Source organism: Bos indicus x Bos taurus, chromosome 23 (genome assembly GCF_003369695.1).
Source record: "Bos indicus x Bos taurus breed Angus x Brahman F1 hybrid chromosome 23, Bos_hybrid_MaternalHap_v2.0, whole genome shotgun sequence".
NCBI classification, from domain to species: Eukaryota; Metazoa; Chordata; class Mammalia; order Artiodactyla; family Bovidae; genus Bos; species Bos indicus x Bos taurus.
The window spans coordinates 29,219,894-29,331,820 of NC_040098.1; the positions used below are offsets into that span (position 1 = coordinate 29,219,894).

General features: G+C 49.0%; 8 protein-coding genes and 1 long non-coding RNA gene across 19 annotated transcripts; 3 read left to right on the top strand and 6 right to left on the bottom strand.

The window, feature by feature from the left end:
* The first annotated feature begins 2,100 nt into the window (after positions 1 to 2,100).
* DHX16 (DEAH-box helicase 16) lies at positions 2,101 to 14,405 on the top strand. The gene is made up of 20 exons (XM_027524443.1): positions 2,101 to 2,516; positions 3,833 to 4,083; positions 4,180 to 4,342; positions 4,639 to 4,695; positions 6,652 to 6,906; positions 7,090 to 7,293; positions 7,373 to 7,564; positions 8,183 to 8,293; positions 8,467 to 8,582; positions 9,070 to 9,280; positions 9,467 to 9,565; positions 9,673 to 9,825; positions 11,224 to 11,364; positions 11,560 to 11,722; positions 11,820 to 11,938; positions 12,051 to 12,118; positions 12,819 to 12,981; positions 13,082 to 13,243; positions 13,512 to 13,685; positions 14,183 to 14,405. Exons 1-20 carry the CDS (start codon positions 2,310 to 2,312, stop codon positions 14,309 to 14,311), a joined length of 3,138 nt encoding a protein of 1,045 aa, XP_027380244.1. The 5' UTR covers positions 2,101 to 2,309; the 3' UTR covers positions 14,312 to 14,405.
* A 172-nt stretch (positions 14,406 to 14,577) lies between these two features.
* C23H6orf136 (chromosome 23 C6orf136 homolog) lies at positions 14,578 to 18,463 on the bottom strand. The gene is given in 10 exon segments (XM_027524938.1): positions 14,578 to 14,879; positions 14,970 to 15,039; positions 15,646 to 15,846; positions 16,023 to 16,111; positions 16,389 to 16,790; positions 17,601 to 17,797; positions 17,800 to 17,902; positions 17,905 to 18,018; positions 18,020 to 18,071; positions 18,073 to 18,463. Coding segments are annotated over 10 exon segments (1,470 nt in total). The 5' UTR covers positions 18,201 to 18,463; the 3' UTR covers positions 14,578 to 14,765.
* On the top strand, positions 17,752 to 55,578 carry PPP1R10 (protein phosphatase 1 regulatory subunit 10). Of its 2 annotated transcripts, none has more exons than XM_027524937.1 (20): positions 17,752 to 17,835; positions 39,270 to 39,795; positions 45,871 to 45,989; positions 46,865 to 46,951; positions 47,101 to 47,236; positions 47,653 to 47,704; positions 49,722 to 49,799; positions 49,948 to 50,121; positions 50,300 to 50,405; positions 50,502 to 50,614; positions 51,094 to 51,194; positions 51,450 to 51,594; positions 51,671 to 51,829; positions 51,938 to 52,184; positions 52,333 to 52,396; positions 52,500 to 52,694; positions 52,831 to 52,906; positions 53,110 to 53,223; positions 53,388 to 54,098; positions 54,355 to 55,578. In XM_027524937.1, exons 3-20 carry the CDS (start codon positions 45,883 to 45,885, stop codon positions 54,462 to 54,464), a joined length of 2,775 nt encoding a protein of 924 aa, XP_027380738.1. In that variant the 5' UTR covers positions 17,752 to 17,835; positions 39,270 to 39,795; positions 45,871 to 45,882; the 3' UTR covers positions 54,465 to 55,578. The 2 variants fall into 2 exon arrangements, with proteins under 2 accessions (XP_027380738.1, XP_027380737.1); XM_027524936.1 differs by lacking the exon at positions 17,752 to 17,835 and adding an exon at positions 38,945 to 39,046.
* Positions 18,559 to 31,384, bottom strand: ATAT1 (alpha tubulin acetyltransferase 1). Of its 6 annotated transcripts, none has more exons than XM_027524939.1 (13): positions 31,225 to 31,369; positions 30,706 to 30,766; positions 30,502 to 30,593; positions 30,317 to 30,377; positions 29,825 to 29,938; positions 29,560 to 29,661; positions 24,424 to 24,469; positions 24,230 to 24,298; positions 22,593 to 22,664; positions 22,182 to 22,425; positions 19,420 to 19,499; positions 19,286 to 19,328; positions 18,559 to 18,930 (listed from the first exon to the last, which is right to left on the bottom strand). In XM_027524939.1, exons 1-13 carry the CDS (start codon positions 31,329 to 31,331, stop codon positions 18,756 to 18,758), a joined length of 1,266 nt encoding a protein of 421 aa, XP_027380740.1. In that variant the 5' UTR covers positions 31,332 to 31,369; the 3' UTR covers positions 18,559 to 18,755. The 6 variants fall into 6 exon arrangements, with proteins under 6 accessions (XP_027380740.1, XP_027380743.1, XP_027380742.1 ...); XM_027524942.1 differs by lacking the exon at positions 31,225 to 31,369 and adding an exon at positions 31,099 to 31,218 and having other exon boundaries at positions 18,570 to 18,930; XM_027524941.1 differs by lacking the exon at positions 31,225 to 31,369 and adding an exon at positions 30,975 to 31,092 and having other exon boundaries at positions 18,570 to 18,930.
* LOC113881826 lies at positions 23,164 to 24,149 on the bottom strand. Its single transcript, XR_003508175.1, has 2 exons — positions 23,467 to 24,149; positions 23,164 to 23,434 (listed from the first exon to the last, which is right to left on the bottom strand). It is a non-coding gene; the product is annotated as an uncharacterized LOC113881826 (long non-coding RNA).
* On the bottom strand, positions 31,853 to 38,476 carry MRPS18B (mitochondrial ribosomal protein S18B). The gene is made up of 7 exons (XM_027524945.1): positions 38,315 to 38,476; positions 36,886 to 36,994; positions 36,512 to 36,609; positions 36,339 to 36,407; positions 34,817 to 34,883; positions 32,997 to 33,056; positions 31,853 to 32,417 (listed from the first exon to the last, which is right to left on the bottom strand). Exons 1-7 carry the CDS (start codon positions 38,390 to 38,392, stop codon positions 32,122 to 32,124), a joined length of 777 nt encoding a protein of 258 aa, XP_027380746.1. The 5' UTR covers positions 38,393 to 38,476; the 3' UTR covers positions 31,853 to 32,121.
* A 4,944-nt stretch (positions 55,579 to 60,522) lies between the features above and the next one.
* On the bottom strand, positions 60,523 to 73,696 carry ABCF1 (ATP binding cassette subfamily F member 1). 3 transcript variants are annotated; one of them, XM_027524317.1, is made up of 25 exons: positions 73,166 to 73,696; positions 69,472 to 69,518; positions 69,156 to 69,254; positions 68,868 to 68,997; positions 68,686 to 68,723; positions 68,490 to 68,600; positions 67,705 to 67,779; positions 67,510 to 67,626; positions 66,612 to 66,713; positions 66,256 to 66,378; positions 65,799 to 65,899; positions 65,613 to 65,698; positions 65,173 to 65,312; positions 64,939 to 65,087; positions 64,593 to 64,676; positions 64,323 to 64,447; positions 64,025 to 64,137; positions 63,731 to 63,902; positions 63,560 to 63,634; positions 63,376 to 63,446; positions 62,046 to 62,078; positions 61,795 to 61,963; positions 61,528 to 61,592; positions 61,368 to 61,440; positions 60,523 to 61,225 (listed from the first exon to the last, which is right to left on the bottom strand). In XM_027524317.1, exons 1-25 carry the CDS (start codon positions 73,236 to 73,238, stop codon positions 61,059 to 61,061), a joined length of 2,538 nt encoding a protein of 845 aa, XP_027380118.1. In that variant the 5' UTR covers positions 73,239 to 73,696; the 3' UTR covers positions 60,523 to 61,058. The 3 variants fall into 3 exon arrangements, with proteins under 3 accessions (XP_027380118.1, XP_027380119.1, XP_027380117.1); XM_027524318.1 differs by having other exon boundaries at positions 68,868 to 68,994; positions 73,166 to 73,301; XM_027524316.1 differs by having other exon boundaries at positions 68,868 to 69,000; positions 73,166 to 73,301.
* Positions 73,697 to 80,571: 6,875 nt separating this feature from the next.
* On the bottom strand, positions 80,572 to 86,637 carry PRR3 (proline rich 3). Of its 3 annotated transcripts, XM_027525226.1 has the most exons (5): positions 86,551 to 86,637; positions 85,493 to 85,881; positions 84,745 to 84,807; positions 82,137 to 82,427; positions 80,572 to 81,858 (listed from the first exon to the last, which is right to left on the bottom strand). In XM_027525226.1, the coding sequence occupies exons 2-5, from the start codon at positions 85,611 to 85,613 to the stop codon at positions 81,752 to 81,754; spliced, it is 582 nt and encodes a 193-aa protein (XP_027381027.1). In that variant the 5' UTR covers positions 85,614 to 85,881; positions 86,551 to 86,637; the 3' UTR covers positions 80,572 to 81,751. The 3 variants fall into 3 exon arrangements, with proteins under 3 accessions (XP_027381027.1, XP_027381028.1, XP_027381029.1); XM_027525227.1 differs by lacking the exon at positions 86,551 to 86,637 and having other exon boundaries at positions 85,511 to 86,174; XM_027525228.1 differs by lacking the exons at positions 84,745 to 84,807; positions 86,551 to 86,637 and having other exon boundaries at positions 85,511 to 86,174.
* Positions 86,486 to 94,347, top strand: GNL1 (G protein nucleolar 1 (putative)). Its single transcript, XM_027525225.1, has 12 exons — positions 86,486 to 86,847; positions 87,266 to 87,431; positions 87,787 to 87,923; positions 88,089 to 88,240; positions 88,357 to 88,428; positions 89,380 to 89,587; positions 89,746 to 89,841; positions 90,238 to 90,432; positions 92,804 to 92,982; positions 93,060 to 93,222; positions 93,462 to 93,602; positions 93,987 to 94,347. Exons 1-12 carry the CDS (start codon positions 86,775 to 86,777, stop codon positions 94,226 to 94,228), a joined length of 1,824 nt encoding a protein of 607 aa, XP_027381026.1. The 5' UTR covers positions 86,486 to 86,774; the 3' UTR covers positions 94,229 to 94,347.
* The last annotated feature ends 17,580 nt before the right edge of the window (positions 94,348 to 111,927 follow it).

Consider the following 111,927-nt stretch of genomic DNA (forward strand, 5'->3'; position numbering starts at 1 on the left):
AATTGAAGGATTCTGGTATTCAGAAGCCTAGTGCAAGGCAAGCAGCCAGAGAGTGTATGATTAGAAGTGGCTAATCCAGGGGATTTTACTCCAAGACTCAAGACCGTAAGTAATAAATCTCTTGAAACTGCTGCAGAATAGTACAGAGGGGCAGATTCCTGAAAAAGGTCTCCTCTGATAGACAACGGGTTTACATTCCTAAAGTTTTAAGAACCATAGATAATTCATGGCTTTGTGGCCCAAGTATAGTTGGCACTGGGACACTTTCCCGTTTCGGTGAATTTGTATCTTCTACGTGTGGAATATTTACATTTTACTTGTCAGATTTTTTTTCCAGTTCTCCAGGCTAATAAAGATATGGCAGATAGAGTCCTATCACTAGAGGAAGGTCCTTCTTTATTAAAAACAAAATGTATTAGAAAAATTGATCTTAAACACATGCCAGAGATGTTCCCAGCAAGGGAATAAGCAAGGTGTCAAAAGAATAGGCTACTTCAGAGCAGGTGTGAGTATGGAGGGAGAGTACTCACATTAGTAGCTAATTAGGTAAAGACCATAATTAGTTTTGACCCAGGAAAGCAGAAGTAAGAAGCTCTGAGATGCCAGGGGTGTTCACAGTCCATTTCAGAAACAGAAAACAGTGCACTCATGACGTCAATGATTCGGAGCTACTTGTGGCTGTTAGTTGGAATAACAAATGTTTAGTTTCCCAACACGGTGTCAGATAAATCCAATTAATTGTAAAAGTATGAAGCAGAATCAGAGGCCAGACAGTAGTCAAGCAACAAGTTCTGCTTATTTAAAATTAAGCAGCCACCGGTGACTTTCTCAAGCTGTTAGTAAAAAAAAAAAAAAAGCAGAATACAATTTGCATATTTCTTAGTTTGCAGATCTTTTAAAATAACATTATGAGATAGCACCAAGAAAAGAGGGTACCTTTGCTTTTTCTCCACATCCTGAGTTTTCATCTGCCTGGAGTCCTCGATTAAGCCTAACCTGTATTCACTTCTTGCAGAAGGTAACTGTCCTAGCAAAGGTCACTCCTAATCAGTTGATCTGTAACAAGCTGGACCTGATCTTCTAATTTGAATGCCCCACCCCACAAGCGCCCACACACACCTTGCATTATTTTTGGCTCCATATAACTTAGTATTTTATATTTTTATGTATCTTGTCTCTGTCAGGCTGGTCCCCACCCCCAACCCTCTGCCACTGTAAATTCAGTAAGGGATTTGTTTCTGATTTGTTCTTTGCTATATCCCTGGGTACTAAAACTGTGCCTGGCCCACATTGGAAGTGTTGGTCTCTCAGTTATGTCCGACTCTTTGTGACCCCATGGACTGTAGTAGGTCAGGTTCCTCTGTCCATAGAATTCTTCAGGCAAGAATACTGGAGTGAGCTACCATTTACTCCTCCAAGGGGGTCTTCCCCACCCAGGGATCAAACCTAGGTCTCCTGCATTGTAGGCAGATTCTTTCCCACCTGAGCCACCAGGCACTTTGCTGCTGCTGCTGCTAAGTTGCTTTAGTCATGTCTGACTCTGTGCGACCCCAGAGACGGCAGCCCACCAGGCTCCCCCGTCCTACCAGGCTCCTCCGTCCATGGGATTTCCCAGGCAAGAGTACTGGAGAGGGGTGCCATTACCCACCTGAGCCACCAGGCACTTTAGGTTCTCAATATGCTGCTAAGTCACTTCAGTCGTGTCCGACTCTGTGTGACCCCATAGACGGCGGCCCACCAGGCTCCCCCGTCTCTGGGATTCTCCGGGCAAGAACACTGGAGTGGGTTGCCATTTCCTTCTCCAATGCATGAAAGGGAAAAGTGAAAGTGAAGTCGCTCAGTCGTGTCCGACTCTTCGCGACCCCATGGTCTGCAGCCTACCAGGCTCCTCCGTCCATGGGATTTTCCAGGCAAGAGTACTGGAGTGGGGTGCCATTGCCTTCTCCAAGGTTCTCAATATAGTTGAATGAAATGAATGAATGTAATATTCACTAATGACCAACAGAGGGCGACAGAAATTCAGTAGGGGAAGAAATGAACATGTTTTATTCCGAGCTTCGCGTACAATTGCGCGAGATTTGAACTCGCTCGGCCACCGTAGTGCGTAGGCCGAAAAAGAGCAGCCACTTCCGGCCTCTGCGGTCCGGGAAGATTGCTTTGGACTATCGGAAACTGAAGTCCTAGGTTCTCAGGCAGCTCCATTCCGGAGCAGAGGCTCCATCCTGGAGCTCTAGGCCTCCGATCCGCCCGGCCGCCGACGTGGCAGCTGGAGACACTTTCAGGGCCAGGAATAGGGAGCGTGTGTCGCCATGGCGACACCGGCGGGGCTGGAGCGCTGGGTGCAAGACGAGCTGCACTCGGTGCTGGGGCTGAGCGAGCGGCACGTGGCCCAGTTCCTGATCGGTACCGCGCAGCGCTGTGCCTCGGCAGAGGAGTTCGTGCAGCGCTTGCGAGACACCGATACCTTGGACCTCAGTGGGCCGGCCCGGGACTTCGCCCTCAGACTCTGGAACAAGGTGCTAGGAGAGGCGGGACCGGGCGTGGGAGCGGCGGGAGAGTGGGTGGAGCAGGGGAGGGGCCCCCAGGTTACTTGTCCAACGGAGTTTGGGCTCACTTGGGCAAACTGTCCAACGGAGAATTAAGCTCAGTTTGGGCTTCCCTGGTGGCTCAGAGGTTAAAGTGTCTGCCTGCAACGCGGGAAACCTGGGTTCGATCCCTGGGTCGGGAAGATCCCCTGGAGAAGGAAATGGCAAGCCACTCCAGTATTCTTGCCTGGAGAATCCCATGGACGGAGGAGCCTGGTGGGCTACAGTCCATGGGGTCGCAAGGAGTCGGACACGACTGAGCGACTTCACTTTGCAAGCAGTTATTACTTTCGGGCTGGACGACCACTCCCGTGGAGAAGATTGAGGAGGGCTTAAGGGTCTATAGAGCAGTGTTTCTCAAACAGGTTTAGGATTCATCCACGGCTTTTGTTCCGATTCGGTAGGTCTGGGATGGTTTCTTCCTTTCTTCATTTCTAACAAATCTTACAAGTTTCCGGGTGATGCTGGAAACTTACCCACCCTTCGAAGAGTGAGGCTATAGAAGAGATGTGTGGGCAGTGTTGTGGGAGGGTAGAAGTGGTGTAGCGGTGATGGCGAAAAGCAGCCCAAAGATTCTCTGGAATTTGTTGGGTAGAGAAAGGGGAAGAGTAAAGGTGTAATGGTGAGCTCCTGGAAGACAAGACTGTGTTTTTTGTCTTTGTATTCATACCATCTAATTGTACCCTGCAGAACAAGAGCTCAGAAATATACAGTAAGACTAAAAGTGTTGAACTTGTTCAGAGAATGGCAGATAACCTGGTGTGGCTGTCCCATATGCACTTGGTGAAAGATGAAGTTAGAATGTACTTGATGTGAGGGTAGGAGCTCAGTGTTAATCTGTTCACCAGGGTATCTCTGGAGGCTGGTACAGTGCCGGCCCGTGACAGGGCTCTGCAAAACAATCTGGACAATCCTTGTCCAGTCCTTGGGTAGGAATGACTTAGTCATTGGGGAGAACAGAGGCTGAGCAGTCGAGAATTGGGTGTGAGAATGTAAACTCCGTGAGGGCAGGAAGTTTTGTCTCTTTATCCCTATATCCCTAGTACCTAGCAGGGGGTGCACGGGATAGGCTTAGAAACTGAGAGACCCCATTTGGGCTGATGGACATGGTGTGAAGCCTTGGGGAAGAGAGAGAATGACAGCTGGCTTAAGATCAGTTACTCCTTAAATTAGGAACCGGGCAGAGTAGGTGGGCAGAGATCAGGAGTTGCTCACATCCCCTTGACTTTTCCTCTCTCTCCCGACAGGTCCCACGGAAGGCAGTGGTGGAAAAGCCAGCTCGGGCAGCTGAGCGAGAAGCCCGAGCCCTGCTGGAAAAGAACCGCTCTTATATGTTGTTGGAGGACAGTGAGGAGAGCAGCGAGGAGACTGTGGGCAGGGCCGGGAGCAGTATCCAGAAGAAGCGGAAAAAACGGAAACACCTCAGGAAGAAACGTGAGGCGGAAGAGGAAGACGAGGAGGAGGAACAAGTTTCTGAGAAAGGAAAGAGGAAGACAGGGTAAGTCAGAAGTAGGGGGCGAGAGAATGGGGCAGGTGGTTGATGGGACGGGAAGCCTCTGAGTGCCCTCAGTTAATCCTCTGGGCTGGGCTGCAGGGAGAAGAAAGAGCAGACGGAAAAGCCAGAGTCAGAGGATGAGTGGGAGCGGACAGAGCGAGAGCGCCTTCAGGACCTGGAGGAACGCGATGCGTTTGCCGAACGGGTTCGGCAGCGGGACAAGGATCGGACTCGAAACGTCCTGGAGCGGTCAGACAAGAAGGTGCGTTGGAGCAGCACGTTCCCTCAGTTCCCACGCAGACCCCTGGATCTGGTCTGAGGTTGGGTGTGACCGCAGATAGTGATCTCTGGGAAGACAAGGGGACACCTCCAGTAGTCTGGTTATCTCTTTGGGTCTTTGGGCTAAAGTGGCTCTCTGCTGAACCTGTAACCACAGAGATTCCTCAGTGAAGGGGGGACGTTTCTTTGTGCTAGGGAACATCTGAGTGATGCTTGTGATTCTAGACAGGAATGGCTGTGGGCGTGGGGACTTTGACCAGTCTTGCCTTCTTCTCCTAGGCTTACGAAGAGGCTCAGAAACGCCTCAAGATGGCTGAGGAAGACCGGAAAGCCATGGTGAGTCCCTGTGCCCAGAAAGACAAAGGGAAAGACTTCCTGATGGAGTGGTTAGGGGTAGGGAGGAAAGATGCAGAGGAAGTGGGGTGGGGGGTGTTGGGTCTCTGGTTGAGGGGCCAGCTAAGGATAGACTTAAACTGTAGTGGGAAGGAAATGGCCCAGAAACCCTCTCACTCCTTAGGATCAGATCAGACTGTATGTTAGTGAGGGAGTATTTCCCTGTTCCTGGGACTTAAAGAGGTATACTCAAAAGGCAGCTGGAAGGTCAAGGGGCTGGCTGGAGGACAGGGGCAGGGCAGGGATGTGCTGACTGCTGAGCTTGTGCACACCATCTCCACATACCTTCCTACGGTCTAATCCCTCCATTTCCCCACCCCATCTCCCACTCCCCCGGGCCTTGTGATCACCCACTGATTTTCAGAGTTGGTCTTCTCACTGCACAGGGACTGAGCCTTTGTGATTCATGCACTAGACTTGTTACAGGGGAGCCTCGGTAGGGTTGCAGTTTTCTGAAGGCCTGGCTTTCCCATGTAAGTCACACTTAGATTTCCCCCAAAGAATTTCGAGACTCTTGGTGTCTTAACAATGCCTTAGTGGCCATCGGGTCTCCCCTGATGTATCCATCTCAGGTTACACCCCAGAAAGTGACTGTAGCCAGAGACTTCTGAGATGTCTCTTGGTGCTGATGTAGTATTTTTACTTTCTTGAACTTTTCTTTCCTTTTTTAATTATGAAAATTTTCATAATTTACACCAATAGGAAAGTTGAAAGAATAGCGTAACAACATCTATCCAGACTGTTTGGATTAAAAAATTGCTAATACCGTGTGCAGCATTTTCAGTGTTTGTGTAAGTGGCAGCTTTTTTGGTCCTTTTTGAACCGTACGGAAGTTTTAGACATCGTGGCATTTTATGCCATCAGCGTGTCCCTGGTGTCTGCAGACATTCTCACACCGCGCCACTGTCACACCCAAGAAGATGATTCTCATGGATCAGCTAAGAATCTGCCCACAATAAGATTTCCTCAGTTATCCCCAAATGTCTTTAATAACTGCTTTTTCCAAACTGGAAGCCAGTTGCATTCATGCGTTGCATTTGAGTGTGAGGTCTCTTCAGTTTGTTTCATTTTCCCCTTCTCTCTTGCTTTCTGTCTCATCTTGTACACCATGTCCTACATTCTGGATTTATCTGATCCGTATCTTGCGGTGTTAAGTTCTGTCCCAGTGCTTACTTTAAAGTGGAAATTGGGTCTTGCAGCTCGCTTAGACTCAGATTAAACAGCTGTAGCAGCAGCGCTTCTTGGGTGGTGGTGTGTACATCCCATGGTGGGGCGAGGGCGGGTACTGTCCAGCGGTGTGCCTGTCAGGCCAAAGGAGAATTCGATTGTGGTACTCAGATCAGCTCATGAGCATAAACTCCATTTTAGTGTATCATGGAACAAAAAAACCAAGCAATTAAGTATCAAGTTGGCCAAAAAGTTCATTCAAGTGTTTTCCATAAGATGTTACAGAAAAGCCCGAATGAACTCTTTGGTCAACTGGATACACTCGGCCCCCCAGGGGAGGGCCCCTGGCGGATTCTGAGTGTCTCAGTTGTTTTCAGTTGGAGACCTCTGCCTCCACATCGTGGCGTCAGCCGTCATGTTTTCCCCCTTTACACTGGGTTGAACAAAATAGCAAGGGTAGAATAGAAAATACACGCATAATCATCCTGGTGAATCGATATTGGCAAAGATGGTGAGGCTGCCTGGAAGGACCGTCCGAGCTGCTGGAAGGCAGCGTGTGGGCCCTACGTTGGGCTCCTCGTTAGGCTGTTCAGTGAAAAGGGAAGGACGGTGGAGGACACATCTTTAGGTTCCCGGGCAGGCCTGCCCAGGAGGTTGTGCCTCTTAAGGGGACAGGGGAAAGGTGTCACTCTTCTAGCGAGGGGAGGCTCTGACTGCCCTGGCCTGACCCAGGTCCCTGAGCTGAGGAAGAAATCCCGCCGAGAGTACCTGGCCAAGCGGGAGCGAGAGAAGCTGGAAGACCTGGAGGCCGAGCTGGCGGACGAGGAGTTCCTCTTTGGGGACGTGGAGCTGAGCCGACACGAGCGCCGGGAGCTCAGGTACAAGCGGCGCGTGCGGGATCTGGCCCGGGAGTACCGGGCGGCTGGGGAGCAGGAGAAACTGGAGGCCACCAATCGCTACCACATGCCCGAGGAGACCCGAGGACAGGTGAGGCGAGGGGTCGCCGCTTCAGCCCAGGTGCCCGAGCGGAGGGGAGGGAAGGCTTCGGGGACTAGGGCGGCGGCTTGGCGGGCCCTCCCTTGTCTTGCCTTTCTCTGTGGCAGCAGCGGCTGGGGAGGGGGCGCTGGGCAGAGAGGGCAGCTCTGTCTCCACGTCCCCCTGTCTCCGTAGCCTGCACGCACAGTGGATCTAGTGGAGGAGGAGTCCGGCGCCCCTGGGGAGGAGCAGCGGCGCTGGGAGGAGGCCCGGCTCGGGGCAGCATCCCTGAAGTTTGGGGCCCGAGATGCTGCCTCCCAGGAGCCCAAGTATCAGCTGGTGCTGGAGGAGGAGGAGACCATTGAGTTTGTCCGGGCCACTCAGCTCCAGGGCGATGAGGTGAGGGTAGGGGGCGCAGGGACGTCCTGAGGAGGCTGGCACTGGCCCTGATGCTCACAGCCCTCTTTCCCATCCTTAGGAGCCGTCGGCCCCGCCCGCCCCCACTCAGGCCCAGCAGAAGGAGTCCATCCAGGCCGTGCGCCGCAGCCTTCCTGTGTTCCCATTTCGCGAGGAGCTCCTGGCCGCTATTGCTAATCATCAGGTCCTCATCATCGAAGGCGAGACAGGCTCGGGCAAGACCACCCAGATCCCTCAGTACCTCTTTGAGGAGGTACGGCAGCCACAGCCTCAGTTGCCACTGACCAGCGCTGTGCTGGTAGCTCCTTTTCATGGGGTTTTATGTCATTGCTTTCCCTTTTCGTCTCACTCCTTTAGTCTTTTCTGCTCGGTAGTGAGGGTCTTCAAAGGAAGGACCACACCCTTTCCCCATTTCCCTTCTCACTTCCTGCCATGGGGTCCATGCCTGGGAGGCGTGCTGTGCCTTCACGTAGGCAGGAGGTGGAGATGGATAGACGGCAGGTGGGTGTGAACGCGGACCCCGCGCTCCACCAGCCTGGCCTCTGCAGGGCCAGGGAATAAGGACTGAAAAGACCTCGCCTGCTTTTGTGCCTTCCTTTGTTCCCCTTGCTTTGGGGTCTACCCAGTCGGTCAGTCCTTTTCCAGCTCACATCTCGTAGAGCCCTGAACCTGATGACCCAGCGGGCTGGGACTGCCAGGGCTGGGTGAGGACCCTTAGGGAGCTCCACGTCTGCCATCCTATCTGTTGATCTTTGTCTGATTTTCGGCTTCTGTCTGTTCCTCCGTTCCTGCTGCCCTGGCCTGCATTTCCAGCTTCTCTGAATTGCATATTTAGCAAAGGGAAAGCCTCCTCTTTATTCTTGTCATGCAGGGTTACACAAAAAAGGGTATGAAGATCGCCTGTACCCAGCCCCGGAGAGTGGCAGCCATGAGCGTGGCTGCCCGAGTGGCCCGGGAGATGGGTGTGAAGCTTGGCAATGAGGTGAGACCTGTGGGGACTGAGGGTTGCGGGGAGCCCCTTGGGTCTGGGATTCAGTCCCAGCTGCCCACAGGCTCCCCCTGCCCCCCACCGGTCCAGGTGCTTGCCCTTGTCCCCTGGCCCTCCCTCCCGGGAGCACCAGCCCAACTGTTCATCACTCCTGGACCCCTCAACAGGTCGGCTACAGCATCCGCTTTGAGGACTGCACGTCAGAGCGAACCGTCCTGCGCTACATGACGGACGGGATGCTTCTCCGGGAGTTCCTCTCTGAGCCTGACCTTGCAAGTTACAGGTCCGCACAGCTCCCCCAGCTCCCATGGGAAGGGGAGCCACCCACCCTCGTCTCCCTCCCGTCTGCTGCTCTTCTGACCTTCAGCATCTTCCTTTATCATATCCTTTCATCTCTGGCTTTTGTCTCCTTTCTTCCCACCCTGTTTTCTCACTTCCAACAGCCAGTTTGGCCATTGTCTTCTCTTCTGACTTATCCACCAGTTCGTGAATCTTTATGGTTTTAACCGTCCTAGAACTGAGATTGGCCCAGAGAGTTAGGGTTAGATCGTGGGTGCTGTTGTCTGCCCAGGCTGGGAGATGCTGTACACTCACAAGCCCCCTCCTTCTCTGACTTTCTGTTGTCTGTCTTAACTGCGATGACTGGCCTCTCTTTGGAGCCCCTTCCTCCCACATTCACCCTTTGGCTCTTTGCTTTCTTCTGTTTCTCTCCTCTGGAGGTCCCAGTGTCCCGCACCCCCAGCTCACTGCTGCACCCGTTCCTTCCCCAGTGTGGTGATGGTGGATGAGGCCCACGAACGGACCCTGCACACAGACATTCTCTTTGGCTTGATCAAGGATGTTGCACGGTTCCGACCTGAGCTCAAGGTCCTGGTGGCTTCAGCCACATTGGACACGGCCCGCTTTTCCACTTTCTTCGATGATGCCCCCATCTTCCGAATCCCTGGACGCAGATTTCCAGTTGACATCTTCTACACCAAGGTGCCCCCTTAGGGAGGGCGGGCTTAAGTGTGAAGGCAGCAGAGCCTTGGAGGAGATTGGCCTTGGAGGGAAGGATGGCATGAGTGTCCTGAGGGGAACCGGGATGAAGTGTATGTCGAGGTGGGAGGAGAGGAAGGGTTTGCTGGAGCAGGTGGCCCTCCCGTGACCCTGCGTCCTCCTGCCCAGGCTCCGGAGGCGGACTACCTGGAGGCCTGTGTGGTGTCCGTGCTGCAGATCCACGTGACTCAGCCCCCCGGGGACATCCTGGTGTTCCTGACAGGACAGGTGCGATGTGGGGCAGGGCTGGTGTATGTATCCTGGGGAAGACTGGGCTGGCAGGTCAGCCCTGCGTGACTCTGGGTTCCGTGCTGCTCTCCCCGACCCAAATCCAGGAGGAGATCGAGGCTGCCTGCGAGATGCTCCAGGATCGCTGCCGCCGCCTGGGCTCCAAAATCCGGGAGCTCCTGGTGCTGCCCATTTATGCCAACCTGCCTTCCGACATGCAGGCGCGGATCTTCCAGCCCACGCCCCCGGGGGCACGGAAGGTCAGTTGGAGAAGCCCACATTCATCATTCCCTATGGTTCATGCAGTTAGTAGTGAAAAGGAAGGAACGCGCATGCCCTGTGCAATGTGTTTCCTGGCACAGCTGCAAGGCTGGGTGGCAGTCAGCCAGCCCGTCACTGCTGGCGCTGGAGAGGGTGACAACAGCAGGGACAGAGAGATAGTCAAATGCATGGTCCAGAAAGTGAGTGTGGCAGAGATGCAATGAGAAGGGAGGGTCTGGGTTTGCCAGGAGGCAGGATTTGAACTGGACCTTTAAGGAAGATGCTGGGGGAGTATCAGAGGAAGGCCTAAGGGGTGTTTGAGGTCAGAGTAATCTAGCAGGCTTAATGGAAGGCTCACATGGCAAAGGAAGGGGAGACCAGCTGAAAACAACTTGGGATGGAGGTTAGAGAGAGCCTTTGATGGCAGGAGGAAGAGTGTGGATTCAGACCAGTGAGTGGTCATCAAAGGACTGTGAGCAAAGATGTAACTTTCCACAAATATTTACAGAGCTCCTCCCACTTTCCAGGAACTGTTCTAAGGGATGAGGATATAGTGATGGACTAAACAAAGTCTCTAGCCTCAGGGAGTTTAGACTAACAGAGGTTAGGAAGTAACACATAAATACATAATGTCAATTTGTGACAAAGGCTCTGAAGAAGTACAGTGCACATCCAGGGGAGTCAAGGTTGGGGGGAAAGAATGGCAGGAAGGTATTTTCCTTAGGGTGTAGGGACACCCCGTCTGATGAGGTGAGTGTGAAACTGGAGCCTCAGCCAGGCAAGGGAGGGTGCCAGGCTGACATCTGATCCGGAAGATGCGCCAAGTGGAGGGAATAACCCACGTGGAGGATGGGTGTGAGGGCAGGGGTGGAGTGAGGAGCCCTGGTGCTCAGAGATGAGGTCGGAAGGGTAGCCAGGGTCTGGAGAACTTGGGGCCTAAAAGATCTTGGCTGTGATTGTCAGGTAGGATGGGAACCACTGAAGGATGCAGGGAGTGATGTAAGAGGCTCACATTTTAAAAGGATCATTCTGGATGCTGTGTAACCAGGGGCAGGAGTAGAGCAGCGGGACTCATCAGGGGGTTTATTTTAGGAACTAACATATGAAGGTAATTATGAAAGCAACAGTGGGGAAGATGGGGCAGGAGCCTAACTCCCTCAGCTCCCATCTCTGAAAAAAACTGCTGAACCCTCTTCGTTTTCTTTCCTTGTTATGCCCTGCTTATCCCCACGTCTCTCTCCCCTCTCTGCTGGTCTGTTCCCCTCTCCTGACCTTGGCCACAGATTGCTTCAGCTCCTGCTCCTTTGCCCCTGTTTGTCCACTCCTTGTCTTCCAGAATGACTTCTGGGTAACTAGGTGGGTGGAGTTTCTGGGTGACCCCACATCCTCTCATTCAGGTGGTTGTGGCAACCAATATCGCTGAGACCTCGCTTACCATTGAGGGCATCATTTATGTGCTGGATCCAGGGTTCTGTAAGCAGAAGAGCTACAACCCCCGCACAGGCATGGAATCGCTCACTGTCACACCCTGCAGCAAGGTGGGCCTGGGCCGGAGTGGGGTCTGCATGGGGCGAGGAGGACAACAGGCCAACTCAGAAGCAGTGGGGATAGCTCAGAGCAGGGGGGTTAGCGGTCTGCACCCATATCCCCCAGATTTCTTGCAGAAATACCACCCTTTCTCTTTTCCATCACCAGAGTGTCAATGGGCCTGACAAACGGTCCTTTCTTTCCAGGCCTCTGCCAATCAGCGAGCTGGCCGGGCAGGTCGGGTGGCTGCGGGGAAGTGCTTCCGCCTGTATACCGCCTGGGCTTACCAGCATGAGCTGGAGGAAACCACGGTGCCCGAGATTCAGAGGACCAGCCTGGGCAACGTCGTGTTGCTGCTTAAGAGCTTAGGTGACTGGGCTCCCCAGTCCTCTTGAGAGGGGAGGGTGGGGCTGCCATCACTGGTCATGTGAAGGAGTCTGTCCTAACCCCACCCATCCTTTTCCAGGGATCCATGACCTAATGCACTTTGATTTCCTGGATCCCCCGCCATACGAGACCCTGCTGCTGGCTCTGGAGCAGCTCTATGCACTAGGAGCCCTCAACCACCTTGGGGAGCTCACCACGGTGAGGTGGGAGGGCAGTGGGCTGGGGTTGGAGGAAGGCTAGGGTGACCCCTTGAGGGGCGGGGAGACACCTGAAGAAGGAGTGGCCTCAACTCTCTCTTTCCTCTCCTTAGTCTGGTCGAAAGATGGCAGAGCTGCCTGTGGACCCCATGCTGTCTAAAATGATCCTGGCCTCTGAGAAGTAAGCCCTTGACTCAGCCGGGCCTCTGGCACACACACTGGCCATGCCTGCTTCTGTCTCTGGGGCCATCTTTGTGCGCTTCCTTTTCCTCTCCACCACATTATTCTTTAACTAATAACAAGTTGCTGGATAACTCCTATTGCCCTTTTGAGGTCCACAAGGGTCAGTCAGACACCGTCCTGTCTTTGGTTATGATATCAAATGGGTGAGATAGCCAAGAATGTAGAAAATTTGGGGGCATGAACAAAAGTGGAAGACTTTTTATCTGTGAGGAGTGCTGAGGGAGGGCTGGCTTGGAGACTTAGTCTCTCCTCCCATTTCGGACTAGAGCATTTAGGTGCAGCTGTGGGGGGACCACTTTTTAAGGCCATCCCTTGGCTGTGGTTGAAGTTAAAGGTCATTACATGAACTTAAAAAATTGCTGTAATGCACACCTTCTTACCCTCACGACGTTTTCCCACCCCTGCCTCCCTGCACGTCTCTCCTGTTACTGTTTTATCTACAGCCTGACCTCCCCTCCTGGACCCCCATCCTGCTGCCCCTGCCACCAAAAGCAGTCTACGCTCTGATTTGTAGCCGTCAGCCCAGCCTGCAGCCGCCGCATGAGGACATCCATCATACCGCGGTCCCTTTCCTCTTCACTGGGTCTGTTGCTCTGTGTCTTGCTTTGAGCTCTCATGTTTCTCCCTTCCTGCCCCAGGTACAGCTGTTCAGAGGAGATCCTGACAGTGGCTGCCATGCTCTCTGTCAACAACTCCATCTTCTACCGACCCAAGGACAAGGTCGTCCATGCTGACAACGCTCGGGTCAACTTCTTCCTCCCTGGTGGGGACCACCTGGTTCTGCTGAATGTTTATACACAGGTCCCTGGGCTTGGGTGAATGGGAATGAGGAGGGCACAGGGGACTCTGGTCCTGCTGTATAAACTTAACATCCCCTTTTTCCCTCCCTCTCTCTTCACAGTGGGCTGAGAGTGGTTACTCTTCCCAGTGGTGCTATGAGAACTTTGTTCAGTTCAGATCCATGCGCCGAGCCCGGGATGTGCGGGAGCAGCTGGAGGGGCTCTTGGAACGTGTGGAAGTTGGTCTCAGTTCCTGCCAAGGGGACTACATCCGTGTTCGAAAGGTCAGCATTTCCTTAGTCTAGTCTCCTGCCGTCCACCCATTATCTCCTGAGGAGCAAGCTTGTCTGGGGCCAGCGACCTGAGAATGTGCCCCTTTCCCTGGGGAAGGTGGGTTCCCCTTGTTCTTTCTTCCTGGGGCACTGGAGGTCCTTACCTTCTTAGGTCTCCCAAAGTGAAGTGAAGTGAAACCCTGCACTAAAAAGGTAACGAGTGCTGAGGGTCCCTGGATGCCAGCCTTTCCCATTGACTTCCTTTCCCGCCTGCTTCCAGGCCATCACCGCTGGCTACTTCTACCACACAGCACGGTTGACTCGCAGCGGCTACCGCACAGTCAAACAGCAGCAGACGGTGTTCATTCATCCCAACTCTTCCCTCTTTGAGGAACAGCCACGCTGGCTGCTCTACCATGAACTTGTCTTGACCACCAAAGAGTTCATGAGACAGGTGAGGGCACCTTGGCCTGCCCAGGCAGGTGGCTTGTGTGGGAGATGGTATTCTGGCATGCGAAAAACCCAGGTTCAGGTTGCTGGGACTGGCAGAGAAAGAGGAAAGCAACTTGGTTTAAGGTAGGATAAGGTAGAAAGGCATCCATTCTAAAGCTGTCTCAGCATCCGCTAAGATCTAACTGTTCATTCACTAAGTGCTGAATGCATTGTCTCAGTGCTTCAGGGGCTGCAGTGATAATGGTGAACAAAGCAGGTGTGGCCTTTGTCTTGAGTGTATTTTAGTCTTTAGGTTCAGGCTTTTGTTTAGAGTTAGCTTACTTGTGCTCTTGAACAACATATAACAGTGTTGGGATATAGAGTATTAGAGCCAGATACCCATTTCCCTTGCCCTACAGACAAAGGGGAAAGAAGAGAACCTTTTTAAAAATCACACACATCTCAGAATCTAGGTTGAACAAAAGAGAATCTTGCTGATTTTTTTCTCTCCTCTTGCAGGTATTGGAGATTGAGAGCAGTTGGCTTCTCGAAGTGGCGCCCCACTATTACAAGGCCAAGGAGCTAGAAGATCCCCATGCTAAGAAAATGCCCAAAAAAATAGGCAAGACACGGGAAGAGCTAGGGTGAAGAGCAGGGGACAGAACAATCAGAACCTAACACCAGCTCCTTTTCCTTCTGTACCTTATTTAATATCTATTAATAAAAATATTTTTAGAGTAAAGCTATGGGGAACTTTTTTTTTTGGCTACTCGGCTTGTGGGATCTTAGTTCCCTGACCAGGGATTGAATCCTTGCCCTCAGCAGTGAAGAGTGTGGAGTCCTAACCCCTGGATCACCAGGGAAATTCCATGGGGAACTTTTGAGATTCAGAAAAAAGTGACATGGAAATTGGATCTCATATATTCATGTAGATTTTATTATTTACAAGTTAAATTACACAGCAGCTTTACATAGCATGAGATGGAAAGTAGAGGAGGAGAGCGAATTGGGGAGGTAACTGGCTCTGAGGCTCTCAGCTGCCTCCACCGCCTCTTTTTGTGCGTAGCAAAGTCATCAGTGCTGCCTCTGCCCCAGTTCCTGATCAGTCCTTGGAACACAGGTGTAAGTTGGGTTCTGGTTCCGACAGCCCCAGAGCCACCAGGGCTCCCACTAACAGCTTCTTCACAGGTGCGGGGGGTGAATGTGAAGGCATCAGCTAAAGCGAGAAAGGTTAATGTAGCTGGTGTGATGTTCTACTTTGTCACCCCGCACACCACCCCCCGCCCCCCACAGCCCTAGCACTCACTTTGTCTAGGCGATGGCGACAAATGAGGCCATTGGAATTCAGGTAGAAGGTGGAATAGGCATCATAGGTCCTGGTGAAGGGAGAAAGAGGCTCACTGAGAGAGAGGGTTATTGGTCCTAAAGTTTTAATTCAAGCATTTGTTTAAACTAGTAGTTCTTAACCTTTGCTATGTGTTAGATCACCTGAGGATCTTTTAAAAATCCTGAGTTCTACCCTGGGCCCAATTAAATCAGGATGTCTGGCACCAATATTTTAAAAAAGATTCTTGGATTAAAAAAAAAAATCCAAGAATCCACTGTGCAGCAAAGTTTAGAAACTACTGGTGTGGGCTTAGTTTAAGAATTTCTCGGGATGCTACTCTGCTGGAAATTTACCAAGTAGTTTACCCAAGGCTGTGAAGCAAAACTTAAGAGACAGGTATTTTCATCTGTTCATTAAGTATATGAGTCCCTACTATGTGCCAGGTAATGTACATGAAGAAACTGAGTTCAGAAGCTTCCTATATACTCAAAGTCCCTATTTTTTTCTATATTAAAGTAGACTAAAACAAAGCCTGCCTTCAAGGAGCCTGCAGTCTAGTCAGGGTAGATGGGAGGATTGTCTAGGAGACTAGCCTGCAGACTCGCAAAAGGGTAAGATTAGAAAGTTGTGGTGTTTCTTTTCTCACTTCTCTTACCGGTAAAGCTCCTCCTTGTCACGCTTATAAAAACGAAGAAAGAGCAGGTGAATGGGCAGTCCCACAAGCCGCCAGCGGGCTTGCAGGGTCCAATTCTCAGGGTGGCGTGTCAGCTGCAGAATCTCCAGCCGAAGCTGTGCAAAATAGTTCCAGGCCAGGAAGCGGCAGAGAGTCAGTGACAGAATGTACCATGTCCGGCCTCTGACAGGAAGAGATGGGGAAGAAATCTCATGACGACACAATCAGAAAACCAAACTCTTCTCTGACAGAGGAATTGGGGACGGTGGTGAGAAGCAACTTAGGACCGTCTCTAATAAGTGAAAATAGCACTGGGTCCTTTTCCTGCCCAAGGCCCTACCCGTTCAATGGATTCTCACTTGGTACGCATGTTGAGGATCTCATTGATGAATTCCACATCCGATGAGTAGAGAGTGTAGTCGTGGGAGTGAAGGAAGAGATTGGGAAGCTAGGTGGAAGAAGAAGGCATGAATCCAGGAGGAAAGAAAAGATGATCCTACTCCTCAATTTTCTATATCGAGTGTCTCCTTATTCCTGAGTGAAAGGTTATCTCATCCCTAATTCAAACCGAGGAGTATCTTTTCCTTGGGAAATGTTTGAAACATATTTCGATGCCTGTCTCATGGTTCCAAGAAACAATCCAGCTGACTGACTAACTTCCTATTTTTAAGAATTACCTACATCTCTCCCCATTTTGGACAAAGGCCACTTTTGAATGGACTTACCTCTTGTCTCAGTCTCTCATACATGACAGCCAGATGCTCCTCCATACTTGGATCTCCTGATGGAGTGGCAGGGGAAGGGTGGGCGGTTCCAGGGGCTTGGAAAGGTATCAGAGCTCCAGGACAGGGGCAGGGAGGCCCCTCAAACAGGCTCCTGAGCCCATCCAGGCAGCCGCTAAGTAACTCGGGTCCTGGCCCCTCCTCCCCCTTTCCTGGGGGGAGAACCACCCATGGTGAGGTGAGGGCTTGGACCTGAGGGAGAGGCAGTGGGGGAGCTGGGGGAAGCAGTCGGGTGGGAGGGCTTGGGGGTGGGGGAGACCAGAAAAGAGGCAAAGATGGAGAAGTGGTGGTTGTGGAGTGAGACCAAAGGGGTGGGAATGGTAGAGCCCATGGAGAAGACTGGTCCTGAGGAGGAAGAACAAAAGAGAAAAAAGGTAAGAATCCAGCTGCCTAATGCCCCTCCATCCAAACTCTGCCCATTAACACGCTTCCAATCCACCTGCTCCTTCTGACAGAAAAGATCAAATTACTAGAGGAAAAATTCATTTCCATCTCTGCTTAAAACAGGAGGATATACTTTCTTGTGACTTAAGTACAAATACCTAGCCAAAATAGCAAATACGTTTAGATTTAAGATTCCAAACCTCTTTGGGGGCAGGTCTGTCTCTTACAGCAAGAATCACAAGAGTGCATACTTAAGAATGAACAAATGAATGAACACCAGACAGGTCTCGTTATATTGTGGATGAAATGATGTGGCCTCTAACACAACTCCAGGAGTATGTGAGGCGGCTGTTGCAGAGAAAAGAACATCCAACTGGAACTAGGAGACTTTGGAGTTCCAATTCTATAATGTAACGTTAGGCACTCTAATTCCCTCAGCCTGAGTTTTCCATAAATGTACTATAAATAAGGACGATGAAGCCACACTGAACCACAATGAGGACTTTAAGAGATAATAAATGTCAATAAAACTTTGCGACCTGTAAAGTAGTATATAAATGTAAGCTCATCACTTGGGCTCCTCTAATGACACGAAAAAGCCCAGGAGACTGTTAAAGGCTGGATGGACCTCATGATGCTCCTGATTTACTGATGTTGAAACTGCGATGAGGCAGAAGTAACTCAAAGTCAGGCCTGACTCGAGCTCCTGCGTTTTCAAGGAGCCCCCGAGGGGTCTTATTATCGGGGAAGGCGGGCAGGCCGCGCGGGTACCTCTGTCCCCGACGGTGTCCCGGAGGCGCCGTCTCCGCCGGGGGCGTGGCCATCTTGCCCGCCCGGGCACAAGGGCCCTAACCGGGTCCACTCGGGCCGGCCTTCCCGCCGGGACCGCTATCCCGGTGCAAGATGCGTGGGCTGCAGAGCGCGGCCCGCAGGTCCGTCTGGTCGGCTCCCTGGAGGCGCCGCGAACCTCTCCGCCCTCTGTCCTTCAAATCACCTCCAGACACAGGTAACCGCGAAGACGCGGGAGAAATGCGGCCGCGCCCCACCGCGCCAGCCTCAACCCCGCCTGCCCCCCAAGTTCCGGGAGACAGACGTCCCGTGCGCGACAGGGCTGGCAGCGCCGCCCTCCGGTCCCTGAGACCCCTCGCCCCTCCACGCGCCGCTCCGCACAGGTGGGAAGGAGTGGTGGGACGTCAGTACGCCTGCGCGAAACGGGACGCGCGCTCCGCCCCACGCGCCGGCTGAGGAGGGTCTCTCCCCGCCCCCTCCTCTCCCCTCCCGCTTCCTCTCGGCGCTCACCTGGGGACGAGCCTGATAGGCGCGAAGGCAGGGGCCGAGGCGCCGGGCCGCCCCCCGGCTGGGCTGGTACATGATCTTCCGGGAATGGAGAGAGCGTCTCCTGTGTCCGGCCTCCGGCCTCCTCACAGGGGTGAGCGCGCCCCGGAGCCGGCTTCTTGAAGGGGAAAGGAGGGGGGGTGAGGGGCTGAGGGGAGGGAAACGGAGATGTTGCGCGCTTGCGCACTGCGGCCGGTTCCAGGGAGGCGGTGAGGCGCTAGGTCTACAGAAAGTGCGCCTGCGCTCGCCGAATCGGAGGCAGCCTCAGGGCGCTTGCGCAGTAAATTAGCGGCCTAAGAGTACGGTTCTCAGGCTCTCACCTGTACGCTTGCGCAAAAGTGGGCGCTGATGGGTGAGGAGTGGGACTGAAATAACGACATCCGCAGTTCTCAGTAACGCTCGTGGTAAAAAATACTTTATTGCTCTGGTTAAAAATAAGATACAAATGACTTGGCACTGATTTAAAAAAAAAAAAGCCTGTAGAATGAATAAATGAATGAATGAATACATACACGGCGAGGGCAAGCTTTGACTAAGTCCTGTGTGAGATAGAAATAATAATGATTTTGAAGGTGTGAGAGGGGGCTGCGGTCACCAAGGCCTGGTGCTGCGACGTTCATGCAAGTTTCGAATGAACCTGGCGTTGAACATGTCCCCACCCATTGTCCAAGCCTGGGCTGGTGGAACCTGGGCCTGTGGAGGAACTGTGTGCATGGGTTCCTCCCCAGACCCATGCTGTGACAAGACCTGCTCCTCAATGGCACACCTAGTAGGTGGGAGGGAGATGGAGAGTGGGTTACACGGGTACTAAAGTGAGGATTAAGAGCACAGCTTCTTCAAGGTCTGTCAGGCTCTTGTGAGGAGGACAAATGATGGGGTATGAGGCTGGAACCATTGGTGCTATGTCCAAACCTGAAACCCCACAGAGTGGTGCTAAACGGAAGCACCAGAGTTGAACCTATGGGGAAAGAGGCTTGTAGGATGTTAGGTGGAAGGCTTTGTGGGAGGAGCTGGTTTCCAGTTCAGAGAGTGAGATTTAGGAGGAGGAAGTAGCTGAGAATGATGTTAGAAAAGGGGTCAGAGGTGGTGAGAGGCTGGCAGGGAAGGGGCTCAGACCTCACCTATTCTCTGTTTCCTGTTCCCCCTGCTTCAGTTCTTGGTTGCCTGTGGAAATACCAGGCATGTATATGGGAAGGCTAGAGTAGGTAGTGAATATGGCCTATTTGATTTGAGGGTAAGGAGATGAGTAACTTACCTGTATTGGGACATGAGGAATTCAACCGCCCGTGGCGGCTATAGCTGCAGCTTTGGGCTACCAGCCCTGGGGGAGTCCCGCTGTAGAAGAAATGTGAAATGATGGGGAAGAGGCTACAGGATGAAAGATGAGTGGGTATGGAGCAATCAGGGGAGAAGAATAAAAGAACAGCACAGGAACAGAGAGGGGGTAGTTATCATTCCTATGGGGTTTAATACAAGTTGTGCCCCAGAAAAGGGAAGGGAGAGCACTGTATACCCCAAGGTTTTCTGGAGTAGTCCTAATTTGCTGCTTTATTATTTCTAGTTGAGGCAATGTGTTAACCGTAAGGTTAAATGTGATCGAAATCATGTTATAAAAAGATTCAGGAGAATTCCCTGGTGGTCCAGTGGTTAGGACTCTGTGCTTCCCCTGCGGGGGGCACAGGTTCCATTCCTGGTTGGGACATTAAGATCCCACAAGCTACACAGTGCAGCCAAAAACAAAAAATGGATTCACATAAAGGCAAAATTTTGCTGAACCAGGTGCTCTGATGTTTTGAGTTGGAAAACACGTTTACCTTAATTATGGGATATCTTAGCCAGAGGGGAAGAGGGAGTGGCAAGGCTGAATTTAGGAAAAGGATTGTCTTGAGAAAGAGATCAAAGGGTTTAGAGAAGAATAATCCAAGAAACAATTAGGGGATTGTTATCAGAAGGCAATTAATTGGCTCCTAGAGATGTTAGTAAATCTTAACATCTCAGCAAGGGCTGGCCTGGGTAAACAGTAGGAGTTACTAGAGGGAGAGCTAAAGGTTTATGGAGAGAATGGAGGAATAGATACAGAAGCCTACATGGAGGGATCCAGTGACTACATTAGAGGAGACAGAATCTGCAGGAGAAAATCCAGCAGTGAAGATGGGGACAGGCAGACACCAGATCCTGCGAGGGGAGCTCTAAGCCTCCTTGCTGGAAGATCTGCAGATCTCAGAGGTGAAGAAGAGGGCCAGAGGTCCTGAGATCCCAGGAAAATACAGGGTGACGCACAAACGAGGCTGAGACCTTAAGGTTTGTTTGTTTGTTTTTTCATTGAAAATGTCCATTTAAAAAACACAAAAGAGTTCACGCTTTATTCAGACAACACTGAGAGGGAGAAGAAAAAGGAGGAGTGAGTCAGAAAAGAGGGAGATCCTGCTCCCAAGGATTTGGGGGAACACAGTAGGGGTACCTGAACTAGCACACATCCAGAGGGTAGGGAGGGAAAGGATTTCTATAGCCTGGGTATGGAGCAGGGGAGGATTTTTGCTATGGAGGAAAGAAGAGAGGAAGGCCAGAGGAAGAGTTCCCCCATCATCATCAAGACAATCTCACAAGACAGGAATCTATCAGTATATCTAGCTACCGGGGAGGAATGGATGTAAGAGGGTATTCCAGGAGCTAATAGAGCCTTGAAACTCAGGCTTAGCTGCTGAAACTTGGCTAAGAGTGATCCTAGGGTGTTGGCTGGGATCTACTGCCAAGAAACAGACTCCTTCAGAGAACCTGGACCTAGGGAGGTGGTAGTGTCTATAGAAGCGTGATGAGTCTAGAGTCCCACAGCAGACATCAGCTCAGGGGTCCCGACAGATTAACACATACATGAAACGTGGAGATTAAGAGTTTGGCAATGTTGAGTGGATCCCGTGGGGAGCTGGTAAGTCCCTGTCCTACCTGACTGGACTGCTATGAAGCAGAGTTCGTTCAGTGGCTGGCGTCAGCAGGCTGATAGGGTAGCTGCAGCCGGTAGCACAAAGCAGTATTAGAACTACCAGCAGACAGTGTAGAGGACTACAGGAGTTATTCCATGGACAAGACTCTTTTACAAAGGTTTCCCTGGCAGAGGAGGCCTTTGGACTTTCCATGATGTTCTAGAATCTGACAGCAAGCAAGAGTGTGCTTCTCTGGATAATTAGTATGAGCTGCCCAACCAAGAGGCCTGGCAGCAAATCGGGCTGTCTGTGGGAGTGTTCAGAGCCCAAGTTAGGAGAGAAGGGCTGCTTTCTGTGGTAAGAAAAGCTATGAAGTGTTAGGCCACCTGGGACCCTGACCACCCAGTTGTCCAAGAAAGGGGTAAAGGGAATCCTACGGGTTCTTGTCAAGTCCCCCTAGATGCTGGGGGATGCAGTGGGAGACTGGGTCTGGGGTTCTCAGGGAGAAGGGTCTCCACCTTCGCCAGGTCTCCCAGGGAGGGGAGGGGGTTAGCAGTCTATCAGTATCGACTCTCATCAGAGCGGGGAAGAGAACTGGGGAAGGATGTTATGGACAGGAGAGGGGGAGAGGGAAAATGGAGGGGAGAGAAAAACAGAAAGAGAAGTCAGAGGTGAAGAGAAAGCTGGGGAGAGAAATAAAGGAGAGGCCCAGTCCCTGCCTGCCGGGGTGGGCTCCCGCCACACAAGGCACTGAGCCGGAGCCAGTGGCTCCCCAGGCTGTCAGAGACCCTGCCCCCTCCCAGCAAGTGTTAAACCACAATTTCCCGCCCCTCCCACCAGTGGGTCTGCGTTCTTTCTAACCTTCCTCTAGGCACTAGCATCCCTAGGCTCCCCCGAAGTCCTATTCTGCTCCTTAACTGTAATTTATTTCCAGACTATTTCCACAGGTATCTTCCAGTATATTCTCAAAACGTCTTAGGAAGTCTCCAATCCTCCTGTCCCAATGCTTCATGTCTCTGATTTACACTGCCCTCTGCCATTTCTAACCGCCCTGTCTGACAGTCCTGAGGCTCCCTAACTCTCCAGCTCCTGTTACCTGGTGCGACGCCGCTGGGCAGGGCTGCCCCCAGAGTCAGTAGCAAGCAGAAGGCGGGCGGTGGGGTGTGGGGGGCAGAGGCGCAGGGAACGCAGCAGCTCCTGCTCTGGCACAAAGGGGCGGAGGGGGCCCCGTTCTGGTGAGTTTCCCAGGCTGCTGGAGCGAGGGGGTGGGTGGGCTGGAGGAGTCGCACGGCGAGGGGCCCTGTTCAGGGGCCACGGAGGCTCCACAGCTACCTTCAGAACTGGGGGAGGGAGAAAGCAGAGTAAGACAGAGAAAGAAGGAAAAGGACAGGGAAGGGAGTTGTGAGAGCCAAGATCAGGGAAGGAAAAAGAGAAGTCAGAGCCTTAGAGAACAAATGCTTCCCCTGGGTTGAGGGCCCCAGGCCCAGACCCCCCAGCCCAGTCTTACATTCTCGGTCACTAGAGGAGTATGGCTTTATGTCTCCCTCTGCTCGCTTGGGTGGCAGCTTCCTTGCTGGAGCTGGGAGTGGAGAGGACACTGAGGTAAGCATGGGGAGACACACTGTGTACCCTCCTCCTGGCCACCACCCCCGCGACCCCAAACCTCTGGTCCTTGACACCACAGTTCCTCCTGGGCAAGGAGACGTCAGCTCCGCCGCGGGAGCAGCTCTGTGGCAGTGCCATCACACCAGAAGGGAATTTGGGGGGAAGGCTGGAGCATTTTGAGGAGAGCCAGAAGGAGTAGGCCGAATGCAGAGTTGGGGGAAAGATCCGGGGGAGACTCTGGGGCCTGGGACGTACAGGAGAAGGGCGGCCAAGGGAGGCAAGCTCTTACTGTCAGTGGGCGCTGTCAGGCACCCCTGGGATTCGGGGGCAGAGGAATGGTCCCAGCCGGGCCAACGAGGACCCCAGGTCCCTCTAGATAAGATGGACAAAGCCCTTGGTTAATCAGGAATTGCTGTGGAGAGGTTAGGGGAGGTTGGCGTGGGGCAGAACCTCTCCTTCCAGGGCAAAGATAGGAAGAGATTTACATTTTATTAGGGGGGAAAAAGGGATGAGGAAAAAACACAGACATCTGGAAAGGAGCTACCAGAGAAAGCAAATGGGAGGCTAACAGACTATCCAAGCTCAGCCTCTGCGTCCTCTCTTTTCTACTTGCCCTTCCCTTTCCCTCTCAAGAGGTTCTTTCTCCATCATGTGTGGCAAAGGAGACTGCCCAGTGGATCCAGTTAAGCTTTAGGGTCCCCTCCCCTGTAGACCTGGTCTTCACTGTCCTTGTTGGCTCTCTCCCTCTCACAGCCTTTGGTCAGTAGGAGCTAGACGGAGGGGAGGTCTTAGAAATCAAAGCCAGTCACAGACATGAACTGCCTCTCCATGCCTGATACTGGTAGATGCTAGTCACTGGTGACACTGTTGTCTGGGTGGTGGTTTCTCTGTTTCCTGGCCACAGAGGAGGTGAGAACTAGCCACAGAGCAGCTCCTTCAGAAAGGGGGCCCTTCTGTGCAGGTGTGCACTGCACAGCCAGCAGAAGGCTGCACCCCTCCGCCTTGAGAAGGAAGAAAGGATAGGACTCAGCCTGGCAGGGAGCATGTGTGCGGATGAGGATGGAATGAGGAACCTGGGCAACATTTCAGTACCTCCTAGGCTAGGTTTCTCCCTTATTTGGTTGGAAGTGTTACAAATTCTGAGTGTTATCTTCAGAAATTAGTATTTAAGCTTTGGACCATTCACGTCACTCTTCTATGACTGGAAGCAGAAGGGGAGACTGCACTTGCCTGTCACTCACTGGCTGACAGAGCCTGAGGGGTTTAGGGAGGAACATGACTCTGGCCTATTTTGATGGGCCTGCAGCAGGAAGAGGCTCCATCAATGTCTACGGTCAAACAGGCTCCCAGTGAGCTTGCTTAATTAAAGTCTTGCCAGGTGTAAAATACACTGAGCTCCCATGGGTAATGTCTGCTGGAGACTTGGGTTGCTTTAGAATTCTCTCAAATGGCCCACAGATCACACACTGAGCTCCTGGTGGCCTCCAGAGTGACTAGCCATCACAGCACTACAGATCCACCCATTCAATGCAGCTTTACCAGCGGGCATAGGATCGAGCGCAGCAGCACGAGAGTGTCGAGTTGCCCTCAGGGAGGTAGCAGGGGGCCCTGTGAGGAAGGAAGCGGCGGTGCCCCTCAGTGAGGGGGCGGCGCGGGGGGGGGACCAAGAATTCACCTATTTCCTTCCCCTCACCCCGACTGCTTGACCAACACACACAGGTGAGAAAACTTACGATGCTGATGGGCAAAGAAGCCTTCGAAGATCACAAAGTTGTTCACCTGTAAGATGAAACAAGAGAAATAATAGCTGTCTGTTCAGCTACTCAGCACATACTTGGGTATAGAACCCTGAGCTAGAAAAACCACAGCAGGAAGAAAAGCCAGCCTTCCTGTCCTTGTTGACAGACTCAGTCAGAATTTTAGGACCTGACAAGCTGATCCTAAAGCTGGACTGCAAAGGACCTCAAGTAGCCAAAATAATCTTCAGGATCAACAAAGGAATAATAAATTCGGGGAGGATTCACACTTCCTAAGTTCAAAGCTTACTCCAAAGCTATGGTAGTCAAAACAGTGGTAGAAACACAGGATAGGCAAATAGACCCTTGGAATGAACAGAGTCCAGAAACAGTCAACTGATTTTCAATAAAAGTAAAAGACCTTTCAAAAGGGAAAGTATAGCCTCTTCAACAACTGGTGTTTGGACAACTGAATATCTACATGCAAGATACTGAATTTGGATCAAAGAATAACTAAAAATGGATTAAAGGGGGTTCCCTGGTGGTCCAGTGGTTAAGACACTGCACTTCCACTTCAGGGCCACGGGTTCAATCCTTGGTTAGGGAAGTTCTGTGTGCCATGGAGCGTGGCCAAAGAAAAATAAAAAAGAAAACAAGAAAAAGATGGACCAAAGACCTAAATGTAAGAGCTAACACTATGAAACTTTTAGAAGGAAACATTAGGGAAAATCTTGATTACTTCGGACATGGTTTAAGAAATAAATGGTGTATTTCTTAAATAGGACATTGATTTCCTATCAAGAAAATGAAACCCCATGAACAAGAGGACATATTTGCAAATCATATATCTAATAAGGGTGTTGTGTCTAGAACATAAGGAACTCTTCCAACCCAGGAACAAACAGGCAACAAACACAATTTAAAAAGGGGCATGGACGTGAACATTTCTCAAAGAAGAAATGCAAATGGTCAATAAGCACTTGAAAAGATGCTCAACATCATTAGTCAAAAGGGAAATGCAAATCAAAACCACAAAGAGAAACAACTTCACAACCATTATTATGGCTATTATAAAAAGAAAAATAACAAATTTTGGTGAGGATGTCAAGGCACTAGAGCTACCATGCATTGCTGATGGAGATGTAAAATGCTGCATTCACTGTGGAAAAAGTTTCTCAGTTCCTCAAAAAGTTAAACACCGGATTAACCACATGACCCATTAACCACATAACCACATGACTCTTAAATACTCTTAGATATATACCCAAGAAAACTAGAAATATACATGCTTGGAGACATGGCTGGCCCAAAGCTAAGTAGCTACACAGGGGAGAACTGGGACTCAAACCCCCGACTCCTGATTCTAGCTGAGGCATGTCGGTCAGGAATACAGTGTAGTCATCAGAGTGGGCTATGGGTTCAAATTCAAACTCTAACATTAGCTGTGCACACTTGGTCAACTCCCTAATCTACATAAACCCAAAATGGGGTCAATAAGACCTACCTCAAAGAAATGTACAAGGATCAACAGAGATAATGCAATGTAGATACCACACAGAGCTCATGAAACATTAGTCGTTATGATACTGTATATCTATCTATCTATGTCTATACACTCTATTGGAGAAGGAAATGGCAACCCATTCCAGCATTCTTGCCTAGAGAATCCTATGGACAGAGGAGCCTGGTGGGCTGCCATCTATGGGGTCATGCAGAGTCAGACATGACTGAAGCGATTTAGCATGCATACACTCTACACTGCCCTGCTCTTACATGTTACCTGGGTAATACATTTGATGCCAGATACTGATACTATGTTCCTTCTGTTGCTCTCTGCTGCCTCTTAATGGAGAAATGATGTCCTGCACATTCTAAGCAGACCCTGTCTATCTCCTGCCTTGACCCTGCTGTAATGTCTACCATGACATTATTCGCCTCCAACAAGCATATGCTCAGCACTCCAGCCAAACAAAACACTGCTTACAGTGCCCTGAAAAGTATATTAAGACCTCTCTGACTTTGCTCGTTTCTTCCTGCATGAAAAGCACTTTAGCCTGTCCACTTCTGTCCCCCTGACAAACACTTTTCAAGATTAAGTCAAGTCTCCCTTTACCCAAGTAAGCACTCACTTTATGCTTCCTCTGTAAGCACATCAATGAGTCTCATTACAATGGATTAACTGTCTGTGCTCCTATCCAAGGCTCACTTGTCATCCCATCCCAAGCCCACTCAGCAACACTGCTTCAGCAGTTCTCTTGATTTTCTCAGTTCTTCCCACTTTCTCTGACATCATCAAATTTTGAGTCATTCTTATGCTGTTTGTTCTTATGCAGCTAAGAAGAATCAACTCTTTTGATCCATAGCCCTCTCGAGCTCTTGCTCTATTTCTGTTGACCTTAAACCAGGATTTAAGAGTCACCTATTCTTGCTGTCTCCAGTTCTGAGCTTCTTAATCTCTTAAACCAGGGGTCCCCAGCCCCTGGGCCACACAGCAGGTCCATGGCCTGCTAGGAACCCAGCCACATATCAGGTGAGTGGTGGCAGGCGAGCCGAAGCTTCATCTGTATTTATACTGCTCTTCATTGCTCCCATTACTGCCAGAGCTCTGCCTCTTGTGAGATCAGCGGCAGCATAATCAATGTAATGCGTGTGAAAAATCCCAAAACCACTCCCCCCTTCCCCCACATCCACTGGGTCCATGGAAAAATTATCTTCCACAAAGCCAGTCCCTGGTGCCAAAAAGGTTGAGGACTGCTGTGGCCTAAACTCACTCCATCCAGGCTTCCACCCACCACTGTGCTGAAACTGCCTGTCAGGATCACCAGTGGCCTCAGGCAGCTAAATCCAATGGTCACTTCTCAGACCTCTTCTTACCTCATGGATCAGCAGCATCTGACTCAGTGAGCCATTCCTTCCTTCTGCAAACAGTTTCTTCACTGGCCTTCCAGGTCACTTCTAATTTTGCATCTACTTCACTAGTCACTTCTGGGCTGCATTTGCTGCTACTTCTCTCCCAGACTTTCTAAGAGTGCCTGAGGGCTCAAGTCCTTGGATTGATAACTCACTCCATGGTGATCCTCATCCTGTCTCGCTGCTTTCAAGTATCGTACAGGTGCTGAAAACTCTCCACCTGAAACCTCTTCTCCCAACACTATGGGAGCAACCAACTGTATACTGAACCTGAACTCGCCACAGACATCTCCAGTTAACATACTCAAGGTGGACTCTACTATTTCCCCCTCCAAAGCTGCTCTACCTTCCATCTCAGCTGACGTAATTTCATCCTCCCAAGTGCTCAGGCCAACAACTTTGGGATCACCCTTGACTCCCTCTCTTTTTTCTCCACAATCAGTCAAGAAACCTTATTTGCTTTAACTTCAGAATACCTAAAATCTGACCACTCCTTCCCACCTCCACTGCCACCATCTTGGTCTGAGCCACCACCATTTATCATCAGGATTGTTGCTTCGTAATCTGCTTGCACCCTCACTCCTCTACTGCGTATTCTTAACAAGCAAAGTGCTCTGGTTTAAAGTACGTCACATTAGGGACTTCCCTGGAGTCCAGTAGCTAAGATTCCACATTCCCAGTGCAGGGGGCCTGGGTTCAATTCCTGGTAGGGGAGCTAGATCCCACGTGCCACAGATAAGACCCCGGATGCCACAACTAAAGACCCCACAGCCTTGACGGAAACCTGGCGCAGCCAAATGAATATTAAAGTAAGTCCTATCATATTTCCCCTCTGCTCAAACCCCTATGATGGCTCTCCTTTTTTCACTAAGAGTAAAAGCCAAAGTTTTTGCAATAGCCTGCAGGGCCCCAAGTGTCCTTCTTTCCCTGTTACTGCTCTTATCTCCTCTACAGCACTCCCCACTCACTCACACTGCTCTAGCCACACCAGCCAAATTTCTAGGCCCACTCCACCTCATGGCCTTCACACTAGCCATTTCCTCTGCGTGGGATGCTCCCCCTCCAGGTATTAATGGCTCATAGTCTCACCTCTTTAAGTTACTGCTCAAGTGACACTTTCTCAGTGAGGCCTTTCCTGCTTATCCCATTTAAACTTGCAATCACACACATTCCCATCCTCACCAGGGCATTCCCAAACCTTCTTACTTGCTCTTGTTTTCCTAGAGTGCTTATCGACAAGAGTATCTACTTGTTTATTATGTTTGTCTGCCCAACTAGAATATAAGCTTTGTAAGAACAGAGACTTTTTTCTGTTTTATTGAACCAAGTATTCCTAAAGCCCAGAATACTACTGGGTGCTCAACAAATATATGCTGAATAGACAGACAGTATTAGCAACATTATATTGCATCTACTTACAAACAAACCACATTCCCCCCAAATAAACCAAATCTCTCTGGGGACAGGGAACGTATATTATTCTGAGCCCTTACTAAATTAAATCTTGATTGACTAAGTAATGGACTATGTGAAAATGAAGAGATGAAAATGAACTGACTTATGTTTGGGGTTGGAGAAGGCAATGGCACCCCACTCCAGTACTCTTGCCTGGAAAATCCCATGGATGGAGGAGCCTGGTAGGCTGCAGTCCATGGGGTCGCTAAGAGTCAGACACGACTGAGAGATTTCACTTTCACTTTTCCCTTTCATGCATTGGAGAAGGAAGTGGCAACGCACTCCAGTGTTCTTGCCTGGAGAATCCCAGGGACGGGGGAGCCTGGTGGGCTGCCATCTATGGGGTCGCACAGAGTCGGACACGACTGAAGTGACTTAGCAGCAGCAGTAACTTCTCCCCTGGAGAAGGAAATGGCAACCCACTCCAGTATCCTTACCTGGAGAATCCCATGGATGGAGGAGCCTTAAGAGTCGGACACGACTGAGTGACTTTTTACTTACTTTACTTTTACTATGTTTGGGATATAAACATGCTTTTAGGTGTACACAACAGTCCAGGATGAAGAATAAAAATAGATGAGATAATAATGAAACAGCTCCAGGATGACAGATGGTATCCTCTGATCCCACCCTGAGCTTAGCTGTATAAAAGAAGTCCTATACAATGGGGAATAGGGACTGCTTGGAAGGTACTTCTTCTTTGCCCCTCAAAGACTAGGTAATTCAGTGGGAATGCTCAGTGGGGATCTATTCTCTGAAACTTCTAACCTGTGGGACGGTGGTCTCCAGGTTGTAGTGTTTATTCAGGAACTTCAGCAGCTTCTGGGAGGGTCTGTCAATGGCCAGTTGGTGTGGTTCAACTCGCTCCTTCTGCAGGGAACAAGAGACTAGGGTAGGAGAAGGTGTGGGGAAAGCAGGCCAACAGGAATCCTGGGAAGCATATGGGAACATAGTGGGGGTGGGAGGATGGGAGGCAGGGCCTCTGGGAGGACTGAAGGCCTCTGGGAAGAGCTGGCAAAGAGATAAGCAATACCTGCAACATATGCTGGAAGAGTTCTCGTCCGTGGCCATGGCGTTGAAGTGATTCATGGATGTAAAAGTCCAAGATGCAAAGTGGTTCTACCTCATTGTGAGCCTCACGATCATCCTAGGAGGTAAAAGAACAACAAAGATTTTCTAGGGACTTCCCTGGCGGTCCAGTGGTTAAGAATCCGATTTCTAATGCAGGGGACGAGGGTTTCATTCCCAGTCAGGGAACTAGGATCCTACATGCTGCAGGGCAACTAAGCCCATGCAACACAACTTTGTTCTAGAGCAATAAGAGAAGCCCATGCCCCACAAATAGGAGAAGCCCCTGCATTGCAACAAAGAGCATGCACCTCAATGAAGATCCAGAGCAGCCAATAATAATTTTTAACTTAAAAAGATCTTCTAGGACTCAAACATTACTGCCACCTTCCGACCTCCAGCGCTTCTGTTCTCAGAAGCCAAGGCATATGAATTTTCAGTTTCCAATGACACTTACCAGTACAAAGAGTTTCTTATATCCAACTTTAAGAAAGCCAACAATGGCTCCTTTTCCAGCCCTGTAGGATGGAGAAAATAACAAACTGTAGTGAGCACCTATTTGGAAGAGGTAGAGTCAAAACAGGGAAAGGGGCTGGGGGAGGAAGGAATTAAGCACAGGATGGAAGAGCACTTGACACTCACGGCCGAGCTGAAGTATCTTTGAGTATATACATAACGTGGCGATTGCTCTGCATCCTGGATGCACTGGTTATGGGAGCAGGAAGATGCTGGGCCTGCCAGGAATTTTAAGGCAGACTTTCTACAAGTCCCTTCCAAAGGACCCCTGCCTCCCTTACCAGCTGTCCCCAGAGGCCTCCCCTTTACCACATGTAGACTCCCCAGTACCTTAGCAGAGGCCTTGCCCAGCTCATCTACAATGGTCATAATTTGCTGCTGCAGATCAACACTACAGAAAGAGAGAAGAGTCAGATAGTCACTGAGTTAAAGGGTCCTGGGCAATCACTCCCTGGGAACTTGGGCCATAACCCCAGGTCAGTACTTCACGCCCTCCCTCTATCTTGGTCTTCCAACCCTATTTCCCACCCTACTCTGAAACCCAAACTTTTGCCACACGTCTTTTCAGGGTGGTACACTCCCTTCTCCATTAAAATTACTGTGGGGAAGCAGGAAGGGCAGGTCAACCATATCCTTCGGTTGGGACCACACATTGGGCCAAGCGGTGAAAGGTGGCAGATTCAAGCCCCGATCAACCCCACAAGGTCTAGGGTCAAAGGTCACCAAAAAGGCGAGCCTGGACATCAAAAGGAGTGGTCACTAGTCAACGCGAGAAGGGGGCGTGGTGCCTGGACCAGGTTCCAAGAGGAACCGGGAGAGAAGGGCCGTGGGGAAGATTTGAGATGTCACCGGGCCGGCGTTGTGGTTCCGGGTCGGCGGGCCGGGGGCCTTAGGTGCTGGTCCAGCACCGTGATCCGCTCCGGGAGCAGCGCGTCCACATCGAACGGGAACTCCATGGCCCATTGTGCGCGGTCGGACCCGCCCCGCGCGACGTCACTTCCGCCCCTCCCACCGCAATCTGTATTTCCCCTGCCGCGCCTGCAGGTCCCCAGGGGACCGCCCCTCCCCGCGCTCCCCTCCTCCACCACCCGCCTGTATCGCAGCAGCTGGCCCCGGAGACCCCAATCTTCTTGCCAGACCAGCTGTCGCTTAGCAACAGCACTCAGCCCATCCTCGCCTCCCACGGCAGCGGGCGCCACAGCAACCCATTTTTGGGGCCTAGTGTCTCATTCTCCAAACCTTTCAGCCCCTCAGTGAACAGCTGACAATAGTGAGAACGCTGTGCCTCCGGCATAGGGGGCCACAAGTGATCAAGAGAGAATGGTACAACTGCTCATTTCAGGTGCCTTCTGGTCCCAAGAGCCCAGAGGCAGGGTTGGTTCAAACCTGACCACCCCTCTCCGCACAGCAGCACCCACTGCCCACTCCCTCACCAACCCCAACCACCACCACAGCATTCATTCATTTGAAATTCAGCCCAGAGACAGGATACAGCTTTATTGTGAGAAAATGCAGCTGGTACAAGTCTGAAATAGTAACTGAATGTGTAACCCATCTATTTACAACAGCAAGGACTGAGGTTTCCCATACAAATCTGTACTACCTTCCCTCAGCCTCATGTGTATTCATCCCTTTCACCAACAATCATCTCTGGTGATTGAGCTTGCCACTGGCCACAAAGTAGGCACAACTCTTCAGGATGAAGTATTGTGTAGGAGACCTGCCTGTTCCCATCCCAGTCTGTACCTACAGAGCACTCTGGGGGCCCGCCTGCTCAGTGGAGGTGGCTTCAGTGGGGGCCGTGAGTGGCACCTTGGGCATTGACTCAGGTGGAGGGCCACTTTCTTCTCGCAGATGGCCCTGGTAGAGCCGGCGAAGGCGGGACAGCTCTCTCTCTGGTGGCTGTTTCCAGCTGTACCATGGATACCAGGGGTCACCAGAAACCAGAGTGGGGGCTGGTGGAGTAGCACTCACAGCTCCATGAGAGGTACTGAAGTCAAGGTCCCGAGGTTCAACCTGGGGAATGTGGTAACTGAGGAGACCTAGGGGGTTAAAAATAAAAGAGAAAGCCAGGGGAGAGGAAAGGGGTAATTCAGATTAACAAAGATAATAAGGAAAATAACCTGTAAAAGAAGGAGGGACCAATCAGAGCCACTGGGTACATTTATGCATGTGGTGTGCCACCCAAAGGCAACTGGCCAAGGGGGCAAGTGTGGGCTGACGTGCTGCCTGGGCTCTTGCCTGCCAAGCTGTGCAGTCCTGTGCCAGGTGAGGAAGCTGCATCTGCCCTAACAGAGGGCTACCTGTTCCTAACTTGTGTAAAAGTGTCATGGAGCCCAGGGTCAAAAATTTATACGAAGCTCTTATGATCTAGCCATGGCACTGGGACCAACAGTTACAAAATAAGAAGCAGAGAAAGAATAAAGGGACAGGGCAATGACAAGGTAAGAGATTTAGGAGAGGAAACTAAAGGACAGTGGAATGACGAAAGGACAGACTCTTGAGAAGAACATGTTGGGTGCTACTTCTCAGACAGCTGGGAAGATTTATATCCACTCTCCAGCCCTAAGTCACTATCCTTATGCCTAAGAAAACCACCCTGTGCCCCTTCTCATGCTCACCATGATCCCTGGCTTTCTGGATAGCCTGGGTCAACTTCTTGTGTTGCTTCATACAGACCCCTGTGGGGAGAAAAAAGGTAACTCACAGCTCATTTGATAAGGCACAGTAAATAAAGAACACACCTGCTTCCTTATGGTGATTGAGGGCTAGTTATGGAAGACCAGCTCTACCTAATGACCCCATTCCCCTGACCTCGCCATGAGCCTTGGTTTCCCCTTCTGCTCAGCGGCAAGAATGCTCTCTGAGAATCAGGATGAAGACTTAGGAGGGTCTGGGTAGTACAGAGAAGCCATTAAATGGTAAAGGCTTCAAGACAAGGAGCAGAACACCATTCAAAAGGCAGGTGTGATGGGACTTCCCTGGTGGCCCAGTGGCTAAGACTCCCACTCCCAATGCGGGGGACCTGGGTTCGATCCCTGGTCAGGGAACTAGATCCCACATGCCACAACTAAGAGTCTGCATGCTGCAACTATAGATCCCACGTGCCACAACTAGAAGTTCAAGGATACTGTGTGCCACATCTAAGACCTGGTGCAACCCAATAAGTAAATAAAAATAAATATTAAAAAGAAAAGGAAAGTGTGGTTAAAGGGCTGACTTGAACAATCCACAGAGAAAGATTCAATAAAGGAAGAAAAGATTTCAGATCTGGGGAAGATTATCTGAGAAAGTGGCAAAATAGTTCCTTCAGCCTTTTACAGCTTGACTATAAAAATCTTTTTAAAATTCCCTGGCAATTTCCTGGGGGTCCAGTGGTTAGGGCTCCTCCTCGTTCTCACTGCTGAAGGCTTGGGTTTGACCTTTGGTCAGAGAACTAAAACCCCACAAGCCACACGTGCAGCCCAAAGCAAAAAAACCAACTCCTTGAAAAACCAAACTCCACTGACCAGGCTGCTGCTGCCGCTGCCGCTAAGTCACTTCAGTCATGTCCGACTCTGTGCAATCCCGTAGACGGCAGCCCACCAGGCTCCCCCGTCCCTGGGATTCTCCAGGCAAGAACACTGGAGTGGGTTGCCATTTCCTTCTCCAATGCATGAAAAGTGAAAAGTGAAAGTGAAGTCGCTCAGTCGTGCCCGACTCTTAGCGACCCCATGGACTGCCGCCTACCAGGCTCCTCCGTCCATGGGATTTTCCAGGCAAGTGTACTGGAGTGGGGTACCAGTGCCTTCTCCGACTGACCAGGCTACCACCCCCTAAAAGGGTGGGTTCTGATTATTCTTTGCAAATTTATCTTGCTTTGGAACAGAGGCTGGCAAACTGCTTCTGTACAGGGCCATACACCATAGGCACTGTGGCATATATTTTAGGCATATATTATCATCTGTCTCAGCTCAATTCTGCCATTGCAGACTGGAAGCAGTTATAAACAGTATGGAAATAAATGGACATGAGAGTGAGCTGGATTTGGCCTGTGGTTGTAGTTAGGGAATAAACAGATGTAATCTTGAATTGGTGAGTTTACACCAAATTTGGGAAATCTAACTGAAGTGTCAATTATATTAAAGAACAGTCAATTTATGAGAAAGCCTTCCAGAAAAGTGAAGAGACCCTAGAGAAAGGAAACAATCAGCACCATTTATCTTTTAAGAGCTCCATTTAGATAGTCTGCTTATATCAGTACTCACCTGGATCTTTTGTCCATATGTAATTTATTCAGTATATGACTATTCCCATTAGATCAAGATTTCCAAAAGGTTCCATCCCACTTTTTATGCCATTAGTAAGAGCCATCAAAGAAATACCTGTCGTCTGTCTTAATAAATATAAGAGGTGCTGTAAGAAAAAGCTATTCTGGTGGTGATGGGGATGATGGGCTCACCTGTATATGGAGCATGGAAGATGATACCTGTGTGGGCACAGACAAACTGTTTCAAGAGCTTCACGTTCTGTAGAGAAAAGTGGTGGAAAAACAAGAGAGAGGAAAGGGAAGTCAGCAAAATGGTTAGAGGTTAATCACCATGTCCCAGTTTCAGCCCCATCCCTTTACTGAACACGTTTTCTTACTAACTTTTCCTCTTTCCTGGCCTCTTTACCATTTCACATGCACATCCTACATTCTGTCACTGAGACTCACAAAGAATTCTCTTTTGCAGGGGTCACGTTCAAAAGTCAGCTCTTCATGCAACAAATTAGGGACAGCGGGGTGGCAAACCCTTGAAATCACCTAAAAAATGTAGTATGTGCTATATGTTTGTACGTGACTAACTTATATGAAGGTATGTTATGTGTAATGTATATATTTGTTAACATCAATTTTAAAGATTTTAATAGTTAGAATGACTCCCAGCCAGCAATTAATCACAGGTGATGAGACTCCCAAAGGAAAAGCAGGTATACTGGCAGAGTGCCATGGCACGCAGATTCATCTGCACTATTCCATCTGTAACCTTTCTCTCTCCCTTAGTCAAGTAATTTCTTATAAATTGTATCAAATGATTACAGCCTTTTTTTGGTAACTAGTAACATACAGCTGAAATTGACAAGTATCTCCTGGACTCCTCTACAACCTGTATCAGAAAAAGCCTGGAAGCAATCAGTTACCTGCCTCTGCTGACTGACATATGAATGCCTTCCAACTTCCCTGATGACCAGTCAGTTTCTGCTCTACTATCTTCTAATACTGCAAATGCAAAAGAGCACTTTTCCACTGTCATCTTTATAGTTTCTGAATCCTTCAAGAAACAAGTCCTCTCCTCCTCACAATGAAGATTTTTTTTTTTTTTTTTAATAACTAGATTATCCATTGTTTCGTGTATCTGCCCTCCTGGCCCAAGTCTTGACATGCAATCAAACATCAATGACAACAAAATAAAGAAAATCTCAGGAAAAAACTAGTCCAATCTACCTGGAAGTAACTGATTGATACAATTGAACCTTTGGGCATTTCCCTCTCATTAGAAATGAGCATTTCTCTTGCCGATTTAGACTGAAAACTTCACAAGTAAGAGATGAATCTTTTATATATAACCCACAGTAGAAGGCAAAAGTCTGGAAGGAGGGACTTCTCTGGTGGTCCAGTGGTTAAGAATCTACCTTCCAAAGCAGGAGACAAGGGTTTAATCTAAGACACTACATGCCTTGGGGCAACTAAATCCATTTGTCTCAAGTAGAGAGATGCCCTCGCCACAGTGAAGAGCTCATGTGCTGCCACTAAGATTCAACACAGCCATAACTAAATAAATACTAAAAGCTGAAAAGATTAATGTTTTCACATTGCCAGAAAGTCAATGCAAAATGGACTTTAGGGGCCCAGGATATGAAGAATGGGACACCTAAGGTAATCTCGTTTAGTACTGCAAAGAGCCTTTAAGTTTTTATACCGAAGACAAGATTTTCCTTACCCTAAAGTCAACATGCAGCTTCTGATCCCGGCAGATGGGGCAGGGGTTCCCAGCAACTTTATTTCCACGCTGTAGAGAAAACAAACAGGCAGGTGAAGACGTTCAAAGCCTCTGTCACTATGGCCTTCAGCCCCACTCCACATCCCATCCATGTGCCATCCTCAGAAACTCACAATACACATCTTTCGAGTCCGCTGTGGGGGTATTCCACCTTTGTGGTTTCGACGGTAGTCAGCCCAGACAGGGCGAGAACCATAGCGGTTGTGGTATTCTGAAATGAAAAGACCATACAAGCTATTCCTGGGTGATGATGGTGAGGTGTCTCTGTCCACTTATTTCAGACCTCACTTGACGCGCCCCTTGTCCATTTAGAAGTACCGTCTGGGGACTTCCCTGGTGGTCTAGGCAAGTGGCTAAAATCGTGTGCTCCCAATGCAGGGGGCCTGGGTTGGATTCCTGGTCAGGGAACTAGATCCCACATGCCACAGCCACAACCTGGTACAGCCAAATAAATAAGTAATAAATATTAAAAAAAATAAACAAGTACCTTCTGAGTCCAGGTATTTCCAGGGTTCATCCTCATAAGGGGAAACAGGAATTGGGGGCAAAGAATCATCCTCAGGGGGGGCTTTGGTGCAAAGAGTCTGGAGGGGAACCTATAAAAGAAGGGGCAGAGAGAAAATGAGACAAGAGTTCAAGGACACAACATGATTGGTTTATTAAACTTACACCATCAGCAACAGACGGGAACCTATTAAAGGAGGGGCAGAGCAGAAATGGTTGGATGGCATCACCAACTCAATGGACATGAGTTTGAGCAAGCTCCAAGAGACGGTGAAGGAGAGGGAAGCCTGGTGTGCTGCAGTTGATGATATCGCAGAGTCGGACACAACTGAACGACTGAACAACAGAAGAAAACGAGACACTGAGTTCAAGGACAAGAACTGACTGGTTTATTAAGTCTACACCATCAACAACCAGTATCCCTGCCTCCAGCTGGATCTTGCAAGAAAAGGTAACACTGGAAGATAAATAGGTGACTGGGAAGCAAATTTATTTGAAAATACAACTCAAAAACCAGGCACACATAAGGTTTCTGTGTTTCCTGAAATGAACTCAGTGTAATGGAGAAAAAAGGGAGAATTTCTATCTTCTGGGAGCTAAGATGTGTACTACGAAAAGGATGTAAAGGACAGGTGAGTCTCCCAATTCAACTGAATCCTGAATCATTGAGTTGCCCGGTCTTATAAAAAGTTGATGGTCTACATTCCATATGGCAGAACAAACTTGAGTCCTAACGCTATGTCCGAAGCTACCAAGTCTATATTTAACGCTGTGGTAGCCCCTCTCATCACTCTTCAGTCTCACTTTTGGGAGTGGCAGATGGGCAAGCCTTCCAAAATCACGCTGCCCCATCAAGAATCTGCCCTACCAAGAATCTCCAGGGTGGTGAGTACGTGTGGCTGAGGGAAAACCTCAATCCAAAGTAGTTAATGCTCTCATGTTGGTAAGAAACTGATTTAGTGAGATAAAGAGCCGAGAAACTGGTCCCCCGGGCGGGAGAATGTATTCTGGCTTTACTGAGCGATAGCCGGGCTGGTAGTAGTTAGTGTCCCTCACAACCCAATGACACCCTCGGGCATCAAAGATTTAGACACACATACAGGTAACAGCTGGTTTGTGTTTGGCCAAGGGGTCCAATCCATTCCATCGTCTAATTATTCAGCCGAGACGGAAACTTAGGAAGAGAATGACATCCAACCCTGGCTCTTTACACTTGTCTCGAGATTAGAAAACGCGCTGTACTGAGGAATGAGAGGGGAAGGGGGAGGATGGTGGAAGCAGAGCGTTTCCTTGACAGCCAATGTATAAGCCCTTGGGAGGGTATCCGTTCCTGGATTCCCGGCAGTGTAGCGACGACCTAGAGAAAGTACAACCAAATCTGAGGTTGTACAAAATGTGCCCCAAGGAGTTACCTGAACTCCGTAGGCACCTCTGAAGGGCGAAATGTAAGGAAGGCGCCTCAGCAACACGTTCAATACGGAGGCAGCCATCTTGACGTACCCGCAAAGCAGGAAAGCCCGCAAACGAGACTGCGCATGTTCCAGGAACCAGAGTAGGGTGGGGCCAAGGACGACTCCGCAGTACGAAAGGCGGACGCGCGTCTGCGTCAGGACGGAAGCGTGAGGGGCGGGCGTAGGGAGAGGGCAATTTCAGCTGCGTCACAATCGAATTCGGCCTTAAAATTGCGTTTTTGCTGGACCAGTCACTATGACTCTTAACTCTCATTCTTAGAGTCTGTGTTTTAAGCAATTTTGAAGTCGCTTTTGACCGTAATCCTTTCATTGCGCATGCGCCGGTCCGATTCTACCAACCCTTGGAGAGAAATGTTCTGGAGGGCGGAAGTGGTGGAAGCAGAGGAAAGGGCGGTACTAGGCTGCTTGGTCACGCGCACGCGTTAGGGGGGGCACCCCCCTCCAAGGAAGGAGGCGGAAGAGGGTGCCCGGGGGAAGGGGCTGAGCGAAGGTTAAGGCTGGATATCCAATCAGCTGGTGAGTGGTTTATCGGGTTGACCAATGAATTCACGCCTCGCGCATACTGTCTCGCGAAGAGGGCGTTTCACTAGCACGTTTGGGCGCATTGGGCGGTGTCCTCGTATAAAAGACTCCGCCCGAGCGGGCAGCCGCCATTCTGGGGTTCGTTTAGAGGTAAGTGTTGCCATTTTGTCGGTTGGTGGGTAACATTTTGCTCGGAGAGTTGGCCTGGGGAACGGGTCAAACGCGGGCTCAGTTGAGAGCCATGACTCGTATTAAGCGGCTGTGTTCGGGGTGGGACATGGAAGTGTTTGGGGACAACAAAAATGGTACTTTTGGGTGTTGTAATAGCAGCCCGTACTGATTATCTTTCTCCCTTGTGTTCCTTTTATCCCAGGTTTGAATTTTCTCGGAGAAAGACAGGCCGGCCACCAGGAGAAAAGAAACAAGCCGCAGCAACATCTAAGCCCTTGAAAGGATCCAGACAGAGGGGGGAAAGGGAAAAGAGCAGCCACCAGCCCAACCACTTGTGTCTTCTGCCCCTTCCCACCTATCTTGCCCACCCCACCAGCCCACGCTGCCTGGGACTTGAAATCTGTGGCCGAAGGACCGTCACCACATAACTTCAAAAATAATCAACCACCCACCCTTCCCAAACTCACCCAAGTCCACTCATCCAGCGTTTACTTTTTTTAATCCACTCAGAACTTTTTTTCTACGACCCCCCTCCCTAAATGGAGTTGGGTGGGGGGGATATGAATACTGAGTTGGCCTTTATTTTTTCTAAAGAGATTTTTTGATCCAATGAGGCCCCCCAAATAATTGAGTTTTGGGTCCTGGTTGGTTGTTTTATTTTTTTCTCCAAAATTTTAATCCCCTCCCCCCCTGAGCCCGAGGTGCTGACGTCGCAAAAAAATTGGATAGTAAGTGTCGAATTTTCAAAAACCAGCCTTGCAACAAGAAATCAACGTTTCCCGTTGTGAAACCAAAAATAATGAGAGGAAGAAATGAGACCATAGAACAAATAGAGATCTGGAGAAGGACCGATCCGGTCACTTAATCTCCATTAAAAAGAGCCTTTGGGTCTAAAACAGTGTTCTCTCTCCCTTACCACCTACCTCTTCCCTGCTCTGCTGCAGGCAAGGAGAGGGTGGAGGGAGGGCCTGCGAGTTAGGATTTTGATGGTTAACCCTTGGTAATCCAGCCAATTTCCAGACTGCCAAAGCTATAAGTGTTTGCTTTTTATAAGGAGGAATGGTTACCTTCCTCTCGTTAGCAGTCTTCAAAAGGGTTAATGAGCTCACATACAAAAGATGGTGGATCTTGTGGCCCAGAAGTCCCACTTCTTTGTGTGTGAGACAAGCAGGGCGCTTTTCAATTTGCCAGATTAATAAGCAATCTGTACATAAAGATTGCAGGGTAAGGAGATGGGCGGAGAGAAGTGATAGTTGGGTATATTTTTAAATGATTGTTAACTCCTCTCAATTTTAATGTAATATGCTTGGGGTATATTTGTGTGGTTAATTCAGGTGGCAATCTAGGAATAAAGATTGCAAGACACGTAATTCAGGGCAAAATATAATCTTAGTGCCAATACATACAAGATTGATAGCTGGGGAGGTAAAGAATGTTTTGTAATTGTTGCAGATTGCATAGGTTATTTAAAAGCAGAAAAAGTAACATTTTAACTTGATACTTTCTGGTCGGGGGAATACAGTTAGAGGGTGGAAAGGTTGGGGAAATGTGGAATTCAGGCGTATTAATTTTACAAGCCATTTAGTGCAATTGAATGCTATCTAAAAGATTTGTGTCGTTAAAAGGAATTTTTTTTTCTTCCCTGCTTCAATATGGCGACTTTCTTTGTCCTTTTGTCTTCCAAGCGGCGTTGCAGGTTGTGTCTTGACCCATTTTTCTCCTGTCCTCCCACCTCAACCCTATTTGTTGAGAGGGGTCCAAGTCCACCCCCCCCTTTCCCTTTATAGGGAAGATGCGGTGGGGGGGGGGCGGTGGGTGGTCGTTAGTAGCAAGTTGAACCTCAATTGCAAATTCCGTTCCTCCCCGCAGAAAATTGTTCTTTTAAATATTTTAATTGCTTGCATTCTCACAAAACTCTTATTGATTCAAAATAGGTCAGACTATTCAGGATGGGGCTGCCTTTTTCTTTTCTTTTTTACTAAAAAGGTGTTTTTAAATGTAAAGAGCTACCGGCGGAGCCTGGATAGCTTTAAGTTTGAGTCCTCTTCTCCATTACAAAATGGCGTCCCAGCTTCTTTGTTTTTCCTTCCCCGTTTGCCATCCAGAGCTTAGGGCCGCCCTAGAAACTTGGTCAAGGGGGAGGAGCCGCCCTGAAAGGTGATGTAATCAGCTTTCTTCCTTTCTCCACCCTCGAAGCCCCGCCCCCGAGCAGATGCCTTCTGGATTCCTCATGCACGCTGCTGCTAGACGGGAAAAGCCATTTTCCTTATGTTCTTTAACCTTTTGTAACCATTATCTTGGAAAAAAAAAAAAGCTTGTAGCAATTAGATCTTGAAGCTGTCTCCTTGGGCAGCTCTAGTTTTTGTATATAAGGATCCCGAGCCTGTTGCTTTTACTTTCACCCTTTCTCACTCATCACTACTGCTTGGAAGTTTTCCCTGCTTTAGTTGCCTGGGGTGGAAAACCAGTCAAACAGCTGTATTTTAGGACTGGAAGCTTTAGCGGGGGCGTGTGTGTGTGTGAGTGTGTGTTGGGGGATCCTGGGGAAAGACACAAAGATGGTGAAAGTAACAGGAGTAAACAGCTGGGGCCTGATGACCCTGAAATGTGCCGTTTGTGCTCAGGAATCAGTCCGTCCTTGGGCCTCCTGCGTTTGGTCGATTTGTATAATGGAAATCTGGGGGAGAGTGGGTACTTGAGGACTTACTTCTAAATGGCCCTTATTCCCGCCTCTGGGTTTGGGGGTGAGCTCTTTGTGTTCAGTGCTGTGTCACAGTTCTCCAGTTGCTTAGCTCCTGTACACTGGTACTAAGATGAGAAGTGAATCTTTAGGAAAGGAGGCAGCAGGTGTAAGCTCAAGGCAGGGGGATTCCAGCTACGGTTTCTGGTAAGCAAAACCTTTCTGGTATTAAATTTCACAATCTTCATTTCTTTTTTTCCAAAGAGCCACCCTTTTTTGAATTTCTTTTTCCTTCCCTCTAAAATTCCTTAAAAACAGTGGGAAAATAATGTCCTCATTTTTCAACTTGGGCAGTGCTGTAGCATTTGGTGCATGTTTGAAAACCATGCCCGAGTTGAGGGTGGTGTTAAGGGTCTTGTCCCTTTCTTACCTTTTTCTTCCTCTCAAGTTTTTCCAAGTCAAATCTTAATCAGACTCTACATACAGTTTTCATTTTTTGAAGTCCTGCCCTGAAGCCGTGAAGGGTCTAGGCAGAATTGGAAAGCAATTCTGTACAACTGCTTTGTGCTGACTTGGTGAGACTATAGGGCTACTGTTTTGGGTATGGATTCTCAATGATTCAACTTCTGGATTGGTGGGAGGGACTCTTCCACATGTCCTATTGACCACAAGTTTTTTATCTTTTAAGCAGTTTACCATGTGCCTCTGCAGCATACCTACCTTGGGAGCTGAACATTCTACCCACTGGGGTTCCTGATCTCTAGTGAGCAGGGGATTATAATAAAGAAGATCTGCCTTAACGTGGGAGATGGGAAAAAGGTCTTCTAGGGGACCCACATCCATCCCGAGAACGTCGGACAACCTGATCATTAGAGTTTGTGGCCAGAGCTGTATCCTGGGACCCTGTCCTTTGGGTTGGGGAGTGAATTTACACTTTTATTGAAAAGCAAATAAGCTTTGGAGGAGGGCAGGGGCTACCAGGTTTCCAGAATGATTTTGAAGGGGAGGAACTTGAGAGGTGCAACCTTGTGAATCACCTGAGACATAATTCAGTTCACTGTGGAGACAGACTAGGAAATGCATCAGTTGCCTTAGAAGTGGGGAATGTAAGCTACAAAGGCCTTCATTTCCAGAAGTGCTGAGGCCTCTTAAGTTAAACTTGGACTCCTTCCTCCTCTGAGTAGTGAATTTAAACTTGCATAGAAGTTTTGTCCTGAACCAATTCAGTTCTGATTGATGGGTGATGGGTATGGAATAACTGGCTAAGGTAGATAAGTTTTCACCTTATTTGATAACTCTTCAGTAAAATGTATTTTGGAGGCAGGAGTTGGTGTCACTTCTGGACTTAATTTTCTCTCTGGTAAGAAAGGTGGAACAGTGCCCATTGCCTTGTGTCTGCATGTCTCTGCCAGCAACATTCTCCGAAAGGAGAGCCCAGGTTTAGGACAAAGATGATGCCAGAGGTTGCTTGCCCACCAGCCTCCTATATGTTCTGCCTTCAAGGAAATCAAAACATGTCGTGCCCTGGATTATTTTTGTTGCCAGAAAACTTCCTTAGGCTTTCCTTCCAGGATCCTGATATGTTATGACACATGGTCACTGCCCCTCCTTTCCTGGTCAGCTCCTTTGCCTTTTTCTGCTGTAGGCCTGTGCCAGAGTTCGAGGCTCTTTCCTTTCCACTTGAGTGCCTTGGACCTTCTTTCTAAATGTATTGATTTCAAAATAAGGCAGTTAGGTTTTAAGCCACTTGGGGTCCTTCTAAGCAAGTGAAAGCTATTCTCCCTGAAGAAAAACCATCATAAGAAAATCCACCTAGATTTTAAAGCCACATGATTGTTTGTGAGATAAGTTTAATTATATTTCCAGAATATAAATAATAGGAAGACTAGTACAAAATGAATGTTTAACATTTCTTCTGCTTTGTTTTCTAGCTTTTCTTGGCTATTTTATTCTTGCTTGTAACGATTGGGAATTAAAAAGTTGTCCCTGGGTCCCATTCCTAGTAGAAGGCACTGGACAGAGTTTCTCCGTGTGCTCACTGGTTTCCCTCGAAAGAAAGTTCTCTGATCTCCCACCCACTTAAGCAATGGAACATTTGAGCTCAGGTGACAGGTTTTTTTATGTCTGTGTGTGAAGGAAGTAGGGCAAATGGGTCTGTTGGCCTAACTGGTGGTGCAAAAGGGACTTTTCCAAGGTGCTGTGTATTCAGCTCTGGCTTTGAATCTGAGGGTCTAGCTATATTTAGGGGGTATTGGTTTGAAATGAAGTTACATAGAAAGCTTTTTGTCAAATGGCATATCATTGGTTATTTAATGATATATATTACTTGGGAGTCACTCTTGCTTTTCCAGGCTCTAGCACATGGGAAATCTGTTTTATGTATTCCTTTGTTGTGTCTATATATTACTTTATAGTGGCTTACTACCTGGGGAAAATTCCTGTATCCCCGTGTCTGTCTCTGTGTGTAAGAGTCACCACTTCAGTGGGTTTGGCCTCTGGACTTCTAATTTATGTGGCATTGGACTTGAATGTTTTTTCCTCTGACCTTAGGTTCTACCTGCCCTTGTGGAGATTGCAGGGCATCAGCAGCAGCACAGTTACCCCAGATGTGCTCACCTTTCTTCGCTCCTTGTGTTCAGCCCACAGGTTCTGGTCTCGGGAACCAAGTCTCTCCTCCACCGCCACCCCCAACCCCTGCCTCTGCCTCTTCTTGGCCTAGGTTGTTAGGACCTGGAAATTTAGCAGTTCATTGACTTTTTTGTTGGGAAGAGTAAAAGGTTGAGATTGTTATGCTTGTTTTTCTCTTTTAGCTTGAGACTAAATATCACTAATTGACGTGATCTTAAAAGAAGCCTGCTTTCTGCAGAAAGCATAGTCATCTTTGTAGAGCGCCACTGTTTCCTGTCTTTGTCTTTGCACTGGGTGCAGGAGGCTGTTTTCACCTTGCCACCTTCCTGCCCAGTGTCTTGTTTCCCAGATGTCGATATTACTAAGGTGCCTGTTCTGCCTCTCAGGAGCCAGTGTTTAGGGGCATTGTGGATAAAAATCCTAATCAGAACCATATATTGATTCTAAATTACCTCTCTTGAACTTGGGTTCTGGCCTAGAAATGGCTTTACCCTTCTCTGTCCCAAAACAGCTGTGTTTAGCTTTTAATTAACTCCTTTTCTAACCTGGTCTAAAGTAGCTACTTAAAATTTAATGGCATTTTTCCATCTTTTGGTTTTATTTGTTCCTTTCTTTTTCCCTTCATGGTATCTAATTTCAGGCCCTACTCAGGGATAGTGGGTGGTGGTTTGATTTAGGTGGGGAGTTAGGAATCAGAGCCTCCTCTTTGCTTTTGAAACCACAAAGTAATCTTGCCCTTAACTTTGAAACAATAAAAACTTGTGCAGTGTTTGTTTAATGAGGGATCTTTTTTTTCAAGGCTTAAAAGGACCTGCTTGATTTTTGTTACCTCCAGTTGTCTGATTTCTGGGAGCCACCTCTAACCCCCCTGGGGGAGAGGATCTGTTTCAAGTTTTATTTCCTTCTCTTTGACCTACAACTTAGAACGATTATCTACTGATGGAAACATACCTTATCCTGCCACCTCTGGCAGTTGACTCTTTGTGAGCTAAGACAAAAAATAATTGACTCACGAAAGACACTTAGCCCAACACCCATGATTGGCCCAGTTCTTCTCAAGCTAGTAGTTTGGGGTGTGTGTGTTTTAAGGTAGATTTTTTAACAACTAAGGAGAAACCATACATAATAAGCAAAAATGCCTTGGAGAGTTGAGTGTTTTGGGAATGTGAACCTTACCTGTTACACATTGTGAAGTTCAGCTGTCCTAGGAAGGATGTCACTTGGAGCAAGAGGACAGGTGCTGCCTCAGTCTTCCAGTCTAATTCTTATCCCTTCAGTCAGTGTTAACACAGTGCTTCACTTGCCAGGGCTGTTTTCTTGGTGGAAACAATGGTCTGTGTTGATTTTTCTTATCTGGGTAATGGTGAATATAGTTGAATGTAGATTGAATAACGAGTCACTGCTAATCTGACAAATGTAGAGATGGAATTTATTAGAGGCAGTTGGAGCTGTTATTGCCACGCATTTATTCTGTGTATTTGTTTTATCCTCTTAGAAAACCTTGATCATGGGTTCGGGTCCCATAGACCCCAAAGAGCTTCTCAAGGGCCTGGATAGTTTCCTTAACCGAGATGGGGAAGTCAAGAGTGTGGATGGGATTTCGAAAATCTTCAGGTGAGTGTGTACCCTTTGAATTTGTTGTGAGTAGAGGATATTGTGTGTTGTAATACGACTAAAGATCAGCCCTGGGTGTTCATTGGAAGGACTGATGCTGAAGCTGATACTTTGGCCACATCATGCGAAGAGTTGACTCACTGGAAAAGACTGATGCTGGGAGGGATTGGGGGCAGGAGGAGAAGGGGATGACAGAGGATGAGATGGCGGGAAGGCATCACCGACTCGATGGACATGAGTTTGAGTGAACTCCAGGAGTTGGTGGAGGCCTGGCGTGCTGTGATTCATGGGGTCACAAAGAGTCGGACGCAACTGAACTGAACTGAATATGATTATCCTTAAGGCAGATAGTGAAGTGTGTTCCTGAGGAGTGGGAGTCAGTGGACTAGGATTCAAATCCAATTATGTTAGAACTGGTGATAGTAAAGTAGGCCCCTGGCCCTAATGGCCTCTGGATATTTGGAGAGCCACAGTCCCAAGCGAAGGAAGGAAGCAGAGGAGCCGGGTGACAGGAGTCTTGGTTTGGTTATGTCTTCTTCAGGAATCCTCACATTTTCCAGAGAAAGCGACTTAGGACTGAGTCAGTCCTGAGAGATGGTAATTGAAGGCAAAGGCTTTCACCTGGAAGCAGCATCAGACATGTCCTATGTGTGAGGGAAGCAGGGACACCCACCTCCCCAGATTGGAGACCTCAGTGCGTCTCCTCCATTGTGTTCCACTTTTCTGGGTGTTTCCACATCTCCCCTAACCCACCCCATCCTTCTGGGGGCCTGTGTGATTCCCTCACCCGGGAGCAGAATCCCAAGTTCTCAGGAATGTCTGGGCACTTGCGGATTAGACACCCTTCATTTCTAACTGCACTTCCTCTTTTACAGCCTGATGAAGGAGGCACGAAAGATGGTGAGTCGGTGCACATACTTGAACATTCTCCTGCAGACCCGTTCACCGGAAGTACTGATCAAGTAAGTGGGGACCTGGGTGACTGGGATGGGGGGATGTAGTTAGAAGTGGGGTGCTGAGGCATGGAATTCTTTGGTCATTGATGGGGGACAAGAAGGGTGGGGTGTACTCCCGAAAGAAGGGCATCACAGATCCTCCTGCCTGTCTGCAGGTTTATTGACGTCGGTGGTTACAAGCTTCTTAACAATTGGCTGACGTATTCGAAGACGACCAACAACATTCCCCTCTTACAGCAAATTCTGCTGACCCTGCAGCACCTGCCCCTCACTGTTGACCATCTCAAGCAGGTACCTTCGGTCTTTAGAATCCTGATTCTTCCTTTTTGGTTTAGCCTAACAGATGAAAACCCCACATCCACTCTGATGTGGCTGCAGTCTTGGACCTGTGAGGTAGAATGGTTAAAAAAAAAGAGGAATTTAGAATCAAGATTTGGTTCAAATCTGTCTCTTTTAATAGGTGTGTGACATGAGGCACTGTGTACATCCAAGCCTCAGTTCTTTCATCTGTAAAATGGGAGTGATTGAATCTACCTAAGTGGGTTGATTTAGAGTAAGAATATGTCTCCCAGGGCTTTATAAGAGAAAGAGTGTGTGCGGTGTTAGTGGCTGTTGAGAGACTGTGAGTGAGTCTGGGGGTGGTGAGCTCTGAGGGGGCAGCTTTTCCTCCTGTCACTTACCGTCCTGTTGCTCCCTTTCTTTGCTAGAACAACACAGCCAAACTGGTGAAGCAGCTGAGCAAGTCGAGTGACGATGAAGGTGAGGGCCTGTCCTTTCCTAACAACGTATATGCTAGTTTTCCCAGTAAACACCCTGCTGTTAGGGCATGGCAGAATCGCGACTCCTGGGGTATGTCTTAGCTTTGATAGCAAGAGATTCTTTCCTTTTCTAAGACAAAGGGTTTTGGAGCTCCTGGCAAGGGTCATACAGTTCTGGCTTTTCTTTTTTGTATTTTTATTTTATTTATGTATTTATTTTGGTGGTGTTGGGTGTTCGTTACTGTGCAGGGGCTTCTCTAGTTACGTTGAGTAGGGGCTACTCTTCATTGTGGAGCACACGTCCTGGGCGCATGGGCTTCGGTAGCTGTGGCGCACGGACCTAGTTGCTCCACAGCCTGTAGAATCTTCTGGACCTGGGACTGAACCTGTGTTCCCTCCATTGGCAGGCAGATTCTTTATCCACTGTGCCACCAGGGAAGTCCCTGGCTTTTCTTTAGAGAAGAAAAGGATTTACATCCATCCAAGAGTTCACCCCAGATTTTATACCCAAGGTGTAATCCAGGAGCAAAGGATACTAGTTTCCTGCAAGTGAACAGTCTTGCAGCAGAGCTGCTCTCCTGATCAGAATATAGGCCTGCTCTTTGTCTGTGGGCAAGGATGTGTTTGGTCCCTTTGGAAAGAGGCTATGGCTTTGGTGTGGTGGGAGCATCCAGGCCTCAGCAGGCCTAGCTGTAGTTCCATTTAGCTGCAGCAGCAAACCCTGGGAACATTTTCCAGGATAAACGATCTTGATTTTGTTGTAACTTACATTGTGTTGCCTAAGTGAAAAATATTCCCTGGCTTTCCATCCTTTTATATAATGAGCACTTCACTATTTTTGTGACATCTCAGAGTAGTTTTGTAGGGTGGTATATAACACAGAAATCCCGTTAAATCATTGCCCATCTTCTGAGTATCTGCTAGGGTGTATTGGTTCTTCTTTCAGCTGGCTTAATTACGCTGCCTTCATTATTCTGTGCTGACTTTAGATACTGAAATTGTACATTCCTTATCAACTGTGTCACTGGACCATAGTATCAGTTGCTCCCAAAAGATGTTGCTGCTGCTACTACTGCTAAGTCGCTTCAGTCATGTCCAACTCTGTGCGACTCCAGAGACAGCAGCCCACCAAGCTTCCCCATCCCTGGGATTCTCCAGGCAAGAACACTGGAGTGGGTTGCCATTTCCTTCTCCAATGCATGAAAGTGAAAAGTGGAAGTGAAGTCTCTCAGTCGTGTCCAACTCTTAGCGACCCCATGGACTGCAGCCTACCAGGCTCCTCCGTCCATGGGATTTTCCAGGCAAGAGAACTGGAGTGGGGTGCCATTGCCATGTTAGGATATTATATTTCTTCATTGGGGATGCATTGGGGTTCACACTGCACTAAGTATAGAAGTTACCGGTTTTGTGACTGTTTTGAAAAGTTGTTTTGATGTTCTACCATAATCTCGTCATTGAATGAGCCCATAATTGGAACGTTGGCCCGGAAAGAGGTCCTGTAGACAGGAGATGTTATTTGCCAAGTACAGAAGGAAAGAAAAGGCAACAAATTTTTCTCCCATGTATTTAGAAATAAATTGTTTTTTATCTTTAAATTCTCTGACCATCTTTTTTCTCTAGATAAACTGTTTCATTCATTCTAAATTGGTCTGGTTTTCAATTTCTTTTTTCACTCTTGCAACATCTAATTGATTTTTTAAAAAGCTGTTGTCACTAGCAGCATTCTAGGAAAAAAAGATTGCCTAGAAAATGCTTTTTAAAGAGGATCTAAATGTGCCTCCTTGAAATTTTGCATTAAGTTTCCCTTTAGGATGAGGTAGACTAATACAGTTTCTTTTTAAATCTAATAGCCCTTCAGATACTTGAACTCTGCCCACCTTTCTCCTGATTTTATTGTAATAAGTGGGTAGGGGAAGAGCATAGGCACGGGTTTATTCTGCCATCTTCTAGTTTTATGACTTGAATCTCCATGCAGTATGTTACATTACTTAGGCATTTCCTCTTTCTCTTACCTGCAGAACTCCGGAAATTGGCCTCAGTCCTTGTCAGCGACTGGATGGCGGTCATCCGCTCCCAGAGCAGTACCCAGCCTGCTGGTAAGCTCTTTGGCCCTTGATCCCTTGGATTTCTTTCTTTCTTTCCCACTGGGTTGTGGCCTTCCATGCCCATAGCCTGCTTTTTATTTCTGACAGTCTTTCTCTTCATCTAACTAAAATCCTTTTCTTCTCTGTTTTTCCACAACAGAGAAAGATAAGAAGAAGCGGAAAGAAGAGGGAAAGAGTCGAACCACCCCTCCTGAGCGACCGGTGACTGAGGTGAAGGCTGAGACTCGGGCTGAGGAGGCCCCCGAAAAGAAGAGGGAGAAGCCCAAGTCTCTCCGCACCACAGCGCCCAGTCACGCCAAGTTCCGCTCCACCGGTAAGACTGCCTTCTGGCCTCTGGAGGGTCTGTGGGTAGGTACACAACCCGGCCTACAGACTTCTGCCGTAACTGTAGAAGACGGAACATTAGTGGGTGAGGCGTCACGGGGGTTTATACGGCTAGATGAAGGTTAAGGGGGGAAAGTCCATCTCCAACATCATGTCTTTTCCCTCAGGACTAGAGCTGGAGACCCCGTCTCTGGTGCCTGTGAAGAAGAATGCCAGTGCAGTGGTGGTTTCTGACAAGTACAACCTTAAACCCATCCCCCTCAAGCGTCAGAGGTACGGAGCACATTCTGGGTTCTGAATGGTCGGGGTCTGTGGCCCTGAGGGAGAAGGAAGGGGCAAGTCTGGTGCTGACGGTTCCCTTTCTCACAGTTCTGCAGCTGCCCCAGGAGATGCTGCCCCGCCAGCAGAGAAGAAATACAAACCACTCAACACAACACCCAACGCCACCAAAGAGATCAAAGTGAAGATCATTCCACCACAACGTGAGTCTAAAGTGGGAGGACGTACTTTGAATTGGGAGCCAACTCTTCATGGGAATGAAACGCTTTTCTCCATTTTCTTTTGATTTATTGGTGTCTTTTGACGTGGGTACCTCAGAAATTCCCTCCATGGGAATCGTTCAGAGGATGGCTTAGGAGTGATTTGAGAGATGGACTAGGGAGGCTTGCTGCTCAGTGACTGGTTGGGGTGCTCCCAGCTGTCACGTTCGTGGGGGCTGGCTTTGTCACTTACCTGAGCTGTGATTCATATCCAGAGCCATGGCTTACCTGCCTTTAGAAGAAAGAATGACAAGAATTTCTTGGGCAAATCCTCCTACATATGCTTCCTGGTCACCTTGAGCTTATTGTGTCCAACATTCAGGCAGCAGAATTTCTATTGACCAATTTTCTGCCCAGACTTTGTAAGAATAGGCTCATGAAGAGGTCTGATGATGCTATGTTATGTTTTTTTTCTTTTGCAGCTATGGAGGGCCTGGGCTTTCTGGATGCACTCAATTCAGCTCCTGTCCCAGGCATCAAAATTAAGAAGAAGAAGAAGGTGCTGTCACCCACAGCTGCCAAGGTACGGGCACTGGGCAGTAGGTGCCAGTGACCAGGTAGAAAAGGTACAGGGAAAAGAAGGGCCCAGCAGCTTGGAGCGCTTGGGGGATGCAAGAGACGTTGTCTCAGACGTAGACTGGTGGCAGCAGCAGAGCGTTGTCAGAGGTGGTCTTCCTTGACAGGAAGTGTCGGGATCCTTCCTAGAACCTGAACTGATTGCCCTGCCTTGACCTTGCCTTTCCTGTGTGCCCAGTGACTTCTTTTTCTTCCACAATAGCCAAGCCCATTTGAAGGAAAAACAAGCACAGAACCAAGCGTGGCCAAACCTTCTTCCCCAGAGCCAGCACCTCCTGAGACTATGGACACAGAACGTCCCGGGACCCCAGTTCCCCCTGTTGAAGTCCCAGAGCTCATGGATACTGGTGAGTTCAGAACCTGGATCAGGTTTGGGGGTTCTTTGAAAGGAAGGGACTGGTCTGAAATCACTTCTGCTTTCAGCCTCTTTGGAGCCAGGAGCTTTGGATGTGAAGCCAGTGGAGAGTCCCAGTGATCCTAGCCAGCTGACCCGGAAAGGCAGGAAGAGGAAAACTGTGACGTGGCCGGAGGAGGGCAAGCTGAGAGAGTATTTCTATTTTGAACTGGATGAAACTGAGCGAGGTGAGCGATCCAGTTTCCTCTGTAGGAGGTGGGGTTGAAGGACTTGGTTGGTAAACGGACTTGGTTGGGCTTACTTTCCCCTCTTGCTTTTCTTCTCCTGGGTGATAGTAAACGTGAATAAGATCAAGGACTTTGGCGAAGCAGCTAAGCGAGAGATACTGTCAGACCGACACGCATTTGAGACTGCCCGGCGTCTGAGCCATGACAACATGGAGGAGAAGGTGCCCTGGGTGTGCCCCCGGCCCCTGGTGCTGCCCTCGCCCCTCGTCACCCCTGGAAGCAACAGCCAGGAGCGGTACATCCAGGCTGAGCGGGAGAAGGGGATCCTTCAGGAGCTCTTCCTGAACAAGGAAAGGTGAGCAGGAGTGGGGTTGCTCCCTGAGGTATTGAGCCCTTGAGGTAATCAGAAGGGGGTGGGGGTTAGGAAGAAAGTGGAGGGCCTGAGTAAATAATTTGACTGTCATTCTTTTACTTTTTTCTATCGCCTGCGGCATTCCTGACAGCCCTCATGAGCCGGATCCTGAGCCCTATGAGCCTATCCCTCCAAAGCTCATCCCCCTAGATGAGGTGAGTATTGCATGCTGATGGAGGTTGTGATTGTTAATGCCTCTTTCATGTGAGACAGTCTCTTCATTCTTTGTTGGTCCCGATTGTCCACTTGTTCTTCCAGGAATGTTCCATGGATGAGACCCCATATGTTGAGACCCTGGAACCTGGGGGAGCCGGTGGGTCACCTGATGGAGCAGGTGGTTCCAAGTTGCCTCCCGTTCTGGCTAATCTTATGGGGAGCATGGGCGCCGGGAAGAGCCCGCAGGGTCCTGGAGGAGGGGGCATCAACGTGCAGGAGATCCTCACCTCCATCATGGTACAAGCCTCTCTCCTGCCCCTCTCCTGCCTCCCTTGCTCTTCACTCCCCTTCTGCTCGCCTCCCCATCTGCTTGCGCCTCAGGGTATTACCCTTCTTCTCTGTTGACCTTGTCCTCAATGTCCTTGCCTTACAGGGTAGCCCCAACAGTCACCCCTCAGAAGAACTGCTGAAGCAAGCAGACTATTCAGACAAGATCAAGCAGATGCTGGGTAATGCTCAGGGCCAGCCCCCGGGCCTGGGCGAGGGGACCGGCAGTGGACTTGGGGGAGCTTGGGTGTTGAGGGGAAGACTGGATAGAGAGTGGCACTCTGCCAGGTTGGTGGGAAGGGCTGGCTGGACGTGCCTAAGCGGGAGGACATCATGCCGCTCTTCTCGAATTCTCTTGCTGACTGCTTCACTCCTTATTCAACAGTGCCACATGGACTCTTAGGCCCTGGTCCGATAGCCAATGGTTTCCCACCTGGAGGTCCTGGGGGCCCCAAGGGCATGCAGCACTTCCCCCCTGGACCTGGGGGGCCTATGCCAGGTAGGTGGAGAGCAAGCGGTTAGAAGGGGCTTGTCTGCTGGATTGGGCCTGGTAACAGCGCAGGGTTGACTAGACCTGGGGGTGGTTTAGGTTGGGAGATGGTGGTCCCTAGGTATAATTCAGGTAGCTGACCTTGTCTCTCCCTTTTTTTCCCCTCCTAACAGGTCCCCATGGAGGCCCTGGGGGCCCTGGTGGGCCGGTGGGTCCACGTCTCCTGGGTCCTCCACCCCCGCCCCGGGGGGGTGACCCCTTCTGGGATGGCCCGGGTGACCCTATGCGGGGTGGCCCGATGCGGGGCGGGCCAGGACCTGGCCCTGGGCCATACCATAGAGGCCGCGGTGGCCGAGGAGGAAATGAACCTCCCCCTCCTCCTCCTCCATTCCGGGGGGCCAGAGGAGGTCGCTCTGGAGGCGGACCCCCAAATGGACGAGGGGGCCCTGGTGGGGGCATGGTTGGCGGCGGTGGACATCGTCCCCACGAAGGCCCTGGTGGTGGCATGAACAGTGGCAGCGGACATCGTCCCCATGAAGGCCCTGGCAGTGGCATGGGTGGTGGGCATCGCCCCCACGAAGTCCCTGGTGGTAGCATGGGTGGGGGGCACCGCCCCCACGAAGGCCCCGGCGGTGGCATGGGTGGAGGCAGTGGACATCGCCCCCATGAAGGCCCTGGTGGAGGAATGGGTGCTGGTGGTGGCCATCGGCCCCATGAAGGCCCTGGACACGGGGGACCCCATGGCCACCGGCCTCATGATGTCCCTGGTCACCGAGGCCACGACCACCGAGGGCCACCCCCTCACGAGCACCGTGGCCATGATGGCCCTGGCCATGGAGGAGGGGGCCACCGAGGGCATGATGGCGGCCACAGCCACGGAGGAGGTGAGTTTGCTCCCTGTCCCCCACATACAGCTCTTGGTGTCCCGTACAAGTTTCTGGGAGGCCTCACTACTGGGGGTATGTCAGGCAGGACATGAGGTCACCTCAGTCCCAGTTCCCAGCATCCCCTTTTGCCTTTCTCCCAGGCCCCCAAGACTAGGTCTCTGAAAGACGGCGCTCAGGATGCCTTGGACTGGGGGGATGAGTGGCACTGGCCTCTGAGCCTTCCTGTCTAACGACCCCATCCTCATCCCCACAGACATGTCGAACCGCCCCGTGTGTCGGCATTTCATGATGAAGGGCAACTGCCGCTACGAGAACAACTGTGCCTTCTACCACCCGGGCGTCAACGGGCCGCCCCTGCCCTAGGCCCCCGCCCGCCCCGCCCTGTGGACTGCAGCCTTGCTCCTTCCACTCTCTTATGGCTTCTGTGAGGCCCATTTCCCCTTCCCCCAGCTGATGAGGAGCCGGCCCCTCAGTGCCCACACGCCTGGGTTCTGGGGGTTTTCTGATCACTGGTGCGCATCAATGTACATATTTTCCTCCAGTCTGGGGAGGAGAGAGACTGGACACATTCTGTACCCTGGACTGCTGAAGAGGAGACCCAGTTGGCTTCACTCTTTGAGGAGTTTTGCCCTGTATCCCAAGCCCCTTTCCGGTATTGCCCTTCACGCCTGAGAACCTAGAGCTGGTTATCCTGGAGAACACCTCTGCTCTCCTGCTGTGGGTCTTCGACATGCACAAGGAACTCTGACGTGGGATCAGCTGCACTTATGAAATCCTCCCAGCCACGTTCATTTCCCCATGGGTGGGGATGTAAAGGGGTACCGTGTACCCCACTGCACTGAGAGGGCTCAATCAGGCTGGATTTGAGTTCTGGAACACATCGTCCCCACCCCTCCCCGAACACAGGCTTTTTACATTGAGTCCTTTCTCAAGTGAGACTTTTGCAACCTTCGAGGACACTCAAGTTTTGCGCCTTGAGTGTGCTAGGTTCAGTGATGGCAGATCACACCTGCAGCCCGTGAAAGTTGTAGCTGGCAGAGGTGAGGCCATGGTGGTGGTCCACCCTTGCCTACAGCTCTTTCTGGAAACTGTAAAACAGTGAGACCAGCTTTTCATCAACTGAAGCCTGGCATGCTGGGCCTGACAGTCACACTACATGCACTGCCTCTGGGAGTGAGCGTGCTCCTGGTCCCCACCTGGAACCTCGTAGGTGTGAGGCCTCCAGCTCCCTTGCCCTGTCAGCCACCTCTGAATCCCCACCAGGTGCCTTCCTGGGTGGATTCGATAAGATGACCTGCCCTCTCCCAGTCCTCTCCTTCACCCGTCTCGGCATCAGTTGTTTTCTATGAAAACAGTGGATTGGTTAGGTTTTGTGCAGGGTCTTGGGTTAGAGCCACAATGGATTTGAGGATGAGTATTTTCTTTTTCTTTTGGTTTTGTATATTTTGTACATTAATAATAAACAGTGGAAAGAGAAGTATTTAACCTCCAGTGTGTTTGGACTCTGTTAGAAACCATTATTAGCTGTGGTCAAAGGTTCATCAGTACCTCTGGAGTGGTTTTCAGTCCTTTGTTTTTGGTAAGTGAAACACGGGTGAAGGAGTGCTTTGACTATAAATACCACACAGGGTACAGGGTAGGTGGCGTGCAGTTCAGCGTTGGGGAGGGCAGAGCTCACAGATCACCCACTGCGGGAGGTACAGGCATGTTGAGTCTAGTTGATTCTAAGAGCCCTGTGACTAGCTTAGGGGAGGGATAAAAGTGAAGAAGGAAAAATCCAAGAGCAGTTCCTAGGGAGGGAAGGAAGGAAAAACAGGTGGATTCTTGCAAGACGAGCAGCTCCAGTGGAAAAATTTTAGAGTGTAGACAGCTTACTCCCGCAGCTCTGCAGTGTAGAGGGAAACAGGCCTGCTGCTAGGTGTAGACTGAGTTATTTTTAGATCTTAAGGCTAGGTATTGAGGGCGTAACTGATGGAGTAAGATTCCCAGGGATGGTAATTCCCTGGTGGTCCAGTGGTTAGGATTCAGTAGTTTGACTGCTGAGACCTGGGTTTGATCTCTGGTTGGGGAACTAAGATCGTGCAAGCTGCGCTGTGCTGCCAAGAAGAAAAAAAGTATATTAAAAAAAAAACAAAAACACTCCTAGGGAGACAGGAGGCATGAGGAGGATTAACTTTAAATAGGAAGTTCTGCTATTCTATATTAGATTACATTTTGCAGGGAGAGGGAAAAGGAGGGTGGGGATTTGGGGCTATAGGTTGAGAACAGTGGTTTCCAACCTTTCAGCATCATTGGAATTGGGAATGGGGTTCAGCAAATTTTCTGATTCAGTATGTCTGGGATGAATTCCAAGATTCTACAGTTCTAACATATTCCCAAGTGTTGCTGATTGCTGATCTGGAAAACACTAAAAGGACACAGCCCTAGAACACAAGTTTCTTGGCTGTTGTTTCCAGGATTGGCCACAAGAGGACAGCAATTCCCTAAACGTCACACGTGCCACCTGCACTGGCTTATTTTATCCTTTTGCCCCTTCTTGGGAGAGTGTTCAGTCATCCTATTGCTCTGTGCACTGGGAGAGGACCTGAGAAGACATAATACAAGGGCCACGCTAAGAAATAACCAACTAAGTACACAGCTCAAGTGAAAAAAAGTTTAAAATTCTTGTGCTTCTGGTTCCATCGACTGCCTGCTTCTCCCCTTCTTCCATCTCCTGCAACAGGCCACAAAAACCTTTTAAGAGAACTCCTTTTTTTCTATTTTAAAACTAAATTCAGCTATTTTTCTTGCAAATTCTCCATGAAAATCCAAAATAACCTGTCACTTGAGTTTCCTTTTTTAAGGCAGGGAGAGAGCTTGAGCATCTGGTCCATGTCACTGTACCCACGTACCCATTTCTGTTTCTCTGAGCCTTGCTGACTCATTTGAAAAGACCCTGATGCTGGGAAAGATTGAGGGCAGGAGAAGGGGACGACAGAGGATAAGATGCTTGGATGGCATCACCGACTCGATGGACGTGAGTTTGAGTGAACTCCGGGAGTTGGTGATGGACAGGGAGGCCTGGCGTGCTGCAGTTCATGGGGTCGCAGTCGGACACGACTGCACGACTGAAGTGAAGCCCTGCAGACACATCTCTCCTTGTTTCAGGTGGTCTGTTCCTCCTCTTATTCCATTTCCACCCCCAGCCCCAAAATTACCTTTTAACTTTTGACTCCTCTGTCAACCCTTCCCTAAGCACACTGGTTCCATCTCCAATTCTGAATCACCATTATTCTTTCTCCCATTCCTGCTCCCAGGCAGTACACCTAATGTTGAAAAATCATGAAATCCTACCATCTTGGCCTAGTACAAATTACTAGCACTGATTCAACATTCACAGCTGGCTGGCAAACTTCCTAACTCCTACTGACTCTCTGGCACCAAATCCTCTGAGAAAGTCAGCCCCATGCCAAGTGAGCACCGCTTCTTCTCTTCACCTGAAAATATCTGCATTCACGTTATCTCCCTTCCTTTCTTAGAAGAGGGAGGGTATCTTCTCCTGCCCAAAGGAATATCTAACAGCACTCCTGGCATCTCCTCTCCCTATCACCCCCCACCCACCACTCTACCCAGCAGCCAGAACAATTTTGTGAAAATTCACACTCCTGCATACACTCCGATGGCCTTCTAATGCTCCTAGAACCATATCCTAACTCCCTATCAAGGTGTGTAAGGCCTCATGTGTCCTAGCTGCTGCTCAAGCTCTAAGCTCAAGCCATCTTCCAGGACCAGCTCTTTCCAGCTTCTGAGCCATTGCACATTCTGGTCCCTTCCATGAAGGCTCTTTCTTATCCATCTAGTTGGTTCCTTGTCCACCTACAGGCCTTGTCTTTAGTGTTACTTCCTGAGAAGTCTTCCCTTATCACTCACACTAAAGGCGACCCTACCTTCCACTCTAACACCGTTTCCTGTGACAAACTCCAAAGGCGCTACTGTGCCCATTTCTGCTTCTTCACCAAGCCTTGCAGGCACAGCTCTCCTGTTCCAACTGACCTCTTCTTCCTTCTTATTCCGTTTCCACCCCCACCCCCCAAATAACCTTGTAACTTCTGACCTCTGTGTCAACCCTATCTTTGCATTTCTAGCAAACTCTGGGTGCTGCTGCTGCTGCTGGTCTAGGACACGTTGAGAACCATGGTCCTAGAGCAGCTAGTTCAAGCATCTGAGCTGCTGCATCAGCACTGGCCTCACAAGGGCCACTTCTCACGTACCCAGGCCTCCTCTGAGTTCTGCACGGCCACGGCGCTCATGGCCACGGTGCTCCTCCCTGGCGTTCCCCTTTCCCACTGTATTGCTGACGTGACAGTCTTCCCTAAAACACCTGTCCTGGCTCTCGTGCCCCCTGAGGACTCATCCTTCCGTCACCTTGTCCACATTGCCAAACGTGTGGCGTTGTAGATTCTAAGTTGCCTTGAGCTCAGAAGAGAGAAAGATTACCTAGAATCTGATGATTTGGCAGGATCACGTAAGGGAGGACCTTGAGAAATAGTGAGGATCTGTCCACATCCTACAGCCCAGGGAGAATGCCCAGGGTGCTGGGGTCAGAAAACAAGGGCTGCCGTCGCAGGAACAGTCTCCTCCAGGCTGGGTGGCCAGGGGCAGCTCAGGGTCTCTGTTTCCTCATTGGGAAGGTGTGCAGAATAATCAGGAATTTTTTGAACCATTCCAAAGTGCTCATTATGAACCACATTGGTGCCTGATTTGTAGGTGACAAAGACTGTCATGAATACAAACATTTAATTTTGTTAATGAAATTTCATTTTTCAGGCTTTGGGTTAGCCATACACTGTACTGTATTAGGCTCCCCTTTCTGGAGAAGCGCATTCTTTTGTCCAGATTTAGGTGCATTACAACAGTATATATATTGAGGAAACAAAACTTCTGCCTGTGGATGGAAGTTACTTTCAGTATCTGAAGTATTTGTAGTGAAATTAGCATCAAATACTTGAAATGCAAAATTCTGGTGTTCATCTTATAACATTCCTGTTTTATATATCATCTCATCTATACTACTGAACAACTGAAGTGCAAAGTGTTAAGTTGTACATGAAATACATGTAACTAAAAAAAAAAAACACTTTATAAATACTTATCTAAAATCTTAATAACCTTGTGAGGTATGTACTTTTTATCACCTTCATGTCACAAATGAGGAAACAGGTACGAAGAGGCTAAGTTCAAGGTCACTCCGTTAGTCATGGACTTGAAGTCTGTTCTCATTGTTTTACAAAGGACCTTACTATGGAGACTACTTTAACATGTAACATCTTACTTGGCGTAAGACCTTGATTTTTTTTCCCTCGAATTCCAAGATCCTTTCTAATCTGGCTGGACACGTACCTGATGGTACTAGCTCTGTGACTATCTTCATACCAAATCTTAACTTTCAGTATAAACCTTGTAACTGCAGTCCAGTAGTATTTCCGGCCAGAATGTAACTTCCCAAAGTTAAGACATCCCACCTCAGGAAGCCCTGAGATGGTTCTTCACGTTCCCCTGAGAAGTGGATGCACCTGTTTTCTCTGCAATTCGCACACCTGGCTCTATCCATCTGTCCGTCCTTTCCACCCCTCTCACATCCTAATTCAGGATGTATTACCTCATCCGCACTAGGAAGTTTCTGGGGCCTGTGCTGTAAGTCTATATAGTCCACCTCACCCATCACTCACTGAAATGATCACCAACCAACCACTTGGGTTTTACTTTCCAAACCCATCTCTCCAATCTAACACTAATAAAAAAAGTGGCCACACGAGCCATGTTCTTCATTAACTCCCAAAACAGTTCTTTCTTCCTTAGATCCGCTCTTTTTCCTACATTTCAAAAATGGCTCCCTGCTCATGGTTAAAAGCCTTACTATTTCTCAAGGTCCTCCCTCAAGTGATCCTGCCACAAAACCAAGTTCTGAGTAACCTTTCTCATCTATGAGCTCAAGGCCACTTAGAATCTACAACTCTGCACATTTGGCAATTACCTGTATCAACGCTGTACACTCACATCTTCTAAGTCTTCTCTGTCTAGATTATGCATGAAGGCAGACCACGTCTGCGCCCTTCCCGTATACCCCGCAGTGCTACACAGTGTCTGTGGGGACAGACACTCTGGTCCCTGACCCCAGGGTGGAGCTTGGATAGTGAGAAACCCGAGTGTCCTAGTCCTAGCTAGAAGGGAGGACTCCCTTTCCCTAGCACTCATTTGAAGGGCTGGGGGAAGGGAGAGGCTCCTCAAACAGCGAGCACTACCTAAAGTGAGGTAAGACTGCAAGTGACACCCGCCTGCACCAGTGGGGAAGACAGGCTGCCACCCACTGCTAGAAAAGCGGACACAGCAAATCAAGATTCACAAGAGTTCCAGCTCTCACGAATCTCCAAACAGCAACAAGGCGGCAGCAACTCCTTTCCTTTATTTCTTCCCCTTGTAAAGGGTGATTCGAGTTCAGCAGCATTCCTTTCCTGTCCCCAAGTCCCCCATCAGACCAGATACTGCAGGCACCAGATCCTGGGTGGCAGGAGCAGCAGCAGCTGTTGGTATCCGTTAGGTCAGCACTGAATCCACCGGAGGAGTGCAGCACCACTCAGACCACACAGCAGCTGCACCCGAAGCTTGGGGCGGCCCAGAGGCAGGCTTCCCGGTGAGGATAGAGGCTCAGACAACTGGCTGCGTGAGCTGGCTGGATGGAACCCCATGATGACAAATGTCACCTCTGCCTGTACAGAGGGACTTCAAGGACAAGCACCACTCAGTTATCTCAAGAGAAGCAGAACAGACGAGTCATTCAGAGAAAAAGAAGCAATCAAATATCCTGGTCACATCAAGACCACACTCCGCTTTCACACGCCCGAGCAGCTGCCACGCCGGCTGCAGACCAGAGCAAGCTTCCGAGTGGAGAGGAGACAGGGGATGTCCAGGAAGGAAAGCTCACTCTCGGGGCCGGCTGACCATGACTTCTCCCAGGGCCTCCAACACCTCCCGCTTGTAGTCTTCGAAGTCACCGTCAATCTGGCTAACACTCTGCTCCTCCACCACCCACAGCTGGCAGTTGGTTTCTGTGATGAGTCGGGCATCGTGGCTGACGACGATCACAGCTTCGAGGCAAGACAGCGAGAATGGAGGACAGGCAGAAAGGAAGAGGGGAATCAAAACCTTCGAGGAGGGTGCCCAGCCCCAGGACACCTACAGTCCCATCCCAAAGCGGGGCAGGAGGAGGGCAGGCCCGAGCTGACTCACCACCCTTGTATTCGTTGATGGCCTCCCCTAGAGCGTCGATAGACTCGATGTCCAGGTTATTGGTGGGCTCGTCCTATGGGGAGGAGGCATCCCGAAACCAAGTGTTAACGACCCCTACCTTTCCTGGTGTCAGCCCCGCCCTGCAGCCCCATTCACTCACCAAGATGAGGACATCGGGCTCCCGACAGGCCAGCTCTGCAAACACAACTCGGGCTTTCTGTCCACCTGGAGCAAAGGGGAAGGAGAACCACTGCACCTTCCACCACCTGACATGTCTGCAGGTGAGCCCTGAACGCCTGCGTGTGCATACAAGTGCAAGCGCGCATGCTGAGGTCCCCTGAGTCCCGGTTCCTCTTCCCTCCCACCTCGAGGGACAGTGTGCGGGAGGGAATTTTGAGGAGGGGGACGCCTGCTCGGGCCCCAGTACCAGAGAGCTTGCAGATCTGGATGGTGTGGGCGTGGCTCTCCAGGCCGAAGCGGCCCAGACACTTTCGCGCATCCTGGTAGGGCAGGTTGAAGCCCCGCTGCAGGTACTCGGTGGGCGTCTCCTCCATGCGCAGCTGCTCTGCATACTGCTGGTTGAAGAAGCCAATTTTCTGCCCGAGAGGAGAGGAGGGTGGTCAATGAAAGTCAGACTTCCTCTCGGCCTCTGACTACCTGATTCCCAAAGCCACTTACCAGCCGGTGGTTCTTCCTCATTTCACCCCGAGTCTGCAAGGAAAAAGCAAGGTGGGGCGGAGTAAGTGGGGTGGAGAGGAGCCACAGCTCCACCTCCCAACTCTGAAGGGAAATGAACACCAGAACGGGGCCGGGAATGAGCCAGGCCAAGCAAGATAATACAGGTGTGTCCCTGACAGGACCACGGCAGGCCAGGAAATCAGAGGCAAGAGGAAAAGCGAGGAGGTAAGTGGAGATTCAGAACCAGGAGCAGGCTGACCACGAGCAGAAAAACCCTGTCCCCGCCTTCCAGCCAGAATTTTTCAGGGTTCCACCTCAGATGGCAATGAGTTTGTGCGAGGATCTAGGACACCTTTCTAAAGATCTACTCTGTGGGTGTGAGGCAATGTGCCTTCTCCACACTTGCCTGGAGGGCAGACAGATGGTTACAACCACCTAGCACTACATATTGGAGAAGGAAATGGCAACCCACTCCAGTGTTCTTGCCTGGAGAATCCCAGGGACGGGGAAGCCTGGTGGGCTGCTGTCAATGGGGTTGCACAGAGCTGGACACGACTGAAGCGACTTAGCAGCAGCAGCACTACATATACCGCAAAAGTCCCCAAAGCAATTCTAGGGAATTTACCTTAAGGAAAAACTAAATTCATGAACAAGTATAGTAAGACTCTTTACTATAGTACTGTCCTTCAGTGAAAAACCAGAAATGTTCTAAACAACAGATGTGAAACAAATTATAACAGATCCATGAGAAAAATGCATATAAGATTACAGGCACAAAAAAATGCTTAAAATACATTATCTGAAAAAAGGTAGCTACAAAACAATTCACAGGATAACCCACTTTTGTTAAGAAAAATAATTACATATATGCTTGTAAGGAAAAAAAAGGAAAACGATCCATTAAAATTAATACGGGTTATCTCTAGATTTTTCTGCGGCTTATGCAATTTGTTTTTCATCTGTCCCTTGCTTAGTTCTCTGATCAGGGATCTAACCCGGGCTCATGCCAGTAAAAGCCCTGAGTCCTAACTACTGGACTGCCAGGAATTCCCTGGTTCACACAATTTCTAACGATTATATAACCAGAACACACAAGCGGGATGGGGGAGGCATGCCCTTCATCTGGGCCCACTTCTCCAGGTCTGTCTCCCTGACTGATCTAAACTGTCCTCCTCTATAGCACCTCTTAAGGAAAAGAACCATCCATGACAAGTTCTGTATTTAACTCTCCACAGAAGAGAGGGCTCCCCCATTGGAGCCTCCAGGGATAGCCGTGTGCTCATGCCTCTGCTCGCCCGTCATCACGCCCCTCCCTGACTCCTGGACTCACCGGCGTCAGCTTGCCTGTCAGCAGCAGCAGCAGGGTGCTCTTCCCCACGCCGTTAGGGCCCACGATGCAGACTGCCAGAGGGAAAACAGAGGTCAGAGGGGAGGTCCCCAGAAACTCCCCGGGGCTCCTGCTCCACAGCCCGAGTCCCACCCCAAACCCTGCACCGAGCCTCCCCCCAACTCACTCCTTGAGTCCATGTCAATGCCAAAATCCAGATTCTTAAAGAGTGGTTTCTGCCCCTCATAGCCAAAGGTCACACCTGAGAAGGCAAGAAAAGCAGCACTTTCTCTTCAGAGTCCCCCGAGGGCACCCGAGAGCCCTGGCGGGGCGGTGAGGCAGGACCGAGGCCGCTCACCGTGCAGGCCCAGCACCGGAGGGCTGAGCGGCGGCGGGTCGGGGAACGTGAAGCGCACGGTGTACTCCTTGGGGCGCTTCAGCAGCTCGGGGGCCTCCTGCGACTCCTCATCCTGGTTTTTCCGCCGGCACTTCTGCTGCTTTCGAGTCAAGGCTTCCTTGGTTTGCTTCTCCTGAGCAGGACGGGAAAAGGGAGACATCCAAGCCTTGGACGGGAGGCCTTGAATGGCAGGCAGGGTCCGAGCCCCCCTCCTTTTCCTGAGAAGATCCCTGCCCAGGAAGAGCCAGCGCTCACCGCCTGCTTAGTGGACTTGCCACCCGCCTTTAGCTCCTTCAGCTTTTTCTCCTGCTTCTCATATTGCTTCAGCAGTTCCTTCTGCTTTTGCTGGTACATCTTCTTGAAGGTCACTGGGGCAAGGGGACGGGGGGTCATCAATGCTTGTCCCTGTCCCCAGCAGGATGGGGAAGGGGGGGGCAGGGGTCATGTCCAGAATTCTGAAATACTCAGAATTATCACCGCATCCCTGTGTCCCTCCCTCTCAGGCCCTTCTCCAGGAACTATCCCTTTCCTCGCCCTCGAACGTCCCACGTACTGTAATTGCCCCTGTAGTAGTGAAGCCGCTGGGCGTCAAGATGGATGATGTCAGTACACACGTCATCCAGGAAGCCCTGGTCGTGGGAGACGATGAGCAGCGTCTTCCGCCAGCCCTGGAGGTAGCTGGGTTTTAAAGAGTGTGGAAATGTCACAATCTCCAGGTTAGAGTGCAGACAGGGGCAGGAAGTGAAAGAGAAAGGCTGGGGTGAGAGCTGTCAGGGGCAGAGTGGAGACCAGCGATACAAACCTATAATCCAGAGCCACTCACTTGTTGAGCCAGATGACAGCGTTGAGGTCCAGGTGGTTGGTGGGCTCGTCCAACATCAGCAGCGTGGGCTCCATGAACAGTGCCCTAGAGGGTGGGCGGCAGAAGGCAGGGTCAGTGGGAGGAAGACCCTTGCTCAGACAACCCACAGAAGCCTCTGCTAAGTGGAGCCTGAGACCATGAACACTCCTTCCCAATCTCTCCTAAGAGTTCCTGAGACAGATGAGAACACACCCCAAGACAGGGAGAGAAGCCCCCCGAATCTGACAAGTCAGACAGTACAGGAGGAAGAAGACAGCAAGAACGGAAGTGTGGGCAGAGGCCGGGAGGGCAGGGGGTGGGAGCCCACCTGGCCAAGGAGACACGCATGCGCCAGCCCCCCGAGAACTTCTGTGTGGGTCGATTTTGCATCTCAGGGTCAAAGCCCAGGCCAGCCAGGATCCGGCGGGCTTTGGCCTCTGCAGCTGCCGCCCCGGTGGCCCGCAATTCCTCGTACACCTGGGAGGAGGGAGAAGAGGACACATGTTGGGGGGTCCCGGGAGCCCCCAGTCTTAGCCCGTGTCCCCTGCGCCATCTCCTCTACCTTCTCGAGCCTCTCAGCAGCCGTGTCGTCGCCCTGCTCCAGCTGTCCCTGAAGCCGCCGCTCCTCTTCCAGCAGCTTCAAGCGCTTGGTGTCCGCTCGAAGTACAGCCTGCACGGCTGGCGTCTCGTCAGCTACCACCTCTGGGGGCCGGGGAGCAGTCAGGGTGCACCCAGGGGCAAGGCTCCCACCCCCTCTTCCCTGCAGCTCCGTTTCTGGACTGCCTGACCCTGCCCAGCTCTCGGCACTTGTTCCAGCCTCTCACCGCACCCCCCACTTCTGTGGCACCCGTTTCCCAGTCCCCAGTCTCCCAACATAACCCCTCCAACTTCACAACCACGGGCTCTTCTGTTCTTGGCTGGCTCACATACCCCAGTGGCAGCCCCTCGCAAGCCCCTGAGTTTCCCCCTCGCCACCAGCTCCTCTGCCACTAGCAGCCTCACCCTGCTCGCACAGCAGCACGTCGATGTTGGGAGGGATGCTCAGGGCTCGGTTGGCGATGTGCTTGAGGAGAGTGGTCTTGCCCTTGCTGGGGAATGAGAGCTTTGAGGACCAGGCCGCCTCCCAGAACAAGTCTCTTCTCCCTCTGGCCCCTCCTCTCTCACAGCTCCAGCCCCTCCTCTCCTCACCCATTGGGTCCCACCAGCCCGTAGCGGCGGCCGGCGACGATGTACAGGTCTGCATTGACGAACAGCTCCTTGCCGTGGGCCGAGATGCTGAACTTCTCCAGCTGCGATGGTCAGCAAAGAGTGAGTACAAGAGAACTCCCTTCCGTACGTCTAGCAGCTGCACCTTTTTCTCTGCAGGGAAGCCCCCTCCCCATTCACTGCCTCTAATCAGAGTCCACACCCTAAGCGTGACCAGCCTGTCCCAACCTGCTTCCCTCCAAAGCTGGACTCCTATGCTGGTTCTTCTAACTTCTTGCACAGGCTGGGAGAATTCAAGATGTGGAGAATACCTCCCAGCTTTCTTCCCAGTGGACCTCCTCCTCCTACCCACTTCCTCAGTCACCGTGGCCTCTCAAGGGAAGGGGAGAAGTGGCAGGTCTCTGGCTGAGCTGGTAGGAGGGGCCCTTTCGCACCTTACCTTGATGTCAGAGGCATTTTCTAGCATGGCCTGGCGGGAAGACACCTCTGCTTGTGACACAGAGAAGTCATTTTCAGCAGCACTGGCTGCTTTTAACGAAGCCACCTGGCGCTCATACTCCATCTGAGAAGGAAGGAAAGATCACATTTGAGGCCACTGCCTGCCACTTTCCCGTTGCCACAACACAGACCCATGTCACCAGACACCATGACACTGTGCTCACAGAACAACTGTTTCCTTACTCCAGCTGTTGCATTCAACCCAGCACCCAAAGCTCTCCCTTCACATGTCCCCTACTTGAAACATTAAAACAAAAACTTCTCCCGCCTTTGACTGCTAAGAACCCAAGGTCTTACTTGTTTCTTGAGTTTCTTCTTCTCCTTCTTGCTAAGGTGAGCATAGGGGTCATCAGCTTTGGACTCCCCTTCTTCCTCCTCCTCTTCTCCTTCCTCTGAGCCCTGTGAGAACCAGGCGATGGTAAAAACAAGGGAGCCCTTTGAGAACTTCACGTCATCCACTGCCAGCTCCACGGTCAGCTCTGTCTCTCTCCCAGAATCCTGAAATATCTTGGCGGTGCTCACATTCTCATACCCACTCTGGTTTCCTTGTAGCCCTGTATCCATCTGTGCCACCAGGAAGGTACCTACGTATGTATACCTGAAGTGTAAAGGTGTGTATGTACCTGTACCTATGTAACTGTCAATACACTGTAACTGAAGGCAAAACAAAAGGAACAGGTTCTCTTCCTCATGTATCAGACGAGTTTCTCTGCAGGTAAACATGCAAAGCAGAGGTCCAGAAGCCCTGTGCAGAGCCAACAGAATGAGAACTAGCAGGTGCTGGCGGTACAGGGGAGCTCAGAGGTCACTCGACACAGATGAGAAGAGTGAGGCCTGAAGAGGTGGCAAGACATACTCAAGATCACACAGGGAGTGGCAGAGCCAGAACCTGGGCTGAGGGTGCCAGCTGTGTCCCTTCCTCTTCTGGATCAAGAGGTGCAAATTAGGGCACTTGAACTAAGAATGGCTTTTACATTTTTGAAGAGTCTTTCCAAAAACAGAAAAGAAAAATATGTATCAGAGATTGTATGTGGTAAGTCCAAAGTGTTTACTAGGAAGTCCTTTACAGAAGTTTGCCAACCTCTGCTCTGGGGAGTAAGAGCGCCCCAGGTCACAGCTCACGTCCTGCCCCTGGCCCAAGGGCCACCAAGCCTGAGCCCCTCAGCCCACCTCCCCCCAGCACCGAAACACACACCTGCTCTGCCTTCTTGGCCTTCTCCTTCCCTTGCTTGGGCGGTTCCTTTTCTTTTGTTACTTCCTCTTCATCCTCCTCCTCCTCTTCACTCTCCAGAGCAGCAAATTTATTTTGAGGCTACAGGGGAAATCCAGCAGGTCAGATGTAATGCTCTGATTCTTGAGACCAGCCCACCTCCCACCAGTGTTCCCTCACCTTGGCCTTCCCCTTTGACTTCTCCTCCTTTGTCTTTTTGCCCTTCAACCCTGGCTGTTGTTCCTGAGATACAGCCTGGAAAAGACACACACAGACACACAAATTAATCTGCTATACTATAGCTTGACAAGAATTTCTAGGTAGTCCAGGAGTAGCAGTTAACTGTACTAAGTCTGCCAGGGAGAAAATGAGACCCAGAAAAAACCTGGCCTCCAGCGGGAGACAGACAGTGAAGAGACGAGAAGAGAATAATGGCAAAGCTGAGGGACTGCAAGTTAGACAAATGAGCCACGCAGATGGGATGGCCCTAATACTGGAGGGCTTCCTGCAGAGGGCAAATGTTGAAAGCAGAGAGTGGTCGTGGGCTTGGAGAAGGTGTTCTAGGAAGAAGAGAAAGCATAAAGAATAAAGGCTTCAGGCTTCTCTGGTGGCTTAGTGGTAAAAAATAAAGGCTCCAGCACACAGTCAGGCCGGATTAAAACGTGATGAGGCTGACTGGTACACAAGGCAAGTCCCAAGCAATCCTGCAGGGGGGTCCTGGTGGAAGGGCAAAGACTTCAAAGTCTTTGGTTTAGATTTTGAGTTTGAAAGCAACAGAATCACTGTAAATTTCGGAGTGATAATACTTTTAAAAAAGCTGACTTTGACAGGATAAGCTGACAGTATAAGCAAGACTGGCCTGGCCTAGAAAAGCTAGTTGAAAGCATGAAAAGAAGTCAGGGAATCACCACACTGTAGCCAGAGGTGCCACATGGGGTGGGAGGGACTTGACAGAGCCATATCACCTTATTGATCCGATTCTTCTCTGGCTTGGCCGGCTTAGGAGGATGTTTTTCCTCCTCCTCCTCCTCATCTTCACTCTGATCCTGAATCAGGGCCGCAAAAACATTACCACCCTGGAGAATGAAAGGGCAGAAGTCAGTAGGATGGTCAAGGCTGCACCCCTGGGGTCTCTGTCTACCACTGAGACAGATGGCTTACCTTGGTTTTCTTCCCTCCTCGGGGTACTGGGGCAGGTACTGAAATGACAAGGGGAGGTGAGCTGGGAAAGAGAATGGCCATGTCCACCCCTCAATCTACTCCAACTCCAAGATCAAGGAATGAACCCTTGACTCTTCCTGACTCAAGGGTTCCAGGTACCCATCTCCCCTCAGTGCATTTACCCTCGTCCTCCTCATCGCTGGCTGGTACTGACAGCTTCTTAAGACGCTCCATGAGCTCCTTCTCCTCTCCATCATCATCCACATCCTTTTTCCGCCTCCCTTTTCGGGTGTCTCGCTTCTTTTTTTGCTGCTGAAAGCCAAACAGGGTGAGAGAATGAAGCCTGGGCCACTGCTGTATCTCTGCCCCAGAGTGCGCTCCCCGTCAGCTGAGTGAACTAGCGTGGGCTGTGGAGGGGCTGGCGGACCGAAGATGCCTCCAGGGAGTGGTGGGTCTGCTGACACCCGTACCTGCTGCTGCTGCTGCTGTTGCTGCTGCTGCTCCTTCTCCTTGAGCACTTTCTCTTCTTCCCCAGCCTGTTTGTCTTCTACTGCCAGCTCCTCGAAGAACTACAACAGGAGTTAAGATCTAAGTAAACACAGCTCAGAGACCAATCAAGCCCTTCACCACCACGCATGTACCCAGGGACCTGCCATGCACATCATCCCACCTTGCTCCCTCTCCCGACAAGACCTCTTCCCCTCCCTCCTGCCCCCACCGACTTCACAGTGCCACCTTCTGCTCGGAAACACCACAGTCCCCTCTCCTCACCCCTCACTGCCTCACCGTCTTTTTGGTCTTCTTGTCCTTCTTCCCTTTCTTCACCACTTTGTCTAGAAGGGTTAAAGCAGATGTTGTAAATGATGATGTGCAAATTCCAAAGCCACCCTGATCTCACCTGCCAATCCTCAGTGGACTCTACCCTCCCTAGTCACTGTTTTTCTAGCTCCCTCCCTGGACACTGTCCCATGAGACAGACAATCGTGGCTGGTCTAGTGGGAGGCAGCAAAGGAGAATCCACAAGGTGATGGCAGAGGTGGGAAGTAAGACAGTTTTCAGAGATGATGCCAATGTTATTAAGTGGCAAAATTAGCTGAGCTAGTGGTACCATGAATAACTCAGGATATACTGAGAGAGAAAGACCTTTCCCCACTCCAGTCATCCATGGGGGAGAAAAGTAGGACAAAGTATTATATGTCATTTTTAGAACCTGCAGACCATGAAAACAAAGCCATCTGCTAAGTCAACAAACACCTGGGTCTCTGCCGAACCTGCTCCGCTTGCACTTCCGGCACAAACTGCGCTGTGTTAGGCTTAACTGGGCATCGGTCCTTCATCTCAGAGTGACCTGAGACACTGCTTAGCTCGTGTTCCCAGGGAGCAAAGTGGGAAGTTGAAAAAAGTTCACTGACAAATCCCAGCCTCTCCTTTCTGTCCATCTCCTTTCCTTTTCCCTGAAGATGGAGGGTTACGTCTAACTCCTTCCCAACATAAGACGGGGAGGCAGCCAGCAGCCTCGTGATTTCTCTCTACTCCTAGGCCTATCTACCATCACATTCACCCCTAACCATCCCACCGCCTACTGCTGTTCGATTCTATCCAAAGGCACTCCTGGAGTCACTTAATTTCCCCCATCCCCAAACAAAAACAAAGCCTTCTGCTATCTACCACATTAAGTATTCTCAGACCAGAATGCCACCGAGTCCAAAACAATCATTTATTCAGATGCTGAGCATCTACAGTGTCAAAAAGTGGATAAAATGAAGGTCAAGCCCTATAATTTAGGGCCTCACAAACGAGAAGGGCGTATCCTATTTCTTCTCCTTTTTCCCTAATCCATACTCATGTTGTGGACACTGGCTTTTCCCTGCTCCTTGGTAACTCCCAGGCATGCTTTTATGCCTGTCTTTGCTTAATCAGTGACCTCCACCCTGAACACACTTCAAAATCTGATCCCTGTACGGGGTGACTAGTGTGATGGAACTGAAAAGATGTGGCGAAATAATGAAAGACTTCCTATATATGCTATTCTGAGGACTCTAATCCTAAAGCCACTAAGAGGGAGGACCCATTGTAGTACACAAGCCGGAATGATGCGATCAGCTCACTCTGACAACACTCAGAAGTGACTCAGACACTAATTTCTCTCCACGGACTAATACAACCACGCCTCCTGACCATTGGTTCAAGTGTGAGAAGTATTATCACCCAGGAGCAGGAAAAGGCTAAGTGTGGCTAAAGCTACTCTGTACCCTCCATGTCTTACCCCACCACAATGGCTCCTGCCTTTAGTAAGGACACCACTGAAGCGGTTCTTCATTTCAAAGCCAAGTGAGGCACTTTCTGAAAACTTACACTCCCCCCCACCCAATTACTGTTTCTATTCTTGTCTTCACTGAGTCTCAAAAGTGCAGTCCACACTAGCCCCCGCCCTCGTCTTCCATTCCTTTTTGAATATACCACAATCTGACTTACTTTCTAATGAACACTACTTTTGTCAAAGCTGCCACCATCCTCTTAGTTGTTCAATTCAAAAAGGGCTGTTGTTGTGGGGGTTTTTTTGTAGTCCTTATTTTGCTTGATTACTCAGCAACATTCCATGCTAATTCCCTCATCATTTTCATTCTTCTCTCCTGTTGTTACTTAGCGTCAGGGATCCTAATGGTCTGCCTCTAGTTTCTCTGGCTGCTCGCCTTTCTTAGTCTCATCTCCTCAGCCTCCTTCCCTACATGTCTTCCCTTAATTGTTGACGTTCTCTTGGGTTCCCATCTTAGACCTCTTTTCACTTCAATCCAGACACTCTCTAGGGGACTCCTCGGATCCAACAGCTCAACTACACCTGTGTCCTCACTCCCAGTCTACCGCTCTCTCCATGGCCACTGAACAAACTCCTTGCCATCTCAGAAATCTCCAGTTTAGCATTCAATAGCTGACCTTACCTCTTCCTGCTTCCAACCCATAGCCCATTACAGCTTTCAATGAAGAGCCTAGTACCCACGGAATTATTCAAGTGATGTCAGCCTTAATTCTTCTCCCCTTAGTTGGTTCCCAGCTCTAGTCAATGCCCTGACTTCCTCTCTTATCACTTCTCACAGGGATCTTTACCAGAGCCTCCTAAATGGTCTCCCTGACTCCAATCATTTCTATGCACTTCAATGGGTCTTCCTTCTTAACGTCTTTAGGATTAAATTCCTTGGAATACTGTATAAAGCCTTTCAGTATCTTGTCTTGCACATCTTTTCAATACCATCACATAAGTCAGTACAATACTGGGAACCAGCCAGGCTCAACTACATCTCTATCTTTGCATTAACTGTACCCTCTGCTTGCTTAGAACCTTCTTCCCCTTGCTAACTCATAATGATCCTTCGAGAATGAACTCAGCTATCACATATTCCTGGGAGGCTTTGCTGACGCTCCCATCCTATCTGCCTATATGTTGCCCCTGTCTTCTCTAGTCCCACAGCATTCTCAAGCACATTCCCTGACTAAAGCTCTGTCCCCTACACTAGACTTGTCCCTTCTCCATAGGCAAGTCTTTTCATCCCTACATCTCCAGTTCTGTAAAATTAGTCACTGTTTACCCACTATAATTATTTCCATCCATCTTATCTCTCTCTTGAAGTACCTTCAAGTCTGGGAGAAGGTCTTCATATTTTTTTGTCCCTTCTCCAAAGCACAATGCATAATTAAAAACAAGTGGCTCAACAAACATTAGCTGTTTTTAAGTAAAACTTAATCCTCCATTCCAACACCCAGTATCTACTTTCTTGCTCCACTTGAGTCAAAAAGGTGTCTTATGAAAGCTGTCTTAGGCACGACTCCATGAAGGAATCAGCCTCTCTTGAGAAGCAGATGGGACCCCAGGTGAGTGCGAGTTGCGCTGGCACGGAAGACTAGGTCGAGGCACAGCTTATATATTCCTGCCGGTTGTGGAATACGGTGTGGCCGAGATATCCAAAAGAGAAGAAAACAGGGCTTTTCTCATTTCCCCCATCTCTTCTTCCTACCATATCCTCTTCTTGGAATAATCTTTTAAGTTTTTTTTTTTTTTTAACGCGGACCCTCTTTAAAGTCATTACTGAATCTGTTACAATAATGCTTCTGTTTTATGTGTTGTCTTTTTTGGCCAGGAGGCTTGTGGAAATCTTAGCTTCCTCACCAGCGATCCCGCACCTCCTGGATCGGCAGGTCAATTCTTAACCAATGGATCACCAAGGGAAGTCCCCCATACGCTCTTCCCCGTCTCTTGCGCGGTGTTACTGAAGCTCGTGCCTCACAGCCAGACACCTTTTCTTTTCGCCGGCATCCCAAAAGCACTCCTGCCAGGGCAAACTCTTTCCGGCCCCACTGCACGCATGCGCAGTAGCCCCCCGAACGGCCCGGTGAGTCTCGCGCCCGCCACCCTCTCCTAGGACCCAGCGCACATTTCTTTCTCTTCTCTTTTCTACCTTCTTTCTCCTCTGCCTGCCAGCCTTACCTGTGGGGCTCGTGGTCTCTCCGTCCCCGATCCACTCGGGCTCCGGCGGCTGCTGCTTGGGCCCCTTCGGCATCGCGGTGGCAGTTATGGTAACTCTGGCTTCGCCGGGTGCTATTTCCGCTTCCGGTAGCGTGGGGCCCGGAACCAGACTTGCTCTCTAGCGTGGGGCCCGGAACCAGACTTGCTCTCTAGGCTGTTGACTCCGCCCCTGGACGGCCCACGTGCCCGCCGCGCCGTCCAGTAGTGGGCGTGCCTGAGACCTGCTGGGGGCGTGGCCTGCTATGACAGGGCGTGGCTGGTGCCCGCCAACTCGGGTCGCGACAGCAGGTTTAAGACAGTCGAGGAACCCCAATGATTCTACGACGCCGCATGACTAAGTGACAGAACATAATCATTTCCAACTAGTATGAAAGAGTGAAGTCTTTTTTTTTTTTTTTAATAAAAGTGAAGTTGCTCAGTCGTGTGCAACTCTTGCGATTCCATGGACTGTAGCTTACCAGGCTCCTCCGTCCATGGAATTTTCCAGGCAAGAGTACCGGAGTGGGTTGCCATTTCCTTCTCCATGAAGTCTTTAAAAAAAAAAAAACAAGACAAAACTGAACGTTACCTTGTTACCAGTCCTTTCTGATTGGTAAGGAGCAGAAAAGCAAAGTCCACTAACTCAGGAAGAGGCTTTGTCGGTCTAGTGCTGAGATATGTCACAAAATCCCGAAGTGTAGAGATGTAAACGAGGGACTGTAGCCTAACAAACAGGAATCACAGTGCAGTGGGGCTTGGGTTCACTTTTTTTTTGGTAACAGCTTTTCCAAGGTGTAACTGACTTAAGGTAAACTTTATATATTAATACAATAGATAACCAATAAACTGCAAAGTGAATGCTATAAGTTTTGACATGTTCAGTTCAGTTCAGTCACTCAGTGTGTCCGACTCTTAGCGACCCATGAACCGCAGCACTCCAGGCCTCCCTGTCCATCACCAACTCCCAGAGTCCACCCAAACCCATGTCCATCGAGTAGGTGATGCCATCCAACCATCTCATCCTCTGTCGTCCCCTTCTCCTCCTGCCCTCAATCTTTCCCAGCATCAGGGTCTTTTCCAATGAGTCAGCTCTTTGCATCAGGTGGCCAAAGTATTGGAGTTTCAGTTTCACCATCAGTCCTTCCAATGAACACCCAGGACTGATCTCCTTTAGGATGGACTGGTTGGATCTCCTTGCAATTCAAGGGACTCCCAAGAGTCTTCTCCAACACCACAGTTCAAAAGCATCAATTCTTCGGTGCTCAGCTTTCTTTATAGTCCAACTCTCACATCCATACATGACCACTGGAAAAACCATAGCCTTGACTAGACAGACCTTTGTTTCCAAAGTAATGTCTCTGCTTTTTAATGTGCTGTCTAGGTTGGTCATAACTTTCCTTCCAAGGAGTAAGCGTCTTTTAATTTCATGGCTTCAATCACCATCTGCAGTGATTTTGGAGCCCAGAAAAATAAAGTCAGCCACTGTTTCCCCATCTATTTGCCATGAAGTGATGGGACCGTATGCCATGATCTTAAATCACCACCAAAATCAATATTTGGGACACTTCGAATTCTACCGCTAAATAGGTGTGGGACCAAAGTGCTCCCATAGCTCTGCCAGCTCCCTTCTCTCCTTAAACTGCTACAGTCTTGCTTTTGTCCTCACCATTCCCTGGCAAGGTCACCACTCTTGCCAAGGTCAATGGATTGGGGCCAGTTCTCTGTCTTTATCCTACTCACTTCTCAGCAGCACTTGATACAGATGGCCACTCCCTTCTCCTTTTGCTTTCTTCAGAGGCACTACTGTTTCCAAATTTCCTTTCCTGGCTACTCCCTTTTCTCTTTTCCTGGCTTCTCCTCCTGAAGTCTAAATATTGCAGTGCCTCCAGGCTCAACTGTCTTTTGTCTAGACTTATTACACATCCCTGTGTTGGGAAGATCCCCTTGAGGAGGAAAATGGCAACCCTCTCCAGTATTCATGCCTGAAAAATGCCATGGACAGAAGCACCTGGCAAGCTACAGTCCAAAGGGTCACAAAGAGTTGGATACAACTGAGCGACTAAGCACACACACATGCACATAACTTTAAATATCATCCAAAACTGATGAAAATCCCCAAATCTCTCTTTTTGGCTCAAATTTCTGCCCTAAACTCATGAATCCAACTGTTTATTGGACATCCTCCCTGAGATCTCTTATGCTGCTGCTGCTGCTGCTGCTAAGTCGCTTCAGTCGTGTCCGACTCTGTGCGACCCCATAGATGGCAGCCCACCAGAGATCTCTTATAGCTATCTCAAATTAATATGCACAAAACTGAGCTTTTACTTTTTTAATTTTTAAAAATAATTTTATTTATTTTGGCTGCACTGGCTCTTTGTTGCTGTGTGAGGGCTTTCTCTAGTTGTGGCGAGCTGGGGCTACTCTTCCTGGTCGTGCACAGGTTTCTCATCGCGATGGCTTCTCTTGCTGTGCAGCACAGGCTCTGGGGCACACGGGCTTCTGTAGTATGGCTCACAGGCTCTAAAGTGCAGGCTCAGTAGTTGTGGGGACTCGGTAGTTGTGGTGCATGGGCTTAGTTGCCCTGTCGCATGTGGGATCCTCCTGGACTAGGGAGCAAACTCCTACATTGTCCAGCGGATTCTTAAGCACTGGACCACCAGGGAAGTCCCTGAGCTCTTATGTTTATTCTGCAAGGCTGTATCTTTCCCAGGTTTCCCCATGTCAAGAAATCACACTATCTTCCATCTAGTTACTGAGGCCAAAACGAAAAGGTCATCTTCTCTCCATTCCCGCTCTTCATCAGCAAGCCATGTCTGCCTCAGGCGTCATTCATTCAAAAGTATACTGAGTGCACAGTATGTGCCAGGCACTCTTTTAGGCCTTCGGGATATCACTGAATAAAATGAAGGTCTCTGCTTACATTTCTAGCAGAGGAGTTACTGCTATGTTAAAATATACATCAAGGTAAAAAGTATCAGGAAGGCAGGTTTCAGCACTAAATAGACTTCATGAGGCCTCAGTGATGCGAAATTCAAGCAAATTCTTGAAGACAGTGAGAGCTCTGGCCACAAGGACTTCCAGAAGAGCATTCTGGCAGAAGGAACAGCTAAGTGTGGTGCCTTGTAGAAGCAGTGTGCTTGCTGGAGAGGCACATGGAAAAGGAAAGCAGGCTGTGAACTGGAAAGGGGTTTTTAGATCATTGGGTTTCTACTCTTGACTAAAATGGAAATCATTACAAGGTTCTGAGCAGAGGAGTGACCTGACTTGACCTATATTTTAAAAGGATGACTTTGGGTTCACACTGACGGAGGGGCATGAGATGGGAGAAATGGCAGAAGCAGAGTGACCTCTTGGAGGCGGTGAAGATTCAAACCAGGGTGATAGTAGTGGAGGTAGTGAAAATGGCTGGTTTCTGAATATATTTGACAAAAAGAGCCAGCAGGCTTTGTTAATGAACTAGACATCAGGTGTGACCAAAAAAAAAAAAAAAAAAAACAACTAAGGATGACCTCAAGACTTCTGGTGTGAACTAGAAAGAGATGCTATCAACTGAGACTTTAAAACATATCCCAAATCTTCCTACTTCTCTCCACCTCTGCATCGTCTCTTTCCTCTGGACCACCAAAGTGGCCTCCTACCTGTTCTCCTGCTGTCATTCTCCTTCTCTAGTTTATCCTTCCAACCTACAGTTAATGGTAGTTTTAAAACATAAATCATTTTCCCAGAACACTCTGGGACTTCCAGAGCGGTCGGGGTCGGTGCATGTACATGCAGAATGATCCAGTGGTTAAGAATCCACTTTTCATGCAGGGAACTCCAGTTTGAACCTTGGTCAGGGAACTAAGATTCCACATGTTGAAAGGCTACCAAGCCCACAACAAAGAGCCAGCACAGCCCACCCGCCTCCACACACACACAATCCAAACGCTTTGCCGTAGCTCTGTATCATTTAGCCCCTGCTGAACTTCCTGGTCTCATCTCCCAGTCTAGACCCACTGGCCTGCTATTTCTACTTCAAATCCCTCAAACTCACTATTGCCTCGGGGCCTTGGCCCTTGCTGTTCCCTATTGCCTGGAATGCACTTCCTCAGGATATTCATATGGTTGCTTCCTCACTTAATTTCTGCCTCTATTCACAGACTATCTCCTCTAAGAACCACTACCTATTGTAGTATTGACCTCTCTTCCACCTGTCACTCTCCAACCTCTCCTTTCACTTTGTCCTCAAAGTATTTCTTAAAATTATATACGTATTTATTGTCTACCATCTTCACCAGACTATAAACACCATATGGGCAGAAATGTTGCCTTTTTCACTGATATATCCCGAGCTCCTAAAACAGTGCCTGGCTCAGAGTAGGCACTAAGTATTCATTAGATGAACATGAGGCTTAAATAAGACAATACATATTGGGAACTTAGCATGGTACCTGGCGCAGGGCTAGCAACCAGACAATGACACATTCTAAGATCTCACCCCGCCTCTCTGGCCATTCCTCCTCGTCAGGTCATTCTTGTCCTTCTCTTGGCCGTTGAATGTCGCTGTCCTCTAGGCTAAGTCCTGGGCCCTCTCCTATTCCCATTTGACACTCTCCTCCAGATGATTTCAGCTACAGATTCTTCAGTAAGGTCTATCCTAACCACCACTGGCTCCCAACCATGATTCTCTATATAGTGCCCCATTTATATTCTTTTATATCGTTAACCACAACCTGTAATTACTCATTTGTTTACTTTTGAGGAACAGTGCCTGACAACTGGAAACTGGCCTGACCCTGGAATGTAGGCCTTGGTGTTGCTAAGAGCTGGTCTGGCCCTCACATCTAGGCCATGGTGCTCTCGCACTGGTCATAAACTCACAGAACACCCAAGTCAGGCAAGGCCAACCTGTGACTGTGATGAAGTAAGATAAAGTCCATCATCTTGTCTAATCGAAGACAAAAACAAGGTTACTGTGGAAACCATAAATTCTGAACAAGTACCTCTCAGCTAAAATGAGGAGTGGCTGCTTTTTTTTTTTTTTTTGCTGATTACAGCTTCAGCCATATTTCATCTCTTCCCTCAACAGGAGACTTTGTATCTGCAGGTTCCACATATTCAGATTCAAGCAACCTAGAATTAAAATATTAGGAGAGAAAATTAACTCCAGAAAGTTCCAAAAAACAAAACTAAATTTGCTGCACATTTGCAACTATTCACATAGCATTTGCATTGAATTTATAGCCATCTACATGACATTTACATTATTTTTGGTATTATAAATCATCTAGAGATGACAAAGTATAGGAGAGGATGTGTGCAGGTTTCACGCAGATATTATACCATTTTAGCCAAGAGACTTGAGCATCCTTGGATGTTGGCACATAAAGGGGTCCAGGAACCAGTGCCCCATATACCCTGAGAGACAACAGTATTAAAGTGGTATTAAGATATGCAATCATAGAGTTGTCCCCACTTCCTGGGAGTGCTCAGTCTAGATCCCCCTCTTCCTTGAATCTTCCCCCAAATCACCTAACACAAACCTTAATCCTGTCATTTTTAATTCTTTTATAAGATCTCTGCAGTTAAACTGTTTAACTAGAGGTGGTTCCTGTTTGGTCCTTGGCTGGTGGACACTGACACTTTTACTGTCCCATTCTCTATCTCTAGCCCTAATTCTAGCAGGGAGGGGCTGGCAGAGGATGTTTGCCCTACCCTAATGTTTTCACCTGCTGAAGGGCCAAGAGTTTGCTGGTTAGTACCTGGCTGCCTGGATAAAGAGTACTCTTCAAGCCTCGCTGGAGCTGAGTATTATAGGCCACAGGACATATCGACTTATGGCCAATGACATAGAAGTTAGAGAGCTGAATGTTAGCTTGGAGGTAATTTCCTCTGCCTTTCCTCCATCCTGAGGCTTGGAACATGGATAAGTGAGCTAGAGCTTCATTTCAGACTGTGAATAGGAGGATTTGGCCCCAAGAACCATGGTGCTGAGAAGTGGGGGGAGCAAGGGTTCTGAATGAATACCTGAGGGCCTGGTGGCATGACTGTCATACATGCTTTGCACTGTCTTTTGATTTGTGAGAAAAATAAACTATGTTGCTTTAAGACTAATTTTGGTTTCTGTTACAACTGAACTTAAAACTGATACACTGGGCCATCACAGGTGCTTAATATTTACAAAGTGAATGAATGTACCGATGCTCATAGCTTCAGCCACTACCCAAATGCAGATAACTTAGATTAATGTCTCCAGTTTTAATCTGAGTACCAAATCTGTATATCCAACTACTTATTTTGTCTCTCTCCTTGGATGTCTTAAAAAGCAGCTCAGATTTAACCATTCCAAAAGCAAGTTGGTGGCCTTTGACCTGTTTCTTCCACTAACTTTCTTTTCGAACAGCACTTGGTTACGCAAGCCAACAACCCTCAAAAATCTAAAATACTTTCATTTTGACCTATTTCCAAATGTCCACTTTTCTTTCATTCTGCTACCCAAGTCCATACCAACAACTCAGACTACTCAACTTGCTAATGCCATTTCCAAGCTGGTCAGCTCCATACAAAGGCGATCTTTTTGTAAAACCAATCTATGATACTCACCTGCCTAAAAAGGCAGGTATCACAGGCCCTTCAAAGGCTTGTCTTAGGAGGGAGGAGGGTTCAGGATGGGGAACACATGTATACTTGTGGCGGATTCATTTAGATATTTGTCAAAACCAATACAATATTGTAAAAAAATATTTAAAAAGTTAAAAAAAACCCAAAACCAAAGGCTTGTCTTATGACCCACATCCTTATATCCTGCACGGCCCTGAGTGCTAGCTCCTCTTCCTTCTCCCTGACTTCCCACTCTTCCCATCTCCTTAACAACACCTCTGCCTGGATTCTGCTCTCCCACCTCGCCTCCTGCTTGTCCTCAGAGCTTGTCTCAGCTGTCACCTCCCCAGACTCCAGTTATTACGTATTCCCCCACGTCTCGCTTCTTCACTTTTGACAGGTACTTTACACATATTTGTGACTTGACGAACGTGTCTCCTCTTGTAGATTTTAAATTCATTGATTTTGGCTCTCCATTATCTTTACAGTGTCTCGTATGCTGCCTGGCCCACAGGCACTCTACCAGTATTTGCTCAAAGATTGCTTTGTCACCTCCACTCTATAAATATAACCATAAACACAGGTAAAATGTTTAAAAATGACTCATGGATAGGCCATTCCTTTCTCCAACAAAACTTAGCCCTTGAATATAATGCAGCTGGTCTGGTTGATCTCTGCGGGGTAAGGGGACCCTGCTGGTTTCTTCAGACCGGGAGAAACATCTGTCAACATTCTAAATGAAGCATACACTGACTCCCAGCCTCCTCTGCACTTCGAGATGGCTGCAACACAGGGATTAAAGAAAATGCTTGTTTCCACTGCATTTATTACTAATATAAAAAAATGTTAAAAAAAATTCATTCTCAGTTCTCCAACGGCTCTCATCCCTCCCTCTTGCCCACACAACTCCTGACCCATTTCCTCAGGGCCAGTTCAAAACTGAACCTGTTCACTGCCGTTTTCACAGAAAACAACCAGTGCCAGGGATGCAGGGGAAGAAGGCTGGAAGAGGGCGACAGTACTGTCCGAGTTCCACCCGCTGGCCAGGTGGAGATTCACAGAATTCAAATGAAATGGCTGGTGGCCTCACAATGATGCAGTCTAACTAAAATGGGCTGGAGAGAGGAGAGGCCCATCTGAGCCTTTGGACGACATCGCTCGGGCCTGTGTCAATCCCGAGAAACCAACACGGGGAGGGTGAGACGACCAGGGAGGCGGTATTGTGAAGTTTCACAGTTCTACCTCGTTGGGAGGTGGGGAAAGTCTAGGGGGCACCAACGGCCCCACGCATTTTGGCGGAAAAACCTACGCTAGTGTTGGGAAGTCACGAAAATGCCAAGGACACTGAGAAAGGCTACGGGGGTTGGAGGCAGGGGAATGCAGAGTTTCACAAAGCACAGTGACCACAGACCACAGCGGTGGGGATCATGCTACTGACGCAGGAACTACCAGATCCAAGAGCGGGGAGCGTGGCCTCTCAGGGAGTGACTCTGCACCAGTCATCCGCACTTGACCCCAGGTCAGCCAACCGGGTGAGCGTCACAGGGCCGCTGACCACGCTGGGGCAGGGGTGTCACACGAAAAGGACTTAAAAACAAGCAGCGAGGAGGGAATGGTAGGAAACTGCTCCAGGGCTCTCAGGAATCCAGGGCGATACCCAGGGCTGGGTGGACAGATGCACAAGAAACAGCACCAAAGAGGTTTCCTGTTCCGCAGTCAGCTGGCGAGGGGGGAAGAGGAGCCAGGAGGCAGTTGAATGGAGCAATGATGGTCCTGGAGACGTCTCTGGAGGCTGGATCAGAAGAGTGCACGCCGCACACCAGTCATGGAACACAACTCTGGACCCCCAGTGGGAGGGGGCGGTGAGGGGGTGGGCGTCACTGACTGGGGGTGGCGCGAGCAACAGCCTCACGTGGCCAGCACAGGGCTGTAGGGGAGAACGTGGCCGCCAGGCCGGGGACCCCTTCCAGTCTGGGTGGGGAGGCGGCCTCACAGCGGAGGCCCGTTGACGCCCGGGTGGTAGAAGGCACAGAGGTCCTCGTATCGACAGTGGCCCTTTTTGGCGAAGTGTCGGCAGACGGGGCGGTCAGATTTGTCTGTGAACAAGCGAAAATCGGGCAGTTTAAAATGTAAGAACGAACATATCTAACAAAAAGCAGAGATAGAGAAGGCGGTCAGACTTCCTGCTTGCTACCATTTCCAGGTATTATGGAATGACAGTCTTTCTTGTGGGAGAAAACACATTCAGGGCTACTCCTACTTCAAAAGGACAAAGGACAACCCAAAGCACAAGAGCCACGGGGATTCTAGGCATGAGGTCGCTCTGGGAGTGATGGGTATTAAATGTGTGCAGGCATAAAAAAATGGACCTCACCTTCCATAACCTGGGGTCCATCCTTGGGTGGGCAGGTATTCTTGATAAGAGACCAGCTTTTGAGCCTTCGAGGATTTCTCTGTTCTTTGTGAAAGCCTCCCCTGGAGGGACCCCCGTGGCCTGGTCCAGGAAAAGGAGGCTCGGCATTGACCCCCCACCAACCACGACCATATGGGCCAGACCTGGGGCCTAGGCCTCCCCGAATTGGGCCTCTGCCCCGGGGAGGAGGTGGGAGACTCAGCAGTGGTGGGATCATTGGTCCCCTTGATCCCGGAGGACCTCTGTGAAAAGCTGAAGAGACAGACAGACAGAGACAGAGACAGAGAGAGACACGGGAAGATGATCAATGACCAGATTAATACAGATAATGAAACCCTGATTTTGTTTTAAAAACGTTTTATTGAAGTACAATATATACACCAGAAATACACAATTTTAAGTGCACAACTCAATTATTACCAAGGTAAACACACCTATGTTCCACTAAGACAGGCTAGAGAAGGGACAGAGCCTTATTAGCCCTTCAGAAGCCCCACCTTCTTGTGCCCCTCCTCGCCTACTATCCCACCCTCCTCCCCCAAACAGCTGTCTTGACTTCTAGCACCATAGGTTAGTTTTTGAACTCTGTGCAAAGGAAATCATACAGTCTGCATTCTTTTCTGTCTGCATCCTTTGGTTCAACATAGTGTTTATGAGCTTCATCCAGGTTGCTCGTAGTAGGAGTTCCTTCATTTTCATTGCAGTGTAGTATTCTACCGCATGTACGCACAACTGATTTAGCCATTCTACTGATGGTGGACATGCTACTAGATTCCACGTTTTTGTTATCGTGTGGGGATATAACAAAAAAAATGCTGCTATGAACATTTTTATTTAAGTCTTCGGTACACACATGGATGTATTTCTGTTGAGTATATAAGTAGTAGAGGTATTATTGGATCCTTGAGTATATGTATGCTTATGTTTAAGAAATTCAGAACTTGGGTTGTTCCTATTCACACTCCCACCACCACCACAAACAAGCTGTTATTCCTTGACAACACTTGGTAAAGATCTTTTTCATTTTTGCCATTCTGGTGGGTGTGAAAAGCGGTCTTTTGTTTTGAAATTGTGATTGTAACTAACATAAAACTTGCCACTTTAGTACTTAAGTGTATATCTCTGTAGTGTTAAGTAAATTCATGTTGTTGGAAAACAGATCTCCAGAACTTTTCATCTTGCAGAATTGAAACTTAGTAGCTTCTAAACAACTCTTTCCCTCGCCTCCCCCCAGCTTCTGGCAACTACCATTCTACTTTCTGTTAGTATGAATTTAGTTACTTTATATACTTCAGATCAGTGGAACCATACAGCACTTTTTTGTGTGTCACTGGCTTAGCCTCAAGGTTCATTGGTGCTGTGGCCTGCTACAGGACTTTCTTCTTTTGAGGGGCAGAATCATATTCCACTACATGATTATACCACATTTTGTTTATCCATTCATCCATCAATGGGCATCTGGTGGCTTCCATATCCTGTCTACTGTGCACAGTGCTGCTATGAACATGGGTGTGTGACTCCCTCTTCAAGATCGTGCTTTGCATTGTTCTGGGTGAACACCCAGAAGTGGAATTGCTGGATCACATAGTAGTTCTATTTTAATTTTTGACGAATCTCCATACTGTTTTCCACTGTGGTTTCACCACTTTACAATCCCATCAACAGTACACAAAGGGTTTGGTTTCCAAGTTATATGCTTTTATCTTGCCCTTATTTGATGACTAATGATGCTGTGTTCTTGTTCATGTTTTTGGCCATTTAGATTTCAGTTTTTATTAGGTGGCTGTTCTAGTCCTTTGCCCACTTTTCTAACAGATTGTCAGAGAGTTTTTTTATATATTCAAGATTTTAACTCTTTATAAATTCAAGATTTTATTGGTTGTATTTGTTTCAAGTATCTTCTACTCTATGGCTTCCTATTAACTTCTTAATGGTGTGATTTGATTAATAGAAGTTCATATTTTCTAATGTAATTCACTTTATTTTTCCTTTATGCTTAGTGTGTTGCTTGTCTGTTTAAAAACTCTAATCTACTTTAAGACTATAAAATACATTTGTTTTCTAAAATTACTTCTTTACCCATGAATATCCAATTAACCTACCATGATTTGCTAAAAAGGCCATTATTTCAATTCCATCTTCAAGAATGAAATAACCATATGTGTGTGGGCCTGTTACTGGACTCTTTATGCCATTCTGTTCATTTATATGTCTATTTTTGGGCCAATACCACACTGTCATAACTGCTACAGCTTTAAAATAAGTCTTGATATTCAGAGTAAGCCCTTCCCCTTAAAAAATTGTCTTTGCAATTTCTCACCCTGATCCTTTGCATTTCAATACAATAATGTAGAATGCTTATTTCTACAAAAACATTGTAGGGATTATAAGTGGGAATGTAATGGATCTATGGGTTAATTTTGGAAGAACTGTCATTTTATAACATTGAGTTTTTCATTTAAGTACAGAATTCTTGATCTTTTTTTTTCTTAATCCCTTGTGGGTTTTAGTCCCTCCCTTGCTCCCTTTTCAGGACCCAATCAAAGGATCAGAGCCCCTTTCTTCTCACCTGACTTGGGGTCACCAGGCTTTCCATTGGCCATGGGGGGAGGGCCCAGAAGGCTGGGTGGTCCTAAGAGTAGACATGAAAATATGGTCATCAGAATGGACTAAAAAACTGATGATCCTGTTCTTATATGCTTTCCTTCTATTACTCATTTCTTAACCAGTAAAGCCAGATATATTTTCAACAGTGTTATGGGTTCTGACGCCCATCTATTTCCAAAGCATTTTCAGGATTTGCAACGTGGAGACTTAGCCCTGTCACGGCGTATAATGAGAAAACGATACCTACAAACTTTCTCTCTCCCTTACATTGTTGCTATCCAATAGATCCCAAGTGATTCCAGAGGTAAAACCAATCCCTCTCTTTAACTGGCCAATCAGATACTTCTCCCCTAACCCTACCCGCAAGGAGTTCACAGAAAGCTCTACTTCCACCTTCCCCATACAAGTGTGGTCACAAACTGTCATCCCAGTCATCGCAATCTGCAATTTCTCTAGGGCCCCTCTCCCCCTGACGTTTTGCGGCTGCGCACATAAGTTCTTTATCTCCTCTCCCTTCTTTAGAAAGGTTTAGAGGCCAGTTTGAAGTTGAAGATTCAAGTAAAAGAACTCATTTAGTGTTCCATCCCACACAGGCTTCTCCCCAAGCCCCCGCCCCAGCGCGTGCGCCCTTCCTCCCGTTAGAGCCCTCTCCCCCGCATCTTTTCAGCTTCTAACCCTTCGCCTCGACAGGCTGACAGGCATGTGCGCACCCCTCCAGGGCTCCTCACCGATGGGGCTCCCATCCTCCTCGTCTCCAGTCTCATCCCGCTCTGGCAGTGGGGGCTGCTGCTGCAGCTGCTGCTGCTGATTCTGCTTCTTTCGTTTCGGCATCGTGGTTGCGGCAATGGCTGCAGCGGGATTTGGAGGGCAGTGAGGAAGGGGCACGCTGGGATTCTGTTTCCGCTTCCGGGGGGCGCGGTGGACACTGAGGCTGAGGCTCCCGCCATTTCACTTCCGGAAGGCTGCGGGGAATCTTTGTGCGGCTCTTCTCGCATCAGCCGCCTCCCGCAGTCTCTGCCAGGCAGGGCAGCAATCTCAAACCTTTCCGTTGCTGCGTTGCTATAAACGCTTTGAAAAAGTTGCTAGCTCCTCCCCCTCGCTGAAAAAAAAATAAACAACCGGCTGCTCCTCTCAGTCTGCCATAGAGTCGACAGACTCTCAGGCCAGAAGGCCTGAGAAGAGAAGGCTGTCGCATCCTGAGATCGCCATATCCGGTCCCCGGTTTCTATGGTAACAGCTGCAGGCACAACTCGGTGCCCTATGACCTCCCTCCAAAAATCCTTGCCCCATCTGGGTTTCTCTCCTCGGCGGCGCTTTCATTTATGATCTGTAAGCCTGCTCCTTATCATCGTTCCCACAAGGAATCTGGGTCCCAGCAGGGCGCTGCCCAGGGCTCTCCAGACCGCCACCCGCCCTTCAAGACCTCTGACCCGGCCCCCAGTGTAGTTCAGTAACTCAGCTTCCTTCCCGGGACGCGCAGTCGCGCCTTTCCTCTAAGGCCCAGCTGGAGGATCGGTAAAGAAGCTTATGCGTGTCCACGCCCCTTTCTCCCCAGGTGGTAGGACCCGCCCTCCGCTCCACCGCCCCCTCCAGGTGAGTGGTAGCTTCTCCCCGGCGCGCAAGGTAATGATGACACGCGTCCCCCCTCCTCTGAAGGCGAGTTGGTAGCGTCCGTGACGAAGTTAGCCCGATCCTCCCACGCGCGCCTCCTTCCTCGCCGCCGCAGCGCCCTCTCAGTGCCACTGGCTCTCACGTGCGGGTAGCCTACCCTGCATCATCCTCTCGCCTCGCTCTCACTGGGACGTGGCTGTATTTCCCCGTTGTCTTCCACCCGGGCCGCCCGGGCGCAGCGGCCGGGCCCGCCCGCTGACGTCACCTTCCAGCCCCGCCTCCTCCAGGGTCCCGGGCCCTTGCGGCGGGGGCTGCCCCGGGGGGAGTCAGTTGAGGCGGCGGGAGCTCGGCGGAGGGCGGGCCAGGTGACTGGTCCGGGCCATGCCGAGGAAGAAGCCTTTCAGCGTGAAGCAGAAGAAAAAGCAGTTGCAGGACAAGCGGGAGCGGAAGCGAGGTCAGTGCGGGAGCCGGAGGAGGGGGCGGGGCTCGGACTCCCGCACATCTGGAAGGAGGGGTGTGCCCGCCTCACCTCTGGGAGGCGTGGGAGGGGGTGGCGGCCGCGTGCCGATGCGCGTGGGCGACCGCGGAGGGGATTCCCTCACCCCAGCCCCCTACCTCTGGAAGGGGTGGGGAAGGATGGAGAGTTGGGGGAGGGGAATCCCTCCAGCTCCAACGGGGCGCCATCCCCGCAGATCCCTGGAGGAGGAGTGCCTCCCCCCACGCACATCCGGGAGGGTCCTGGGCAGAGTAGGTGGGAGGGCCGGGTCTCAAAAGAAGTGCGGTAGTGTGGGGAGGAGCCAGGCCGACCGGGGAGGGGGTCTTTTGGCCCCTGAGAACTGGCCAGCACTGGCGTCACCGGCTCCTCCCCGCAGGGCTTCAAGATGGGCTGCGATCCAGTTCCAACAGCCGCAGCGGGAGCCGAGAGCGGCGGGAGGAGCAAACCGACACCTCGGACGGGGAGTCTGTGACCCATCACATCCGCAGGCTCAACCAGCAACCTTCCCAAGGGCTGGGCCCGCGAGGCTATGACCCAAATCGGTGAGAGTGGGCGGGGGGCTCTGGCCCAGGTTTCCCCGCCTACCCGGAAGTCAGAGCGTTGGGGGAAAGCAGGCTGCTGCTGGTGGAGGCTTGAAACTGGAGATGGGGGAGGGCTGGGATACCACGGTTCTCCACGGGCCGCTAGGGCACAAGGGAAGCTTGTGGAGCGGGCCACAATCTTCCCTTCCGCAGAACCTGGAGAGCGTTTGGCTTTTTCTGGACGAAACTTAGGGAAGGCCCGTTGTTGCACGATAGAGATTTGGGGGAGGGCCGACTGAGAAGCGAGACCTGAAGTCTGGAGAAAAGAGTTTGTGGCCAAGGATTGCGATGGATGCTGTGGTCCCTTCCCTGTTAGATACCGGCTGCATTTTGAGCGAGACAGCCGGGAGGAAGTGGAGAGGAGAAAGAGAGCTGCCCGGGAGCAAGTGCTACAGCCCGTCAGTGCTGAGCTGCTGGAGCTGGACATCCGAGAGGTCTACCAGCCCGGCTCTGGTGAGTGAGAGCCCAGCGCCTGGATGCTTGGGACAGGCAGTGGGCTGGGGAAAGGAGTTTGGAAGAGTAAGAGCCGACTGGGAGGAAGAAGGGGTCTGGGAGACATGCACGCTTTAGTCTTGAAACTATCCTGAAACTTATTTGGACTTTTTCTTGATTATTCAGTCCTGGACTTTCCCCGACGTCCCCCTTGGAGCTATGAGATGTCTAAGGAGCAACTGATGAGCCAGGAGGAACGGAGCTTCCAGGAGTATCTTGGGAAGATTCATGGGGCTTACACCTCTGAGAAACTCAGCTACTTTGAGCACAATCTGGAGGTGAGACTAGAGTGGGGGCAGGAGTGGGGCATAGTCACCCATGGCCAAATTGGTTTGAGTCAGGCAGGAGAGTGACTCTGGGCTCAAGTTCTCTTTCACTGATTTTGTCTTTTCAGACATGGAGGCAGCTGTGGCGAGTGTTAGAGATGTCTGATATTGTTTTGCTGATTACTGATATCCGACATCCAGTGAGTCCTGGGATGAGGGTGGGCAAGGGGCAGGAGGGAGGGAGGTCCTGGTGGGGTAAAGGGCAGAGGCAGTAGTTGGGAGACAGACAGGTAATCCCTTCCTTTCCAGTCTCCTCTACCCTGCTGAAGTCTGCAGTTGGGAACTCGGTTTTTATTCATCAGTGTCAGAGCCTGTCACTCCTCCTCTGGCCAACCACCCCGCCTGTTCTTTAACCCTTTGATGGAAAACTGTTCCTGTTTCCTAGCACACCAGGGCTAATAGGAAGTCTCAGTGTGGAGCTCCAGGGGAGTCTGTGAAGTGGGCTTCCCTGCCATATGAGTCTCTACAGAACTCAGCCTCACTTGGGATGCTAGGGTAGTGGTTAAGGCTCTAGACAAGCTGCTGGACGGCTCTCCTGTGATCTGACTGTGCTGCTTCACTGTTGTTCTCCAGGGGGAGAAAGGGAGGTCTGAAGTCTGTGTGGATATTTAGGTTGGAGATCATTAACATGTACACATACCCCCTACGTAGTCGGAGACATACGTGTGCATTCACACACTCACTTAAACAGCTACGCATGCTCAGTGCAAACCTCATACGTGCATGCCGGCACATAAGCTTGTGTACACATGCAGACAGAAGTGTGTGTAAAACTAGATATTGATTTTTATCCCAGCCCTCATCCCTGTGAGTGATTCTAGCATTTATCCCCCGTTGCTAGGTCCGCTTCCTTGTTTTTAGCTATTTACCATCCCTGATCGGGCCCACAGGGAATGCCCAGAGACACACATACAGGTGATGCTCACCGCTGCTTTGTCTCCCTAGTTCAGTTTGGCTGATCTGTCCTTGTTGCCCCAGAATCTGCTACTACCAGGTTCTTCTCTCCAAGCTGTGCTTGGTGAGTAGGGCGCTGCAGGCAGAGAACTGTGGGTTGACCTTGCATCACTCCCTCCTCTTATATCCTGTTCCAGGTTGTGAATTTCCCACCAGCACTTTACGAGTACGTGACTGGAGAGCTTGGGCTGGCCCTGGTGCTTGTCCTGAACAAGGTGGATCTGGCCCCCCCAGCTCTCGTGGTTGCCTGGAAGCATTATTTCCATCAACACTATCCCCAACTCCACATTGTTCTTTTCACCTCTTTCCCTCGGGATCCCCGCACCCCACAGGACCCTAGCAGCGGTGAGTGGGCAGTGAGGAGGGCAGTGTGGGAGATGTGGCGGGGGAGGCGGGGCAGGGGACAAAAGGGAGGCCCTGATCTGGGGTCTGAGGGTGGTGGGAGAGAGGGGGTACCTGAGCCCCATGGGGTGAGCTCATGTTTTTGCACCCTCTGATCTCAGTCTTGAAGAAGAGTCGGAGGCGGGGAAGAGGATGGACTCGGGCTCTGGGGCCAGAGCAGCTGCTGAGAGCCTGTGAAGCCATCACTGCTGGGAAAGGTATGTGCCCCTTCGAGGCGAGGCATGGGGGCCAGTGGGGGGGACCCAGGGCCCCAAATCATTTTGCATACCTTCCCTCTAGTATCGACTCAGGCAAGAGGCCACAGGGAAGGCCAAGAGAAGAAGCTGCCTGACTTGGTAGGACAAGAGAGGCAGCCGGGAGGCAGGAGCCCCTGTGGCTGACTGCCTTCAGTCTTGCTGATGCTTTTTAGAGACTCAGAAATGCACCCAATTCCAGGGTGGGGTCAAGTGAAGGCTGGGGATGTTGCTTTTATGCAGCTTGGCTCTGCGAGATCCAGAGGGAGCCATTTACCTCGACTGTGCAGAGCACTGTCTCCGCCATCATGGGCAGCGGCCCTGGGGAGAACTACCTCCTCTTTCTCCTTCCCTGCACAGTGGACCTGAGCAGCTGGCGGGAGAAGATTGCCCGGGATGTGGCCGGGGCCACCTGGGGTAACGGCTCCGGGGAGGAGGAGGAAGAGGAGGACGGGCCCGCCGTCCTGGTGGAGCAGCAGACTGACTCCGCGATGGAGCCGACAGGCCCCGCGCGGGAGCGCTACAAGGACGGGGTGGCGACCATCGGCTGCGTGGGTAAGGAAGTAGCGGCTGCCTAGGAGGCACAGGGTTTCAGTATTTGGGAAATAGAGAAGGTGGTCAGGTCTCTTTAGGCTCCAGGGTCTCTGAGGCCAGAGGAGGCTGTCTGCGGTGGCAGAATGATCACAGGACACCTGAGTTAAGTTTGCCTTCTTAGCTTATTGATCTCGAGCAAGGGATCTACCAACTCTCAGTCTCAGTGACTTTGATTTGAAAAATGAGGACAGTGATGCTCAGTTAAAAGAATGGATGGGAAGAAGCAGGAGAAGAGTATAGAGAGAGCTTAAAAAAGTCTAACAAATAGTGATAATAGTAATAACAATAAATGTTAAAATTGTGTGATGCCTGATGTGAAGTGGTCACTGCTATGTAACTTACATATTAAGTTTTTTAGTTGTAATAATTAGTCCATCATAAATCATAGCAAGAGCTTAGCAAGTATCAGGTTTCTTCTTGGTCTTAACTCTTTTAGTCTGTTGTAAAGAGAATCTTCTCTTAATTAAGAGCTTTGTCTCTGCTCTCAATGGGGGATAAAGGAATGTAAATGGTAGGGATGGGCAAGACAAAGCAGAGAGTGTGGTCAGAGGAGGTCCCAGTTTAGGGGAGAAATGAGACTTGCTCAGAACAGAGGCAGAGGTGGGGAGACAGGTCAGGATATATTTTGAAGGTAGAAAACACAAGATTGCTGAGGAGTTGCACTTGGGTTGCATAAGAGAAAGCAAAGAATAAAGAAGGACTTACAAAGTTTTATACTGAGCAGCGGGAACACTGAAGAGGAGCAGATTTGGAGGGATTGGGGAAGGGAATCAAATTAAGTTTGAGAGTCTTTTTAAATATCCCAGGTGGAGACGCTGACTAGGCAGTGGGCCAGGAGCTTAGAGGAGAGAACTGGAGATTTGAATTTGAATGAGATTTAATCTTGGGAAGCCAGTAGTGGACATAAATGGTGATTAAAGCCATGGGATGGGATGAGATATGGGAGAGGAGATAGATGGAGAAGAGACTAGGCTAGTATTTAGAGGCTGGGCAAAGCAGAATGAAATCAAGAGTGTTCCAACAGGCAAATGAAGAAAGTTTGGAGAGGAGAGGAGGGCTCAGTCGTGTTGACTGTCTCTGACAGGTCAAGAGCGGTAAGAACAGAGGCTTGCTCAGCAAGTTGGGCAACATGGAGATCAGCGATTTTGTGGGTGGAGAAGAGAAAGCCAGATTAGGGTGGCGGACGAGAGGATGGGGAATGACATGATAATGTTGGATGAGAAAGGAGCTAGACACAACAGCATCCATACTGTACAATCCCATTTGTGAAAGGCTCCAAAGCTGTAGAATTGAACTCCACCAGCCATTCAGGATTCACAGGCCACAGAACTGAAAGGAAAGTGAAGAAGCAGAATTCCGTACCCCTTGGGATCAGGCTCCCATGAGCACAGGGAGAGGGTTATGATCAAGAAGGAACGGATGGGGCCTCTGAGGAAGTGAGTCACTCTGCTCAGGATGACGTGGGGGTTCATCAGGCATGTTTATGTTTTACATGTTTTGTGTGTGTGTTATAATTTATAGTCACAAAGAAGATGGTGTGAAGAAGTGGTGGCAAAAAATAGACAAGTCTTAAGGAGTTTTATTAAGGAGTTTTATTATAAAGGGGAGAGAAGAATGGAGTTGTCAAAGGAGAGTTGTCTCCCCAGCCCCTTTCGAGAGGAAATATAATCAAGGAGCCCATGGCTAGGGAGAGCTAACTGTACTGTTTCATTTTATATAAGGGACCTGAGACTCCCCGGAGTTTGGTACCTGTGGATATACCAGCTGTGCGTGAGTGTGTTGTAAAGAGAGCACAGTCAGCACCAGGGTGCATCTTTGCCTGGCCTCAGTCAGCTGCTGACCGGGCAGAGTTGCATTTTACGAGGCTGGAGTTTTGCCAGATGACTAAGAAGAAGGGGAGAGGCAGGGCCAGGGAGTTGAAGCTCCTTGAAAGGGACTGGCTGTCGCGCTGGACCGTGGAATCTAAGTTGAATAAGAAGGGAGGTGAGAGCATGAGCCCATGTTGGTCAGGGTCAGAGGCTCATTGGAATAGAGGATCCAGAATAAGTGAGCTGGAAAGGTGAGGTGTCGGGCAGAGAGAGAGGTGCTTGTAGGTGGGATTTGGAAGGTGTGAAGTGACAGGCCCAGGGTAAGACCACAGAGCGGGGTGGAGGAAACCTCTGGGAGATCCTGGCACTGGGAGGCCAGAGCCTGGTTTGTAACTTGTGACGTTGTACCGCTTCTGTCCTTCCTTTCTGCGCCTTAGTTTCCCATTCATCTATAGCTACAGCACCATGTCCTACCTGTCACAGAGTAAGGATCTGTCAGTGTTAATTTTCCTTGTTTTCCTTAGGTTTCCCCAATGTGGGCAAGTCCTCGCTGATCAACGGGCTGGTAGGCCGGAAGGTTGTGAGTGTCTCCAGAACTCCGGGCCACACCCGATACTTTCAGACCTACTTTCTCACTCCCTCCGTGAAGCTCTGTGACTGTCCCGGCCTCATATTCCCCTCGCTTCTGCCCAGGCAGTTGCAGGTACGAGGGCAGAGGGCCAGCAGTGGGGAGAAGGCAGGAGATCGAGGCAGGTGCTGAGTGCTCTTACCTCCCCTCAGGTCCTGGCGGGGATCTACCCTATCGCCCAGATCCAGGAGCCGTACACCGCTGTGGGCTACCTGGCCTCCCGCATCCCCGTGCAGGCCCTGCTCCATCTGCGCCACCCAGAGGCCGAGGACCCCTCTGCAGAACACCCCTGGTGTGCCTGGGACATCTGTGAAGGTGGGCTCCACGTGCCTGGCTTTCCTTCCCTGGCCCTATCTCTTCTTCTGTCCTTCCTCAGAGGTCCTGCCATCCTGATGGGGCAGCTGGCTGGTCACCCATAGACCCTGTCTCAGGGCCAGCAAGATCTTGGGCCTGGAATATTCTGGGAGAAACTGGAAGGACTGTATTAGGGGTGTGGGATGATGGTGACTGGGCCCAGTTGATGGTCTTCCATCCCCATCCTTCTCTCCTTCCAGCCTGGGCAGAGAAACGTGGTTACAAGACAGCCAAGGCCGCCCGAAACGATGTGTACAGAGCGGCCAACAGCCTCCTGCGGCTGGCGCTGGATGGCCGCCTCAGCCTGTGTTTTCATCCCCCGGGCTACAATGAGCAGAAAGGTCAGTCAGCCGGTGATCCTCCCCAGCCCCTGCTGTAGGAGAGGCAGAAGGGTGTGGGCTTTGTGGCCACACTGTGTGAGGATTCGGATTCTGCCCCCATCGGCCAGCTCTGTGTGACTAAGTAGGTCTGAGATGACTTTCCAATCTGCAAAACCAGGGTGCTTAGTTGCTCCTGGCAAGGAGGTGGTCAAGATGGGAGTTAATGTGTGCAAAGCTTCTGTTCTGTGCCCAGCACAGGAGAGGGTGAATGAATGAGTGCACAAATGAATGCCAGCAGCTATAAAATGGTTGTCATTCTTAGTCTTTGCCTCTTCCCCATCTTTGCCTGGCGTTAGTTTCTTGCTCAAAACTCTCCACCATTCTTTTTCTGTTTTGGTTCCCCAGGCACCTGGGAGTCCCATCCAGAGACCATGGAGCTGGTGGTTTTGCAGGGCAGGGTGGGGCCAGCGGGTGACGAGGAGGAGGAGGAAGAGGAAGAGCTGAGCAGCTCCTGTGAGGAGGAGGGAGAGGAGGACCGGGATGCGGATGAGGAGGGGGAAGGGGATGAGGACACCCCAACCTCGGCTCCAGGGTCCAGCCTGGCCGCCCGAAACCCTTATGCCCTGCTGGGCGAGGACGAGTGCTGAGTCCCTGCCCTACTCCATCTCCCCACCTCCCCAGTATCTTTGCTTTTGGACTGACCCGGGGGTCTCTCCCGTCTGCCGCCCCAGTTGTGAATAAAGATTGTCTGCTTTGTAGCCCCTTCCCTAGATGGACTGAGGTGAGAGCAGCTCTCAGGCTGACAGCTGTGGGAGGCTGGCTGCTCTTCTCCCTTCTCTTTTCGTGCATTCTCTTTGCAAAAGAAGAGTTCTCTTAGGAGTTAATTCAGTGGGTTCTGAGGCCCAAAACCACTCCCTCTGCTCATGCTCCCACTTGTACCTTAGGAACTGTGTCATCAACATGGTGAGGGGAGGTCATTTCAGGCTTCTGAGGCCTGGTCAAAGTCCAGTCCCCTTTGGTCCCTCTGGTGTTGGAACAACCCCTATGCGCCCCCTGCTGTCAGTCCTGGGTTATACCAGGAACTTCTGGGAGAAGCAGCAGTAAGAGATGTCACAGCTGATGTCTCCAAGTGAGATTTTTTAACAGGATTTATTCAAATTCAACAAATATTTATTGAGGTCTAACTGTGTCTAGACTTACGCTAAGCACTGAGCATATAAAGCTGCACAAACAGGCCTGACCTAAATATACAGCCTGGCCATGATCAAGACCTCATTAATCAGGCACCCAACTTTTTGAATTAAGATGGGTGTATAATGTTCTCCAAATCCTTAGGGCTCATACGGTATAATTCTAGAACTTCCTGTTGGTGGAGATACTTAGCTAAGACTTGATGCTTGTGAAAATGTTAATTAAATGTGTACGAGTAGTCTTAATTACTGGCAAATAAGTGGGGTGCACATTTATGATCTGAGCAGAAGAGCCCTGTAAGTGCAGTATTAAGTCTCATTATAGAGCTTTAACACTAAGGGTCTGCTAGATTCAAATGGGAGGACACACACCCAGCCTCCTGAATCCCATTTACCCTGGTTTGGGATGGAGCCAAGGAGACCCAGTGCATGGTCTGGGCTGTCTTATGATATCAGGTGCAATTCAGCAGAGGTCAGCTCTTCTGTGAGTCAGGGCGCTTTAGGCCTTGCTGTACATCCCCCTTGATAAGCAAGCAGCTGGACTCCTAGATTTCATTCTTGGAGAAAAGGAAGAATGAGCTTTGGTTCATTGGCTGCCACAATGTTGTCTGGGTTGGTGGTAGCAAAAAGTGTTATTTGATAGGTTAGCCATCCGGAGTAGGGGTGAGGAGAAGAGGGCGTATGATTCCTCTCTCTAAAGCGTTCTGTTCCAGTTCTGGGTCTCAGGCTACTTTTCATTCCAGCAGAGACCCAGTCACCCCAGGAGCAAAAGGGGCTGAGGTGAACTGGCCCATATTTGGGTCATTTCTTCCAGCTCCCTCCTCCTCTGGTGCCAGTGAGGACATAAGCCCTGGAATTTGCATTCCAGCGCAAAGTTTAAATACAGCATGTGAATGTGTGCGAAAGTTGCCCACAATGTGCTGTAAAAGAGAAAAAGTTTCAGTGGAGAGAAAAACCCACCTGTCTCCCATCTTGCACTTTGTACCCTCAGGGCTAGGTCTGTTGACAGAAAAAGGGGGACCCTTACTGAGCATCCTGTGAAGGTTCGTAATGGTCAGGGAAGCTCAGGGGACTTCTCTACTGCTGGAGGTGAGATGGGGACATTGGAATTGTCTCAAAAAGTAGAGAAAAGTGAGAAAAATCAGAATTCTATTTAAGCCCTTGTCTCTGTGCCACTTCTCTTCACTTGTCTTTATCTTGTTCTATCTTATGAGTTTCACCAGGAGCATTTGGGAGGTCTGGGGGTGGAGGTGAAAGCTGAGACCTGATGCTGGAGGGGAAGCCAAGGAAGAGGGTTTTTATGCTGAAGACCTGGATGGAAGCAGTGCTAACATCCCCAAGAGGCTAGAGATGGCAAATGATTCTTCCCAATCAGTACTCTGTAGGAAAGTGACACTGGGAAAAGAACTATCTTAGCAACAAACAGATTTGGGAGGAGAAGGGTAAATAATAACCCAACACCAGTGTCTGAGGTGGAAACTGACTAAAAGGGGACAAAGGAAACCAGGGGTCCAGTTCTGAAATACCCAGGACTCCTGTGCTCACACCCCTCCTGGGACATATCCACTATGGAGACACTTGACTGTGGAGGTCTCAGGCTCTGGGAGTTTGCACAGCTGGCCAGTCTCGTCTCTTGATGGCCAGAAACTAGTACTTCTTATTCATGCTGTAATTCCATCTAGATGTTGAGCAAGTTCTTCTGAGCTTTCCTTTTTCTAGACTGACTTCCAGTCATGGTTCTGGGACAAAGTAGCTGTGTGTGGTCCAGAGTAGATCATTGATACAATCAACAACATTGGTTGAAAACAATGTGTGTCAGGCATGCTGAGTTCTGGGACAAAAACACTGAGTACAGGCATAGACCGTATCCTCCAAGAACAGAACAGCCAGATACTAATGATACTACTCCATGTCACCATGTAAATTATAGAAGAATTGCTGTACGTGAGTATTGAATTGTAACTAAGTAAGGTGTCTAGAACTATAATCACCCCAAGAATCCATTCACCAATTGAACATTTGTCCATTTGTCAACAATTACTATTTGTCAGTCACTGCTAAGTGGTAAGTGATACAGAACTAGTCCTTTGTGGAACTCTCAATTTATTGGAATATGAAAACAATTTAATAATTACCCCAAAAGTGTGATAAGTGCTGTGAGAAGGGTGGTACAGGGTTCTGTGGGGTAGTGGTGGCTTCATGTAGAAGGGTCTTGTGATGTTGCTCAGAGAGAAGTGGAGGACAGAGCTGGAAGCTGTTGATTGTACAGCAAGTTATATAAGACTGGGGAAAAAAAAAATCAGTGGTCTGTGGTAAAGAATTGCTGTGGGAACACCCAACAGGGGCCAGTCTTGGTGAGTCAGAAAAAGTCTAGAGGGACGGAGGTCCAAGCTGAGGCCTGAAAACTGAGCAGGAGTTAGCCAGGCATTGAGAGGGAAAGGGCATTACAGAGGGGAAAGCAAAGGATAGGAACAAGCACGCGACAGTTGGAAGACTAACTGGTTCAGCATGGCTGGGGCAGAGGGTGCAAGGGGGGAAAGGTGAAGCTGGAGAGGTAGGCTTGGGTTAGCTCTTCCTGGGCCTCATCAGCCGTGCTAAAGATGAAGGCTTTATCCAGAGCGGCACTGAAGAACTTCAAGCCTAAGACCAAGGAGGAGAGATTTGTGCCTTAATGTCAGTTTGGTTGCACTGTGGAGACTGGTTTGGAAAAGGGAGAGCGGTCAGAGACTTTTGCAGAGATCCCAGACAAAGACTGGAAACCAGAATTAAAGGGCTTGGGGGAAGAGAGGTGTGGCTGCAGATGGATTTGGGCATCAGTAGCATACAGGTGGGAAGAGGGTAGCTGAGATCCTTGAGAGCTGAGGAAGAATGTGGAGAATATAAAAGGGAGGGCAGGGGGGAGGGCAGGGGGGAGGGCAGGGAAAGAGGAACCAGTAGACAGGATAAAACCTTGGAAGTGTGGTGCACTGAAAGCCAAGGAAGGAAGAAGGAAGGGCACAGTGAATGCTGCTGAGGGTTAATGACAAGAAGGAAGAATGTCCACTGGGTTTAGTAAAAAGAAGCCTTGCTGGTCTTGGTGGGAGCAGCTGCATTGGGCAGGTGGGATCAGAAGTGCCAGATGTCAGGGGATTGAGAATAATTTGGAGGAAAGAAGTGAAGGCAGTGGAGAAAAGGAGATACTTTTTAAAGAAGTTTGGTTGTGTTTGGAAGGAGAGAAAAATGGAGAGAGCAGAGTATATAAAATCGAGAAAAAATTTGCTTTTAAGTTTTGAACGGTTTAACATACTGTTTAGAAGGGTTGAGTGGAGGAGGAAAGGCTGAAAATGCAGGAAAGTGGGGATTAGTGATGGAACAAGCCCTGGAGAGCGGGCGGGGGCGGCACTGACAGTCCCGGCGCAGGGATTACCCTCCCACGGGAGCCTGGTGGCTTCTGTCCTAATCGGAGGAGACAGCGCTGACATTCAGCCGGTTTGCACTGGTACTGTTCAACCAGTTGTTAAAACACTTCTGTACCAGTTAGTAAGTAGTATAAGAGTAACTGCAATAAGCAGTAAAAATGATTAATAAAATACATTATAATATGAACTCATCAGTTCAAGTATAAGAGACCGCGACAGCCATTGGCAAAATGGGCTTCCCGCTGTACCTGAGACGCTTTGCAGCGCCATCTGCCGGTGGGGTAGCGTCACTGCAGGCTAAGCGGCTGCTTTGAGCCTTATTAAACTCTTTAAAATTGCCTGTTCAAATTATCTTTGAATTATGGAGTTGCTATTGCTTCTAAATAGTTTAGCTTCTGCTTTGATTTTCTTGCTAGTACATTGTCATTCTTGCATCAGTAGTAAATAGCAGTGTTTTAATATTTACAAATTTAAGAGTTTTTAATAAACTATTAAAGCCAAACTTGAATAAAGAGATAAAGTTTGAATGTCTCTTAATGTGCCTTCAGAAATATCATAAATGGGAATGCTTTGGTTCCACGGGAGAACAAAGAAGAAATATTCATGAGCTGCTGCTCATGATGTCTTCTGTTACTATGTTAAAAAAAAAAAAAAAGATCAAAATTCTTTCCTTTAAAAAAAAAATTCAAAATTCTTTCCAATGTTTTGTTTTGAAAATTGTCTAACACACAAACGGAAAAAAAGGACAATAAACACCCAAACACTCATACAAGGATTTGACAAATCCTAACATTTTGCCACTAGTCTCTATCTTGTTTATCCATCTGTCTACTTATCTTTTATTTTTTTGTCCCCTAAACTGGTTGGAAGCAAGTTGCAGAAATGCTCATTCATCCCTAAGTCATCAGTATATGTCTTGCACAACCACACTAGACTTACCATGTCTAATGAGTTCAGTTCAGTTCAGTCGCTCAGTCGTGTCCGACTCTTTGAGACCCCATAAATCGCAGCACGCCAGGCCTCCCTGTCCATCACCAACTCCTGGAGTTCATTCAGACTCACGTCCATCAAGTCAGTGAATTCCTAATCTAACCTAATATCATATTCAAGCTTTCCCAATTTAAATGTCTTTTACAGCATTAAAGAAACAAACCAGGAATCAAGTTCCACACATTGTTCTTTGTTGTGATTATGTCCTCTTCTTTCCCCTTTTCTTTCTTTTGACCGCACCACACAGCATGTGGGATCTTAGTTCCCTGACCAGGGATCGAACCCTCAACTCCTGCATCCCTGCATTGGGAGAGAGAAGCTTTAACCACTGGACTGCCAGGAGGTCCCTCCCCTTTTCTTTTTAATCCAGAACAGTCCAGTCTTCATAAAATTGACTCTTTGAAGAGACTAGGCCAGTCTCTTCTATAGAATATACTACATTCTGGATTTGTCTTATTGTTTCCGTGTTGTCATTTAACTATTCCTCTAGCTCATATTTTTTTATTAAAAAATTTAGATTCTAGTTACCCAATTTGGGGACTAATTCTTCAAAAGTGCTGCATTTGTCACATTGTTTCACATTGGAATGCACATAATACCAGGTCATCCCATAGCTAGTGATGTTAAGTGTAATAACTGTCCTGTGAAAATAAAGTGTTCCCCTTTGCAGTTAGCAAGTTATATGCATGGTTCTTTGACACTGATTTTTTTTTTTTTTTGGCTGCATCTTGCAGCCTGTGGGATCTTAGTTCCCTGAGCAGGGATCGAACCCAGTCCCCTGGCAGTGAGAGCCTGGAGTTCTAACCAATAGGCTGCTGGGAAGTTCCTGACACTGTAAATATTCTAAAAAACTTTCACCCAGTAATTGGCATCCACAGTGACCCTCGCCTGAATGAGTTATTTCATCAAGGGTTACAAAATGGTGCTTTTCTACTTCTCCCACTACTCTGTTTATAAGGAGATATTTATCTAGAGGGGAGCTTTCCCTCATCAACTGGAAAGTTAGTCTTTTTTTAAAAAAACCTATAGGTTCCCGGGTTTTATCCATTTAGTATTTTCCAATCACAGCCATTATTCCTTTTGTTCTCAAACAGTACCAAATGTGTACAGTAGGAGCCCTTTTAAGCTGACTCCTGTGTCCTTTTGACATGCTCCAAAGTTGTCTGTGACTACTTTCTTGCTTCTGGCATGACGATGTCCCAGGCTCAGTTTTTACTTTCCCAAGCTCCAAACATGGAATTAGCCATTTCTCCAGGGAGTACTGGTTCTTTTCATGAAAAATGGTGTAATTTAACTTTTTTGATGTATTTTATGTCTTTCATCAGGATAATTTAAAATTTTAATAAGCTTGCCATTTATTTGCTTTATCCTAAAATATTCATAAAATAGTTTCAAAATTAGTGTTTAATACTACAGACAATAAAATAACTAAGTGAAATTTAATATTTTTATTTGCTGTTCTTTTAGTCTTTAGAATATTTACCATGAAGGATATACAGTGTACTGTATTCAAATGTCACCTGAGGGACTTCTCTGGCAGTCCAGTGGCTAAGACTCCATGCTTCCAAAGCAGGGGGTACCATTTAGATCCCACATGCAGACAGGGTCTGCAGTCCAGGTCTTCCCCACCTCCCCCACCACTCCCTTGCTTTTCTTGCTAGACTGCCAAAGCACCCGTTCCCTTACTCCACCGTGGTCTAGGTTTCCATGCCAAGGTCACTGTTCCTCACCTCTTACCTCCATCCCCCGTTATATGGAAAGTCCAGGCAGCCTCAAACTCACCAGCCTATAGCCTCTCCTGCCTTCCTTGGGCGGTCCTGCTCCAAAATGGGCCTGTGAGGAGTTGCAGGACAGTCTGTGCCAGCCGGTCCCTGGGAGCCCAATACTTGTCTGTACCCTCTGCATTCACTGCCCTGCAGCACAGTTCAGGGCTTTTTGAGCTACAATCCCTGCTAGGTGTGCTTCTCCACTTTTGGGCAGTGTGGCGGGTGTGGGGCATGCCAAGGCTGAATTGGAGGCCTGGGGCCTGAGATCCCTGGCGGGTGGGGTGGGGGATGGTCACTTATTCCCAAGAAGAGGTGGGGAGACCCGGCTTTATGAGGGGCACTGGATGGAAACCCAGAAGCTCAGTTTTAGTCCAGGCACTGTCTCCCTTGGGACCAGTTAATAGGTAAGCTGTAGTTAGTAGGGCAAAGAAAAATGAATTTCATTTTTTTCTCTGTGTAACTATTTTCAAAGGCTTCATTGTCTGGGCACAGAGCGGTCTGTCCCACACCTTGTTCTTCCAGGGAAATAAAGTATCAGGTTGAGCTCTCCCCCAGAGCAGCCAGAACTTACTGAGGACAGAGCTGCTGATCCTTGGATGCTCGGATACAGAATAAAACTGTGCCTCTGAGGCTCCAACTGGGCCCTGGTGTTCCTGTGCTTGTGGTGCCCATAGCCTGGTCACCCTCGGTGGGGTCGGGGGAGGTTTCTCATCTCTTCCAGGAGCCCAACCCTTCAGTCCCAAGTTTCCCCATTCTTCATGTCTAGTCTCACTTGTCCCCATAGATGTTTTTTGGACATTCAAAGGACTCATTCCAAGTGCCCCAGCCAGTCAGACCCCTATTTGAGAAGCTAGGAGGTACAGGAAGAGTGGAAGGGGGCTCCCATGGGTGAACTAAACATTTTTTGTCTTCGAACTGATCTTTGAGAAATTTAAATTTAGCTTACGCAGTCTATCTTGACAACAATGGTCAAGAGTATTTATTTTTGTTGCTGGGGACAATCCCCAGCTCTGAGCTCATGCTATCCCCTCAAACCTCACCTCCACCCAGGCCTGCCCCAAGTGACACCCTCATGTTCAGGTAAAAGGGGAAAGTGGCCTGCATTGGACAGAAACAGCAGAATCCCAGTCCTTTTGAGGTTGCTATTTTGAAAGGCTGGGAAATAGGAAACAGAATGGCCAGGACGTGTGGCCAGAGCCCCGCTCCACCCACACCACCCCCCACCCCTGCCCCATCTGTCTCCCCTGTCACAGCGCTGACTCTCCCAGGGAAGCTGGGTGTGGACCCTCAAAGCGTAGAGTGTTTCTCCAGCCTGCTGAATGCAGATCCTGTCCTTACAGCACCCAGCTGGCCCAGTCCCGCTCCAAGCCATGGAGGGAGGGTAGACTGGGTAGCCTGGCATGGAAGGCTCCACCCAGTGATTGCAACCAACATGGTCCAGGCCCTTCCAGGCTGGGCTTACCTGGTCCCTGAGCACCTTGGCTCTACCTACCCACCTTCATTGTCAATCTGGTCTGGCTGAGTTGCAGGGCTTCCAGGATTGGCTAGCCCAGATTTGGAGCCATAAGAATGTCCCGGAGCCCAAGGTCAGGCTTGCTCATGCTGCAGTCTCCTCCACTGGAGAGAGAAGGAGAATACTGTTCCCTGAGCCCCTGGGATACTGGATGGCCAGGGTCTCACCTGCTCTTCTTCTACTGCTAGCCCCTGAAACCAAGTAGACAGCTTTAAAACATCTGGGGTTTTGGTTTGTGGTGGCTGCAGTTTTTCACTGTGACTTGATAAACCCAGAGGTTTTTTCTTTGTTCAGAGCCAAGTAAGGCTGCAGTGGGGAGATTTTATGACAGCAGCCCTTTCCGTCCCAGCCCAGTCCCCTCGTGTGCTGTGCTCAGTTGTTCAGTCATGTCCAACTCTGAGACCCATGGACTGTAGCCCCCCAGGCTCCTCTGTCTGTGGGGATTCTCCAGGCAAGAATACTGGAGTGGGTTGCCATGTCCTCCTCCAGGGGATCTTCCCAATCTAGGGATCGAACCTAGGTCTCCTGCATTGCAGGCGGATTCTTTACTGTCTGAGCCACCAGGGAAGGCTCTTCCCTCCCTTAGTCCCAGCAAGTCAGCCAAGAGCAAGGTGGGTGCCCTCCAGAGGAGGCTGGACCAAAAGTTTCCCCACATCGGCAGTACCCATGCTGGTCCTAAACTTGGTATCATGGATCTGGGGGTCTGAAGTAAGAAAGGGGAAAGCTGAGGTCCCAGAGCCAAGGAGAGAAGGAGTCTCATGATGACATTCCAACTGGTCTTGGCCCTCAGCACTTGGGGATTTGAGGGGGGAAAACCCGAGTTGGGGTAAAAATTTTATTTTTCTGGAGATTGAGACCCTCTGCCTGGCTAGGCTGGGGTTTCACATATATAGGCACTGACTTGGCTTCACCGGGGGCCCTTCCATCATCCACCTCTTGTTCTAGCCATTGCTAGTCTCATTACAGGAGAAGGAACTGCAAGTGAAAGGGTTAGGCATCTACCAGGTCACAGCGCCAGTGCCTGAGTGGACATGAGTTTGAGCAAACTCTGGAAGGTAGTGAAGGACAGGGAAGCCTGGTGTGCTGTAGCCCAGGGAGTCGCTCAGACACAAGTGAGCAACTAAACAACAACAGGAACATATATGTAATCTTCATTTAGTAATTCTATTAAATCTATCTCCCAGTCAAGATTTATAACCTCAGTCAATGCCCAGGAAGTTCCAATACCCCTTCCCCATTGAAACCTCGCTGTCAAAACATGGTTCCAGGATTCCCCTGGTGGCCCAGTGGCAAGAATCCGCCTTGCAATGCAAGGGACAACAGTTCAATCCCTGGTCCAGGAGGATCCCATAGTCCACAGAGTAGTTAAGCCTGGGCACTGCAACTGCTGAGTCCACAAGCTGTCACTAGTGAAGCTCATGTGCCTAGATCCAGTGCTCCAAAACAAGAGAGGCCGCTGCAATGAGGAGCCTGTACACTGAAACGAAGAGCAGCCCTCACTTGCCACAATAGAAAAAGCCTGCATGCAGCAGCTAGAGGAAGTCCATGTGCAGCAATGAAGATCCACCACAGCCAAAAATAATCTTTTTTTTTCTAAGATTTAATTAATTTATTTAATAATAAAATAAATAAATCTTAAAAAAAAAAAAAAAAAGAATCTGCCTGCCAATGCAGGGGACATGGGTTTCATCCCTGATCTGGGAAGATTCCACATTTGGGGCAGGAAGGGGGGCAACTAAGCTCATGTGCCACAACTACCGAGCTCATGCCCTAGAGCCCATGTCCTGCAACAAGAGAAAGCCACCGAAATCAGAAGCCTGTGCACCACTGCTAGACAGTAGCTCCACTAGAGAAAGCCTGTGTGCAGGAATGAAGACCCAGCACAGCTGAAAATAAATAAATAAATGAATATTTTAAAAAGTTAAAAAGAGACATGGTTCCATCTTCTGCGGTAATCTCTTTGCTTTTCTCTATGCTTTCCCATTGGTTTGCACTCTCTGTAAAATAAGGACCTGCAGGAGATGTCTTCCCTAGAGCTGAAAAATCTCACTGTGCATCTCAAGTAGGTCCTTGGAGCTTCCTCCCTCTGGCTATGCTGGGTGGGCTTCCCTTCTATCCTTTCTCTCTCCAGCTGGCAAAAACAAATCAGTGAACAATGTGTAGAACAACCCTTCTAGGAAATGGTGGTGCTAAGGGGTATAGAAAGTGTATGTGGGGGGAATCCACTCAAGTAGATGAATTTTGAAGCAATTTGTTACATTAACTCCAGTACTGGAGCCACGAGGGGCACTAGAGTGTACCAACCTACTCAGGTCAGAAGGTTAGAGTCTCCTCATGGTTCCTTTGACATTGCAGCAGCCTTAGGGCCCTTGCTTGCACTGGGAATGGTTGGGAGGAAGTGGAGGAGAGATCATATTTTACTACCAGCAAAGCACTATGCATTCTTTATCTCTTTCCTCCACAATACTGAATTTCTTTATAGTCTGATAAAAAATTTAAAGGTTAACTTCTCACTCATGTCATCTATTTTTCTTTTGTTCTATACATTTCAGTATAGGGCATAAGAGAATCTTTTGTGGATCTTTCTGTATGTTGTCCTCTCAACTTATTGCTGGGTTGTTCAGTAACTCAGATAATCTAAACCTATAAATTATGAGTTATAAATTCTATTTTAGAGCAGTTTTCCACAGTAAGAAGACTATTCATGGAGTTGGTGGAACCTGCCGATTTAAGACTTTCAGCACCCTGGACAGATCTATATGTCTGTGGACTCTATGCAGTGTCTATGGAGCTGGAGCTCTCTCTCAATTGGACACAACGGCATACCAGAGAGGAAAGTTTACGGAAAACCTTAATGGTCATGAAATTGTTATTTTAAACACAGCCATTAATCACAATCTCAAATTCTGAATCTCTCCCACTTTTAACATGGCATTAACCATGATGTCACTGTAACAGAAAAGCCTGTTTGTGCAGAAGAGCAAGTGAATCACAGGGGCAGTAAATCACTTGAGTTTCTTTCTTCTGCCAGGCAGCCCATCTACAATGAGCCTACAGTAACAGCATTTAGACGAAAGTAAGCACTTTAAGAAGGACAACTGTACCCTGTAAAAAACCCTAGAAAGGCTGAGGGAAATGAAGGCAGAAAAGTCCATTACCTTTGAAAGTAGAGGTCACTGCTAACTCTTGAGAATTGATAAGAAGGTTGGAAAGACCAAAGGTCCAGAAGCACATATAATTAAGGAATGGGGAGTGGGGAATACCAAGGAGACTGGTCCGGCAGGAACATATTCTTAAGGTAGGAGGTGGACTGGATTGGTAGGGTGTGAGGAGCCCAGGGGCTTTCCAAATGGTACTAATGGTAAAGAACCTGCCTGCCAATGCAGGAGACTTAAGAGATGTGTGTTCAATTTCTGGATCAGAAAGATCTCCTAAAGGAGGGCATGGCAACCCACTCCAGTGTTCTTGCTTGGAGAATCCCATGGACAGAGGAGCCTGGCGAGCTACAGTCCATGGAGTCGCAGAGTTGGACATACTGAAGTGACTTAGCATGCATGCCCAGGAATTTACGCTATCTGGACAATGGTTACAAATCTTTAAGTAGGTCTAAGGTATGAAAAAGTGTATAATTATGGGTGTAGTGGCAAGAGAAAAACAAACATGTTTTCAGTTCAACTTGTGCGAGCTACGTTTGATATTGAGATTTGATAACCAGATTTGAAGTGAATGCAGATAAAAATCCTTATTTCCCGTCTCCAGCGATGTAAGTAAACTAACAAGCAGTAGAACAAGGACTAAAGGAGCAGACCACTCCTTGGACTGCAGAACAAGGGCGGTTTCAGGGACAGAGAAGTAGGCAGACAGGGAAACTCTGAGACTGGGAAAGATCAAGTGTAGCTGGGCGTAGAGAACCTGAGTTCCAGATGTAGTTACTGTTTTTTAAAAATAATTAATTTTTGACTGTGCTGGGTCTTCGCTGTTGTGCTCGAGCTTTCTCTAGCTGCAGTGAGCAGGGGCTGCTCTTCATTGCAGTGCATGGGCTTCTCACTGTGGTGGCCTCTCGCTGTGGTTGCACAGCATGGGCTCTAGGTGCATGGGCTTCAGTAGTTGTGGCTCAAGGGCTTAGTTGCACTGCAGCATGTGGGGTCTTCTTGGACCAGGGATCAAACCCGTGTCCCCTGCAATGGCAGGCAGATTCTTTACCACTGGACCACCAGGGAAGTCCTATAGTTATTATTTTTAAGTTATACACAGTAGAAATGGGATTTCAGTCAGTCATCAGTCAGATAATCAGTTTAACTACCACAGTCTAGTATTACGTAAAATCAAAAGATTTTGGGACGGCTGTGTAAGGATATATGTGTAAGAATATATGTACAGAGCTTTCACTGTAGTGATAAATAAAGGAAACCTCCTAAATATTTATTGATAGGGTAGTAGTTGCAAACATAATACGATAAAAGTGTTAGTTGCTCAGTTAGGTTCAACTCTTTGTGACTCCATGGATTGCAGCCTGCTGGGCTCTTCTGTCCATGGAATTCTCCAGGCAAGAATACTGGAGTGGGTTGCCATTCCTTTCTCCAGGGAATCTTCCCAACCCAGGGATTGAACCCGCAGCTCCTGCATTGCAGGTGGACTCGTCACTATCTGAGCCACTAGGGAAGCTATAATACTACGGAATAGTATTAAAAATGACGTATTAAAGTTTACTTTGTGACACCAGCACAATGGCCAATTTGAAATGTAAGTCAAACTTATAATGAGATACCACTGGCAGGATGATATTGTACATGTAAAACAGCAAAGAGCAGGGCACTTTGAATAGAATGATTTCATTTTCAAAAAGCTACAGCAATGGGAATTCCCTGCCAGTCCAGTTACGACTCAGTGCTTTCATTGCCGAGGGCCCTTTGATTCCTGATTGGGTAACTAAGATCTCACAATCAGTGAGGCATGGCAACAAAACAAATCAAATAAACAACCCCCCCCAAAAAAACCAATAAAACAAAACACAAACTACAAAACTACCACAAGCAAGACAATTAAAATTATCAATATCTGAAAGAAGGAAGATTAACTATCTCCATATGCAGATGATATGATCTCATGCATAGGAATCCAAAGGAATACACTAAAAAATCATTGGAACTAAAAACAAGTTCAGCAAATTGTCAGGATGCAAGATCAACATACAAAAATCTATTGTATTTCTATACAGTATCAATGAATAAACCAAAAATGTATTAAGAAGACAATTCATAATACCACCACCAAGAATAAAATAAGAGTAGAATTGAGAGTCTAAAAATAACTCACATTTATGATCAATTGATTTTTCAAAGAAGATATTAAGACAATTAAGTGGGGGTAAAACAGGGGTCTTTTCATCAAATGGTGCTGGAACCACTGGCTATCCACATGCAAATGAATGATGCTGGATCCCTATTCCACACTACATACAAAAATTAACTCACAATGGATCAAACTGCTGACTCAGTTGATGACCAGAAGTTTTATGACCACTAGACTTTGGGAAGGGCATTACCCAGGGTGAGCTTTCGTCAGTACCAGGAAGAGGTAGAATGGAATGACTTCCCTGATACTTTCTAGTGTTAAGTCAACAAGAATTGAAATGTGATTTGTTTGGAGAGGTCAACAAAATAGGAAACAAAGGTTCAATTATTTTTTTTTTCTGACAGTACCTAACCTACAGTGTTTTAGGAGAATCTTTAAGTTTCATTTGCTCAGCTATAAACTGGGAAGAAGGATGAGGTCTTTAGGCATGCTAAGGGAATTTAGACCAAAAAAAAAAAAAAAACCCCACTCCGATGCTTAGACCATATGCATAATATAGCTATTGAAAATATGTAAATCTTTTGTGACCTTAAGATTTCTTTTAAAAAATGTATACATAGGAGAAAAAAAGATGCTTCCTCCTTGGAAGAAAAGCTATGACAAACCTAGACAAAGTATTAAAACAGAAACCTCACTTTGCCAACAAAGGCTCGTGTAAGTCAAAGCTATGGTTTTTCCAGTAGTCGTGTACGGATGTGAGCGTTGGACCATAAAGAAGGCTGAGCACCAAAGAATTGATGCTTTCAATCCTTGGACTTTGAGGAGATCAAACCAGTCATTCCTAAAGGAAATCAACCCTGAATATTCATTGGAAGGACTGATGCTGAAGCTGAAGCTCAAATACTTTGGCTTCCCGATGTGAATAACTGATTCACTGGAAAAGACCCTGATGCTGGGAAAGACTGAAGGCAGGAGAAGGGGACGATAGAGGATGAAATGGTTGGATGGCATCACTGACTCGATAGACATGAATCTGAGCAAACTCTGGGAAATAGTGAAGGACAGGAAGTCCTGGTGTGTTGTAGTCCATTGGGTTGCAAAAAGTTAGACATGATTTAGTGACTGAACAACAGGAGAAAAAGAAGGGTCTTCCATTCAATTCCAACAGCCAGAAAAAGTGTTGAGTGAGGGAATTCCGATTTCTGTGAAGTGGAGAAAGCACAGCTGCACAAGAACAAAAACTTAAAATATTTTTGCTGCAGTAGCTTTTCTGCCTTTAATCCCTTTAATTGACTGCTCCCAGCTACACTGAAACACAGGGTCTGTTTGAAATAAATTGTGCTGAACAGTCTGGGAAAAAAAAGAAAGATCCTGGAAGAGCATTGTTCCAATCAGAACAGAACCACATGTTTGAATTGGAAAAGTTGTGTTGGGTCTTCCAAATCTTAGGGGCAAACACACTTGTCTGGAGGTTTTGAGGTCAGAAGTCCACAGTCAGTTTCAGGGGACTAAAGTCAAGGTGTGAGCTGGGCTGGTTCCCGCTGGAGGCTCTAAGGAAAACCCCATTCCCTTACCTTTTAGAGCTTCTAGAGGCTGCCTACGTCTCTTGGTTTGTAGGCCCTCTCTCCACCTTCAAACAACATCCCTTCAGTCTTTTCTTTCATCATCACATTGCCTTCTTGTCTCTGACTCCTCCTTCCTTAGCTGATAAGGACCCTATGATTACATTTGGGCCCACCCTGAAAATTCATGATACCCTCCCCCAAGGGCCTCAACTTCATCACATCTGGGAAGTCCCTTTTACCATTTAAGGCACTATTTACAGTTTTCAGGTATTAAGATATGATTAGGGGCTTTTATTCAGTCTGCTACTGGTAGGATTAATTATTTGTAAGTAAAATGGTTAAAGGGAAGCAAATTATTGACATCCTATTGCACTGCAGTCTTATTTACTATGACTTTGGAATATATTTTCTGCAATTAAAATGCTTTGAAGATGTATACTACATATCGATAGCTTTTGCTATATATGTATTCAAGACTATGCAATTTGGAGCTATGTTTTCTAGAAATGGTTGTGGGGGCCACTGAAAATTATAAGAGGAAGGACCAAATGACATTTTGCTTTACAAATCTCTGTGTGTTGGCAGTGCCTTTGGAGGAGAGGAAGACTGGAAGCAAAGAAATGTGTTAGGAAAGTTTGGCAGAATCTCAGGGACAGTTAATGACGGTTTCAGCTAGGGCAGTGGCCACACACTGTGACTGGCATCCCTGCCAGGGTCAAACGCCTGGGACGAAGCAGCCACAAAAGGTGGGAGGGAAGGCTGAACCAGATTCCAGGGCAGCACTGGGCAGAAGCCTGCCCACGCTGAGTCAGAGGTTCCAAGGGACATGGATCTCCTGGGTTGAGGCACTGTTAGGTATATTGGGTTTGAGTGCTAAATATTTGTGGACTTGGAATGAGTGGTGGTAGGTGGAATGAGGGCAGGGATGCAACATCAGCTGAGAATAAGAGCAAAATCAGGGGATGGAGATGCCACAAGGTGGCGCTTAAAGGAGCGGACTCTGGGTGAGGGACGCTGACAACTTGTGACCAACGCCAACTGCAGAGGAACTTCAGGAAAGCCACTTTTCCTTGTTTTTTTCTTTTTTCAACTGTGTTAGGTTTCTTGTGAACCATTGGACCACATTATCCTTTCTTCTTCCTCCTGGTTCTTTCTACAATTTGACGTTTTCCCTTATATTGAGGAAAAATCTTCCTATTGAGATATTGCAAATTTCCAATAAGGGACAATTGTTGTTCAGTCGCTAAGTCATGTCCGATTCTTTGTGACCCCCATGGACTGCAGCACGCCAGGATCCTCTGTCCTCCACCATCTCCCGGAGTTAAGGGACAATAAGGGCAGTGAATCCTGTCCCTTGAATCTCCACGTTTCTCACTAACCCACAGCTTCCCACACTTCCCAGACACAAGAAGCTCAAAGGATAAAGTGGAATTTCTTCTTTTACACCTACATCTCTGGGAAGCAAAGGGCACACCCAAGTTTGGGGAACACATCTGAGCTGGGAGAACCAAGAAACCTGCAAGACACAGGATCCCAAATCCGTGCATGTGGCGGGGATAGTACAGGGGTCTATGAAGTATGACAATAGGGGGAGACCTGTGGAAGCTCTCAAGTGGGAGTCAGCCGGACCTCCAAGCGAAAATGAAGTGAAATGGATGGTAAGAATCTCAGCAGCTGGGCAAAAGCCAGACCCTGACGTGTTCCGGGAGTGTTTGCGGCTTCCTGGCTGTGCAGCTCAGACACATCGTTGCGTCGCTTATTCCTTACATCAATGGTTATTTTACATCCTCTACCTACCAGCCACAATGCTGGACTGTGCAGGTACAGAACTCCAGGAATTCTTGCAGCGACATCAATCTGGTGACACGGATTTGGCACCATGGCCAGCTGCAAGCAGACCCACGTGCCTCGGGGCTCCGTTACTACTCGCTGGGGGTGGCGGGGGGGAGTCACTCCCAGTTGCCACTCCCAGTCCATAGCCCTCGCCTGCTTTGGCAAGGTTCTGCCAAGTGGAAGCCCCAACAACGCCAGAAGAAGAAAGAAATTGATGGTGTCTGAGACAAGTTCAGGCTGCCACCCAAGAAACCTGTAAATGCCTAAGTCATAGCTCCTGGTGATTTTTCGTGCAAGAATATTAAGAGATCAGGACTCCTGCAGTCAGTATGGAATCCACGTTGGCTATATGCTTATCAGAACTCAAAACAGTTCAGGATCATTCACTCTGGCAAAAACACATCTCTGGAATGGATGTTATCAGCTCCTCCTGCACACTGGAGGAAATTGGACACTGTGGTTTAGATAACCCTGGAGAGCTTGCAAGTTTAAGAGGCTTGGTTGCACAACACCCAAGATATTAACAGCAATTCATATTCAGTCCTGATGACAGAAAATTCTTGTATTCAGGGAATGCTTCCTAATTCTTGTATAATACAACAGAAAGGGCAGAACCCAAATGTAGCAGCTGGGACAGAAAGTCAAGGACCAATCACATGCTTACTAAACTAGACACAATGAGATAAGTGCTGAAACGCATCAGGAAAACAGCAACGATGCAAGAAATGACAAAACTCAAGACAGAACTTTGAGATCTTGAGTGCTTCTTACATGAGCAATTGTTTTTAAAAGTATT

What these genes read in the sequence shown, in the direction of transcription:
- DHX16 (XM_027524443.1), top strand. Translation starts at nt 2,310, where the DNA reads ATGGCGACACCGGCGGGGCTGGAGCGCTGGGTGCAAGACGAGCTGCAC. An exon ending in CCCTCAGACTCTGGAACAAG is followed by an intron (nt 2,517 to 3,832) that starts GTGCTAGGAGAG and finishes CTCTCCCGACAG; the next exon opens with GTCCCACGGAAGGCAGTGGT. An exon ending in TTGACATCTTCTACACCAAG is followed by an intron (nt 9,281 to 9,466) that starts GTGCCCCCTTAG and finishes CCTCCTGCCCAG; the next exon opens with GCTCCGGAGGCGGACTACCT.
- ATAT1 (XM_027524939.1), bottom strand. Translation starts at nt 31,331, where the DNA reads ATGGAGTTCCCGTTCGATGTGGACGCGCTGCTCCCGGAGCGGATCACG. An exon ending in AAAGATACTTCAGCTCGGCC is followed by an intron (nt 30,378 to 30,501) that starts GTGAGTGTCAAG and finishes TCCATCCTACAG; the next exon opens with GGCTGGAAAAGGAGCCATTG. An exon ending in TGGAGACCACCGTCCCACAG is followed by an intron (nt 24,470 to 29,559) that starts GTTAGAAGTTTC and finishes TTCATCTTACAG; the next exon opens with GTGAACAACTTTGTGATCTT.
- MRPS18B (XM_027524945.1), bottom strand. Translation starts at nt 38,392, where the DNA reads ATGGCTGCCTCCGTATTGAACGTGTTGCTGAGGCGCCTTCCTTACATT. An exon ending in GAGGTGCCTACGGAGTTCAG is followed by an intron (nt 36,995 to 38,314) that starts GTAACTCCTTGG and finishes CTTCTTTTATAG; the next exon opens with GTTCCCCTCCAGACTCTTTG. An exon ending in AGCTGCATGTTGACTTTAGG is followed by an intron (nt 34,884 to 36,338) that starts GTAAGGAAAATC and finishes TTTTCTCTACAG; the next exon opens with AACGTGAAGCTCTTGAAACA.
- PPP1R10 (XM_027524937.1), top strand. Translation starts at nt 45,883, where the DNA reads ATGGGTTCGGGTCCCATAGACCCCAAAGAGCTTCTCAAGGGCCTGGAT. An exon ending in GAAGATCATTCCACCACAAC is followed by an intron (nt 50,615 to 51,093) that starts GTGAGTCTAAAG and finishes TTTCTTTTGCAG; the next exon opens with CTATGGAGGGCCTGGGCTTT. An exon ending in CGGCCACAGCCACGGAGGAG is followed by an intron (nt 54,099 to 54,354) that starts GTGAGTTTGCTC and finishes TCATCCCCACAG; the next exon opens with ACATGTCGAACCGCCCCGTG.
- ABCF1 (XM_027524316.1), bottom strand. Translation starts at nt 73,238, where the DNA reads ATGCCGAAGGGGCCCAAGCAGCAGCCGCCGGAGCCCGAGTGGATCGGG. An exon ending in GAGGAGGGAAGAAAACCAAG is followed by an intron (nt 68,601 to 68,685) that starts GTAAGCCATCTG and finishes TTCATTCTCCAG; the next exon opens with GGTGGTAATGTTTTTGCGGC. An exon ending in CCAGATCTGCAAGCTCTCTG is followed by an intron (nt 61,593 to 61,794) that starts GTACTGGGGCCC and finishes CCTTTGCTCCAG; the next exon opens with GTGGACAGAAAGCCCGAGTT.
- PRR3 (XM_027525226.1), bottom strand. Translation starts at nt 85,613, where the DNA reads ATGCCGAAACGAAAGAAGCAGAATCAGCAGCAGCAGCTGCAGCAGCAG. An exon ending in CGGTGAGGAGCCCTGGAGGG is followed by an intron (nt 84,808 to 85,492) that starts GTGCGCACATGC and finishes GTCTACTCTTAG; the next exon opens with GACCACCCAGCCTTCTGGGC. An exon ending in TGGACCCCAGGTTATGGAAG is followed by an intron (nt 81,859 to 82,136) that starts GTGAGGTCCATT and finishes GCTTGTTCACAG; the next exon opens with ACAAATCTGACCGCCCCGTC.
- GNL1 (XM_027525225.1), top strand. Translation starts at nt 86,775, where the DNA reads ATGCCGAGGAAGAAGCCTTTCAGCGTGAAGCAGAAGAAAAAGCAGTTG. An exon ending in CAAGCGGGAGCGGAAGCGAG is followed by an intron (nt 86,848 to 87,265) that starts GTCAGTGCGGGA and finishes TCCTCCCCGCAG; the next exon opens with GGCTTCAAGATGGGCTGCGA. An exon ending in GGTCTACCAGCCCGGCTCTG is followed by an intron (nt 87,924 to 88,088) that starts GTGAGTGAGAGC and finishes TTGATTATTCAG; the next exon opens with TCCTGGACTTTCCCCGACGT.